This window comes from Macrobrachium rosenbergii, chromosome 42, assembly GCF_040412425.1.
Source record: "Macrobrachium rosenbergii isolate ZJJX-2024 chromosome 42, ASM4041242v1, whole genome shotgun sequence".
Taxonomy (NCBI): domain Eukaryota; kingdom Metazoa; phylum Arthropoda; class Malacostraca; order Decapoda; family Palaemonidae; genus Macrobrachium; species Macrobrachium rosenbergii.
The window spans coordinates 15,689,378-15,811,340 of NC_089782.1; the positions used below are offsets into that span (position 1 = coordinate 15,689,378).

General features: G+C 40.2%; 2 protein-coding genes across 18 annotated transcripts; one reads left to right on the forward strand and one right to left on the reverse strand.

Moving 5' to 3' along the window:
- The first annotated feature begins 4,210 nt into the window (after positions 1 to 4,210).
- On the forward strand, positions 4,211 to 73,525 carry LOC136827981 (amidophosphoribosyltransferase-like). Its single transcript, XM_067085579.1, has 10 exons — positions 4,211 to 5,273; positions 25,231 to 25,352; positions 25,474 to 25,622; positions 26,333 to 26,585; positions 31,352 to 31,440; positions 32,542 to 32,737; positions 37,156 to 37,283; positions 37,660 to 37,881; positions 38,251 to 38,371; positions 73,220 to 73,525. Exons 1-10 carry the CDS (start codon positions 4,942 to 4,944, stop codon positions 73,357 to 73,359), a joined length of 1,752 nt encoding a protein of 583 aa, XP_066941680.1. The 5' UTR covers positions 4,211 to 4,941; the 3' UTR covers positions 73,360 to 73,525.
- An 8,163-nt stretch (positions 73,526 to 81,688) lies between these two features.
- Positions 81,689 to 120,836, reverse strand: LOC136827982 (protein tramtrack, alpha isoform-like). Of its 17 annotated transcripts, none has more exons than XR_010849862.1 (8): positions 120,686 to 120,831; positions 116,542 to 116,644; positions 115,603 to 116,328; positions 111,532 to 111,843; positions 109,247 to 109,381; positions 102,235 to 102,474; positions 86,451 to 86,812; positions 81,689 to 85,390 (listed from the first exon to the last, which is right to left on the reverse strand). XR_010849862.1 is itself a non-coding variant. In XM_067085583.1 (7 exons), the coding sequence occupies exons 2-6, from the start codon at positions 116,620 to 116,622 to the stop codon at positions 102,235 to 102,237; spliced, it is 1,494 nt and encodes a 497-aa protein (XP_066941684.1). In that variant the 5' UTR covers positions 116,623 to 116,644; positions 120,322 to 120,429; the 3' UTR covers positions 81,689 to 85,390. The 17 variants fall into 17 exon arrangements, 5 of the variants coding, with proteins under 5 accessions (XP_066941684.1, XP_066941683.1, XP_066941685.1 ...); XR_010849866.1 differs by lacking the exon at positions 120,686 to 120,831 and adding an exon at positions 120,322 to 120,433 and having other exon boundaries at positions 102,169 to 102,474; XR_010849869.1 differs by lacking the exon at positions 120,686 to 120,831 and adding an exon at positions 120,322 to 120,429 and having other exon boundaries at positions 86,728 to 86,812.
- Positions 120,837 to 121,963: the final 1,127 nt, after the last annotated feature.

The following is a 121,963-nucleotide window of genomic DNA, read 5'->3' on the forward strand; positions in this document are numbered from 1 at the left end:
ACTACATATTAAAACAGTAATATATTATGTATGCTTTTGGATGGGCACAGCCCATGAAAGTTGGAAAATACAAGGTCTTCCTTTCAGCTTTGCTTACAAATGCTTGTCACGTAAAGCCATGATGAGCAAAGAACGCAAGTGCTGACAGCAGCGCATGTCAGCAAGTTGCCAGTTGCATCACTGCAGTTCATGGAGAGTGATGAGCACATCTGTTCAGAGACGAATGCGCGCACAAGGGCTGGTGATAAGAAGGGTAACACATACGTGTTTTTCCCCTCTGGAGAGATGGCTCCACAGGGTGTAGACTGTAGACATTCTGGCTCTCGGCAAGTCTTCTGGGATGAAGTTGCTTGGCCCATGCCCTTTTCTTGAACTTACCCGATCCGCCACACTGGGCTTAGTGCCAGGTAGCTAATTACTCACGCTTAATTTGTTTGGAATAGTTTTCAAGAACTAAACACACACACACACGTTATATACAGTATACTATATATATATATATATATATATATATATATATATATATATATATATATATATATATATAATGTGTGTTCTTGAAAATTATTCAAACAAATTATATATTTACATATATAACTAGATAATTACCTCAGTTTTTATATATGAGGCGAACGTGCATGGAGTCGCATATGTACAAGGCATATTATTCATTCCGGTCACATGTTCGGGACGTCTGTCTTGTCCCGCCCGGTTGAGAGAGAGAGAGAGAGAGAGAGCCCGGTTCTGTATTTATTAATTCGAGCTTTTCGAGGTCGACCGGTTCAAGTCCACGGTGGTGGTGCCTGCAGCTGGTTGTGAAAGGCAATGGTTGACCATTTTTACGCATTTGTGTAATGCCTGTTAGTCTATATTCCCTACCAAAGTATGCTTTAATGGTCTTCGCTACAAAGTTCTAAAAACCTGCCGTTAATTCTCCTTACAGCAGAACCTTCTCTATGTCGACAGTTGGAAGAAGCCGACTTAGGCCTAACTACAGTCTATGTATTATAACCAAACATCATTTATTCGGGTGTTTAGTCCCATAAAGTCCCCCAGAATTGAGGAGGATTTGATTTCTGACAACTACAGCGATAGTTTTTAAAAAAACTATCAATGTGCATGGGACAGTACCCCTAGAAACCAACGTGATATCCTGATTCTTGGAATTCGGATAGGTTGGCAACCCTGCCCAGCTTTCTTACCCCGCCCAAATGCCGTGCCCCCGGCAACAGCCAACCGTGGGCACTTTCTCTGGATGTTGGCAATTACGAAGAATCACTAAAGAAAAGGAGATGTAAACTGGCTTTTTATCCCAACAGAAAACAATTACTAAATAGTGTGAATTTTCTTGAGTTTTTTTTCATGTCTTTTAGTTAATTAAATACTAGGTTATTAATTGGGTTTGACAACGCAGTACCATAGGACATCATTCACCTGAAAGGCAGTTCGCTTCATTTGACAGTAGAAAAAATGAACAAGGATATTTTTAGAACCTTGCTTCAGTTAATTGCACGTGCAAACTATTCGTGGTCAAGGTTGTATTGGGAGCCAAATGAGTGTAGTAAACGCTTGCATAATAATAATAATAATAATAATAATAATAATAATAATAATAATTATTATTATTATTATCATTCTGACACAAGCTTGACAACAATGCTCAGCGAGTCGCGAAGAGCAGTTCACCTTAGAAAAATCAAGTGATCGCTTATATAAGGTCAGCTTAATCTACCAACTGCAACTGCAGTGTAGTCGGGTACAAATAAGGTTTCATACTCTGGACATCAATCCTCAGAAATGTGTTTCAAGGATAAAGTAGACACCCAAATTCCGTGATCACTATTGCCATCAACAGGGTTTCGATTAACCCTAACGGAGCGTAGCTAGGCCTATTACCGCTCTCCTTTCATCGTGGCACATCCAGAGAAATGTGATCTTTTCTCCCTTTTGAATTCTCAAGTGGCTAAAGTATTTGGATGAACTAAGTGATGTTGCGAAAACATTTTGAAAAAGAATGTTAGTGTCTTGCAGTGAAAGTGAATGTTCTGACTTTTGACTCTCATTATCTTACGCTGCTTTTTTTTATATTATTAATGAACCCTCATTCTTATGGGACAAGCCCAGCCATAGAAGAAGAAAAGAATAAAATTTCATTATTGTATTTATTAGTAGATCACACGAAGTAAAAACAAACACGTAAAGATAAGAATGAAGTTGCCCTGCATAAGCTAGAGATGTGCTACATTGCAAAAAGGGAACTAAATATTTTCTATCCACTTCTCTTCCAGCTCCAAATTGAACGGCAATCCTAAATCTACCCTGTGTCGCCTCAACTGTGCTAGCCAGTTTTTGTAGCAACACGGTTTTAGTACCATTCTTTTCAAGTTACCATATAGGTTGTTATAGCCTCTTAGTTTTAAGGTCTCTTTTTGTTATACTATAAAGTCCGCAACATATGCAAGAAGTTTTTTTTTATTACTACGCATTGTCTTCATAAAATATGAATGTTTAATGCTTACTCGATTCAAAGTAACCCAAGTAAAAAATATTAAAACTTAGAGCATAGGCATTCTTGAACTGCAGAAGTGAAGTTTTACTGTTCATGAATTTCATACGGAATCAAAATTATGCTGTAACTTCAACATCCATAAATGAGAAGACTGGTGCAAAATTTCACTGCTTTAAATCTTGATTTCATTTCAGACAGGTTTGGAGTCAGTGCTTATGATAAAGAATATTTTTTTCTAAGGGATATCAGCCTGCCTGCATCGAGCACAATGATAATAACTTGTAAGAGAGAGAGAGAGAGAGAGAGAGAGAGAGAGAGAGAGAGAGAGAGAGAGAGAGAGAGAGAAAAATATCTAATGATACGGTTTATTTATTCATTTCTTATGAGGTGACTTTGAGATGGACAATTTGCTAACCCAAAATCACGTTGATATTTTTTTTCCTTCTGTATCCATCCCTGCAGCTCCCCACAATATTCAGCTGATAATTAGAGGTGTGGGTAATTGCATAGGACAACAGAAGTACAATGGAATTCCAGAGAAGAAGAAGAGAGAAAGACCGGCATAAATAAAAAGACGTCATGTATTGCTTTTCAAGCTGATTGTTTCATTATCGTACATCGAGCGTGTTGGCAGTTGCTGACGGAAAAAAAGACGATAACACGTAGAATCTTCCAAATTATCAGCCCTAAGCGACATTTCAAGTATTTGCTGTTTCTGGCAAGTTTAGACTAACAGGATCCTCTGATCAAACAATTTTGTCAACACCTGCAGTAACCACGTTGCGTTGATGCCGAAACGATGTCGAGTAAGCACCGTAGCAATTGAAATCTTGCAGTAATCTCTCTCTTCGTACGTATAAATCAAAAGGTGAAAAAGTATGTCCCTGTTATCGTTGTTTAATATATTCCTAATTCAACAGAATTAGAAACCTTTGCTCTTCTCGCATCATCCTAAAGCTGGTATCTGATGCTTTTTAACTCAATTTACTCCGTATTACTAACAGGTCGTGATTGTCTGTACGTCATCGTTTCCTTACACGGTCTCTAACCTACAGATCTGTCTACTCACCGTATATCTCGACCACTACGAAGCAGCTTATACATTCGAGGTCAGTATCCCCACGGATTGACCTACAGTGACCCGGTTCATGTTAATTTCGATTATAAATTCTCATCCACGTCGGTACCTTCCCTGTTATTTTTCCACTCCAGCTGGAGAATGATGTTATTGACGCCAACAACCCGTGTTTTCTACAAAATTGCACGGTGATCTCTAAAATCTATGTAAAACATTGCATTTTTTAATATTTAATTATTATTTTATAAAACTGCAACCGTCGATTACACAAATTCATTTTAAGTCATAAATTGTCATTGATCTGCAATCAACCAACAGATCTTCGCTGAATTACATACACCATGTTTTAAGAAATATTTGCTAATTTGTCACGTCAGAAAACTTAAAATCATTGATTCATTCATTCTTGGACGCAACTTCCCGGCTCAGGCAAAAACAATGCAAATAATATTGCAGGAAATATATTTGATATTTAAAGACTATCTCAACCAGCCAAATAAATTTAGGCATAAACTACAACGAAAGTGCAAAAAGACCCCTTTAAGAAAATAAAAACGAAAGCGCTGTACGTCTTAGAGCGTGTTGCCAAATGAGGATCTTTCATTCTCATGCATGATAAACCTGAAGTCACCTCCGACCTCGTGTCTAGCGTACATGAGACAGGAGGGCAAGTCGTGGTTTACCCTGAGGAGTTTTAATGTTAAACCCTCTTGGTTTACCTCTCCATATCCCTCATCACCTGTTCCTTTCGGGTATAACTGGTAACTCATGGGTATACCCCAACCAGTGGAACCATGCCGTGGTAGACCAAGTACTACCACAATACCCTGGCCTGCGGTGATGGTGGCTCGGCCCGCCAGTCGGATACTTCGGCTTTTCAAGTAAACACTGTCTCTGTACGCCAAGGCCGTTCGCTGTATGAAATCTCGGTTTGCGCTATACGTTTTAATTTCGAAGAACTCGAGTTCATCTTTCACGGCATTATTGTTTTATATTCGCCCACTGGAAGCCTACACCACTGGGAACTGATTTCGACAGTGAAAATCGGGCTAAAGTGTCCCACGTCCATACTGAAGTATAAAAGCACTGGACATCTTTGTCTCCACAGTGTTTTCAGTGAATTGAGCACGTTGCCGCCAGTACCACTAAAAATGATGGCTTAGTCATGTTAGTTTTACCTACGATTTTACCCACGGTAATGTTTGCGTGAAAGATGCTTTTTTTAAAGGATAAGTACATTTTTATACCTTCATAAAGATCAGTTTCCTTGTAGGCTATTAGCCTAAACTATTTGAAGTTCCTTTGCATACTGTTTGTTTTTAGTTAGTTTTAAAGTTATAGACACAGTACACGAATGAACACGATGAGTGAGTGTAAGAGAGAACCCGAGGAGTGCTGTGTGGCCAGGGTGTCAAAACTGAGCCTGGCGGAAGACCAAGAAGTCCTTGACCTAGACCAACCCGAGGACCCAGTTTTGCCAGCTCTCCGAAGGACTTGGGGATGTCCTGACAGCGGGAGAGAAAAGACTGCTGGGGGAGGATGGGGAAATATAGCAGGAGATCCTCCTGAGGAACAACTGCGTGAAGCCTGTGGCGTGTTTGGGTGTGTCCTAGCTAAGGATGCACCTCCGGGCAGCGTGAACCTGGCGCAAGTGATCTATTTGGGGCTCGTGGCTCTCCAGCACAGGTAGGTCACACCATTATTTAATTATTATATTTAATGGGCCAATGGAAGGGCAGTTCTCTCTCTCTCTCTGTTGTAAACAAAAGCAAGACTTTAGTGTATTATTGTTTGCGATTAGGCGTTTCCTCCCACGCTGCCAGATGTACTTCGCTGGAAATATCGTGTTTGTCCCTTAAACCTTACCCTTTGGCGCGATAACCTATCTTTGGGCCTACTCACCAACGCACATACAGTGAGTCACTCAAGGTGTTTTTGAAGTAGACGGTAAGTTCTGTGTCTTATGGAACAAATCATCAGAAAGTGCAAAAAAATATCATCGCAGTATGTAAGAAGACATTTTCTTAATTTCATTTGCAATTATCGGCTGCTTTTATTTTTTTCTCACGTCGCACCTTCCACAGCCTTATAGTTTCAAGAGGGTATTTAAATCCTCTCTTGGATCTGCCTAAGATAATCGTTACTGCCTACACTGTTCCTGAGGCTACTTAATATATACGTTTTTCCCCTTTCTCTACTCCCCCTTATAAATGAATAATTGTATCCACACACATATATATATATGTGTGTATGTATGTACAGTACGTTTGTATGTGTGTACAATATAATTCATTTTAGAGAAATATTCTGCACTTAACCTAGACTATAGGTGGACTCATTCATTTATACCTACCATACGGACAGTTCCTTCCTTTAAGGCAAATAAAAGTATTCACTGTTCATTCTCTATACGCTTTTGTAATTGAAAATACTCTACACAATCCTGTACTGTTTTAGTTTACAGAGATTTTATATTTTCTTACTCGCCTATATCTTGTATTTCAGTCCGACCTTTACTTGCCTCAAGGTCAGACAAATCCTTTAATTAAGGGAACTAACTGGCAGCGCAGCTCGAAATCTGCGCCGCGTTTAAAGTAAATAAACAAGTGTATAATGCTGTGTGAAACTCTCAGCCACGGCCCATTAAACTCTGAGCCGCGGCCCATGAAACGTTCAGCCACGGCGGTGGCAGACGCACGATCATGGCTAACTCGAACCTTAAATAAGATAAAAACTACTGAGGCTAGAGGGCTGCAATTTGGTATGTTTGATGATTGGAGGGTGGATGATCAACATACCAGTTTGGAGCCCTCCAGCCACATTAGTTTTTAAGATCTGAGGGCGGACAGAAAAAGTGCGGACGGACAGACAAATAGCCATCTCAGTAGTTTTATTATACAGAAAACTGAAAGCATTGTTTTCATCGTTAAGAAGTTGACAACATTGCGGAAGGTCTAGATGTGACTAAAAAGAAAATTCTAGCACCGGTTGTTTTAGCACGCTTTAGGTTTGTTGTGGTTCGAACAACGGAGCGTCAGTATTTTGTTTTCCGGGTTTCAGTAGGAACATAGTCCTAAAAATAAAAATTTTCAGATTCAAAAGTGTTTATATTGTATCAAGGAAACATTCTGAAACCCCATTAAGGGTGAAACTATTTAATAATCTCGTGGGAAAAAATTTAAAATTGCGCAGATATATATATATATATATATATATATATATATATATATATATATATATATATATATATATATATATATATATATATATATATATATATATATATATTTGTAAGATTTTCGATCCTGGTGAGCTGAGGTTTAATAATAAACAGTACAGCGAGAGGATCGGAAATCATTTCTTCTTCTTATTTACACCAACGTTTCGGGAATCCTTTCCCATCTTCAGGGCTATAAACAGAAATAATTTCTACAATATTTAAAAAGTATGCTGAAATAAGCTAATAATTATAAGAAATCTAGGTTTATAATATAACATTCGGTGAGCTAAAAGTAAAAAAAAAAAAGACTACAAAGTGACTTTAAGCTAAAAGTAAATTAAGACTTCATAATTCAGTGAACAGATAAAAAATGCAAAAAAAAAAAAAATAATAAATAAAAAAGGAAAGGGTTTTGTCGGACTTACTGTTAAGAGGTTTTGCTGCTAACTGATGAACAGAATAGTCAAAGACGATGTCAGTGAAAATAAAAAAGGGAGAGAGAGAGAGATGTGAGTAATAGGCAATTAGGCGATATGTAATGGTGTGGGAGCAGTTTGGTTGTTTAAGGAAGGCGACAGTTTCTTGATGTAGAGAGATTCTAAAAGAAGGAGCGAAAGGCAGTCGGTAGTTTGACAGAGTATTTTGAAATTATAGTACACAATAATGTCAGTTTTACATGAGTTCGAATGGTTCCTTTTGGCCGAAAATTCTTTTGATTTTAAAATGCCGCCAGTGCGAAAAGAGACATCTATACTCCGGAAGGGTGTTCAGACTGGAATAGTTTTCTCAATGAAATATCCTTTCTTAAGGTATTTTTAAGAATAACTTATCCTTCTGACCTCTTTGACGGAATTGTTAAAAAGTTTTTAAACTATATTTATCAGCCCGGTTTATTGTGTTCACAAGTTCCAATGAAATTAATGTATTTTTCATTGCCATATGTAAAAAATGCAGCCTTTAGACGTGAACTGACAATAGACCTAAATAAGCATCTTGTACCCATATGTTAATTTCAAGTTTGTGTTTAATAACCCGTTAACAATAGGCAGACTTTTTAAATTTAAAGACACCCTTCCGGAGTTGATGCGTTCTTTCGTTGTTTATGAATATAATAGGCCAAAATGTAATTTTGGAAATTACGTCGGATCTACCCGACGCTTACTGAAAGTCCACATCGATTCCCATAGAGGTATCAGTTATCGCACTGGCTGCATTTTAAAATCAAAAGAATTTTCGGCCATAAGGAACCATTCGAACTCATGTAAAACTGACAGTATTTATAATAATTTCAATATCTCTGTCAAACTACCAATGGCCTTTCGCTCCTTCTTTTAGAATCTCTTTACATCGAGAGACTGTCGCCTTCATTAAACAACTAAACTGCTTCCACACCATTACATACTGCCTAACTGCCTATTACTTACGTCTCTCTCTCTCTCTCCCTTTTTTATTTTCTCTGACATCGTCTTTGACTATTCTGTTCTCCATCAGTTAGCAGCCAAAACTCTTGACAATAAGTCGGACAAAACCCTTTCCTGTTTTATTTATTTATTTATTTTTTGCATATTTTTCTGTTATTTCACTGAGTTGTGAATAGTCTTAATTTACTTAAAGTTTAAAGTCGCTTTGTAGTCTTTTTTTTTACTTTTACCTTAACAAATGTTATATTACAAAACTAGGTTTCATATAATTATTAGCTATTTTTAGCACACTTTTTAATATTGTAGAAATTAATTGTTTATAGCCCTGAAGATGGGAAAGGATTCTCGAAACGTTGGTGTAAATAAAAAGAAATGATTTCTGGTCTTCTTGCTGTTCTGTTTTTATATATATATATATATATATATATATATATATATATATATATATATATATATATATATATATATACTAAAAATGGCAAAATGTCCTTGGGATGCCGTGTTTAGTGCTAAGCCCCTCGGGGATCAATGTATTACATACAGTACACCCATTTCTGCATTGTGTATTAACAAATTATATCAATAAACTTTCAATACTCAAACCAAAATGACTACGAACATGGTTGTCATCAGCCACGTTACCAAACTTCTTCCTGACTTAAAATCCAGCAACAGATAAGCCCTTTTCATACAGGGCGGTTGCATCGCGGCGGTTCTGTCCGCGCGGTTGCCAAGTCAGTGACAGAACACAGGGGTGTACACACACAACCGCGCGGATTTGTTAACCGCCGCGGCATCCGCGCGGCCGGAGTTTCCCCTTGCAACTGCGCTGTTGAAGATACACGTGGTTACTAGTACCTGTTCTTGTGACCGCGCGGATTTGCCTGCGCCACACGTCAAAATGGAGGGTAGTCGCTTTGACACCGACATTTTCTTTGATGAAGTTGAAAAACGTCCAGCCTGTGGGACATGAGATCAGATGATTATAAGGACAAAATAGTAAAGAAAGTGTTGGGAGGAACTTCTAGAAATTTTCCACAATTCTGATAAAATCAAAGGAAAAAACCGTATTTAAGTTATCTATACTTTTTATTGAATTTCTAAGTTTATAGTCTTCACTTGATATCGGTTTAACCTGCAGTTCAACTCTTCCTTCATGAATGAAAAATACATATGCTGCAAATTGATCTCTTGCAGCGGTAGCGACATGCCTCCTCCCCACGGTACATTTCCTTCCGACAGGTTTATCAGCAGTGCTTGAAATAGCATAACTTCGTACCTATAAGCATCTCGTGCCCTTACAAAATTATGCAAAATGCTACATGCTTGTATTATATTCTCAACAGAAAGCATGCTAGCATTGATAGGTTTGTGGAGTATAATCCATTTATATATATACATGTATATAAATGGAGTATATATATGTATATAATATATATATATATATATATATATATATATATATATATATATATATATATATATATATATATATATTGTATAAATTTCTGACTCACATCAGGATCGAACCCAGGTCTTTCAATTGAAAGATCTGGGCTCGATCCTGATGTGCGTCAGAAATGTATGTATCATAATTACGTATAAATAAAAACACTGCATTATGTTGTTTGATGAACTATCATCCTTATTCAGTGTAAGTTAATCGTCAAATTATTTTATGGCCATTCTGCAATAAATGAAGAATCTGGGCTCATATTCTCTCGGTTTTGGATACACTCTTTAGAACGTATGGTACGCGTTATTTCCTCCACTTCCTACGAACCGCGTGGATAACCGCCATAATAATGTGTACGGTCACCAATTTTTGCATCGCGCGGTTTCCGCCTCGTGTGAACAGGGCCTTAGGCTAATCTGCCTCCCTGAGTTCGGGGTTCTTGAATCCGGTCATAAAATCCTGCTTATCCCTTCCTCGGCTGCCAGGAAGAACGAGACCGTTCAGAGACAAGGCTGGAATAATCTACAATATACCATCACTTGAGGCGTCAGTAAAATTTTTTTCTTATATTATCATTTATTCTTAGCAATACAGAGCAAGATTTTTGGCATTTATATCATTCATTTAAATGATCAGAAATGAAACCTTCCTTATCCTACCCTGTGATCAGAGCAGTTTAATGTAAGATTTCAATTCTTCATTAATTTTAATATTTTATCCATTATTCATCCTTTACTCTTCATAAAATGTCAGTTCTTTTGCTCATTTTACATCTTCACAGTTAGATACGCAGAACAATAGTGTGGTTTACCCTCGCTGGCCTGGTATAGACGAGATGTGGCAATGTTCTGCTACATCTGCACCATATCCCATCTTAGGTCAAGGATCTATGGATCAGATATGGGAAAAGTGGCAGCGTCTAAAACGTCTACATGTTTGTATTCATTTTGGTTTGACTATAGGTCTTTCATTATTCTTTCCACATGTTCAAGCCATCTCACAGCTTACTACTGGGCCTTTCTTTCAAATACGCTAACCATTTCACCACATCTACTTGGATAAACATTTCTTACCCGTTGTTGGGATCTCGAGTCGAGATGCTGGTAAGTTTGGAAGTAATTCTGCTGGAGATTTGGGACAAATTCTGCGTGTGAGAGTCTGAATCAAGGTAAGCACAAAAATTTCGTTCTCCTTTGATATATTGACATCTTGGCTAACACAGCACACTTGCCCTTGCTTTATCATCAAGCCAAATCAATAGAGTACCAAATCTTTATACAAATTAGCCTTTCCACTTTCAGGATTCATATTGACATTCATCGTTCCATCACCCTGGTTTCTGTTTACACTCATATCCCTGTATTTGCACCCATTTACTTATGCTTACCCAACACTGGCGTTTTGTCTTCATATCTTCTGCGACTTCTCTTATTACTCCATCTGTAAAGATATTAAGACATAACACTTTGTCTCAGACCCACTTTTACCGACAGTATGCATCATATGAACCTTCAATTGCTTTCAACTACTTACTATATGTATATAGTTTTTTATTATACATCCTATGATCCTCAACGCCTTCCACATTCCGCATTCCGCATCAGTTTTGTCATAAGCTTTTTCTGTTTTACTTTCTCGCGCAAAATCGTGCCATACACTTTTCTTCTAGACCTTTCCTCGCCCAGACATACCTTACAAGCCCTGGTTCATCACTCAGCCATTGTATCACTAGTGCACCACAGCCTGTCACTTGTAATCCACCAGCTCCTGGTATTCATCATTATTCAACCTCCGACGACCTCAGCAATCTCCCTCAAGCGTTCTCAAACTTACATTAACATTTTCGATTCTTGTGTCGTTCAGCTAGACCTCTTTTCTTTCACATTCAACAAATCTTTAAAATACTCACTCTTTTCGCATCGACCTACATTCACTTATTCGCTTCAGACTGGAGTGGATCTTTATGGATATGTAGTAATATATTGTAGTGCAGTTAGTCATTCGAAAACTGACCCATATCATGATGGGAGTAAGTGGTATTACCTTGCTGCCTTAGGAAGTGCCAGTGGCTTGGGATTCTAATGCATTGTGTCTCAGGGAGACATAGGAATGCCCCATGGTGTTGTGTGTCTCACGTGGAGGAAAGGCCCCATGAAAGGTGGATGAGTCTCTCTCTCTTGGAGACAACAACAAACACAGTTTGGTGAAAAGTTTGAAAGTGAAGCGTGAAAGACGAGAAAAAGTTTGTGATAGAAATGACTGAGGTAGTGTTACGGGTGCTGAGCATGTAGAGTATAGAAGATAAGTAACTTAGAGCTATTCAAAGTTGTTATGAAGGAAGTGAAGCATGTTAGAATGACAGCAGCTCAGTGACTGTTTTGGTGTTAAGTTGTGTCTAAGACAGTGGTGTGTTAAGCTTCCAGGTCTGATCAGTATCTTTATGGATGGATTAATGGGAGAAGTCAGAGAAAGGACTTGGATGTAGGTACTAATTTTGGGATAAGAAAATGTGTGTATGAAGTGGGAATGGTTGATATTGATAGATGATGCAGCAAGAAAAAGTTAAGTATATCTTAGTTTAACCAGACCACTGAGCTGATTAACAGCTCTCCTAGTGCTGGCCGGAAGGTTTAGATTTATTTTTTATGTAGCTAAGAACCAACTGGTTACCTAGAAACGGGACCTACAGCTTATTGTGGAATCCGAACCACATTATGACGAGAAATGAATTTCTATCGCCAGAAATAAATTCCTCCAATTCTTCATTGGCCGCTCGGAGAGTCGAACGCGGAAGGTTTTGAGGTTATATGGAAACCGGAAAGATGGAGCAATGAGTGTTAGTATGAATGGTTGAAAAATACTTGTTGATTCATATAAGTATTAGGAGTAAATATAATGAACGATGGTAGGATGAAAAAAGAGGTGGAGCATTAGATGGGGAAGAGAATCGAATCTGCTGAAGCAAAGGTTGGATTGTATGAAGGGATTGTTGAGCCAACTCTCCTTTTTAGAATTAAAGTGAGGATATTAATAGAATGAGAGAAAAAATGTAGTCAAAGTTCATATACATTGTTAATGATGTATATGGGGCTTAAGAAGAGTTGGAATCGTGGGGAAAGTGAAAGTGTATAGAAATGGTTGAAAGGTTAGCATAGGCGAAAGTTTGGATCTCAGTGCTCTACAGTGGTCTGGCCATGTGGAAGGAGTGGATGATGACAGGTAGGTGGCAAAAGTGTATGATTGAGGAATGTTTGGAGGAAGGAGAGGAGGAAAGCCTAGACCTGGAAAGGGTTGGATAGGTAGTGGGAAAGAGGTAATGGAAGGACCTCCATATCCTGATGAGCTCTCTGTGTAGGCGCATGAAGTGGCTAATGATGCGGAAGCCTTCTGCACTTGGGACTCATTCTTGATCCACCAGTTTGAGTATTAAATGGGGTACTGACTGTTGTGTTGTTGTTCATGAGGCCTACAGACGCCTGGATAAACTGAAAACTGTGTTTTCTTTTCTGCCGTTGCGCAAATAAGTAGAATGATCATTGCTGCATTTTGTGAATATGTTTGCAATATAAAACGTGTGTTCATAGTTTTAAACAAAATGGTTGCTTTCTTGTACCAGTTTTCCTGTTAGTAAAGTTCCATCCCATTTCCCTTTTAATGCTGATATGTACTTTAGCTTCGACTAAAGTTTTTCATTTCTACTTAGCCGAGATAGTTATTTTCTATGACATAGAATCCAGTAGAGTCTATTTGGCTGGACTAGCACAGAGATCCCTGCCAGGTCTTTTATCCCCTTTAACCCTCTACCACTCTTACGGGCAAGGGCTCTTGCTGGCATAAGGCCGACTTCATTTATACCAACCACCACCACCTCCAAAGAAATTATTGTAATGGAGAAATGCAAAGAGAGAAGAGAGGTTGGAACAAGAAGTCATGACGTCTTTTGCAAAATGAACCATGACGACGGACGAGGGGGTCCACAACAGAAGTTTCAGGAGGCAGAGGGTGCGCTCTCTCTCTCTCTCTCTCTGGTCTTGGTGTGTTGAAGGGATAGGTTGTGTGCACACTGTGGGCAGTAGTGCTAAGTGAAGCCTTAGTAGTTGTGGTAGTGTTCAGTGATGGGAAACATTACGGAGAAGAAAATAAGCTATTCTTTTGTTTGCTGTTATTGACTGATCCATTCTTATCCTGTCCTGGTTTATTATTATGTTTAGGCTTAAATGAAAACACCAGTAATAACACTTATACAACTGCAAATTGTCACACAAATTATACTGTATATATTTTTTTGGTATCTTGTAGGTAAGCCCCATCACTTTATTATATCCTAACTATTAAATGAGTCGCAACAAAAATACATGAAAAATGAAATTCTGATGATCAGCCACTCATAATCATCAGCTGTTTACAACTAGCAAAGTGGCAAGAGGACCAGTGTTCGATGCTTGAGCAGGATATATTTAATTAAATCCCACTGTCCAAAGCAGAAAGTGGTGTCCCGGGAAGTTAATTGACTGTGGTGGGGTGCAACCAGGGTGGAAACAAGCCCTGTCCTCTTTCCATCGACCCAAGCTGCCTCTAGTACACTTTCACAGTTGGGCTGACTGGTGGGTGGCAGTGCTTTACCATTATTTGCCCTGTAGAGGGGCAGCGCCATCAGTGTGCCCTACTCGGTACACAGTAGGCATTACTTCAGGTTCTTTGCAGCATCCCTTTGGCTCCTGGATGCAACCCCTTTCATTCCTTTTACTGTACCTCCGTTCGCAGTCTCTTTTCTTCCATCGTACTTTCCACCCTCTCCTAAAAATTGTTTCATAGTGCAACTGCTTTGAGGTTTTCCTCCTGTTGCATCTTGAAAACCTTCTGCTCTGTTTCCCTTTCAGTGCTGAATGACCTCTTAGGTCCCAGTGCTTGGCCTTTGGCCTAAATTTTCTATTCCATTCCATTCCATTCCACAACAGCTGTGTGCTGAAAAAGTCGGCCACAACACTTGAAAGTCAAAATTTGAAAGTCAAAATTTGTTTGGTATTTGTTCAAAGACACAACTTTTGAAAAGCTGGAATTTTATTGCATTTCTACATATTTTTCCAGTTTATGATGGAGTTTATGTCTGATGTGAAGAATAAGTAGATTGTTATGGAACCTACAGCACCCAATCAACCACCAGGCACACAATAATGCGCTTGGGTCATCCGGGGCTCAGTGGTTTCTCAGATGGGCCTATTCAAAATAAAAAAACAGCCCCTGGGGAGGGGGGTTTAAATTAATCTTGGGGTTTATGGATGGGGAAGTGAGGCTGTCAGTTCAGTGGTGAGTTCAAGTTGGCCTTCTGCCAGCACGGGCTCTTGCTCAAAGGCGGCCCTTCAGTCTGAGTAAGGTGTTAAAAGAAATAAGATGCTGATGTGGACCTCTGTACTCGGACCAACAGCCGAAGTAACCCTGGTACTATGTATTGTATCAAAAGGTTACGGTGTGTATGTATGTATATATATATATATATATATATATATATATATATATATATATATATATATATATGAATATATATATATATAATATACATATATGTATATGAAGATAAGAATGCCCATAAAACACTATTTGAACGTTGCAACCATATATTTCGGGCACTATAGCCGATTCACTTAAGGTAGATTCTTGGGCCTACGAGACGTTTTGTTTGGCGACCTCTGATTGGCTGGTACCGGGAGGTATGCAGCTCGCTCACTGTTTCATTTTAACGTTTGTAGCTCAGAAGACTTGAAATATCTTTATATTTCTTCATTTATCTCACGTTTTACACAAGATAGGAAAGTTCTGATCATACCATAGGATCCGGTATTAATTGTACAACTAAATCGTGATTTTCTGAAATCAGTAAGATAAAACACAAAGGAATTACAGCTAGTAGAAGTGAAGAGAGAAGCATTTCATTCTTTATACCTGTTTTTACATATCGTCGGATTTTGCATCATTGATGCGATCAAGATAAAATAAAACTAGTGTTTTCATACTGAACAATAAATTCAACCTGAATACGCTGGTGCTTTCAGATTTTAGATGCGTGTGATATGTGAAGAGAAAATTAAGAATATGTCGTATTATGTTGCATCCGTACTTGACTCAGTTTGGCAGTAGTGCCAAGAGACGGTCATCTGCAAACAGCGAGAGCGTTGAGGCGCCGTTGACAGTTGCCAATTAGCGATATGAGAAGCTTGGAGTTTCGACAATATTTACCGTATTATTATGTCATGACGTTTTCTGTACATAAATGCATAGAATTCACAATATGACTGTCGAACTTTTCACTCCAATATCATATATGTCCATATATCTGGACATATCTGATAAGAAAAAATGAATAATCATATGGATGCATCTGGTTGTGTTGGCTTCAATTTGGTCTAGATGAGAAATTTGCATACTGTAGGCTACATGATAAATAACGGGCTAATTAATTATGAGTTCATTATTATGGCCGCTTGCTTCTCTGGTCAAATAACACGAAAAGCTGATGGTTTTTATATGTTCATTCAATGAACGAAAGTACATCTTTTTATTTCTTACCATAAAATCTATTGGTGATGTAACGAATATAAAATTCTGTCTTTTTCAGAATTTGTTTGAGCTGCTCTTACACCAGAACATTTATTCCTCTATATATAATACATGTTGTATTTGATAACTGTGCAGGCCTGTTATTTATCATGCAGCCTACAGTATGCAAATTTCTCACCTATCCTAAATTGAAGCCAACACATCCAGATGCATCCATATGATTATTAATTTTTTGTTATCAGATATGTCCAGATGTACGGACATAACTATATGTTATTGGAGTGAAAAACTTCGACATTCATAATGGGAATTCTATGCCTTTATTTACAGAAAATGTAATGACATAACAATACAGTAAATATTGTCGAAACTGTCAACTTCTCATATTGCTAACTGGCAACTGTCAACGGCGCCTCAGCTTTGCAGATCACCGTCTCTTGGTTTCTACTGCCAAACTGAGTCAAGAACTGATGCAACATAATAAGACATATTCTTCATTTTCTCTTCACATATCACACGCATCTAAAATCTGAAAGCACCAGCGTATTCAGGTTGAATTTATTGTATGAAAACACTAGTTTTATTTTATCTTGATCGCATCAATGATGCAAAATCCGACGATATGTAAAAACAGGTATAAAGAATGAAATGCTTCTCTCTTCACTTTTACTCGTTGTAATTCCTTTGTGTTTTATCTTACTGATTTCAGGAAATCATGATTTAGTTGTATAATTAATACCGAATTCCATGGTATGGCCAAAACTGTCCTATCTTGTGTAAAACGTGAGATAAATGAAGAAATATAAAGATATTTAAAGTTTTCTGAGCTACAGACGTTAAAATGCAACAGTGAGCGAGCTGCATACCTCCCAGTACCAGCCAATCAGAGGCCGCCAAACAAACGTCTAGTAGGCCCAAGAATCTACCGTAAGTGAATCGACTATAGCTTCTGTGCCCCTGTTCACTGGAAAAATATGGACAGATGAAATGTTACAAGGGTATATATATATACAAAGCATATATAGGTGTGGCATTAAGTCTCCGATGGTATGCAGGTGACTTAATGCCACACATATATGCTTTGTATATATACCCTTGTAACATTTCATCTGTCCATATTTTTCCAGTGAACAGGGGCACAGAAGCTAGTGCCCGAAATATATGGTTGCAACGTTCAAATAGTGTTTTATGGGCCTTCTTATCTTCATATTATACTGTAGTATTACAGTAAAAGACATTCATATATATATATATATATATATATATATATATATATATATATATATATATATATATATATATAATTTGTCCTAATTTGGGCATTTATCCAAAAGACAACGAAATTGCAACTTGATGTGCAGAACAGACTGCAAGGAGAAAAGAGAAAAACGGGCTGAAGAAGAGTGCAAGTACAGATATAAGGAATGAAATGATAAACAAAATATTTAATAATTGTTCGTTGCGTTTGTGTAAATGAAATTTCATAGAAATGTTCCTAGATTGAGTTTACGGAGCGTAAACATTTTGTCTGATCATTAATGATCAGTTAATTCATGTCACGTTATTGATAAATCCTTGTGTTTGCACATATGTCTGTTTTTTGCATAATGTACTTTTTTTGCATATATGTACGTTAGGGGCCTTATGTGAAGTATATTTACAGCGTCTTTGCTAATGTTTGACTGTAGATACATAGTGTGTTGGTTAGTAGTAGCCTTGAAAAAAAACTGACCACGATTAGTAAAACAGCAGAAAATCAGACTTATTGAAAGCATCAGATTAATGGGTGCTACTATAGTAGGCGGTCTGCCTGCGTGTTTCTATTATAGTAGGCTGTCTACCTTGCATTTTTCTACTATAGTATACTTGTAAAAGAAAATCAGATGCTGAATGATAAAATTTTTATTTATTTCAAGATATTAATCACAAAAATGATGGGATTAAGTTAAAACTGACAGCAGTCATACGAGTATTTGAAACGCTTTTTAAAATGTCTAAAATGTTTTTAAACGGTTCTCTGGTGCATCTCGTAAAGGAAAAGGGATGAAAGGTCCCGACGAACAAAAGTATAAAGTCTAAAGCTCGGCACTGTACAGTACAACCCTCGTTCCACATTTTTGAAATTTCAGCGTTCAGATTCGTAAAGAGCCACATTCGAGTGGCAGGGCGGAGCTAAAACAGATAACATATGGGAGAACATTCCTTGAAGCTAATGGTAGGATGATCTTAACCCTTATAATCCAAGACCTAGGCCTATGGCTTTTAGTTGTTTGATAGTTGGTCGTTTGAGTCTCATATAGCCTATTCATTAATTGGTTTGGTTGTTCATTATATATATATATATATATATATATATATATATATATATATATATATATATATATATATATATATATATATATATTAGTTATTTCACTCACTCCTTCTGCAGCAGTCACAGGATGTATCAGTCGTAACATATCAGTGGTCAGTCCTTTCTTTTTTCCCACTGAAAATATTTGAAAAACATGTGGGCGATTTCTTCGACGCTTAAACGTGGTTGAAAAGGACACCCCCACAGTCTTGTAGGGTTGGATTAACATCGTTAAATGAGATGAGAGGAGTTCTTCACCATACGGTACATTTGGCAACGCTCTGTAAAAAACCGTGCGACATTTACAATAAGTATAGGTACAAGTTTTTTTTATCGTCTGGTAATAATAACGGAATGGAAAACGGTTTAGTTGAAAAATAAAAAACGCTTTGGTAAGTCTGTGTAGAAATTCATTTAAATAACTAATTCAGTACAATTTATATGCTATGAATTTCTTAGGTTTGACATCCCTGCATGTAACCACTGTAGTTCCGCCCTGACACTCGATTTTGGTCAGACTTCAGTCCATTTTATTTTCCCATTATAGATACGGTCAGTTACAGAGCCACGTTCTATCGTTGCCTTTTGTGGTGTTTTCGATTTAATTTTATCTTGACTTTTCACTACAACACTTCCGCTCTGTTGTAGTGTCATTACTTTTATCATTCTTACATAGACTCCACCGGGAACGTGGATCTCTCTCTCTCTCTCTCTCTCTTTTCCCGGTTCGATTTCCGGCAGAGCCTGAACGCTTTATGCACGTTGCCTTCAGTTCCATAGCATGTGGACCTCATCATTGAATTGGAGTAGGCCTACCTGGTAGTAAGTGTTGTTGTGCGTGCTTCCAACCAGAGTGAAGACATATATATATCACATACACATATATATATATATATATATATATATATATATATATATATATATATATATATATATATGTATATATATATATATATATATATATATATATATATGTATGTGTGTGTATGTAGAATCTACTGGTCACTTTTTACCAGATGCATATGTAATTGTAACAGCCACAATGCCTCTTAACTTCTCGAATTCTTCGCGCTTTTTTTTTTTTGTTACGCTTGTCGCTACAAAGCCTACAGATCAAGTCCAAGAAATATGAAGAACATCATAATTTCTTCATATTTCTTGATCTTAAGACTTTGTAGTGACACTCGAGGAGTTAAGAGGCATTGTGGCTATTACAAATTACACACACATATATATATATATATATATATATATATATATATATGTGTGTGTATATCTTAAATGTCACAAAATATTGTGTGACAATGTAATCAGATAATATTAAACAAATGTAGATCTGATAGAAAAACTCAATAATAGCATAACTATTAATTTTAAGTTGAAAATGATTATCTTCGATGTATCTCAATTTACAAAAGTACCTATAAATGGCTTGCTTGAATATTTATTTTAATTTTTAGATAATTATGATTTACCCTTGTCTACTAATAACAATTTAAAGTAATTAAATTTTGCAGTTGCGATTCGGTTTTTGCTTTTGATGAAAATTTTGTACACAAAAATTTGGCATGGCAATGGGAAACGTCTCTCGCCTATTTTAAGTGATTTATATGTGGAAGTTTTTGAAACCAGATTTTTACCCAATATTTTACCATACTGCGTCCTGTGGTTTAGATATGTAGATGATATTTTCTGCTTATGGCCTCTTAACCGAAAATGTGAATACATTTCTTTTCAAACTGAACAATTGGGTACCTTCTATTAATTTTACTTAGAGAAGAACATGAAGGTTTTCTTTCATTTTTATTCGTAAACTGTTCACCGTACTTTAAAGGGCTTTAAATATTCAGTTTATAGGACACCCACAAATGTAGATTCATGTATCCACTATTATTCTAATCATGTCAATTCAATAAAGAAACATTGTTTGGAAACATGTTTTTAAAGCTTACGTATTGAAAACAGTTTCTCCAGAAAGAGTTTTAAAATATTTTGAAAGCATATCAAAAAATTAAACTGTTTAATATTTTGTTGAATGTGCATTCCAGACACAAAAAGTTTTATTCAGTAACTACCAGAGTGGCTTTTGACAAGCAAAAAATTTATTTATTTTACCAGTTTTAGTGACTCCACTTAGGGTTCAAGAGAAGAAAAGAATTTTAATATTAATTTTTTAAATTTGTCAAATATCTTGAAAAAATATCAATAATGAATTATACAGAGTTTACAGGGCTGCATAAGTATGAATGTTTCAGTGCATATATGTGCACTTATATATACACATGAGGTTCTTTGCAGCGTCCCCTACATACATGCAACCTCTTTCATTATTTTTACTGTACCTTGTTCATATTCTATATTCTTCCATCTTACACTCCACCTTCACTAAAATTGTTTCATAGTGCAAACAAGGTTTTCTAAAAAGTGTTACACCTTTAAAATGTTTGGACTAACTTTGTTTCTCAAACAATGACCAAACTGTTTCCAAACTGTTTGCAAACAGTTTGCAAAATTTATATTCCAAACAATGTTTCCTAGGGCTGGACAGGATAGGGTTTATTAGATGAATTGTGAGTGTTTTTATGTAGGACAATCTGGCAAGGAACTGGAAACAAGAGTTAAACAACAGATATAGTGTGAGAACGGGACACATGTCGAATGCTTTATTTTTACGCATTTATGATTTTAATCACATGATGTATTGGGAGGGGCCAAAAGTTTTATATTGTAACAACATAACTCGTAGAAATGTTCTCGAATCAGCTTTGGTTAAATATCACGGTGATTAATGGAAGAAACCAGGGTATGTGCAAACTAGACGCGTTTGTAGGTAAAGAGATTTGTAAGGTTGTTTCTTTTTAATCACCTGTTGTGCTGTGTCTGTGCCTGTTGTACTGGTTTTAACCTGTTGCATGATTTTGAATGCTGTGTTGCCTTTTTTCAGTTTTTATGTTTACTTTGTTACTCTCGGTGTTGTAGGCATTGAACCTCGAAAATGTGTTGGAGATAACACGAAAGCGCTTGATACAGTACTCCTTTCTCTTATTTTCCTGTGGTCTTATATATATATATATATATATATATATATATATATATATATATATATACGTATGTATGTATGTATGTATGTATGTATGTATGTATGTATGTATGTTTGATTTTAAATCACGAAGAAAAGAATGTGATGATTAGGCCTATACGAGCAAAGTTACAGCCACGAAGGAAAATTGAAACAGTTGAGATGCTAAGTACTTTCGTCTTATTATTACATATTATATGTGTGTATATATATATATATATATATATATATATATATATATATATATATATATATATATATATAAAACACTCCATCTTGATCATTTATAGTATTTCTTTATGTTTATTACGGGAAATTGTACATACTCTTACGTGTCTTTGTCGGTTAGTCTGAACCCTCAACAGAGAAAGACAACTTCTTGGCCAAGACTTCTTCTTTCTGATAACCATCAGTTGGGAGTCTGCTTAGAGGAACGAAGGCGACTCGTCCCTTTCGTGTCCTGTTTATCAATAACCCGTGAAGATTAGGCTTTAGGCCTAATCCACAACCTCACAAATGGAGAGAGGGCTCCAAGATACTCGATAGGCGACTGGACTGGAATGTAAAACCCTGCCAGTTTTCTCCAAAATGAAAACCGTTGGTATTGGAGAAGGCCTTCGGGTAAACCAGCTTATATCAAATGAAAAACAGAATGTACTTGAATTAGGCCTATAATTTAACGTTGGAGAAGAGAATAGGACCGATTATATATATATATATATATATATATATATATATACATATATATATATATATATATATATAGAAATCATCAACACACAATCACGTATGGAACAGAAATATATGACTCACGTCGGGATCGAACCCAGGTCTCTATATAGGGCGTTAACCGCTGGATATAGTCTAAAAGAAGTCGGATATGAGAGCAACTATATATAACTGCTTGCATACCAGCGAGTTTTCCCCAATCCTGACTCAGCTGGTATATGCCCAGGTATATATATGGGGCAGTTGCTCTCAGGTTATTCTTTAGACTTATATGGCCCAGTGGTTAATATGCTTTCCATATGGGTCTGATCCTGACGTGATCAGAAATTTATATATATATATATATATACACACACACACACACAATCTTCCTGTATTTTTGTACATTCAGGTGGTACTCGACAAACAGTGATGCTATTCGTGAGGTTGTTCACAGCAAAACCTTACTTTACAAATTAGCTGACAATCACATCTGTACTCTCATGCTTCCTACCTAGATTTCAAATTCCTATCCATTCTCACCTTATTTGGGGACTTCATATATTTCTCTCTCTCTCTCTCTCCCTCTCTCATATGTAGCCTATATACATGCACATACGCAGTTGTTCTGCAGCATGACCAAACCTCCACTGTATGATTATTATTATTATTATTATTATTATTATTATTATTATTATTATTATTATTATTATTCAGAAGATGAACCCTATTCACACGGTACAAGCCCGCAGGGGTCATTGACTTAAAATTAAAGATTCCAAAGAATATGGTGTTCATTCGAAAGAAGTAACAGAAGATAAGGGAAACAGAAATTAGAGATCACTTATTAAAAAATGACAACGAAATTCACAAACTAATAAACAGATAAGAATGCAAGTAAGTTATTGAAATTCAAGGAGAATTGTATTAGGGTAGTAATGCATTGCATCTTCTCTTGAACTTCTCAGGTTCCAATTACACAGCATCCGCTGGGAGATTGTTCCACAGTCCAACGGCGTGAGGAATAAAGGATCTCTGGAACTGAGAAGTCCGACAGCGAGGCACATTTACTGCAAACTGATGCTGCTGTCAAGCGAATCTAGTTGCTCTCGGCGGGAAAAGGGGATCAGGGATCAATTATGAATGTGAAAGATCTCTGCTGAAATACGACTTAAGAAAAAGTGACAAAACAAGAGACTATCCGTCGATGGTCCAAGTCATAACTGTTAATATTAGGAAACAGAAACCTACCTCCACGAACCACGCTATCTAAAAGAGATAAATCACTGGCAGAAGCAGACATCCACACCGGGAACAGTATTCTATTAAAGGAAGGATAAATGACCTAAAACAAGGTACATTGATTTTATCACCATTATAAATATAAGAGGTCGTACGGTACAGTGCCCAAATTTCGTGTGGCATTTGCTGACGCTGATAGTTTCTCAAAAGTTAAGGTGTTTGTAAAAAGTTGCACTAAGAACAGTTAAAGCTTCAGACCCATTCAGCCGAGTCCCATCCGCCTGGATAGGGAGGAAAATATGCACGAGATCTGCTGTAAGGGCGACAAATCGCTCCTCTCTTTCCATGTGTTTCTCCTTTCGGATGCACATTAATCACGTATTTTACCTGTCTTTATTTCAGATTCTTTGTGTACCTCATCTTATGCATCATTGTATGGCCTTTCTGCCGATATGTATATCTACCTTTCATATGCCACGTAACAAATGTTGTACGTATTTTTATGCTTGTCAGAACACACAGATCGTGTATGGACGCAGCGGGGGTCCATGGGTTGCCCACTACCTTTCCGTCCGCTTTTTGTCTTATAAACACCTGTCGAGAATAATAAAAAGTTACTGGCTGCTCTAGAAGCAAGAGCCCGTGCCGGCACAAGGCCAGCAAAATCTAAAGCAACAATAATAAAGAATCAGTCTTTCACTCCTGACTTTTCTTGAAGCCCCACACTGGTGACCCCAGGTCAGGGACAGGTAGCGCAGTGTGGCCCAGCCATTAACGGACTAACTATGGCCACACCCTACCATGAGAAAGCCTTTAGTGGACCAACTACGCGTAAAGTTTAGACCTCTGATAGCACCCTACCTGGCGGAAACGGCGCCATTAACGGACTAAATACAGCATACCCAGAAGGGCACGTTTTGGCACTTTGTTCGACCTCTCAAACAAATCAGCACCATTAACAGACTCAATATGGCGCATTTTCCCGCGTTTTGGTGCGTGAGAAGTCAAGATGTCAGAAGTAGAACCTCAGTGTGAACTTACAAATAAGTGCCTTGTGATTTACTAAATCGAAAGCAGCAATAAAATATATTTGAATTACTCTACACTCAAAACCCTTATCAAGGTGCTCTTGCAGATGGCAAGTTGAAGTCTGAAAGAGCACCGCAGGTACCTAACTGCTTCCTATCTGCGTATTGACTATCAGCTAACAATTCTTTAGATCTCACATAATTATATAGTGGTTTAACATTAAGTTTTCTGAACTTCAGAGAGCGCAGGGAGAATAGAATTTGGCCTGTAGTTACTGCAGTCTACAGATGTGCCACTCTTTGGAACAGGCACTGTATACCAAGCATTGCATTGGAATCTCCACAAATAACGAATAGTGTTTTCCTAATCGTCATGCCCCTCTTTCATAGTCTTTCTCGGGACATTGCTTATGTATTATTGCAATCAAAGTTACACAAACATTGACATTGTGTAATAATACTAGCCACTTCATTTCATTTACCAAATTCCAGATAATAGCACATGTTAGCAATTACAGTACCCTGATGCTTTGTGAGCTCTGATTCTTCATACAGTATTTTAAATTGCAGTTTTCTTTCAGAGGACAAGAAAGTGCTGGTATAGTGACGAGTGAAGGCAGAGGAGCTAAGAATTTCAGCTATCATAAAGGAGATGGTTTGGTAGCTTCTATTTTTACTGATGACAAGATAAACAAACTCCGAGGTATGGAACTGAGCATTTTAACTGTGTACTGTAATGTGTGTACATAAATTCAGTGCAGTATATTATAAGTGTGTTTTACTTTAGCACCTATCCTCTTTTAGTTTTCTATTCAATTTTCCAGGTACTTTGGGTATTGGACACTCCAGGTATTCCACAGCTGGGGGTCGCGACCCTGCCAATACTCAGCCTTTCATGGTGCATACGAGGCATGGCCCTCTTGCCACAGCTCATAATGGCGAGTTAATTAATGCCGTTGCCCTTAGGAAAACAGTAAGTACTGAAAGGTAGAAGACTCAGGTATTCTTTGTAACACTAATTTGGTAAAGAGGCAATGATTTTGTAGGGAAATGCAAATGTCATATTTTCTTTAAAATGTGGCATCTGTCAATTTATTGTTCGAGTGGCATCGTTGACCAAGCCTACTATTTGTGAGGCCCTTGTCGAATTGCCAGTCTGTACCTTGGTGATGGTAAACCAGTTTAAATCGCAGATTTTTAATCTCCTCAAAAGAGAACACATGTAAGCTTATACATGAATTTTTACTTACTGCACAGAGGGCGAATTGTTTGTTCTTCGGTTATACATTAAATTAATGGTAAAGTAATGGGTAAAGGGGGAGCACAACCTTATTATCCCACTACCAGTTTTTCTTGTATGCAATAACCGCACGATAAAACCACACAATCACTCCTTATGGCTGACCTATACTGTGGAAAACAATTCCCAATTCAGTTCATGGCTTCTTTTTCTCAGTAGAACACAGCCGGTTAAGTCAAAACATTTTCAAGGTTAGAAATAAGTTAAGTGCAATACACTCCCTTGTAATCTGTGGTTGCTTATTGTATATTGTTCAATGCAGTTTGGTTTTTCAAAGAAAATTATTTTTTGGAGTTATACTGTATATAGGTTCTGTATGGATGACATGTACGGTATTGCACTTGATTTTTATTTATTAAAGCATTTTTTTTTTCAACAATTAGGTTTTGGATCGTGGAATAGGATTGTCCACTTGTTCAGATTCAGAGCTGATAACTCAGATGCTTTCCTTGACTCCACCAAGAGGAGAGAAAGATGGCCCAGATTGGGGAGCAAGAATCAGACACCTGATGGAGGCCACACCAACTGCCTATTCCTTGGCTTTGCTTCATGAGGATAAAATTTATGGCGTGCGGGATCCATTTGGCAATCGACCCCTCTGCATCGGAAGACTTATGCCAGTTGGCGACAGCAATGGTAGGTGGTAAAATGTTAAAGGGAGTATCATTTTATAACTCTTGAATTTTAGCTACTATATAATAAGGTGCCTCTGCCAAGAAGGTAATTTTTTTTTTTTTAATTTTGTTCAGTTCTAAGTTTGTCAGAAAACAATTGCAGTATTCTGAAAGCCATGTTGGAATTTTCACAAAAATTTAAGCAAATGTGGGCTTTGTGACTTACAGGAGATAGAGGTACATGATTTAGTTTTTGGAAGAGATGAGAATGTAACTTTTGGGAGGAGAGGCCTTGTGGCAGGGGAGTGCTCACTTGTAGTGAAGGCATGCAGTCTATGGACACTTATTCTAGATGAGATATACATATGGGGATAAATGGTGGTTGTATGTACCTAGAAGTAATTTTTTTTACAAAATCATCTCTGAAAGAAAGGTGTACGATATTGCATTGTATTGGAATGCCAGATTATGACTCTGAAGTGATATGTTAAGACCAAATGATTCAATCTCATTATTTCCATGGTTATTAGGCTGTGAAACTGGTTTATTATCATTGGCAAATGCTACATTGGTCAAATAAACAAAAATGAAGAAGTGAAGGGCACTGCATGTTTTCCTGTAAGTTAACTAACCTTGCCTACCCAGGACAGTGTTGAAAACCAGCCTGGATACCTTGTGCATCAGTGAGGGGAAGAGTGCATATTATATCCAACTCACTGGTCTTATAGAACTTGGAGTGTGTGACTACCACCAAAAGAAATTTTTTTACACTTTGTAAATACTGACATAAAACAAATATCTTGTACCCAAAACTAGAAAACTTAAGCTTTGATTGAACCATGCAATGATAAATTAATAATAGCTGCAATTTAATTGAGAAATACTGTAAAAGTTTATAAGTATTAAAAGCTTCTTTGTTACATGGCTCAGATACAAAGTTTTATTCTGTGTTATTAATTTTCACAAGTTAAAATCTAATAATGTACCCAATAATAGAAAAATGAACTTACATCACAACAGCTACCAAGTAAATTATGAAAAACATGTTTGGCCACTTGATAATGACCGAGAAGCCTTGGATTCTTTAAACAGTAAATAGCAGCAGCTTTAGGAAATGAGAGAGGTTAAAGCTGGAAAACTAAATGAAGGCAACATACACAGTTTAAGAGCCTAAAGGATCCCCTTATATTGGATCAGGAACCATAAGGGCCAAGGTACAAGGCTAAGGAGCAGTGACACTTAGTTAGCTGCGGTTAGGTAGGTACATGAAACATGGATGGAAAAAGTCAAAGCCAGCCCTGAAGAGTTCCTATTACTACTGTCTGAAAAGTGGGTATCTACTAACTGACTGTTGTGTTTGTAGTATGACTTGCAAAAGAATTCAAAATACATGTAATAAAGGTTGGTAAAAGTATGACAGTGACAAAAAATGGTATATCAAATAACCCCAAGAGGCACCAGTGATGTCATTTGGATCCAATCCACATTTACCCTTTTGTGCATGGTAGTTAGTCAGTTATGTGGCTTAGCAAATACTTGGGAGCATAAATGGTACAAGATTTTATATTTTGATCATAAATGCTGTTTAACTGTTCTACCACCTTACTTGTTACTTTGGCAAATAACCATTTCAAACCATTTCATCAAAATTACAATTTTTAATTACAGTACAGTACTTTTTTATTTTCTTCCTTTCTTTATCTTGACAATACTGTTTCTATTTCCCTTATAAGCAAAGCTACAGGTTGACAGTTGTAAATGTGCATATATACCTTTTACATTTTGTGAATTATATCTTTCAACCCATACAGCAGTCTTGGAACTTTTAGTTTCCACAGGGTTATATTCAACTTTGCAATTAAAAGACATCATTACTTCTAAGTAACCAGGAAGGAATCCCACCTGATTCAGGAGGGTAGCCTTCCGTAGTTATGAATCCAGTGGAAGTGGAAAGAGATAGCAAGGGCATCCTATCATTTTCATCATCTCAAGCATACCTCTCCCCGTGCCCAAGAAAAGGTCCTGGGTTTTCTCCAGTTTGCTTCAGTGACGGTTCTCCTTCTGAAGTCAAAGCTGGAGTTTATGACCGGGGTATGGTGGAGTCAGGGACGTGTCTCCTTGATTCCTCCTGCTTGAATAGTGGCCTCCGGCCTTGCACAACTGTCAAGTGCTTACCGAAGTCAGTTCCTCTCCAGCTTCCCCTCCGGCCTCAGTATTCCACACCGTCACCTCTCTGGGCGGGTGAGGTGGATATTTTTTGGCCCAATGAAGTACATGGTACTTAGTCGGTCACGTTCCGGCAGTTCCATATCAACGCTTTGGAGGGCGGTGACAGTCTTCCTGTCCTTGGGAAACTTCTTCCCCCCAAGTGGTTTCCTTTTAGGCTGGTTCTGAACAAAACAGCAATAGTGCGCTGCGTAAACAAGTGGTTTTGGACTCGAATTGCTTCGTTCAGGTTATGGTTCATTCTTCTCCATAACCAACAGACGCAGGTGCCTCTGTCTACCACCCTTCTCGTAGGGGTCCAAAAGGTCACTGCTTTTTCCCTATCCAGGGCCTCCCCTGGTGTTGGAATAGTCCTTAGGCGGAGCGTCATTCAGGGTAGTCTTGTGACCTTTTCCTGGGCCTGGAAGTAGGTCTGTTTGCAACCCAATTCAGCCACAAACTATCAAGCTGTCCCGTCTGGTATAAACTCAGCCTGCGCCAGCCCCTCAAACTCTGATGTCCTGGCTTTGTGGTCTTTGTGAATCTTACAGTTTAGGAGGAAACTGATATTGGTCCTGTTATTACTGTTTTCCTGAAATCAGTTAAGGGATCCTACTCTACTGCAGTATGGTTCTGCAGTTAAGTAACTAGCACTCTTCACATAGTTTTCGAGCTACAGTACTGATGCGGCCGCATTGGCCTCGAGGAAAGTGTTTTGTTGGAACCAGACTCACAGGCCCTTAACTTTCATCCCTAAGGTTTGTGTTCGTCTAAGAACAGTACTCCGTCCACATTCGGTTTCCTGGTCTTTGAGTAATGTATCGGAGTTAGCTTCGTAACCAACAATCATCTTGTTCTTACCTTTCCTTGTTAAGGAAGTCCGAAAAATTTTTAATCAGCTTAGCTTCTAGTGTTAGTTTTCCTGTACTGTCTGCCCTGTCTGGCGGAACCAATCAGTTTGGTTTCCCCTCATCAGGGGTAGTGTTGTGAATTCCTCACCTAACTTTCTATCTACAATTGAAGGTCCTCATTTTCGGTGGTCACCTTGGAAAGTACTCCCCTTTTACAAGGTCTGTTTCTGTGTCCAGTTTTCTCCTTGCAGGCTTTTTTTTTAGACAGGACCTCGCAATTTTGTCAGGTCCTCTCCTTTAAAAAAGGGGGCACTGTCATTGGGTCTGCTATTAGGCAGGAAGTATTTTCTTAATACAAGCCTATTCAGGTGCTATTCTAAGCTCATGATCTTAGACGGTGACCACTTACATTATTTTCATTACATGAACTTAGAGGACCTTACTTATGTTCAGGGTAGAATTCTCCTAGTTTTCAACGTTTCTATTTAAGTCTTTAATAGCATAAGAATGATGTTTATTTCTCTGTTACTATTTCACCGGGTGACACGGACCCGATCCAGAAAAAGGATTTTGACAAAGGAAAATCTATTTCTGGAGAGGGGCCCGTGTCACCCGGTGACCCACCCCTGTTTTTCATTCTCTCCCTCCCTTGATAAACTTCATTCTAGTGAGGTGGGTGCTAACATGGAATGCGGCTAGTGTTGCCTTGTATACAGTCCGCGAGTAGTGCATGGGCTTGTATCGGCACCTCTCGTTGGGACTTTTGACATTGGGAATCTCTATAGGATAAGGTTCCGTGTTTTTGTAGTTCACCCTTTTCCATACACGACTCCATCTAGTGGAGCTCGCTCTGGGGGTAGTAACTCCAGCATTTCATTTAGCTTTCTCTGGTATCTAGCAACGGAATTACCTAGAAATAAGTGCTGAATGGACTATTTCACCGGGTGACACGGGCCCCTCTCCAGAAATAGATTTTTCCTTTGTCAAAATCCTTTTAATGCCCATCTTTCTGTTGTCAGCAGTGTTTTTGATTGAGGAAAGAAGTATTCCTATATAACTGCTGTAATTAATAAGAGTAAACTTTAATCAAATACAATCTGAATCTTTTGCTAGACTGTAGCAAGGCTGATGTTTCATTTACTTGTATAATTGCATGACCCTGAAATTTAGGAATTTATCATAATTTGACATGTTAACTATAGCAGGTGACACCCAGTTTTGTAAAATAGAGTGGAGGAAAGAACTGCACACAAATGTGGTGGTCTTGGCTTTGGGCCAAATTTTGACACTGCTGCTTACACCAGGCTGCTGTGGTATGTCGCAAGATTCATTAAAACCAGGGCTTTTAATAGGTTATGATTTTTGCTAGTAATAAACCTTCGCCTTTCATCCACACTTAGGAATAATTAGCATGGCAACAGTTTCTCTGCCAAGTAGAAATATTTAATGTAACAGTATTCTTAAAAATGTCAAAGTGCTAACATTTTCATATTGATGTAAATTTGTAGAAAATGTGTTGTGCTGAACTTCAATTGCTTTAAAGGTTGTGAAAATTAAATGTTAATGTTGCAGGGAAATTTAGATCAGATGAGAATCAAGGCAGAAAGAGTCCAAGACATAAGACAATGGAAAATTTTTATGTCTAAACCTGTAAAGGGCAAATCTGACATTAAAACAAAATGATGATGGAGGATAACACAAGGAAATCTGATTCTTGTATTTTACCTTTCAGATGGCACAAATTCTCCCAAACCTCTAGGGTGGGTTATCAGTTCAGAATCCTGTGCTTTTCAGTCAATAGGGGCCACACTCATGAGAGAGGTAAGCAACAGGTTTTCAGTGTATGCCATGATACTGTATTTAGTTGATATTAAATAAGAATATATGATCATAAATTTGCATTTCTAATTATTGATTGGGGTTTGCATTGTGCTCATCTTCAAAAAGGGAACTTGGTGGCCATAAAGACCAACTTTAAGAATAGAGAAAAAAAGTGTGAAATTAAATTCATGGAACTTTCAAGTGAAGTTTACAAATTATGTGTCATTAGAAGAAAGCAAACTTACCTCTGTATCTAGTGTACTTGATAAATTTTCAGGGACTGAAGTGTAAGAAAAATTAACATAATAGATATAAAGGTACAGACATTGACATTGAGAAAATTAAAAATAAAATGATAAAGGTACTGAACATCCATTTTAAATTTGGCCACTGCAGCAATGATACATGAGGATTAAATTCTGATTCCATCTAGGCGCCAGATTACCTTGCTTTGCACTACCTTGATGAGTGAATTGTAGAAAAATTTTAATGGCTCTATTTCTTTAGGAATCCTACACTCACATTGGTACTAAATACAGTGTACAGGTATGTTAACGTCTTGCATGTTCTTTCAAATATCAGTTTTGGCCTACCCGATAGGCTTTTGAATTGAATTGAATATGGAATTTAGGCCCAAGGCCAAGCACTGGGACCTATGGGGTCATTCAGTGCTGAAACAGAAATTGGCAGTAAAAGGTTTGAAAGGTGTACAAGAGTAAAACCTTGCAGTTGCACTATGACTCAATTGTTAGGAGAGGGTGGAAAGTAAGATGGAAGAAAGATAATATGAAAGGAGGTACAGTAAAAGAAACGAAAGGGGTTGCAGCTGTGAGCTAAAGTCAAGCTGCCAAGAACCTTAAGTAATGCTTACAGTGCACTGCACATGGTGTGTTGACAGGACTATCCTCCTACGCATGATAGGCTTTTGTCTAGTTGAGTCAGTGACAGCTGCAGCACACCTTGCGCTGAGTACTCCAATTATGAAAGCATGGATTTGTTTCCTTGGAAAAATACAAATTACTTTTTAAATTTTTGTTTTTATTTAGTAAATCCAGATAAATTCTTTTGAATTTTTTTTTCACAATTGTTTCTGTATTTCAGGTTTATCCAGGTGAAATAGTCGAACTGTGCCAGTATGGTGTGCGCTCTCTTGACATTGTCCCGCGACCTACAAAACAGACGAGTGAAACCATTGGATTAGAAGCCCTAGACAGTCCAAAGATAAGAGAGTCCCCACCCCCTGCTTTCTGCATATTTGAGTATGTTTATTTTGCAAGAGCAGATTCTGTCTATGAAGGTAAGGGTGACTACTTGAGTGGTATTTTTTTGTAGGCCTTTTCTGCAGTTTGTTTTAAAGAGAAGCCTGGCAATATCAAGTTCTTTTTTTATCTTGATAATTAAAAAAATGGTAGTGTTATCTATAGTAGGAATGACATGCATATTAAACATTTTTCACTATTATGAGAGTAGTTTAATGAAACCACTACATCACATTGCTTGACTTTCACAGGGCTAATCTAAGAGATTTGTTCTTAAATGTGAAGTGAAACTGGAGCAAGTTTAAGTTAAGGATGTTAGCCAAAGTATCGAATGTAAAGTCAAAGGAAGAAGCAATGCACCTGGGGCCAAAGGTTCACAAAAAAGAACCTTTGGTACTGTCTACAGTGTGCCACTCAATGCTCATTGTAGGCGTTATAAATTTTGTAGATATTTTCATTTTACCAAGACAGAATTGCCCAGTGAGGCCATGCAGTCAGCATTTTTAGAACACTCCTTGCAACATGGTAACTCTATTGCAGTTTTCACAGATGGCTCAGAGTCAGATGCTGGCATTGGCTTTGGAGTGGCCTTCCCTGATATAGAAAGAAGTGGGAGATTATCATCTGTTGCACCTATATTTTACAGCAAAGCTATGTGCAATTTTAAAGGCTTTAAAGGAAATTTTAATTAAGAATGGAAACAGTTTTACCATATATTGTGACTCAAGAAGTGTTCTTCAGTCATTAGCATCTTTTAACTCTTTAAAGCCGCTGATTTTAGAGATATTGGATGGCTACTTTTAGTGAAGAGAAGAAGTAAAGAAGTGGATTTTTTGCTGGGTGCCTTCCCATGTTGGGATGGTTGGAAACGAGGAAGCTGACCAACTTGCAAAAGTCAGCAGTCACCTCCCCAGAACCCAGAAGATGCCTACTGCCATATCGAGATTTACGAGTATATGCTCTAGTAGGTCAGAAAATTAAAAAGTGTTGGCAGTCCATATGGGAAAATATTTTAACAAATCAAAAACTGCGCTGTGTCACGTCGTCAATGTCTCCTTGGTCATATCCTTATATGGCAAGGAGAAAGAAACGATGTTGTGCAGATTGAGGATAGGACATGCAAGACTCACTCATGGGTTCTTGATGTCCCGCGAAAATCCTTGATTTTGCAATGACTGTAGTGTGCCCTTGACTATGAGACATTTGCTGGTCAAATGTCCCAGCCTTTGGAATTTGAGACATAGGTCCCTGTCCTTGGGACATGACAGAGAAAGTAATTTTATTTTAGCTACAATTTTCAGTGAGGATTGTAATATAGAGCAGTTATATATCTTTATATAGGAGGTGGGCCTAAAAAAATTTAGATTATACATATAAAGTATATGTAAGTATTGATATATTCAAATAAATATGATTATACAGCCTGTATAAATAAATATTTTTAGATATTTTTATATGAAATTCTTTGTAAACTTATTTTTACTTTTCTATTTAAATTTATCGCAGCATCAATAACCTAGATGTTGTGACGCCAGTTTTTAATAGACATAACCAATCAATCTAGTAAACCTTGCAGCCTGTGAATTTCATTGAGATAATTCAGGACTTATCATGGCCTGAGGTTTCAGTAACAAAGTCCTAGTATAGCCCAGAAACATTCCCAAAAGTTCAGACAGAACAGGAGCCATGTTTGGGGGCCTTTGAGCATGTGTTTTCAGAAATATAATTTCTTATTAAAATTTTGTGAAAAGAAATGTGACTGTGGGAAGGTTAAAATTGATCTTAGTTTTCACTTCATTCATCATTTTTGCCATGTTCTGAGTTTGGAAGGGTAACCACATGGGCTTTTCCTGGGAGCAGTTATCAATTTATAACAAGCAAAATATGCAGTAAATGAAAGGAAAGAATGCTTGTGAAAAAGGATGCAGAATGCAAAGAAAAGATAAGGAAAGAGATTTATAAATTAGAAGTCCTTCTCCCTTACTAATTTACTTCATGGTCATTATAAAAGCTGGAATGAGAGAGAGAGAGAGAGAGAGAGAGAGAGAGAGAGAGAGAGAGAGAGAGAGAGAGAGAGAGAGAGAGAGAGAGAGAGAGAGAGAGAGAGAGAGAGAATGTTGTAATGCAGGGTCCGTTTTTTATGACTATCATTTATAAACCACACATTTAGGCTCTTGCAATTATTAACTGTGAAGGCATTTCAAGTTAGTGTTTCAGATCAAAACTAGATTCGTTTGTCATTAATTTTGACTAAAAAGTCCCTAAAATCTGTGATAGTTAAATTTCACTGTAAAATCCCCAGCTCCTGTTTAGTTAGGCTTCAAATTCTGGCCCAGACAATTTAGTTAGCTTTGAGTTTTGTTACAAACTTGTACGTACTGTACTGTACCATGAAATTTCTCACTTGATTTACCTAGATTGGCATCCAACAATTAGGCTCACCAATGCCAACATACTGAATGAAGTTTGGTGTTACACTCCTCCTGGGTTTTGATTGTGTAGGCAAGATATGCATTGGATTTGTAAAAAAATATGTAGGAAATTTTAAAGTACTGTACATGAAAGATGTGGTTGCAGCATATCAATTCTGGTTCATACATGACATCATAACTTAGTAAGATGTAGTAAACTCTAGTACCCTTTGCAATCACAGCTTATTTTTTTTTTTTTTCCATATTTACAATTTGGTAATACAGGCAGTCCCGGGTTTAAGACGTTCCGTTCCGACACCGTATCATAAGCCGAAAGTCGTCATAACCCAAAATATTGTCGAAAATCGTAAGAACCGCACTTTTAATCATTTGGGGTCTTGTAAATGATGTAAACTGCATTTATATTGAGTTTTTCATAAAAAAAACCTCCAAATTTTGACATCTGCCCCTTTTGGAGCCGTATTCCTTCCAGCAGATTGGCGTCATAAAACCTGGAACATGCATTGTAACCCGGGAAATAATTTTTGATGAATATATTTGAAGCGCGTCGTAAGCCGAGCCTATCGTAACCTGGGGACTGTCTATTACAAATTGTTGTAATAGGATAAAAAATTGATGAAATACCATCTTATGAGGCATGAACTAAAGATGAATTTCTTGAGACTCATGCACATGACTGCATAATCAGTGGTGTAGTTTATTCCCTTTAGTTTATTAAATGGTGTAAATATGTTTCACCAAATCAGACAGTTTGTGCTGATTTCTTAACAGTGCTAATTTTCCCACACAACTTTGATATAAAACTGATGAGCTCTACTTTCTTTTTTACGCTAAATACTGGAGTTAATATATTTCAGGAGTTTAGCTGTAAAATTTATTAAATGCTTAAATAATACAAATACTGTAGTGCCAAATGGACTATCCTTTTGACTCAATGGTCAAATGCATGTAATCTTCATAAAATGTTAAATGTTTCTGTATTTTACTGAATCAGTACTGCAGTAGTTTTGAAGTGAGCCAGAAATCTCTTCAGCTTGTTCAGGCTGAGTCTTTTCAAATGCCATTCAATACATGTGTTTTAACCACATCATGAAAAAATACCTGATTAAATGGAAAACTTGGGCAATTCAGATGTTGAGATACATGCAAAAAATAGAAAAGACTAAGAAAATCTTTGTGAATAATATAGAGTATCAAAAATAAACTGTGTTGTGAATTGGCAAGACATTAACATTCACAATCCCTTGATGGAAGGGATGGTGGCATGTGGTTTGTATTGATTGCACTTGATATTTTAAAACCAAATACAGGTCACTGTCTAGTTCTCAGTTGTAAATGGCTGTTTTAATTTCAGTATTTATGCTAATGCTGCAAGTTATCAAATGTTTATTATAAAAAGGTTCTAGGTAACTGTTACCTGTATGAAAGAATTTTTTGTATTGCTTATTGACATTTTCATTATAATGACTTACCAAAACACTGTAAAAGCTTTTATCTCTTAAAATTCGACACGTCCGAGATATAAATTTTCAAACTTTGTTTGGAACGCTGATATAATTGGCGGGAGACCCAACCCCACCGGATGCCGGTGGGGGTGGCGTGGAAGGCGACATACCCAGTAAACCAGGTCAGTTTTCAATCTCAGGCGTATTGTGAACGCATGTCGCGCGTCCGTCCGTCTCAATGGCACTTGGCACATAAGAAAAAAATCTGTTTATTGGGTTGACTTGATTGGGCGTAGGAATAATGGTTGGCCACTCATTTCTCTTCATATGTAGATGCTGGAATTCACTCTGCCCCTCACCTGATTCAGTGATTAAAAGATAACTGATATTGCTAAAGAGGGTAGACTGTGGAAACCATCCTGCTTTTAGAAACCAAACTTTTCAGTCCCCTTTAGCACAAATCGTTGTTTTTGTTGAACAATAAATCTAATTCTTTGGGCCAGCCCTAGGAGAGCTGTTAATCAGCTCAGTAGTCTGGTTAAACTAAACTTTATTGAACAATATGTTCAACATACTCAGGGCAGCAAGTATACAGTGTCAGAAAACGGTGTGGACGTCAGCTAGCTATTGAAGCACCAGTAGATGCAGACATCATTTCTACAGTTCCAGAATCTGCTACACCTGCTGCAGTAGGATTTGCCTTGCAAGTATGTTTTAGGCTCCATTGTATATTTTACTCTTCAATAAATATTGTCCTCTTGTCTTGTATCATTGTTATGGCATATTTTACATTTTTATTTCTGAATGCTGTAACTATATAAGAAATAGTGTCATGTTAATGCCTTTGTAGCTTAATAAATTTTAAACACTTGCAATATTTTTCCTGTTGTTTGTTGATATATCCTATGATCTATAAAAAAACGTTACCTTTATCCTCGTCTCTTCTGGTTTCTTCTCAAATATGGGTTGGTTATTCAACTCATTGGGGTTGGCTCAGCCAAGTAATGGCAGTATTAGAAATGTCAGCACAATTTGAACAATAACAGTGATATATATAATGCAGTAAGATTTTCTATTTTACAGTCTGGCCTCCCCTATGTTGAAGTTTTGTGTAAGAATCGCTATGTGGGCAGGAGTTTTATTCAGCCAGATCCACGGTCTCGACAGCTTGCTGTGGCAAAAAAATTTGGTGCATTGACAGAAAACCTTGCTGGTAGAAGTGTGGTGCTGGTAGATGACTCTATTGTCAGAGGAACTACAGTTGGCCCTATTATTCGTCTTTTAAGACAAGCTGGAGCAAGAGAGGTAATTTTTGTTAACACTAGTGGATGGGTTATAAAACAGTTGTGTTTCTGATGGAGTGAATTTTGCTAAAATAGTTAAGAATATAAAAAAATATCAGGAGGAAAATTAGATGTTCAATTGGTATTTACTTATCTGAAGAAAATTCATGTTAGCTCTCATTCTTGTAAAATAAAATACTTTGGGTCATCCATAGACAATAACTGACAGAAGAATTATTTATTGCCCAAAAACTCAACAGAAAGTAAACCTGTGCAATGCATTATCAGGGGACTGATTAATACTTTAACCATTGCACAAAACTTACAACATGCATTTACTCATTGAGTAGTGTTCTGTGGTCTTGAAAAAATACAGATTTCTTTCTTGCAGGTTCACATACGGATTGCTTCACCACCAATACATTACCCATGCTACATGGGTATTAACATACCAACTCGTGGAGAGCTCATTGCTAACAAGAAACCCCTTGATGAACTTGCAGGTTTTATTGGTAAGATGATGATGTACTGCATGTAGATACTGGGGGTAGAATGTTAGGAACTGTGATAAGGTCAAGGTGGATTAAAAAATCTGTTGTTCACAGCAAGCTAATCAGTCATATTAAGCCTGAATCATTGCCTCAGTGATCTTGGATATGCCCATTCTACTGAAGTCTTTAAGGATGTACAAAAGCCATCTGTGACTTGTCTGCATTTGTGCACATGCAAAACACTGGTTAGAAAGAACTACCAACTCGCATTCTCTTTCATGTCTTGCAACCGTGAACACATCAAAGTATTTCCTGAGCTATACATTGTCAGTTCAGAATTATGTATTCTACTGAAACCCTTTGTTCCTACAGATACAAATCTTGCTTTTCATATACAGTATGGAGTCATCCTATTGTGCATGTACTTGGATGGCCATGTATGTACTCACTTAGAAAACAAGAGTAATGCAGGTAGGCCTGGGGTATCATGCCCACTCATTCCCACCCTACCAATGCCATTGTGATTCCAGCAGCAAGTTTGATACTTGCTTGCTGTGTTCTAAGTGCTGTGAAGCATGAACGCCAACCCGAGCCTCATCATTGCGCAGGTAATCCTTTTTTTATTTCATTCTTTTTCGTTTCCCTTCAGTATGCTATTTTTCTTTTGAAATGAATAAATATTAGTTTTTACTAAGAGGTTGGTAGCCAGTAATGTGCAAGTTTTGTAGCTTACATCTTCTGCATATTAAATTTCACTTTTTTCAGTATGTGCTGTGCTAAATTCAATAATTCCACTTGTAATAATTTCAATTCTGCCAGTTTTTCACATCAAGTGGATAGGAGGTGAAAGGCAAATTGGAGAAAACATGCTAGCCCCTAAATCTCCAGATGCCTCCATTTATAAAGGCTCCCTTTTCTACAAAGACATTCTTGTGTATTACAATCTATTTAAAAACTGAAAGGGCTGTCAGTTTGTAATATTGAATGTGTAAAATATTTTTTGCACATATTAAATACTGGTTTTTTGCACATAGACTGCTTAAAATTTTTAGAATTCTCCTTGCTGCTATTGTGTACAGGCGCTCGTTGGTATTTCATGCTTTTGGCTGTTTGCTGCTTTCACAGTGCTGTACAGTTATTTTTCCGGAGATGTCTTCCACAGGAAGGCATCCTGTAAGAATGAGTACAGTGTTAGCAGGATGTTGAATTTTGAGCAAGACAGACACATTGTTTGTGCCAGCTGCCGGTGCATAGATTGTGATCTAGAAAATAGATGTGAGGAATGTAGGGATTGGTCTAAGGATTTATGTTCAAGTTCGTTAGATACAGATAGAGAGGGGAGGCAGATAGATTGTGAAAGCAGTTAGTTAGGTCAGGTCATAACCCTGTTATTTCTCCCCCTTTTCCAGGTCCCTCGTCTGTAATTATCCCTACTCAGTCTTTGGCTTTTTCCTCTGCTAATGTTTTAGGTAGTAGTGAGACTTCCTCTTTGGCTCCCCCTTCCCCTTCCCTACTCAGTCTTTGGCTTTTTCCTCTGCTAATACTTTAGGTAGTAGTGAGACTTCCTCTTTGGCTCCCCCTTCTGCTCACCCTTCAGTTCAGGAAAAGCATATTGAGATGTTAAGAGCAGGATGTAAACCTTATTTATGTAAGGGAACCATGCTGGGTCCCCCTATAGTGTGCAACCATTTTTGCGTTCCCCTGCCCATCTGTAGTCCGAGCCTAGGACTGCCCTGCGACAGATGGAAGAGCCCACTGCCGAGGAACCGGGTCAGTTTTCTGGGCACTGTAGTTCTGATCCCTCCTTCACCTGCCTCTTGTTTTTCACAATTGAGTCGTTTAATGTGTTCGCCGAAAGACTGTTTTGGCAAGCATAAATCTTTGCACCATATTTTAACTTCTCCATCATCAGCATCTACAGTCAAACCAAAATGACTACAAACATGAAGTACATTTAGATGCTGCCACTTTTCTCAGACTTGATTCATAAAACCTTGACTTAAAATGGGATATTGTGTAGATTTGGCAGGCATGTTGCCACATCTTCCCTGTAACAGGTCGGAAAGGGTAAACAGCTTGACACTATTGTTCTGCGTTTCAAACTCTGAAGATGTAAAATGAGCGAAAGAACTGAAATTTGAAGATGAGTAAAGGATGATTTATGAAAAAAAAAATTACAGTAAATGAAGAATTGAAATCATACATTGAACTGTTTTCATAACAGTAAGATAATAATGATTTAGTTTCTGATTGTCTAAATGAATTATACAAAAGCCCAGTATCTAGCCCTGACTCACTGATGAAGATAAATGATACAGTGCGATAAAAAAAACTGTTATTGGCTCCTCAAGTGATGGTAGATTGTAAATTAAGTCGGCCCTGTCCCTGAATAGTCTCTTTCTTCTGGACAGCCTGTGGGAGGGATAAGTAGGAGTTTTTGACCAGATTTAAAACCCCAAATTGAGAGACAGATTAATTGTGGTCAGATTTTAAGTCCGGAAGAAGTTTGGCAAGGTAGCTAATGATAGTCATGTTCGTCATAGCTGATACGGCTAATGAAGTATGTGCAGAAAGTATTAATAATTATTTGGAATAAATCTTACCCACTGTTAAATGCTGGCTTACATCTTCATGCCATTAGGTGCAATCAGCATTTGAAATAAACAAAATAATGCTAGGCTAACCTGCTAGGATCTCTGTGATCACCTATTTTCCACCAGGTGGCACTGGAATGTTTATGTTCTTGTCAGACTTCTTAATGCCGTGTCCTTCTGCAGATGGTGTGAGTTGATATTAGTAATAATTTTGACTATTTCTGGCTGGTTTTCTCCTGTATGGTATGTGCTTGTTTTCTGTTTTTGCATTATGTCATCTACAGCAAGCATAGATGAACTCATTAGGCTGTTTAAGAACAAGATTGTGTGTTAGCCTAGCTGTTGAGACATGAGCGTGGTTTTCTTATTGAAGAAAATAAGGAGTGATCTGATAAGAGGATGAATAATTTTGTGAAGTGTGGAGAGATGCAATAGGCCAATAGATTATGTAGACAATTTATTAGGGCAGGCTATAAACCTACTCAGTCTTTTTTATTTTTTCTTCCAACGTTGCTTCTCTTCCTCCATTGCCTGATGGGTTAATTCCTCTCACTCCTTCTGCCCCACCTTCTTATGCTCCTTATGTGGTCCAGGAGAAAATTAGTAGGTAATTGATAAATATTCTTCTTTTATTGGTTAGGAATTTGCCCGTATTTATGAGATTGAAGAGTGCAGTCCCCCATAGTGATTGGCCTTTTATGGTTTCCGTTTCCCCATTGAGAGCAGGGAACTGTGGCATGTCTTGGGGCCAAGGTCTGTGCCCTTCACAACTTCTCTCAACTGTATTCCATCTTGAATTCGATGCCTTTTCCGAAGGATTTATGTGGTAGTTTAGTGTACATGTTTACTGCCAGTGCTCATGTATCATCCTTTTTGGAGAGGGTGATAGTGATTTGCGTGAATTGCAGGAGTTTTCTAGGGATTACAGACATACAGTACTGTATTACATTTACTTCAGTAGTTTCCAAGACTTGCATCAATTGTTCTATTGTTAATCATTTACTCTCCCTGTATCATCCCCTGTTTCGGACGTTAACCCTCCCAGTCTTACTCAGTTTCCCCTCTTTTGCCTTAAACTTGTCACCTTTTGACCTTTTGACAAATGTTCCTATTTGTACGAGTGGCTCTTCCTCCTCTGCAGCTTATTTATCTAGAGTAAGCTAGCCTTGGAAGTCGCCTCTTTTAAAGTGTTGTGCAGGTGGCTCAGGCTGTCGTTCATGCTCCATGGTGATGTCATGCAAGAACCATCTACCTTCTTCTACCCAATTGTCTCCCTCCCATCCACCTGGTGCTTACCAGAGGCATTCAGTGATGTCATTTCTGGCGTTCCTTGCTGTCTCCTTCTCTGGCCTTTATTGCCTCACTGTCTTCACACAGTGTAGTGTGCTCGCAAATGTGTTTGTGGATCGAGTGCTTAGGAACCAACCAACCAAGCAAGTCGATACGGCTGCATGTTGCCGACTTATTCTAAAACAACAACCAAGGTGATCTCGGAAGCATACCACTTGAAAGCTGGTTCTCAGAATGCCACTTCATTGGTTTCCAGTTTTATGAGGTTGCTTGGAGTGTTAGGACTTAAATAAGATATCAGTTTTTCACCTTCCTTTGTTCAACATGCAAGCTTCAAGTTCTTGCACCAAGGTACTTTGGTCTAACTGAGGTGGAAGTACATACTTTTGAATTCGGTAATGTGGTATGTGTATATGTAGATGCATATAAAAATATGAATGATGATAATGTTTTACAAATGTTAGTGCTGAAAGGGCAGCGTTAGTTGATGAGGCATCAGAGTATTAACCTCACGTTGATATACCTATTTCTTAAGCTAGGGGAGGAATGTATTATTCTTTTTTTTTTTCAACTTAGTTTTAAAGTAACAGCAACGGTTGTGTGCATATTTATTTTATAAAGTAGTCCAGCTCAGCCACTAGTAGCATTTTTTGACACATTCTATTGTCTCAAACCCAGATGTCTTGGAGGATGGTTGGGGCCATTCTGAGAAACATTTGATGTCAGGGAGTTGCTTTAGCTGGTTTTGAATAGTCTTACACAAGTGGAACATCTAGCCACAATTGCAGTCTTGTCACAGTTCAACCTCTCGATTCTTACATGAGGCAGAGAGACACATATTGAGAGACTTGTTCAGGCTACCAAAGAAACTTCTTTCTCATTTGGACAAAGTCCAGGAACATCATTCTTTTACTTAATTTTGTCCTAGGGAGAAACAATGTTATCGAAGACTAGCTCAGCAGGAAAAGGCAAGGTCAACTTTCAGAATGGTCTCTTCCACAGATTTGCCATTACTTGTGGAACCTTTGGGGAGACCCAAACATGAATCTGTTTACGACTGCCCAAAACCCAACACTCCCAGTTTACTGCCCTCCATACCAGGATCCTCAGGCAGGGGCAGTTGATGCCTTTCTTCAAGAGTGTTTGAATTTAGACCCTATTTGAGATCTCATTAAACCTCCACATGTTTCTTCTAACTGCTTGGAGATTGTCATCCATCAGTTATGAGATAGAGACTTTTCTAGAGTGGCTAGGGAAGCAATCCTTAGGTCTAGAAGGCTCTCCACTGTTAGACTGTATTAACAACAGTGGTCAGTTTATTGATCTTGGTGCTTGTCCAGAGGGATATCCAGCACCTGTACCACTATAGATATGCTGATAAAGTTCTCAGGTGTCTCAGGTACACAAAAGTATTCTGTCCCAGCGATCAAAGGATGTCACTTTATTTTGTCTTCAGTTCTGTGTTATGCTAACTGGAGTATCGCTTACAATTTAAATTTGAAAGAGGTTTTCAATCTTTTGAACTAGAAATTTCAAAGCTTCCCAACAGGGTTTACGATGAAATTTGGACGTAGTCCTTAAGGATTTAATGTTACCTCAGTTGGACCCTTTGGATAAGGCATCTCTCAAGACCTTTGAAAATACTTTCTCTTAGCTCTTGCTACAGTAAAGCATATTATTGAGCTTCAAGCCCTTTCTTGTATGTGGGCTTTGTTCTAGTGGAAACCTCTCTCTTTTCTTTCATTGCTTAGAGAAAAGACATAGAAGTGAAAGCCCTTCCCAGGTTTGAGACACCCTAATTTAACTGCTTTGGTAGGCAATGAAGAAGTGGCTCTGTTGTGTCGAGTTAGAACTCCAAGGGTTTATCTGGACAAACTTAAACCCTTAAGAGGAGAAGTTAAGAATCTGTACTTTGGTGTTAGGAGGCCAAACACTCCTTTGTGCTTCATTAAGTCAATGCACACACTTGATTCCTGAGTTTTTACTCTTTTTTAAATTAAAACCTCATGGAGTCTGTGCCGTAAGCATGTCTTTTTATTTTCTTTAAAAGCTTTTGCTAGAGAAGGTTGTCAACATAGCTCAGTGAGGTGTAACTGTAGTACTCTACAAGACAGTCCTTTTTCCCTGTAAGGATCCTCTGACAAGTCTCACTATGAGGGCCTTAAACCCTGCTGTGGCTGCAACATCTGGCAGCAGTTCTTATCAGTAAGGATTACACAATGAGGAAGTGGCTTTATGTCCATTTAGAACTAAGGGTTTATGTGAACAGACTTAAACCCTTAAGAGGAGGTGTTAAGAATTTATACTGTGGTATTAGGGAGCCAAACACTCCTGTGTCCAAGAGTGCTTCATTAAGTCAATGCACACAGACTTGATTCCTGAGCTTTTGTCTCATGGTGTCTGTGCCATAAGCATGTTTTTCTGGATCGGGGTCCCGTGTCACCCGGTGAAATAGTCCATTCAGCACTTATTTCTAGGTAATTCTGTTGCTAGATACCAGAGAAAGCTAAATGAAATGCTGGAGTTACTACCCCCAGAGCGAGCTCCACTAGATGGAGTCGTGTATGGAAAAGGGTGAACTACAAAAACACGGAACCTTATCCTATAGAGATTCCCAATGTCAAAAGTCCCAACGAGAGAGGTGCCGATACAAGCCCATGCACTACTCGCGGACTGTATACAAGGCAACACTAGCCGCATTCCATTTTAGCACGTTTTTTCGTTCACACGTAATTTCGTTGTGATCCTTATTTTGTGCTCTATTTTGGATTTTTTATGGCATCCTCGCAAGGTTCTTCTTCAATTACTTGAGTACCAGTGTTTTGTTGTTTTTTAGGCGATTGAGGCTTCTTATTTTCCTTTAGTTTAATAATTAAAGGGATTTATAACGCCCGTCTCGGTCTCCTCTCATGTCGTCTCTTGACCTCTCTTGGTCTTGGGTCGGCATATTTGTTTTGTGTTTTTTATTTGTATCCCTTTTTATTTGGGATGTTTTACCATTAATGATCCCTAACTTTAGTGGGTTTGATTAATTTTTGTTTGTTCTGTACCCATTTACTACGAGAAGTGCTGTTTAGCGTTTAGGTTGAGCTACCCCCTCGGGCCCATTCGCTTTTTATCATGGCTTCATTACGAGAGTGATTTTTATTACGGAAGTGATGTTTAGCGTTTAGGCTACGAGCTACCCCCTCGGGCCCATTCGCTTTTTATCATGGCTTCATTACGAGAGTGATTTTTATTACGGAAGTGATGTTTAGCGTTTAGGCTACGAGCTACCCACTCGGGCCCATTCGCCTTTTATCATGGCTTCATTACGGGAGTGATGTTTAGCGTTTAGGCTACGAGCTACCCCCTCGGGCCCATTCGCTTTTATCGTGGCTTCATTACGAGAAATGTTGTTGAGCGTTTAGGCTACGAGCTTCCCCCTCGAGCCCATTCGCTTATTATCATGGCCTCATTATGCTTTATTTTTGTCACTCACTTCTCTTAGCCTTTGGGGATCTTATTTTCATTGGTACTGTTACGGTTTTTACTTTGTTTTTATAATTTTGTTTATTTTGTGAATTTTGTGTTCCCTTCCTGGTCAAGTGCTGTCTTGCTGTTTAGGCTACGTGGTTCCCCCTCGGGCCTATTCGCTTTATTTTGGCTTTATTTTGCCTTGTTTTAGACTCACTTCTCTAAGTGTATGGGAACATGATTTTCATTGTTACATTTAATTTTTGACCTTGTGCTTGGATGCTTTTGAATTTTGTTAATTTTGGGATACTTTCATTTAACTGGAGGTCGGTCATGTCCCTTCACGTCCATGTTGTGTTGGGCCTGCCTATCCTCCTACATGTACCTTATAGACAATTTTTGTTTTATTATGATTTTTTTTGAGTTATTGGTTAGCCTTTACCCCTCTCCTAGGCTTCCTTCCTTTACATCGCCTCAGTTAGGTTAGCCTAGGGGTTGGCTGTAACACTTTTTCCTTCGGGAAAAATTCGTTAAGGAGGGGGACGATCTCGTATGAGTTTCATGTCACGTATGAGTTTCATGTCGGTGATCTCGTTCTGTACATGTGTGTTTTATGTCTGGTGCTTCCCTTTGTTTGGTTTTGACTTGATATATTGCCTACGTCCACCCCTCTCCCTGTTTCGGCTTTTCACTTAGGCTAATGTTCCTAATAAGTTGAGCTGGAATAGCGAGGGTTTACCTGCGTAGCCTATCCTAGTTCAATCCTTCTTTGGGTTGCTTACCAATGGTGACCGGGAGTGCTCTCCCCACTCCTGTTCACACTTCTTTACCGACTATATATATGTTATTTTGTGGTTTCGAGAGTCCCCTTCTCTCCCTTTTATCCTTTGCTCTCTCTCTCCCCTTGGTTTGTTTTCAAAGTTTGTTAACTTTCCAAGGCTTGAGAGCAATTATCCTTATTTTATGTCGTAGCCTAAATCCCCTCCTCTGCATTGATTGATTGTCCTTCGGTGTGTCTGAGTTGGCACTCCACCTGGACCTGGAGGTGACCAGGAGTGCTCTCCCCACTCCTGTTCACACTCCTTTATCTTTCATTGCTCTCCTGGCCGTAGAGGTTTTTGCCCTTCCTCTCTTTTTCTCTCGCTCTTGTCGTGCAACACAGCTTACATAGCGAGGGGATCTATGAGAATCTCTGGGCGCCCGGGAGTGCTGTCCCACCCTGGTCGCTGCTTTGGGTTACCAACCTCCTGGCCTATCCTTCCCCCTTCCTTTTACGTCGACTATTTCCCTTCGTGGTGCTTCCTACATGTTCGCACCTCACTGTTGGGGTCTCATACGAGGCCAGTTAACGTTCTCCACCTAACTGTCTTCTGCTTTATTTACTTTCGGCGTTCCCCCTCCTTTTTGCTACTACCTGTTCGGTGTTTCGTTATCTTGTTGGGCGCTCTCCTTGCTTACTGCTACGGCGGTTTTAGTGTTTAGCGGTCGGCGTTTATTCCCCCCCCACCGCTATCACTTCGTTCAGGATATCCTCCTCCGGGGGTTTTCCTCTCTTGGCTCGGAGTGCGCCCACTTCCGAACAGTTCATAACCTTCCCACATTTTGTTCAAACATGATCGCTTCGGAATGTTCCGTTGACTCTGTTTTTATGTCTATGAGTTTTGTCCTGTTAGCCCGGTTTCTCTCCGGGGGTTTTCCTGGTCTGACTAGGCTATGGCTGCTACGGTACTCTGCTCCGGCATCCGTTCCAGCATGCCCTTTTCTCATACGTTTTCGGCTGGTTTTGTCAAGTGCAGGAATGCTCCGCTATCCTACAACAAACCAGCGGTCACGGAGTCTATAGCTCCCATTCCGGTGCGCAGTCTGTTTTGGATTTATAGTTTGGCACGGAAGGTTATGAAGTACGCTATGCTCTCCTCGAGCAGGCTTCTTGATGAACCCGTAGGTTTTATATATACCTGTCGGTTTCGTCTCCGCCAAACTCTGCCTCATGTGACTTATTCTTGACTGGAAGGTTGTAAAAGCACGCTATGCTCTCTCCGAGCAGGCTACTTGATGAATCCGTAGGTTTTATTTACACCAGTCGGTTTTATCGCCGCCAAACGCCGCCTCCTTTGGCTTATTATTAGTCGTTTGGCACCCGGCAGATTGCGTTGTACGCTATGCTCTCCCGAGCAGGCTACCTGATGAATCCGTAGGTTTCATATATACCTGTCGGTTTTACCTCCGTCAAGCTCCGCCTCATGTGGCTTATTAATAGTCGCTCTTTCGAACTCCGTCTCCGGGCGGGATTCTCGTTAATTCGGTAGGTTTCATATAAACCTATCGGTTCTCCGCCTCTTGTGGCTTATTAATAGTTAATCTTTCGGTGTTTGGGCTCTCTCCGGGCGAGATTCTCGGTGGATCGGTAGGTTTCATATACGCCTATCGATTTCCTCCGCCAAACTCCGTTTCCGGGCGAGATTCTCGGTAAATTGGTAGGTTTCATATACACCTATCGGTTTTTCCTTCGCCAAACTCCGTCTTATATAACTTATTGATAGTTGTTCCTCCGGTGTCTGGGGTCCTAATTTTTCCCCCTCCTGAGGCCGCCGCAAGTCTCGTAACTCTTCGCCAAGTTAATTGTTTACGGAGAGTTTTCTGAAGACGTTATGCCTTCTGTCTCGTTCTCGGACCTGTGAACATCGTCCCGGAGCGATAAGTAGGTGCGGGAATAATTGAGACAAACCTTTTCCGCTTAGCTCGGAATTAGGTGAGGCAAACTTTTCCTTTAGGGATTCATTACCTTCTCATCCCTTTTCAACGGTTCCTGGTCTACCGTCCCTAAGGTGAAGTCAAAAAAAAAAAAAAAAAAAAAAAAAAAAAACTTTTAAACCAAGAAGACCCGCTCCGGGGCCCTCTCAAGGACGTCTCGGATCTCTAATCCGGTGCCATCTACGAGTTTGGCCTCGTCTTCTGAAAGGGACACAGCCCAAGCAAAGCAAGGCGGTTACCCCCTCCTTCCTTTGTTGAAAACTCTTTTACGGGTCTCCTTATAAGGAGCTCGTTATGAGGGTCATTGCCAACCTATTAAACTAACTATCTACGTCATGGTCCATGCCTTCCCTTTCCCAGGAGCTTAAATCCCAAGAGATTAATCTCAAGACTCATTGTCAATGGATCACCTGTTAAGTCCTGCTCCGTTCCGGAATTCTATCGTTCCGGACATCTCCACCTCTTTTCCCCTCCAGTCTGGGGAATCTTGGTGCCTTCCCTTTATGCTTCCCAGCATGAAGGCACCCTCCTGTCGGGGGTGTGGGCACACGGAGGTTGGTGGAAGGGCATTTCTTCCCTTCCGGTCTGGTATCCTCTTATCCGGGTTTTACCAGACTGTCAGAACGAGCATGGCATCTGTCTGGCAGGATCCATAAGTGAGCCCTCAGCTAGGGGCTGGACACATCGTCTCCTGAGGACTCTAACGGAGTGGCAGGCGGAGAATTCCAAGTTCACGCCAGCTGTGGGTCTTACCGTGCTCTCTTTGAGAGCCCTGTTTCTTACCCCTTGTGCTCCGAATGTAGCCCCTCTTATCAACAGGCTTGTTTTGAAAATGTATTGCTGAGGCATTTCCGGGAGACAGATATCACAGATACATTCACAGTGAATCTTCTAACCCCGGACTACGCTTCTAATTTATTCAGCGCACAGCTCCCTAAGCTTCGGAGTCAATTTTCGGAAGCTGAAACAGGGTGTAAGTCAGGCTTGCCCATTCCGCCTTGAGCTGAAAAATCTTATGAACAGTTTCACCTGGAGAATTAATCTTTTCCCCAGGTGGGAGTTGTTACGCCCGTCTGGGGCTACTATTGTTACCCAGAGCCTCCGTTCTCATGGGTGTCTACCCACGAGCAGAAACGGTCTGATCTTGCCGGGACCTGTCCCAAGTCCGGCAAGAAGTTCATGTAGTTCAAGAGCCCCCTGCTCAGGCGGTGGTGCAGGCTCTTCTGGTCTCTGCCCCTAGACAGCCGTCAGCTCTCACTCCCAGCCTCCACCTCGATGTGTGCGGGTTCAGCCAACACATCAGCCCCTTGTAACGCCCCGTGTGTCTCTGCCTCCCCACGTGCCCGCTGGAGTTTTCTTTGCTTCATACAAAAACCTAAGGAAAGAATTTTCACTAGACATTTGGCCAGAGGCTCTGACCCTCAGGGTTATCATAGGAGCAGGGATGCATCCTACTCCTCTCCGAGAAATTGGGAAGGCATTCGCTTCATGGGAGGCAATCAAGCCTCCCTGTAGTATTTCTCATATGGGTGGGAGGCTGTACCATTTTCGGGGCCACTGGAACTTCAGTTCCTGGGCCCAGAGTATAGTTATCAGGGCCCGGGTGGAGCTGGACTGTTGTCCCCCCAATCAGGTTCAATCAGCCTCCGACCAGAGTTCTGGGGTCTTTGCGAATGGCCTGTCAGGCTTTTTCAGTCTGCCAAGGAAGTTCCCTTCCACTGGAAAATTTTTTTCCGGCGTGTCCCGTTTGTTTTCCTTATTCATGCGGCAAGTCTCGGTTGCTTACAGTCTTGTGGGTTCGGATCCTACTGCGCCGTGGAGCCGTAACCACCTCTATAGACCTTTCCGACACTTCCTTTCACATCTTGGTTGCAGAAAGGTCCTATCCCTTCTTGGGATTCAGACTCGGGGAGCAGGCGTACCCCTTCAGGTTCATGCCCTCCTCAATGCGGCTCCAGAGTCTTTGCCAGTTTGAACAATACCGTAGTTCAGCAGCTCTGGTATTAGGAGGCTATGCTAGCTGCATATCTAGTTGCCTGGCTCATTTGGGCACCCAGCGTCGGGAATTGCCTGAGGGCGCCGGTCATTATAATCGGTTTCTAGAGTCTTTGGGCTTCTAAGTAACCAGGAAGGAATCCCACCTGATTCAGGAGGGTAGCCTTCCGTAGTTATGAATCCAGTGGAAGTGGAAAGAGATAGCAAGGGCATCTTATCATTTCATCATCTCAAGCATACCTCTCCCCGTGCCCAAGAAAAGGTCCTGGGTTTTCTCCAGTTTGCTTCAGTGACGGTTCTCCTTCTGAAGTCAAAGCTGGAGTTTATGACCGGGGTATGGTGGAGTCAGGGACGTGTCTCCTTGATTCCTCCTGCTTGAATAGTGGCCTCCGGCCTTGCACAACTGTCAAGTGCTTACCGAAGTCAGTTCCTCTCCAGCTTTCCCCTCCGGCCTCAGTATTCCACACCGTCACCTCTCTGGGCGGGTGAGGTGGATATTTTTTGGCCCAATGAAGTACATGGTACTTAGTCGGTCACGTTCCGGCAGTTCCATATCAACGCTTTGGAGGGCGGTGACAGTCTTCCTGTCCTTGGAAACTTCTTCCCCCCAAGAGGTTTCCTTTTAGGCTGGTTCTGAACAAAACAGCAATAGTGCGCTGCGTAAACAAGTGGTTTTGGACTCGAATTGCTTCGTTCAGGTTATGGTTCATTCTTCTCCATAACCAACAGACGCAGGTGCCTCTGTCTACCACCCTTCTCGTAGGGGTCCAAAAGGTCACTGCTTTTTCCCTATCCAGGGCCTCCCCCCTGGTGTCGGAATAGTCCTTAGGCGGAGCGTCATTCAGGTAGTCTTGTGACCTTTTCCTGGGCCTGGAAGTAGGTCTGTTTGCAACCCAATTCAGCCACAAACTATCAAGCTGTCCCGTCTGGTATAAACTCAGCCTGCGTCAGCCCCTCAAACTCTGATGTCCTGGCTTTGTGGTCTTTGTGAATCTTACAGTTTAGGAGGAAACTGATATTGGTCCTGTTATTACTGTTTTCCTGAAATCAGTTAAGGGATCCTACTCTACTGCAGTATGGTTCTGCAGTTAAGTAACTAGCACTCTTCACATAGTTTTCGAAGCTACAGTACTGATGCGACCGCATTGGCCTCGAGGAAAGTGTTTTGTTGGAACCAGACTCACAGGCCCTTAACTTTCATCCCTAAGGTCTGTGTTCGTCTAAGAACAGTACTCCGTCCACATTCGGTTTCCTGGTCTTTGAGTAATGTATCGGAGTTAGCTTCGGTAACCAACAATCATCTTGTTCTTATCTTTCCTTGTTAAGGAAGTCCCAAAAATTTTTAATCAGCTTAGCTTCTAGTGTTAGTTTTCCTGTACTGTCTGCCCTGCCTGGCGGAACCAATCAGTTTGGTTTGTCTGGCGGAACCAATCAGTTTGGTTTCCCCTCATCAGGGGTAGTGTTGTGAATTCCTCACCCTAACTTTCTATCTACAATTGAAGGTCCTCATTTTCGGTGGTCACCTTGGAAAGTACTCCCCTTTTACAAGGTCTGTTTCTGTGTCCAGTTTTTTCTCCTTGCAGGCTTTTTAGACAGGACCTCACAATTTTGTCAGGTCCTCTCCTTTAAAAAAAAGGGGGCACTGTCATTGGGTCTGCTATTAGGCAGGAAGTATTTTCTTAATACAAGCCTATTCAGGTGCTATTCTAAGCTCATGATCTTAGACGGTGACCACTTACATTATTTTCATTACATGAACTTAGAGGACCTTACTTATGTTCAGGGTAGAATTCTCCTAGTTTTCAACGTTTCTATTTAAGTCTTTAATAGCATAAGAATGATGTTTATTTCTCTGTTACTATTTCATCGGGTGACACGGGACCCGATCCAGAAAAAGGATTTTGACAAAGGAAAAATCTATTTCTGGAGAAGGGCCCGTGTCACCCGGTGACCCACCCCTGTTTTTCATTCTCTCCCTCCCTTGATAAACTTCATTCTAGTGAGGTGGGTGCTAACATGGAATGTGGCTAGTGTTGCCTTGTATACAGTCCATGAGTAGTGCATGGGCTTGTATCGGCACCTCTCTTGTTGGGACTTTTGACATTGGGAATCTCTATAGGATAAGGTTCCGTGTTTTTGTAGTTCACCCTTTTCCATACACGACTCCATCTAGTGGAGCTCGCTCTGGGGGTAGTAACTCCAGCATTTCATTTAGCTTTCTCTGGTATCTAGCAACGGAATTACCTAGAAATAAGTGCTGAATGGACTATTTCACCGGGTGACACGGGCCCCTCTCCAGAAATAGATTTTTCCTTTGTCAAAATCCTTTTTTTATTTCCTTTAAAACCTTTTGCTAGCGAAGGTTGTCAACTTAGCTCACTGGAGATATAAGTCTTTTACTTATATCTCCAGTAAGCTGCTTTGACAACTACATTATTTGCAAAATGTTAAAATTTACATGTGTACTGTAAATTCCTTAGTCCTATTGTTGCATCGGGGACAGTTTCTTTTGAACCAAATATGAGAGTAACCTTGCTTTCTGTCTTACTGTTAGTAGTTAAGAAAATCCTGCTACTGAATTTTGTGAGCATGAAGGTACACATTGGTGTATAGGTGCATACCTTCATATCTAAAGGTAGGTGTTGTCTTTGATTTTGGCTGTTGGTTATGGGATTCCAACTCATGCACAGGATTCACTAGTACTTTATGAGATAATCCTTTTCCCTGTAAGGATCCTCTAAAAAGTTGATATGAGGGCCTTACTCCCTGCTGTGGTTCCAACGTCTGGCAGTAGGGATCACACAACAGACAGGAATGTTTAGAAATTGTTTCCTCTCATCAAAAAGCTTTTAGTTTGCTTGGCTGAACAGTAGCTAAGATTCATTCCAAGTAATGAACATTTTTGATAAATTTAATTATTTGGATATTTATCAACTGTTAAAGTGGAATCCCACTCAGCCTTCTGACATCATAGTAAATGGTCATGAAGAATTTTGACATACGTAAACATTCCAATGCCACCAGATGGGAGATAGGTGACAACATAAACAGTCCTAGCAGGTTAGCCAGGTGCTATTGTGTTTATTTCGAATGCCAATTTGCCAAGTGTTATTGTTTTTACTTCGAGTGCCAATCACACCCAATGCGCAAAAAATATAAGCTAACTTTAACAATATGAAAGTAACCAAATAAATAATTTTATCATAATACAGCAGTAGTCATGTTATGTCTTTTGTGACTTGTTCTAATTCTGATCTTATTTTGACTCGATTGTTAAACAGGTCTCTTTTACATCTGCTTTTTATTCTAAATCCTTATCTGCTATTCCCCTCTCCTCAAAATGCACCTGTTCGTTCTTTACATGGTTTTTCTTAGGGGTCTGCGAGTCTATTCCTTGTGCTTCTGTTAATGTTTCTCTTTTCAGTCCTACCATGGTTACAGAATCTTATGTTGTTTCCAAGCTAGATGCTATTCTAGCTGCTTTGCTTTCTAAGGATGTGTCATCTGGGAATGCTCTTAAGTTAGTTGAGTCATGTTTGGATGAGGTGGGGGTTCAAGTGTCAATATCGCTCCTCTTTCTTCCCCCCCCAACCTTTCCTGTTTTCTTTGGTGCATGGTGGAGCCTCGTCTTCTTTTGCTCAGCCTAGCCAACTTGTGTCTACTCAGGTGAGCAGCTGCAGACTTTTTCCTTCAGTTTCCCCTTCCATTGAGTTAGAGATTTGTTGCGAGGAGTCGGCTGCTGTTACACCAACTCCTCCTCTGGTGGAAGAGGAGTTTGAATCAGAGAAGTCTCCTTTGGTTTTTTGGTGTTTGCTGGAGCATTGCGCTTTGCTTTATCCTCATTTAGTGGAAACTGTCTCCTTCAGCTAGAGCGCATTTTGATGAGATTTCTTGTACTGTATTTGGGCGCATAAAGCTTCTTTTAAGTCTGTCAATTTGTCTTCCTGGTTTTTTGAAGTTGGTAAGAGCCGCCTCTTATGATACAGGCTCGTTTACTGCTGCTTCAGCCGTCTTCGGTTCACAATTCTGACTTCTTAGCTTGTCTTAATCCTTTGAAGAGACATGCTCTTGAGACTGACAAGGTGCTTTGGACTAATGCTGGGGCAGAGACTTCATCCAAGTCTTTTGTTTAGAATTATTACCTTTTGTTGAGCTTCGTTGCTGCTGCTCTGCGCCAACTTAAGGAACTTGTGGTGCCAGAGGGTTTCAAAGCATGGGAGGAGTCATTAGATTTTTTATTTGCTTGAACAAGTCTGTTTCGGACACAGCAGGCGCTCAGTTTTGAAGAGGAGAGAACAATTGTGCTCCTATCTTTTGTCTAAGGTCTCTCCTGCTCAGGTAATTGGTTTCCTCTTTGGATTACCTTCTTAATCCGACTCTTTTTAAGGATAAGGAAGGATATTTCTGCACAGGAAGACAGAGATTTTATCAATTTCTTAAGTCAGGCATGAATAGGCCTGCTCCATCTCTCCCTTCAGGCCCTCCAGTCAAGATTTGTTCTTCCTCGTCTCAAGACTCGTTTTAGCTGCAAAGACCTAGTGTAGGTTGACAACAGGCTTTGGTAAGAGTAAAATTGTTAGGATTATCAAGAAGAATGGAGTTTTTAGTCCTCAGATTCCAGTGGGAGGCCAACTGCAGGCCTTTTAGCATGCTTGGAGGGACTCGAGAGCAAAATATTGGGTGGTGGATGTACTGAAGGAGTGCTATATATGTAATTCCTCTTGTGTCTCCTCCTCTTCTGTTGTCATCTCCTATAGCTTTACCATCAAAAGGAATTGGTATTGTTATTAGAGAAGAATGTAATAGAGCAGGTGCGGAAACTCCCCTGGGGTTTTATAACCTACTTTTTCTGGTACAAAAAGCATCCGTAGGTTGGCGCCCAGTGCTAGGTGCATCGAGACTCAACAGATTTATTTGTCCGTCCCTTTCCTCCATGGAATCATCCAGCACAGTGCTGGCAGCGATTCAGAAGAATGACTGGATGATGTCAACGGACATGCAGGATGTAAATTTCCACGCTCCAATAAATCTTTAGTTGTGCAAGGGCCGTCATTCTGTATTTACAGGAAACATATTTCAGTTCATGGCACTTTGTTTTGGCATATGTGCAGTGCCTCAGGTATTCACAAGGATTTTGGCAGCAGTAGGAGGATGGTGTAACCTTTAAGGAGCAAGACTTCTCTAATTAGGTGACTGGTTAATGTTGGCCAACTCTTTCAATGGAATTCTGTGGGCCAAGGACCTGTTACTCTGTCTGGCTCAGTCACTGGGTATTGTGATAAATTTTCAGAAATCTGCCCTGATTCCAGCTCAGTCAATTCTCTTACTGGGGAGGAGGATAGACTCACAATTTTCAGGCTTTTCCATTGGAAGAGTGAGTAGACAGCTTATTGCTTCTTGGAGAATTTTGTCCTCTAAGGAAGCTTCTTGCAAGAAAATGGCTTTCTGTTGGGACACATGGCATCTCAAGAAAAATTTTTCAGTTAACAAGGCTCAGGATGTGGCCATTCAGTTTTATTTAAAAGAAAGTTGGAACAGGAAGTCTCTGCCAACTCTTATTTAGTCACAGTCCTGTTAAGTCTTTGAGAGATGTTAGCATGGTGGAAGGATCGTCGAAGACTGCTGACAGGTTCATCCCTAGGAATAATGAACCCAGACCTCACCTTGTTTGTAGATGCTTCAGAGACTGGTTGAGGACTATCTGGGTGGCCTAGAGATATCTGAGATACGGTCACCACAAGAGGAAGAGTTGCATATAAACAACCTGGAACTGCTAACTTTATGGAAGAGTCTGCTTCAATGCAAACACCTGGCCAGAGACAAGATCATGACAGTATTTTCAGACAATCTAACCTCTTTGGCCTACGTTAGGAACCAGGGTGATGAGAACTGTGATATTGTTTCTTTTAGCGGAGAAATTGCTTTTATGGGCCAAAGCCAGGAACATCATTTTGGTTCCACAGTTCATTCCAGGGAATTAAAATGCTCTGGCAGTTCAGTTCAATAGGAAAGGGCAAGTCCTGCCCCCAGAATGATCGTTACATCCGCAAGGCTGCCAGTCGCTATAGAGTCTGAGGGGAGCGCCAAATGTGGACTTATTTGCATTGTCAATGAACAAGAAACTACCACTGTACTGTTTTCCATGCCAGGGCCCTCAGGCTTGGGCAGTGGATGCATTTCAGGATTGGTCCAACCTAGATGCTTACTCTTTTCCCCCTTTTGTAGTAATAAGCAGAGTGCTGAACAAATTTTGGGAAGCAAAAAATTGCAGAATAACTCCTATCACCTTGGCAGCCTGAGAAAGAATGGTTTCTGGATTTTTTACCTCTTTCGGTAGATCACCCTCAAATTCTTCCATTAAGGAAGGACCTACTCAGAGCACTGAATTCCATGTGATTCCACCAAAGCCTCCGCATGCTACACGTAATGACTTGGAGACTCGACAATCTCCTCTGAGGGAGGTTTTCGAAGGTATCTTGGAAATCTATCCTTAAGTCAAGACACGAGACAACCTTGGCCTTGTATCAGAGACAGTGGTTTGTATGTATACAGCTCCTGGTGTCACTCTAGAGGGATTTCCAGCACCCTTACTTCTAGACAAGGTCATTAAGTTCTTTTGCTTCTTAGATGCAGCAAGAATCTTTCAGTTGCTACCATTCAAGGGTATATAGATCCATGATTTCCTCAGTTTTGTGTCATGTGCAGTTGGATATCTCAAACATTCCAGACATAAGGGGTGTTGAGATAATTTGAGATTGTTCCCATAGTTCAGTATCAATCTGTCATGGAACTTTGATGTAGTTTTGATTTTTATATCTGCAGATACTTTTGATCCCTTGGAATCAACTTCTTTGAAGTTTCTTACTATACTACTATTTCTGGGACTCCTAGCGACAGCAAAAAGAGTGAGTTGCAAGCATTCTCCAGTAAGCTAGGCTTTTGTAAACGGGATGCTATTTTGTTGTTGTGCCTTAATTCAGGGCTAAGAATCGTGTTAAAGCAAAGCTATTACCGAGAATGGTAAAGATTCGTTATTTAACCTCGTTAGTGGGGAATGAGGAAGAGAGACTACTCTGTCCTGTTTGGACAAACTTTAAATAGACAGGTTAAAGCCTGTAAGGAGCAAAGTTAACCATTTATTTTATGGTGCTGGAAAGCCTAATACTCCCTTGTCTAAGAACGTGATGTCTTTTTTGTTAAGCTTTTAATAAGACTAGCGCATGAAAACTCAGTCCAGATCTCTTACCTTTATTAAGGGTAAATATTCATAGCGTAAGAGCGGTTGCTATATTATTTAGTTTTTATAAGATTTTGCTACTTGTGGACATAGTTAATAGGGCACGGTGGAAGCGCAATTCAATTTTGCTGCTAATTATCTAAAAGATGTAGAAATTGCATTCGAAAACTGTAGAGTCCTTAGTCTGCTAGTAGTAGTGGATAGTCTTTCCCTGGACCAAAAGAATAAGCATTCTCGCAGGCTCTTTAATTTGTGATCCTGGATGTTTGTTTTCTGGGGAGCATGAAGGTACATTTGTTGTATAGGAGCATACCTTTGTATTTGTATATAAAGTGATACCTCGGTACTCATTGTTAAATGATTCCAGAAGGCATGATGAGTGCTAAAAATGATGTTTACCCAACAAATTTTTCCTATAAAGAATAACGTAAATTGAATTCACTCATACCAGATCACCCCAGAAAATGCCGTTTTATAAGGCATTTTATACAATGATGGGCTTGTATTTTAAAAATGGTATTTTCATTATAAAATAAGTTTTTAAATATACTTACCTGGTAGTTACATATATATAGCTTTATCCCGCCGATTCGTCGCGCGCACGGCAGAAATTCAAAATTCGCAGCAATCACTGATAGATGGTCAGGTGGCCATACCTGAGCGCCCTCTACCAGGTACTTAGAACCATTTCCAGTTGTCCTCAGAAATTCCATGCCCCTGTTCTCAGAGGGGAGGAGGGAGGGACCTTTTATATATGTAACTACCAGGTAAGTATATTTAAAAACTTATTTTATAATGAAAATACCATTTTTAAATATCTAACTTCCCTGGTAGTTACATATATATAGCTGATTGACACCATTGGTGGTGGGTTAGAGAACCAAAACACCGTTGGGAATTCGTATAATTACTAAACACTAAATATTAGCTGTAAACATACTCTGGTTCTTACCTGATAAGGAAGCTGGCTTCATAATTATCCTGCCTCATTCGCCTGCATTCCTTGAGAGACCCAGCGACCCATCCAGGGGGCTGTAGAAAGTCTCTATGGGGCTGTCACACGGTCCTCAACCTTAACATGACTAGACCACCACCCTTGCTATCCTGGCATAGCCATGGACAAAGAGCTGACCACCTGACCCACTAAAATCATTAAATAACACACTCCATAAAACCTAACTTAGACTTGCAACCCCAGACTGTGGAAGGTTGCAACAACCTTCACAGACAACCTGTGAGTTCAAATCAAGAAAAAGGCAAGGGTATAATACAAAAAAAAAAAAAAAGGTTATAGGGTAGAGGCAGTAGTACCCTCTCCAACTACGGCGCCGGAGGCAACGTACGGACCCAGGGAACAGCAATCCTCATATTGGGTCTGTACTTCTTTCAGGTAACAATCTGCGAAGATAGATTTGCTTCGCCAAAAAGTCGCTTCCAAAATCGATTTCATAGACCTGTTGTGTCTATAAGCCATCGGTTGCCACAGCTCTTACTTCGCGCGCTTTGACTTTGAGGATTGGAAAGCTTTTCTCGTCACATTCTTGGTGAGCTTCCCTTATTAAGTCCTTGATAAAGAACGCCAGTGCATTCTTTGATAAGGGTAACGAAGGTTTCTTCACTGAGCACCAGAGGTGATCTGTCTGACCTCTCATGTTTCTGGTCCTTTGTAGATAAAATTTTAGGGCCCTAACTGGACAAAGGCCTCTCTCTTTTTCCTGTCCTACTAAATGAGACAGCCCTGGTATGGAAAAAGATCTGGGCCATGGTTGAGAAGGGTTCTCGTTTTTAGCGAGAAAACCAAGTTGAAGTGAGCAGACTGCATTTTCCCCATTGAAGCCTACTTTCTTGCTAAAGGCTTGTAGTTCTCCTACCCTCTTGGCTGTAGCCAAAGCGACCAGGAAAAGGGTCTTCTTAGTGAGATCCTTCCATGAAGCCTTGTCGAGAGGTTCAAACCTATTCGAGGTTAAAAATTTTAGGACTACGTCCAAATTCCAAGAGGGGGTCAGGTTGTCCTTCCTCTTAACTGTCTCAAAAGACCTTATGAGATCCGTGAGGTCCTTGTCTCCTGACACGTCAATATTTCTGTGACGGAAGACGGAAGCAAGCATGCTGCGGTATCCCTTGATGGTAGATACTGCTAGGTTTCCTTGGGTTTTCAAATGCAGAAGAAAATCTGCCAGTTGAGTTAGAGAGGTACTGGAAGAGGAAATGTTATTTTTCCTGCACCATTCCTGAATACGTCCCACTTTGATTGGTACACCTTGAGTGTGGACGTTCTCCTCGCTCTCGCGATGGCTCTTGCAGCTTCCTTGAAAAGCCCTTCGCTCTTGCCAGTTTTTCGATAGTCGAAAGGCAGTTAGGTTGAGAGCGAGGAGATTTTGATGGTATCTCTCTATATGTGGCTGTCTGAGTAGATCGTTCCGACAAGGTAACGATCTGGGGGTGTCTACTAGCCACTCCATCACCTCCGTGATCCATGGTCTCATGGGCCAAAATGGAGCTATCAGGGTCATGCGGGCGTCGTTCGACTCTCTGAACTTCTTCATGACTCTGTCTAGGATCTTGAATGGAGGAAAAGCGCATATGTCTAGTCCCTCCCAATTCATGAAGAAGGTGTCCACTGCCACTGCTTCCTGGTCTGGGACTGAGAGCAGTAGACTGGTAACCTATTCGTTCTCTGTGTCGCAAAGAGGTCTATTGACGGTTCTCCCCACAGATTCCAAAGCCTGTTGCACACATCGTGATGTAAGGTCCATTCTGTCGTGAGAACCTGTCTTCCTCTGCTGAGAAGATCCGCTCTGACGTTCTTCTCTCCCTCTATGAAGCGGGTGATCAGAGTTAAGTTGTTTGTTTCTGCCCACAGCAGGAGATCTTTGGCTGCCTCGTAAAGGGAAACCGAACGAGTGCCACCCTGTTTCCTGATGTAGGCCAACGCTGTGGTGTTGTCTGCGTTGACCTGTACAATCTTGTTCTGGACCTTCTCCTGAAAGTGGACTAGTGCAAGATGAATGGCCACCAGTTCCTTGACATTTATATGCCATTTCTTCTGATGGTTTTCCCATAGACCTGAGATCTCGCCCTTCCCAGCGTTGCACCCCATCCCATGTCCGATGCTTCTGAATACAACACTAGGTCGGGGTTCTTTTGTTGAAGTTCGAGGCCTAATTGAAGTTTTTTGGGGTCGTTCCACCAACTCAAATGATTTTTGATTCCCAGAGGGATCGGAATCCACGTCTCCAGATCTTGGCCTCTTTTCCAATAGCTTGACAGATGGAACTGAAGTGGACGTAGATGTAGTCTTCCCAGGGAGACGAATTGTTCGATCGAGGAGAGGGTCCCCAGCAGACTCATCCACTCCCCTCGCCGAACAGGTCCATCTCCCTAGAAAGAGCTTCACCTTTTCTAAGCAATCTAGAATGCGTTTCGGGGCTGGAAAAGCCCGAAAAACCACTGACTGAATCCTCATCCCCAGGTAGATGATGTCCTGTGAAGGCGTTAGCTGCGATTTGGCTAGATTTACTACCAGACCTAATTGTTGCGTCAAATTCATTGTAACTTGTAGATCCTCCAGACACTTTGCTTGCGATCTGGCTCTGATTAGCCAATCGTCCAGGTACATCGAAATCCGTATCCCTTTTAGATGTAACCAGTGAGCTACGTTCGATGCCACTCGAGAGAAAACGTAAGGAGCCGTGCTTAGTCCAAAACAAAGTGCTCTGAACTGATAGGTTGTCCCGAGATGCACAAACCTCAGATATTTTCTGTAGTTCGGGTGAATTGGTACGTGAAAATACGCGTCCTGTAGGTCTATCGAAACCATCCAGTCTTCCTGTCTGGTGCCTGCTAGGACTGACGCAGATGTCTCCATGGCAAACTTGACTTTGCTTACGTACTTGTTCAGTGGACTTACGTCCAGAACTGGTCTCCAACCCCGAAAGTTCTTGGGTACCAGAAAAAGTCTGTTGTAAAAACCTCTGATGAGAGGTCCTTTACCTCTTCTATTGCTGCTTTTGATAGCATCTGGGTCACCTGTTCTTGAAGAGCTGCTGCTTTGCTCCCTGAGTAAGTAGCTGTCAACTCTAACGGTTCTTGTGAAAGAGGGGGCTTCCTTAGGAAGGGAATCTTGTATCCTTCCTTCAAAACTTCGACTGTCCATACGTCCGCTCCCTTTGGCTCCACTCTTGCCAAAAGTGGGATAACCTGGCTCCCACTTGTGTCTGGAGGTTGTTGTGATCATTTCTTGATTTGGGTTGCTGCTTGGGGTTCTTACGAAGTTGTCCTCCAGCAGCCATTCTCTGACTTCCTCTCAAAAGGGCTCTCCCACGAAAGGGCTGACGCGTAGGGAGGAGCTTCCTTGTCCTTCCTGGCTAAAAAGTTTGCCGGAAGAACTTTCCTAGCAGTCCTTGTGATCAGATCTTGCGTTGATTGTTGCGCAAGGGCTGCTGATAAGTCCATAACCAGCTCTGAAGGGAAGAGCTGTTTAGATAAGGGAGCATACAACAGTTCAGATTTCTGAGCTAAAGTCACCCCAGAAGACACGAACGAACACAGCATAGCTCGTTTCTTGATAACACCTGCTGTGAAAAGGGCAGAAAGTTCGACCGACCCGTCCCTCACAGCTTTATTGAGACAGGCAATAAGGTGCATTTGCGTGTCATTCTTCTGATCTGAAACCTCTGCAAGAGCTGCAAGAGTCCAGTCCATCAAGCTGAAGACTTCAATAGTTCTGAAGACGCCTTTCAGCAAATGATCCAACTCCGAAGTGGACCACAGAACCTTGGCTTTTGTCATGGCTGTTCTCCGTGAAGAGTCAACGAGTCTGGAGAAGTCCCCTTGGGAGGAGGCAGGAACTCCCAAACCGAGAGCTTCCCCAGTCTTGTACCACACGCTGGATCTAGAAGCCAATCTTGTCAGGGGAAAGGAAAAAGTTGTCTTTCCTTGTTCCTTCTTCTTCAAAATCCAATCATTCAGTGTCGAAAAGGCTCTCTTCACTGATTTGGCCAACACTGTCTTCTTGAATGAGGAAGACTTCTGGGGTCTACCCATCAAATATTGCGAGGGAGGACTCCGAGGTACGGCCTGTTGAAAATCGTTAGGAAATAAGTCCGCCAAAAGAGTAAGAAGTCTTTTCAGATCAGCGGCATGAAGAGTTTCTTGAGTTTCCTCTTCCGAGATCTCTTCCAAAGGATCCGCTATTTCCGATGTCGAACGAGAGGGGGAAACGTGTGAATCGTGCTGCTTGCGTGCGTCACGCATGCGTCCAACTTGCTGCGAGGGAGCTTCACGATCCTTGTTCCCTCCCGTCACTCGTGCGGCTTGTTGCGGGGAAGCGTCTATGAGCGCTGCAACTTGCCGCGAGTTTGCGTCTTGCTGGCTGTTAGCGTCTTGTTGTTCTGATTCTTGCCTTACCCTCTTCTTGGGTCTGTTGACGTCCTTAGATTCCTTCTTGTGTGTTTCTTCTCTTAGTCCTTGCGACTTGTAAGAGTCAAAAAGAGACACAAGGGACTGCTGGACTTCCGACAAGAACTTTACTTGAGGTGCCACTTGCTGCTGGGAAACAACTGGAGATGGCACTGCACGAGCTTCCACAACTTCGGAGACTCTAGCTGGGATCTTTTGATGAAGAGGTGGTGACGCAGCTTGCGACACGTCCCATTCTGGGGGCGGGGGAGAAGCGTGAACTGAAGTCATGTATACGTCTTCTTCCTCCGACGAGCTATGCGTCTTACGCCTCTGTTTAGGCGCAGAAACGCCGTCTTCTTCCGACAGGAATCTCTCTGGAGAGCTCCATTTGCTGCAAGAGGGTTGTTGGAGCGGGAAGGGGGACCTGCGTCTCTTGATAGGTCTAGATTCTTGTGATTGACGCCAACCACGTCTGGGTCTTGCGTCATCCGAGGAAGACGAACACGTCCTCATCTCGCTTTTCCTGCGGCGTAGGGGAGCGCCCTGGGATGCGTCAACAGGATCGCCGAGGGGACGTCCGCTCGTTGTTCAACGTCTCTCACCTCCCTTAGCCTGTCGACGTTCCTTCTCCCAGGGGTTGGGGAGCATGGAAGAGGTCTAGGGCTAGGAGCGTGACAGACACGAACGGACGCACCCTCCACTGCACTAACACTGTCACCGAACTTTTGTTGCAAACTATGCACTGCCCCCCACATCACTTCCCTATCCGAAGAAAGGGATTGCACAGAAACTCCTATGGCCGAAATAGCAGCCATTATATCCTTTAATGACGGATTACTTACTCCCGACTCCGCAGGAGGATCGGGTACTATAACCTTAGGGTTAGGATCAGGAATATTAGTATCAGACAAGTTAGAAAGGACTTGACTATCAGAAGACCTAGCTGAAAGGACACTGGAAGATCTAGCTCTCCTAATTCTGTCCTTTTCCAATCGCCTCACATAGCGATCATACTCTCTCCACTCTTTCTCGGACAAACTTTCACACTCCTTGCATCTATCATCAAGTGCACACACATGATCTCTGCATTTCTTACAAACTGTGTGGGGATCAAGAGCAGCCTTGGGAAGCCGGTTCTTGCATCCCCTAACACACATTCTAACAACAGGGTCAGCCATCTTGAAAAGCAAGTACAAAGAACAATTGTAACAGTCAGAAACCGACCAAATAGGCTAACAATGAGAAAAGAAAAATCCAGGGAAAATCCAAAATCAGCGAAAGCCATCAACGAAAACCAAACAAGTAATGGGTACTTCACCAATTGTAGTAAAGCAAACCAAAGTAGAGCGAATTTCCAACGTGTTGATAGAACGACGGCAGGGAATTTCTGAGGACAATTGGGAATGGTTCTAAGTACCTGGTAGAGGGCGCTCAGGTATGGCCACCTGACCATCTATCGGCGATTGCCGCGAATTTTGAATTTCTGCCGTGCGCGCGACGAATCGGCGGGATAAAGCTATATATATGTAACTACCAGGGAAGTTAGATATTTAAAAACATCGTAGTCAGATACAACAATAATTAGATTAAACACAAAAAAATACTGTATAAAGGAACTACGTCTCTCAAATCCAGCAACGGAGGGGATCGCAGAGTAACTCCTCAATGTTCTATCAGGAAACAGAAGGGGGCAATGGCAAACCTCTTGCCATCCGAAACCTCCTGACTTAGCCTCTACGAGGATAAACCTCTTGTCATCCAGTACAAAAGTGAGGAGATGCTAGAGCTTCCTGTTGGTTGAAACACCATTGTCTCTACTCTGGCTGTGTAGGAAGAAAAGGGGGAACACCACTGAGGACCCAACCCCCATTATCCTAGGTGGGTCAGTTATGTGGACTTACAAGTCATTAAACCTTGCAGACCCAGAAAAAATTAATGGCATTAGTTAACCCCAGGAAAATGCTGTTCCATTTTTGACAAAGCCTCCCCAAAAAAAAAAACTTATACAGTCTAGGAAAATTCCTGTTCAATTTCTAGTAAAGGTGTGCCACTAACTAAAGAGTTTGATGTCTCTAAGCACAAAAATTATCTCTACATGACTAAGAAGATTCTGCCTGGATTTCCTCAAAGTATTCATTAACTTGCTGGGGGGGAGGGGGTGATACTGCTTACCTAAGGGTATCTTGCATGTCAAGGAAAAAGCCTGATTTCCTCAAGGGTACCTCATTAACCAGTGGGTTCTTTATCTGTAACACAAAGGTATTCACACGTTTCAGAAAATTCTAACCAAATTTCCTTAAAAACTACTCGTTAAGTAATGGTGCCTACAGAAAAGCAATTATACATGTCAAGAAAAATTCTTGTCAAATTTCCTTTGCATGCTCATTAACTGATGGGTTTTTAAACTCATAAACCCCAACAAGAAAAAGGCAAAATTTGAAAGCACAAACAAGGTAAAAAAATGAGAAAAGGGAATACTCAGGGTTCTTCCTCCGAGTGCAGTTCCTCTTGTCCCGGGGTCTCTTCTTCAGGAGGGTGGGCTTCAACTCCTACAACACCCTGGTCCTATACTAATTTGTGCTCTTCCTCAGAGATTGGTTTTACATCACAGTGTCCCCCCTTCCCACTGGTCTCATCTCTCCTCCTGGAGGTGGGAGGGATCCCTCTATTGATGTTGCTCCTGTAAGTGGTAATCTATTGCAGAGGAGCAACCCACTGAAGGAGAAAAGGGGGAGGTTAAAACTCTGGGGAGCAGTGAGATTGAGAGCAAATCTTTTCACTCGGCTCTCCTTCTGCTAGTGAGGAAACTCACGCTCCTTCCCCTCCCCAACTCTCAGGCATCAAAGACACACTCTCTCTCTCTCTCTCTCTCTCTCTCTCTCTCTCTCTCTCTCTCTCTCTCTCTGGGAGGGGCCTCAGCCACTTCATAGGCCTATACTGCATCCCCCCCCCTTCCATGATGAAATTGGGGGACGCTGGGGTGGGGTGAGGGGACTAAAAGGTGTCTAGGGACTTAAGGGCAATATCCTTCAAGTAGAATGAGGTGAAGGTAGCCTGAAGGCACTGGACTGCCGCCCTGATTATCAGATGGACTAAGAAGTTTTGACAGGTGATAGAGGACCCTATGCCCCTCATCTTATAAGCTCGTAGATGGGTCAGAGGGTCCTCTGCATTGCTGGGGACTTGTAAGCTCTTGAGATTACCTCCTGTAACCAGAAGGAGATGGTGTTCTTGGATACCTCCTCCTTGCAATGTCTTGTACTCACAAAAGGCACTTGCAATCTGGTCCAAGGTTCTTCTTCTTTCTCAAGTAACATTTCAAGGCGCAAGTCGGGCACAGTGAAATCGTGTGGCTTTCCATCAATGAATTCTTGTAAGGAGGGAATCTAAAAACTCTTGAACATTGTACCTTGAACTGAGGGATTTTGTCTTAGCCACACATTCCTTGATGAAGGAGAACAAGAGAGACAGCCACCCCTCTGAGTGCTTATGAGACATGACAGTTTATGCAACTCTCCCACTCTCTTGGCCAAGGCAAGGACTAGAAAAAAGGCCATTTTAAGGGTAAGATTCCTGTCGAATGGCTGAGATGGGTGTGTAGGGAGCTGTAAGAGGCTTCAAAGTACCATTGTCAGGTCCCACCAAGAGGACCTGATCTCTAGGAGGGCATGACTGTTAGAAGCTTCTGTAACAGCCAAGGCAGGCATGCAGGAACACTAAGAAGTCCATTACTTGTTGAAGAGAAGTACCGACTGAAGAGTAACCCTTCGACAACACTTGTTGAAGAAGATATCCCACTGCCCCTGGTAGACATTTGCTGAGGTGTGCAGAGGGTGCCAGACATCTTCCTTGCTATGGGGCTCTTGGGATGTGTCAGGAGTGATGGGTTTGTGTGCCACTTAGTGTGTGACCAAAGGGTGGGGGCTACTATTGTCATGCAAAGACTTTGGGGTCGTGAAAGCTGTTGAATACCCATGTTGTCCCATGGGTTTTGGAATGCATCTTACATTGCTGCCCAAGGGTCTGGAACTTTGAGCAGATGGGAAGTTTACTATTCAATTTGATGGTGAACAGACACATCATTGGCTGTCCCACAGGTCAGACAGTCTCACTGTTACTGCTTGGTGTAGGGACCATCCCATCCCCATGGCTTAGTTGTTGTGCCATGACGTTCTTGTTGCCTGGGATGTACCTGACTCGCAGCTCGATCCTGTGCATCAGTGCTCATTTGTGCATCTGGTGCAACAAGTGGGAGGCTGTCCCCCCCCCTCCCTTGTTTGTTGATGTAGGCTACTAGAGTGGTTGTAGCTAATGACTATCACCGATGCCTGAAGTGCCAGCCATGATGCTGTCTTCTCTAGCACACTGATGTGCACTCTATTCATGTTTGGGGACCAAGTCCCTAAAGTGAACTCTCCTCCCAGATGAGCTTCCCAACCTTTGCCTGACTCATCTTAGACTAGGAGTAACTCCAGAGGAGGAGCTCTCAGTGAGACTCCCTGAAGGAGATGGTAGTCCAACAGCCACAACTCTTAGTCATTCCAAGCTTTGTTGTTGAGGGGGACAAAATGAGGTGGCTTGAGCAGAAATAACCAGTGATGTTAAGAGTTGCCATGGGAGTGCATGAAAATGGCTTCTCTCATTTGGGACAAGTTTCTCCAGGGACATAAGGTGGGCCAGTATTACTTGCCACTGTCAGACTGGTTGTTCCTCCTCCTTCAAAAAGCACCTGACAACTTCCTTGAGGTTGTCTATTCATGGGGGTGCTGGGAAGGCCTTCACTGCAGTTGTGTCCAGGAATATTCCAAGATACTTCATCCTATGCTTTGGAACTAAGTCTGATTTCTGCCAGTTTATAACACTCTCCAGACTGTTTGTCTTGTAAAAGCTGCTTTTCTGAGGAAGCGAGGATGAGCCAGTCATCCAGTGCAAAAGATGGCGAACACCTGCGGGGCTGTTGTCAGGCCAAAGCAGAGGGCCTTGAACTGAAAGACCTCTCCTTGGCAAATGAAATGAAGGAACTACCTTGAGTCATGGTGAATATGGATATGAAAGTAAGCACCCTGGAGATTGATTGAGATCATGGAGGGTGTGTGATGTAGCCATTCAGTGCTTAGAGCTCTACTCAGGCCTCCATCCTCCCAAAGCTTTATCCACTAAGAGGAGACAGCTGTAGAAGCCTGGAGACCTGGTCAGAAATATCTCGATCACTCCCTTCTGCATCATAGTCTCAACCTCTGTCCGCAGAACTTTGGATTTGGTCGAGTTGGTAAGGTGTGTTGGGAATAGGATTGGGTCTGGGGAGAGAGGGGACTGCTGTTCCTTGCAAGAGTTTGTATCCATCCTTCAGGACCACTGCTAACCACTGTTTTGCCCCATGTTGATGGTGTGCTGTCCAATGATTCGAGAGGCAGACAGCCACTGTGACAGCTAAGGGAGGGGTCAGTCTCATTGGGAACCCTCTCTTTTCCTGCACCTACCTCTTTTAGGCTGACTCAGGAAGGAAGGGTGAAAGGGCTGAGAGGTGTCTGCACTGCACCCTTTGTAGGGGTAGATGGAGTGGGATCTTGTCTCAGCTTCATCTGCAGGGTTTTCCGCTGTGCAGACAACATGGTAGCCTTGGTCAAAGCCAGAATTTTGGAAGCTGACGGCCTGCTTCCTTGGCTGGACTTGAAGGTGGCTGCCCAAGAGATGAAGCTGTCACGTGAATCTTCCCTCTTAATAGCCGCTGCTGCTTCCACCTTCCCTTGGGGAAGTAGAAGTGGGAGTCTAGGATTGAGCTATTTCTGAGAGACAGCCAACTCTCATGAGACACCTGCCCAGACATAAGGGAGAGGAACTAGTCTTGACATCATAAGCTTCCTTATCTTATTATTATTAAAAATTATAGCAGTTTCCACAGCATTTAATTTATACAGAGTCTTCTCTGTTCTTCTTCTTATCTTTTTTCCTTCAGCCTGTAGCTGGTAAATCAGGTTTCCCAAGGACACAAAGATTTCTGTTTTCTTAGGTTTATTTCCTCTGACGCTTCAAATGCGCTCTGGTGTGTATTTTCAAAGAGTGAATGAAATGGCATTCAGGTTACAAGGGTATATACAGCAAGCGGGGGTGGGGCGGTGGGTGTACAGTTGCCAGGTTGGTTATTCAGCTGCGTTTTGGTTGGTGACAAAGTCGGTCCCAGAGGCGTTGAGACCTTCTGAGCCTAATTACCATTGGAATTTGGGAGTGGCTGTTATCCGGGATTATAGGTTGTTCAGAGGATCTGCCATCTGTGTCTGGTGCTGTGTCTCTCTCTCTCTCTCTCTCTCTCTCTCTCTCTCTCTCTCTCTCTCTCTCTCTCTCTCTCTCTCTCTCTCTCTCCTCGGTGTCCGGCGTCAGCTTGTTTCTTAAATTTCTCCGTATGATGGTAGGGAGACATTCGGTTTCCTTCACCATGTTGATGTTCGACTTTTTTTAAAAATATGTAGTGCTTCGAGAAGCATTAGGCATTGGAGGTCCGTTGCTTGGTCTATGATATTGGCTTTCTTTACAAGTTCTTCTCTTTCGGGCCTTCTTTGATGTTATTGCGAGTAATGACTAAAAATAGCCCCTTCTTGGAGGTGACAGGAGACGCTTGGAGAGTTCGGTAGTGGTCATCCCGACATAAGAGTGGTGGCATCTTTCCACCGGGCAAGTAAATTTGTAGATGACACTACTTCTTTTCAAAGGCGTTTCTGGGGGCGCAGGGTTGTTTTTAAGCAACAACTGGCTTGTTTTCATATTTTTATAGTATATTATCAGGATAATTTTGTCATCTTTTGCAATAGGGGTTACATTTTAATTTATTATTTTTCTGAGGCCCTTCTCATCTTCTACATATTTTTGGTGCATGTAGTGCCTGTAATATAGTTGTATGGGCTTACTATGGTTGTTTTCGGTGTCTGTCATGCTTTCCCAGTGCCAGTTATTTATAGAGACTTGGGTTTGTTGTTCAACCATGTGATTAGAGAAGTTGTTATTAATTAGTATTTGTGCTGATTTTTCTATCTCTTCCGTAGTTCCTTTCCACGTGGAACAGTGTGAGAGGACGCAACAGACGAAGGCTGGCGACCACAGACTTTTTATACCTGTCTGGGCACCCACTGGACCCATTAAGGCATAGACCCGTGTTCGTGGGTTTCTTGTATACTATGGTGGTATAATCCGTCATGGTCTGCTGTACCCAAATGTCCAGAAAGGGAAGGGCACCGTCAACACTACGTTCGCACGTGAAACAGATGACGGAACATTCTTCAAAAGTAGTCCTTAATTTTTCTAGGTCTTCTTCGCTATTCACTCTCACAAAGGTGCCATCTGTATACCTGTAGTATTGAGGAGGGCAGGGGAGCTTATGGAAGAGCCCCTGCTCTACAACACTCATGTAGAAATTAGCACATAGGACCCCTAAAGGGGATCCCATTGCCACGCCATCGATCTGGCAGTAAAGATGTCCTCTGTGGTTGGTGAAGGGGGCCTTCTTAGTACATGTTTCGAGAAGGGTGTTTAGGGCTTCTTTGGGGATGTTCATGGTCGGTGTGTCCTCACATCTATATACCCTATTCAGGATATGTTCATCATCTCATCAACTGGCACGTTTGTGAAGAGGCTCTCGACGTCTAGGGAGGCGATGATGCCTGTAGAAGGAGAGTCTTGGAGATTCTGTAGAAATCAGTGAGAGTTGGGGGAAGGAATGTTCTGGTGTCGCACTCTCGAACAATGAGAGGAGAGACTCGTCCGAGAGTGGGCACGGGGGGGCAGACCTCTCCCAGGAGAGGGACTGGTCTCTATGTGTCCTTGTAGTTGAGCAAGACTGGCCCAAATTGGGAGAAGTTGGACAGTCTTGCCTATGGGAGCTCGCATGAGAGTAATGAGACTCCCTCTGCCCCTGATTTGTTGCCTCTGCCCCTGATTTGTTGACTGGGAGTGGTGGTAAGAGTGAGAACAGAGATCCTGTGAACTTGTCAAGTGGTGCTTGCCTTGAAGAAGTGTCTTCCCTGAGAGGAGAGAGGACCAGGAACACCCAGTGTGCCTGAAGTCGAGAACTCGAAGCCCTGCTCCTAAAGGAGTGGAGGGGCAAAGGTGAGCACTTCCCCCTGGGTGGGTAGGTCACTGGAGTGGGACCAGCTGGATTTGCTCTGCCTCCTGGGAGGAGAGTAGCATATGGGGAGTTATCTTATCAGAGTGCTTGCTCGTTTTAGCTTTAGATCTTTTATGGTCTGACAAGGAAAAGGAGGATGAGGATAATAAAGGTGGTGAAAGAGATTGGTGACGTTTCTTGGCAGTTACCTCCTTATTCTCACGAAAGGTGTTGGGGGTTGGTGAGGGGGCAGGGCAGGGTGGGGGGAGGTGATGACCTCCACATGCTTGGCTGTCAGTGGTACCTCCTGGGAGGTAGATGTGGCAGGGAGGTGGTGGATTGGGAGACTGTGCTGATGCTCACCCTTCTGCTCAGCCAAGCACTGTAAAACTGTTGAAAGGGAAGGTGAACCTAGAATGCTTATTGAAGGTTGGGCCACCCTCAGTCACCTTTGGAATTCTAGTTTTTCTTCTTCCTTGCCTGGTGAAGATGTAGTTGGTTTCAAACACTGCGGCTTAAGCCTCTAAAAGAAGCAGCAGTGGTGGGATAAGGGGGGATGGATGAAGGGGAAGATAAAGTTCTGGAAGGACTTGGCATGGGGTCTTTGCTAGATGAAGCATCCATCTTAGGCTTCTTCCTCTTCCCATAATTTTGCCATTGTGAAGAAGGGCATACAGCACATTCAGGGAAGGGAAAATCACAAGAACACACTTTTTCCCCTGCAAGAAACACATAATGAGTGTACAGTAGATCTACCACTACGGGAGACAAAAAATGGCAAGGTTGACCACAACCTTCACAATGATGTTTGCTTTCAGTTGGGTGAGCATTGGCATCCACTCTCCCATCGCCACCTGGGTACCACCCTTGTTTAGTCAGAACATCTTGTCAAGCGCATCCACAGGAAGATAGTTTCATATGAAAGCAGTGTTTGTATCCCCATAGGAACAAATATTAAGGTGTGTGTGTGTGTGTGTGTCTGTAGCAACAATACTTGATAAATTCATGATTTTACTTGAAGGTAATTCCTTCCAGCACCTACATCTACAATGGAGGTGGTAGTTCTCCAGTTACGAAGGTAGCTTGTTCCTACAGGTACATTGTCAACTTTGAATGATAAACTTCCTACACAACTTACAGCTGATTGCTTAACACATTTTTGGTCTTAACCCTTAATGGAAGGCATATACAGTAATCACTATTATTTTGAGGTATAATATTTTAATAAATTTTGCACAAAAAAACGTTCCTATCACTTGAATGGGCCATAAATGACTATATGGCAACACTCGCACCTCAGATCAGGATACAGGGAGATTAGTGTGACTTGAGATATCATGGGGGAATGTTCTACTCCTCTCCTTCCCAGTACATCTTGTATCTATTTGCCCATAAATACACTCGGGGATTGCTGTTGGTTTTACTTCTTATCTGTTACGATAGTGTCAGCTGTAATTGTAATTTTGCTAAGTACAAATAAAATATTAGAAAAAAACATTTATAACTCAATAAAAGGTACTACATCTCCCCATCCCAGTAAATCCCCATAAATATTTTACCATAAACACACTCAGGGATTGTTACTGATTTTAGTACTTATGTGTTATGATATTATGTGAGCTGTAATTGTAGTTTTACAAAATAAAATTTCAAAAATTATTAGAAAGAATATGTATAACTCGCTAAAATTTGCATATTTTTATGATCGTCTAAATAAAATTTCAAAAATTATTAGAAAGAATATGTATAACTTGCTAAAATTTGCATATTTTTACGATCGTCTTGGAAAAAAGACCCCATGCAGGGTTGGAAACATTCACTTTCAGTTTCCTTTGGAAGGAACTAAAAAATTTTTACAAAATTTTTTATACTATGTGCATTTGCATGTCTTCTTTCCATTGATGTGTTTTTATATTTTTTTAATTGGCCTACCTTAAAGTTTGCCCAGGCTAGGGGTTTTGTATATTTTAACCCCAGAAAAGGAAAAAAATAAAAAAATAAAAATGTAGTCCATGTCTTCTAAAATTAATTTTTTTTCCCCGTAGGTGCAGACAGCCTAGCTTACCTCAGCATTGAAGGCTTAATCAAGGCTGTGAGGGAAGGTGCATCTTTAAAAAATGGGGCACCTGTGGGTCACTGTACAGCTTGTCTGGATGGAAAATATCCAGTCCATCTGGAGTGGTAAATTTATTCAACTGATACTTGCTATTTATAGTATTACAAGTACAGCACTTGGAAGTCTATAGAATGTAAATATTATTATTATGTATTTCTTATCAGCTACAGATTTTACAAATTGACCATGACAGCTTCAGTTAATTATGTAAGTTGGCAATAAAATAGTTTATTGAGGTGTATCTTTAATATGTTCAGAGGTGAAAATCTTTAAAAGAAAAAGGAGTGGAATGGATAGAAGGGAAAGAAAACCAACAAAAGTAAAATGACAAATTTTAAAGTAATTTGATTTTAAAATAATTTGTATTTTTCAAGATACAAACCTGAGGTCTTTACAAATGGGAATACCTACAGCGCAGCTAGAAATCAGCCATTCAATACAGTACTTAACAAGGTTGTTGGTAGTTGGTAGGGTGGGAAGTACTACCCTTCAAGGTTGTTGGTAGTTAACTACTGGTGGTAGGGTGGGGAGTACTACCCTTCCGTCTTGCAATGCATTCTTTTACCTTCTGGCCCAGGTATCAGAATGAGGGGTGGCTTGAGATGGGCAGTGTATGTAAAGACCTCAGGTTAGTATGTCAGGAAAAATACAAATTACCTTAAAATTTGTCAATTGTTCCTACATGAATACATACTCTCGGACTTTGCATATGGAAGACTTACTTTTTGGTGGAAGGATTCTGAGTAAGCTTCTGAACTGACAGGTGGTTTACCTCACCTGGGCCTCTCTTTCTGGTCATGTAGAGCAAAGGAAGGAGTCCCATGCCTCTGACCTGTTAATCGTGTGTGTTCAACAGCCAGACTTCTGGGCCTTTCAAATTAATAGGTATTTGAGAAGCATCGATTCGAAAAAGGTCCGGATGAACCTTTAGTGCCAGAGATGACAAAGCTAGAGAGAAGGTTGCCAACCGATCCTCTGCCTGTGGGGGGAGGGGGGTATAAAAAAGATAGGAAGGAGGCCAGTCACACACACTCACTCTCTCTTTTGCGACCAAACATCTTAGATGAGATGCTACCTGTCCTGCTGGGGGAGCTGGATAAGCTACACAACTTGCTAAGCAGCCACCACAGGACCCGAGGAAAAGGTGTCCAAAGACCTATGGGCAATGTCCCATTGGTAGAAGGTGGTGAATGTGGTCTGTCGTGACCATACTCCTGCCTTCAGTACCTGACAAACCAACAGGTTCTTCCTGAATGCACGGGACGGACCAATGCCCCTGACCTCGTGAGGTCTGGCCCGGAATGCACTGTCACCCACTTTGTCAGCCATAGAGTATGCCTGTTTGATTGTCTCATGAAGCCCAGAAAGAAATGGTGTCCTTGGACACCTCTTTCTTGGTCGAGCCAGTACTAATGAAGAGTCATCGACACCCAGGCCTGAGCTACCGAGTCCTCTTAAGGTAGTACTGCAGCACTCTAACTGGAAACAGTAGCATCTTGTCTGGATTATTACCAACAGTCTTTTAGGGAGGGGATTGAGAAGGACTCAAATCTGGCATCAGGGGCTGACGGATTCTGAGTCTTTGCTACGAATTCTGGGAAAAATTTGAGTGAGACAGATCCCATCCCCTCAAGTGTTTAACATCAAAATAAAGGCCGTATAGTTTGCCTACTCTCTTCGCTGATGCCAGGGGAAGCAAGAAGACAGCCTTAAGGGTCAGATCCTTGTCTGATGACTCTCGTAGGGGCTTGTATGGCGCACAAGTCAGGCTCTGAGGAACGAGAGTCACACCCCACTCAGGGGGCCTAAGTTCCCTGGGAGGGCAAGACTTTTCAAAGCTCTTAAGCACAGAGGTCTCCCATAAGGAGGAGAGATCAACACTTTTCAGGCATAGGACTAGGCCCAAGGTGGCCCTGTAGCCCTTAACAGATGAGATGTAGAGAAGCTTCTCTCAGCGAAGGAAGAGAAAGTCCGCTACCTGCTGAATAGTAGCTCCAATTGGAGAGATACCCCATCTAAGACACCAACCACAGAAGATGGCCCATTTCCCCTGGTAGACAGCCGCAGAGGACTTACGAAGGTATCCAGACATCTTTATGCTGCTTGATGAGAAAAGCCTCTTGCTTGTAAAAGATGCTGGATGGTCTCCAGCCATGAAGAGACATGGACTCTACAGACTGGTGGAACCTCTCGACATGCAGCTGGCAAAGGGGGTTATGCCAGGGAGGAATCTCTCTCAGTACCTCGGATAGCAGAGCTAGCAGGTCTAGGTACCATTCAGCATGTGGCCAATTAGGAGCCACCAGGGTCATTCTGAGATTTGGGGTGATCATTATCCTGTTGATCGCCAGATGAATCAGACAGAACAGAGGAAAAGCATACACACTGAGACTGTCCCAAGTGTGCTGAAAGGCGTCTTCTGCTGCTGCCCATGGGTCTGGGATGACCAAGCATAACACCAGCAACTTCCTGTTATGCCAGGTTGCAAAAAGGTCTATCATCAGTCATCCCCAAAGGTCGAACAATCTTTCCGCGATGTCTGGGTGTAGGGACCGCTGTCCCTATTATTTGACCCTGCTGACTGAGTTTGTCTGCCACTATGTTCCTCTTGCCTGGAATGTATCTGGCTGACAACTCCACCAAGTGTGCTACTGCCCACTTGTGCACCTGCACCGTCAACTCGTGAAGCTGAAGGGAACAAAGGTGAAGTCACCCATGAGGGACCAGCTTCTCCAAGGATGACAGGTGACCAAAAGTGACTTGCCACTGCTGAGCTGTTTGTTCCAGCCGAGACAGGAACAATTGCGCTGCCTCCCTGAACGTGCTGATATGACAGTCTGAGGGGAAGACTCTCACTACTGCCGTATCTATCAGCATGTCCGGGCACATTATCCTCTGTTTGGGTATGAGATCAGACTTCTCAAAGTTTATTACAATGCCCAGGCTGCAACAAAATTTGAGAAGTCAATCCCTGTCCTGGAGCAACTGTGAACAAGAGCTCACCAGGATTAGCCAATCATTGAGATGCCCCAGAAGACGTATCCCATGTGAATGGGCCCAAGTCAACACAAGTGTGAACACTTGCGTGAATCACCTGAGGAGTGGTTGAGAGTCCAAAACAGAGTGCCCTGAACTAGTACACCATCTCCCAAGGATAAAGTGGAAGTACTTGCGTGAGGACTGATGGATGGATATTTGGAAATGTACATCCTTCAGGTCCACCATAAGCATGAAGTCAGACCCCCTGATGGCCGCAAGCACTGATTGTGTCGTTTCCATCATGAACCGAGTCTGGCGAACGAATTGGTCAAGGGAGATAGGTCTATGTCCGGTTTCCATCTCTACAAGAAAGAGAAGACTGTAAAAGCCTGGAGACTGATCTGCCACGACTTCCACAGCGCCTTTCTTCAGCAACACTTTCACCTCCCCCCTAAGGGTGAGATCCTTCAGTGAGCCGGGAACGTAGATTTGGACCAGATGGCTGGTGAGAGGTGGTGGAGACTCGAAGGAAAGTAAATATCCTTCCCGAAGGACATTCACTACCCCAAGTCTCCATGCCGTATCGCTCCCATGTTGCCCAATGGCTTGACAGGCACCCCAAAACCAATGGCAGCATGTGGGGAGGAATGCTGCCCCTAGTGTGCCTCCTCCCTTCTTACTCTTGCCCCCTCTTCCAGGTTGGGAAGGGAGCTGAAAGGGCTGCTACTGCGCACCCTTTCAGGCACGGGCAGAAGGCTGGGTATTCCTGTGAGGACCCTTCAAAGTCTGGAACTTCTTAGGGCCTGTAGAGGAAGTGCCAGGCCAGGCTGCAGTGGCACTCTGAGACCAGGAAGTCTTTGCCATTGCCTCATGAACAAGACGATTGTTGTTTTCAGCCCTCTGTCTGTCCAATGCAGCATCCACTGTTTTCTAGAGAAGAGAGAAGTGGAACCCACCAACGGTCCATTCTTCAAACTTGGAAATCTGAGTCAGAACTGTGTCCCTCCTTTTCAGAACCAAATTTTCCCACAGATTTGCTGTCTGGTGGGCTAGACAGCATCAACCTCTCGAATGTAGCTTCTTCCTCAGGGTTCCTTGAACCTGTACAAGATGAGGAAGCGATCTTGGACATTGACAGAGTCCATTGATCCATCCAAAAGACAGCCTGGAATGCTGTCATGGCAGTCGATTCCAGTGCCGCTGATGCCTGCTGAGAGGGAGACTCCCTCTGCACAGAGCTGGTCCAGCAACAGAACCAGGGTTAGATGAAACAGGTCCAGGACAACCTGTTTGGTTGGCAGTGGCCTCTCAGCAGGTGTGTAGAAATGCTTCTGATGAGTGAGAGGAGGAGGAAGTATCTTGAACAAACAGGTAGAAATAAGTGAGTTCTCCTGCCCAGAGATCTCACGTGGTTTAGAACCCCTTCGGTAAGATCAGACCATGGTAGGCCCACTGAAGCTTTGGGTTCCTTCTGTGGTCCCCAGAAAGCTTAGAGGGCAGAAGGATGATCCACGCGAGTGGCCATGGTCTCTTCCCTGAGATTGGTATACTGATGGATCAGTTTCATGATCTCAACATAGGTTCTCTGTAGTTTGGGGTGTCCATGCCCTGGGGTAAAGGACCTTCAAGCCCTTCCAGGTCACGGTCCTCCCAGGATACTCTCTCGGCAGGAGAGAGACCCTTATCAGAACCCCCTGATCCCCTCTCCATCACTTCACTTGAGTGTACAACCGTTCCGATCCTAGGACCAAACTGGGGGCATAAGCCCTTGTGGTAGGGGTGAGTCGGGGAGAAGCCCCCCAACCACGAACCCTAGTACTGTCAGACTCGCGGCTCCTGGTACAACCCCAGGAAGTCGAGGGGACAGGTGAGAGGGGCCTAGCACCGTTCACAGACCTACAGAAGAGGAAGGTCATGAGCGGTTGTCAGCCCGCAGTACTGACAGCTGCACGTGCCTGGGAGAGCATACCCGTTCACGCGAATGTGCAAGGGGGCTGTCCCAGGGAAAGAGTACCCATCCACATGAACGTGAACTATCCTGAAGACGTGCTACAGTCTTCTTCGAAGTCGTGGCCTCTAAAGGGAAGAAGACTGGACAGGGGACCTCCTCATAGCTTTCCTAAGTGAGCAGACCCATGCTCCAGCTTCACCTTTTTGGGACCCTGGCACTGTTCCTGTGTGGGAATGTGCAGGGGGTGAGGCAGCTTCTGCATGCTGTGAGCTCACTCTCAATGGGCAGTACCGCAGTCCGTGGACAGCAAGCACTCACTGGTGTCATGGGAGTCCTTGGGATCTTGTGCAGCGGTAGAAGAACCTGTAACAGTCTGTGAAGACTTCCTGGAACTGGTATCAGTGACACAGGGTTTCATAGAAACCTCTGCACCTTCGGTTACACAGGTGTCCGAGGAGATCCGCGCATGCGTAGCATCCATGGCACAGGGGTCCGTGGAGGTCTTTGCAACAGTTGCTGTTGCTACACATGGGTCTGTGGAGCCCTGTGCAGCAGAGGAAGGAAACTGACTGGCCCTGAAAGGTGACTTCTGGGTACCAGTACTGGTGACATGGGTGTTCACGACTGCGGTGGATCTCGGTAGAGACCCGTGCACCCGTTGCTCCCGTGTCACAGAGGTCTGGAGAGCCCTCCTTGGAAGAAGGCTGACCATATGAAGGCCTACTGGCCTTCTTATGGTAGGGAGAAGCTACCTTCTTCCTCCGGTCTGTCCACGAAATAGGACCTTTGGAAGAAGGGGAGGAGACACTGACCCACGACAATGAAGGTGACTGGCGAGGTCTCTTCTTCGACCTCTTCTTACTGTTGCGTTGATACTTCTCAACCAAGGCTTGAAGAAGGATATCCTCTGAGGAGGAGGATGTCGAAGGAAGCATGGGGGTTGAAGGAATCAATGCAATCAACACAGAATGTGTGACTGTGGGAGCCACGGCCATGGCCGTGGTCCCAGTCAACATAGCAACTGTGGCTGTAGCCATGATTACAGAAGCAGTAGTCACATGAGTTGTCACTGAGGCTCTTGAGATGTGAAATCAATCCCCGTACCGAAGGCACCCCAGAGAGACCTAGGGAGGGCCATAGCTCCTTAAGTTCCCCTAACATCTACTGAATCTCCCCCAAACCTGAAAAAGCCGGGGGGGGGGATCCTCCCCACGGACTCTACATTGACAAAACAATAGGAGAAAGTGAAGGAGTAACCTCTCCCTGGGGAGGGGTAGCAATAACAGGCAGTGTCACTGGAGGAAGGAAGGAACTCGATGGATTGGCAACCTTAGTTGTCACCTGGGGCGTGTAACCCTCCGACGATGTGCAAGAAGCCTTCCTCTAATATTTCCTCTTCCAAGCAAACTGCACCCATTGCTCCGAAGGCCATTCACAACACTCCACACAAGGGCTACTCTGATTACACTCACGGCTATGGCATTGTGTGTATGAGTGCAGGTCAATCTCACGGTGGGAAATGAAGTGCTTGCAAGGAATGTTCCCTGTGCCTGGGCAGTGCCTCATGGCACGAGGCTTCCTCTCCTTAGGCTGTAACGAGGCATGGATTTTTTTATCTAAATCAACAATATGCAATCACAAAAAAAACATAGACAAATATCATATAAGAACAATTACACAAAAAAACCAGGATCGTAGAGGCGAGTTAAAGGAAAACCAGACCGGCAGAGGAGAGTGTGATGCGCGCTTCTCTTCTGGCGTAAGTGGATGCATTGCTGGACGGAATGGTGGGACTCCCCACCCTACCGCTGGTAGTTAACTAGCCAACAACGGTAAGTATTGAATGACTGGTTTCCAGCTGCACTGAAGGTATTTCCATATGTAAAGACTGAGCGTTTGTATTTGTGTAGGAACAAACAAAGCGCATGGTGAATGGAAAGGATGCAAAGTAAAACAATCGACAAAGTTTACATAGTTAAGGTGTACCAAATGTAACTGAAGATGTCACAAGAGGTGCTACGGATTACATGATACATGGAATAAGAGATTTTTGATGGCAGAAATGTATTACAAGAGCAAATTGGGAAGAGTAGAGAGTTAAGAATCCGCATATCATTTCTGTTACCTTCAGAAGGCACTAGACTGTGAAACGGGGATTGAGAGAGCAATAAGAAAGTAACTGGATGAAATGGAGAGAGAGAGAGGTAGACTACTGGTAAAAAAAAAGTCCCATTAGCAGAGACAGCAGACTAGTACATAATACTTGCACTAATCTATGCAGTGAAAACATAGGCACTGACAAGGAAAATGGATTATATTTTGAAATGTTCATGGCCAGAGTACTGTGGGAAAATCATATGAATAAGGAATTGACAGAGAGCTTTGGTATCAATAGGCTGAAAATGTAAACCAAAACCTCAGAGAATGAGAAAATTTGGAAGTGATATGAGAAGTGATGAGGAACAGTTGGTCAGAGAACTAATAGATATGGAAGCAGTAGGATGAAGGAGGACTTGGAAAATCATGGAAAAATGGGTTAGATGCAAACTTAGACTTGATAAGAATGTTTATGATAAAAGCACGCTACAGGTATTAGGAACAAATAAAAATTACACAAAGGTACATATAACCAAAAGAGGCCCTAGTGGGTATTTAAATCAAAATAGCAAAATATCTAGAATCACTAAGAGCAGTTTTTTTTTAAACTTAATTTAAACTTAAAAGGTAATTCAGCTGTTCCTTGAATAGAGGAGGATAATGGGTAGACAAAAAAAAAAAAAAAAAAAAAAAAAAAAGACATGGCTTGGCCTAACAGAAAAGGAGGAATATAGGAGAGAACTTTCGCAATTTACTGTAATTCTGTATCTTACACACCTTAAACAAACATGTCAGTAGACAGTGCTAATCAATGGCTTTTAAGAAAAATTAAACTTTTATTTAACAAGCACAAATACCCAGATGACGTTTTTCTTTACAACACTTCACCTATAAGTGATGAATGCAATTAAATATGTGATGAAGTGTCACTGAACAATAAGACAATAAAGAAGTAAAATTTCACTTACCCCCAATTGGTCACACTTAATCTGATCCATGTGTATTTGATGAATAACCCACACACACTATCCCTGAATGCAAAGATGAATAAATAACGCTTGCAGTCAAACGTATTTTGAGGATTGTCCAGCTTTCAACCAATATGTATATCAAATATCAGAAACATATCTTTATAAAATTATTTTTGTCAAAACATAATTTTTAATTTATCCACTAAAGTCGTAATAAATTACATCTCAATGTAACTCGTCAAGTACAAACCTTACAAACCAGGCTTGTGAGAGTTGAGACGGCTAAGCCTTACCTTTGAATGTGCGAGTCTTCATGAGAAAGGGTGGCATGCCCAAGGTCTTTTGATGTAGCAGCCACCATTTACAGCTCCATTACATATTATTAAGGTAAATACAAGAGGAAACTTTAAGTGTTTATTATAAAAAGACTTTTTAAATTAAAATAAAACGAAGAGTAAACATTACTTGAATAAAGCACAGGAATCAAAGCCTTTCACCATAAAATCATACTGCAAACTAACCGTCAAAGGAGGACCTTACCAACAAAATTATCTTGGAAGTCCTGTGATTTGAAAATTAGCAGCATGAGTTACAAATCTGTGTAAGACTTTTGAATACATTGTCAAGTAAAATTGTTCTGTATTGAGTCAATTTTCAGTTACTCAATCATATGTGCCACACAAAAACAATGGTGTAGATAACAAGAGTTATGAGATCAAGGAAGTTACTAATCTCTACAAATACAGTTAACAGTAAGAATGGGTGATACAGTGGCTCCCTGGTATACGAATTAAATTCATTCCCAATTCCAATTTGTATATCGAAATGTTTGTATATTGATCCAAATATTCCCATGAGGAATAATGGGAATTCAATTAAATTGTCCCTCACTCAAGAAATTCCTCCATATCTACCCTTTGTACCCACATTAATACAATTATTTTTAGTGCAAGCACAACACTGTATATAGTTTAATGATAACCATATTCAACATAAAAGATGAACAAATCATATGTCACTGCAGTGATGCACAGCTGACTTGAGATAAAGGGAGGAGGGAGGGAGCATTTATACTGCTGAGGAGAGGAGAAGAGACAGTAAAAACGTTACTGTATGTACATTTAAACAATAACAATTCACATAAAAAATAAAAGAAGGGAATTTCACAATAAATTTAACATAATGACACAATATAAAAACAATCAAATGCAATACAGTAACAATAAAAAATTGAAAAAGTCTTACCTTTAGTGAGTGTTTGGGACTGGGCTGAGTGAGATGGTAGAGAGGAGAGGGAGGGGATGGTGGTGGGTTATTGGGTGAGAGATGGGGGTTTGCTTCCCACTGACTTCCCAGCTGTATGTACCACTTGGACCGGGCTATGTTTCACCTCCGTTTGCTTTCACTTACATTTGATTTGCCTAAATCCCTTCTTTTTGTTACAGTAAAATACCTATCAAGTGACACTTGCTTTTTACAATTTTTTAGCACTGTAAAAGTAACTCATCCCCACTGACATTTTAGTAAAGAGAACCATCGTCTCAGTCGTTTTATTGCCTTCCCACTACCTCCTTCCGTCCCTACATCCACATGGCCCTTCCGCTATCATCCAGGCCTGAGGGGATCCCTTCTCTCCATCCACAATCCCGGGCGGCTGTGGCGGCAGATTCCACCTAGCAGCTCTTAAATCGAATTTTTAGCTTGTCCACAGAAACAAAAGTTTTCAAAAATTTTACTTCATATAATGAAAATATGAATAACAAATCATTCGTATGCCGACAAACCACTGTATAGTCTTTCCCCATTTCTGTATTTGCATAAAGTAATTTTACAAAACATACATGATCTTGCACTGTTGAAATAAGCCATTACCTATTAGAGCTTTACATTTATCAAAATGAGTTTCTAATACAATAATGGTTTATTGCTGATTTTACTAATACTCAAGAAATTAGTCACACTGCAAATTTTGAAAAACTGAATTAACTGTACCAGACTAATATTTTTATATAATTGATCTCCTGGTAAATAAAACATTTTACAAAAAGAACATTTCCAAGAAATATACAGTAAATGGCTAAACAAAAAAATAATTTCATAACTACAGTACACAAAGGAAAATGGTTCCTGCTTGTTTAGTCAACAGACATTTTGCTGAATGGGCACCTTCACATCACGCCTTTAGGGGGAAAGATGTTTGGTATTATTTTAAATGTGGTTAGTACAAAGTGGGAAAAGGGTTACTTTAACAATGTTTCATTTGAATATGAAACATAGAATGTTACTCTTGTTTTAATATTTTTTTGGCCTAACTGTAAGTACAAGAAGTCACTGTTGTGTAAAAATATGAATAAAAAACACAAAATTAATTAGATGACATGTCTGTTCTGCCCAGGTGGGTCCCACATCATAAAGTATGTAATGAGGTTTCATTCAGCAAATTATCCATTAAGCCATGTTTCCATTGGTCAAGTGTTTAGCTAAGAAGAAAACTGTTCCTAGGATTTATCTGAAAGTAATGTTTACCTTTCTAGCTCAATATAACTGTACACAAATGTTTCCATGAGTTATTTTGCATAATCCTAATACAGCAGAGGAAGTTGGTTTTATAATGAAAATATAAAGTTAAAATATAGTTATATACACTAAAATTAGAGACTAGAAGTTTATTTACATTTAATTTGACAATTCAGTGACAAAATTGTCTTTTTACAAGATATGGTGAAGACTAACTTGTACAATTCACAGATACCCTCCAAAAAACTTGTCTGAAAGAGGTGTCCATATAAACCACAGATGCATCAGATATATGCAGAACATCTGTATAGTTTTTCATATCTGCATCTGCATCGGCTCTGGATAAATAAAAACATCTGCATCTGCATTTGCAATGAAGTAAATATTAGAGATGTTTTGGATATTTGGTCTGTGCAACATCTGCACAGTTTTTCACGTGCAAATTAGTAAGTGCAGCATCTGCATATCTCAATTCTGACATCCAATTCATCTCTAATAGAAAAAACTGATATACTGTATGAACAGTTGTTGACACATTCTATGCTACTGCAACACCGAAAAGGGTTTTATGGTACATTTGCTTTGATTTTCTTTTGTTTAATAAAATATATCTACCATATATCTACTGTATACTTGAAAAATCTTTGGAAGCTGTTAGTAACTTTTCTACATATGGTAAAATTAAGACTGATAAGCAGAGGAATTGCTTGGAGAGGACTTTTCTTATTCAAGTTTACCAGTAAGGCATGCAAGGTTAGGACAGCTCGGAGCAGTCATGTTTAAAGCTACATTATTTCTATGCCATTATCCTTAACAATGAATAAACATTTATGGCTACTTTATATATATGTGAAAAGAACTCTATTTTCTACTGTTTTCAAAAGTAAAATGAATGGAATGTAAATTCTACTTTTGTTGAGTGTTGAACTACATAAAAAGTCTAAGTTTTACTGAAAAATATCATAGACAACAATTAAAAGCCATAACTGAACCAATGTATAATACTATAGATGTTAAAAGTGAAACTGGCAGGTAAAGTCTATTTATATGCTACTTATACAACAGTGAAAGTAACATATAAAAGGTGTTGGCTATTATATAACAATGAAGGTCAATTTTAGGAAGTAAAGATACTGTACTTTGCCATTCAACAGGGTAACAAAATAAAAATAGAAAATGCATCCTACTCCAATGTGTCAAAACAAACAACCCAACAGTAATAAAAAGACCTCTAAGAATGATCACGATTTTTTTCATCTTCCTTCACCAAGCAATTTAGAAAATAAAAAGGGAAATATGAGAAAGGGAAGATGCATGGAGGCAAGCTAGTGTGTGAAACAAAGTGGGAGGAGGAAGAGAATCTTGAAATTTGACCAGATGCAGAGTGCTATTGAAATGCATGGTTCTTCTTGATATGGCTTGCCAGGTGGCTCTTCCAGCCGGATCGGAAAGGGCAAAAGGGGCAACAGAAAGGCTTTTCCCCTGTGTGTTTGCGAATGTGGCGCACAAACACACTGTGCCAGGGGGTGGAGTAATAGCAGGAAGAGCACAGATGAACCTTCTTTGTGCTACAAGCCTCACAGTTCTGAAACGAGAAACATAATGAACACCAAATGTGCCCAAAAGGTCTTTTACAAACTCAAAAGATTTACCGCTACTCATCTTGCCTAATCTACTTTTCAAGATTTATGGTACAACAAAACTGTGAGACTTGCTCTTTTATATCAACAATAACCAAATCATTTTTAAAGTGAAATGGTAAATTTGAGCTCAATACCATCAATTAAATTTAAGTTGTCGTAGTAAAGAAAAATACTATTAAGAATCTACTTTGGAAGGAATGCTAAAAATCTAAGTCGAGGGTAATGTAATTATCTATGCAAAAGATAACCATATAGTTATTAAAACACAATCATGAATGCTATAACACTGCATACACTTACTGGTCAGTCTGTCATTTTTCAAAACTAATTTTGTATGGAAAACTTTTCCCACAGATTTCTAAAATTGAACAGCTTAAGAGAATTGCAGAAGAAAATAAGAAGCTTTGCCCTTAAAAGTCACATTTCATTGTACACAATCAGTTTCAGATCCTAAACTATGAGTAACCAAAGTAATGTCTCATTAATCTGGATACTATGTGTTCATGGATTTGGCTTTGCAACATATCCTCATAAAATCTGTGGGATAAAAACTGCACATCAGAACCTACTAGTGCAATTTAATGACTTAGAAAGGATATGGGATGTATGAACTCTTAATACCCAAGTTAATCACCAAAAATATGTTTACATCAAACTACCTAAATTAATTTTAAAGATTGTGCATGACTAGGAAGTCATTTCAAGGCTGAAGTTAGTTTAGAAATCAACAAAAGCAGCATGACAAAATTAAGAATTTATTTATAATTTTTGGCACACTTTTTACATGATTTAGAGCAAAACTGCTACATATAGTTCTTTGGTAGGAGAAAAATATAGTTTTTGGTTCCTGGCAATAATCAATACCCCCTACATATTGAAGTTTGCTATTCAGAATGAAAATGTTTTGTACTGAAATTTCAAGGCAAATTTTTCTTTTTATATTCCTTTAATGTTTCAGTACTAAAATATATATACAGTACATATAAATATTGCATCACATACCATGAATATTATTTTTGATGCTAAACAACAACTGCAAAGGAATACAGTGACATTAGGGTGAGATATGATATCACCAAGAGGTCTCTCAGAGCTTTGGGACTAAATCAGAAATCATGATGTGTTTTCATGTGCTTTGTGACAACGCTCTTGCGAAAAGACCTATAAGAGCAGTATGTGCAAGAAAACATCTTCTCTCTTGTGTGAGTAGCAAGGTGCTCAACATATAATGCATGAAATTGACTTGAATACCGACAGTACGGACAGTGATACAACGTACGAGGATCCTGCGCCTCGGAAGTCTTATTATTATCATTCCCACCATCACTGCCTTTACTCTGGGGAAAAGAGCAAGCCTCACGTGTCTGAAAAGAACGAAAAGTAAATTCTGTCATAGGGATTTTGTTCCCAACAACTATTTAATGGGCCTAGTAACAGCTACCTGTATTAAATGGCAAGAGGAAATCCAATGCATGGATTCCCTATCCTGAATCTACCTGCAAGGAAAAATAAAATCTAAATGCTATGTGATTATTTTGTTATGAATTAGAAAGAGATGGATGATTCAGTGCTGTTTTTCTGATTCTTATAGCTCCATTCTCTATAAAATTCTTAAAGAATTACAGCATTATATCACAAACTTTTATATAAGTCTTTCTGATTTTTGAAGTACAGTACCTGAAAATATCATGTGAAGATCACATAACATTATTTTAAAGAAAATTCTTTGGTGTGCAGAACATATAACAACCACAACAAGAGTAAATTAATTTTGCAAGTGAATAAAAGGGGCTCTGAGATGCAAAATGCATTATATAACTGGTACAAATCATTGAGTAAATGTTTTCCCTGCTGGTCTATGTAAAAGGACTAAACCAATGTCTTGCTTTGAAATGGAGTTCCTAAAAATGGACAATATATGGTAAGAAGGAAAAACTTGGCTAGCCTTCACTAACACAAGGATGACTTGTGACCTGAACCTGTACCACATAACTCTTAATGCAGAAAGGAATAGAACCAACTGCTTTGCATCTGTGACTCTGTAGTCTAATGATTAAATTTCTATCAAAGAAACCTCTGCAATGGTAAATATTGAATAATATTGGACATATGAGGAAGATTAAAGTGGGAAAGAGCACATAAAGTGAATCATCATCATCCTCATCACTACTGTTTGTGCATCATTTTCCCCCTGATATCTTGCATTTTTGCCTGAATTCACAAATGGTTTGGGTTGTTATCTATGCTCTTTCCACATGCCTATCTGGCCATTCCTACAGGCAATTTTCCTGCTACTTCCATATCTACTACAGTCCGACCTCTTTAAACTGGCACCCTTAGGACCAGACCACTGTCGGACCACAGAAAATCCCAAATGATAGAAATCACCCCTAAAAAACCCCCTATGTACACAAAGTCTTGCCAGTTCATTCCACAGATGAAGTGCTGTGTTATCAAAAGTAGAACAAAGCTTATGAATAATCACTGTCATTCGTCAGGTTTAGCTCCCTAGGAAAATTCTGGACTGCTCTATAAGCATCTCTCCGGGAATGCTTACAGCTGCAGTAAGTCGGAGCTTAAACTTCTCCATATGCACACTGCCAATTTCTGATCTCCTGGCACCCTTCAATGTTTTCTGGCACTTCAAATTTTCTAGCTTTAGTTTTCAGCAAAAACCTAAAAATCTGCTGCTTTTGCTTCTTAAACCCGCACGTGTGAGTGAGTGAGCGAGTGAGAGACAGGAAGACTATTGGCCCCGGTTAGGTTGTTACACCGACATATCCATTTGCAAAAGTCAAACAATACAGTTGTATTCAGAATAATGATAATTTAAGTAAAGTAAAACTTGTTTTACATACTGTATGCAATTACATTTCATACATTATTGTCATATTATTATTGTATTATAATTTATGAATAAAGCAGTCGCATGCCATTTGCATTCTGCTAATGTTTATATTCTTAAAATCATCAGCCAACTGACTACATTTTACTGACATCATCACAGCCATTAGTTGCTAAATGAAATGCATTTCAGAGATTTGTCTTTTTATGTAAATTATCAAAGCTGAGTTTAAAAACGTAAATTACTTTATTTATAAATGCAGTAAATTAAATAAAGTACAGGTGTAATTTTGCCAGTATCTGGTGTTGCTTTTGCCTCTTCCAAAATGTTTTGTGGCCTGCACATTATTCATTTATTCTGCCACAGCGACAACTGTAAATTTAGTGGCATGCTTTCTTAACACTTTCCTCTCCATTGCAAGAAGGATGAATAAATATTTATTTTATATTTTTACTTATGGAAGTCACCATTGAAAATTAGCAAATTTTCAACAAGTCGACAACTGTAACTCAACCCTTTATAAACAAGTGTTAGTTACTGGCAAGCAGCTGTTTCTTGATTCGATTGTTTACGTCAGTCTTGCTGTTGCTTATGGCAGTGTCTTGTACACAGTAGTAAGTGGTTGTTAATTAGAAGAAATAGTGATGAATTCTTAGACAAGTCACATGATTGGTGAGCCTGATTTAATGTAAGAAGATTTACATTTAACCTAAAGAACTTTGGTTTCTATGCCTATTTATTAGTTAAAAGTTAACTCAGATATAATATGCATTTTCAATGGTATCTACCGAAACCAAGACAGGCATAGAAAGCCTAGTCCAGTGTAATCTACTGAAAATACATCTCACACTATACACGATGTAACTATATGATGAAATCATGTTTTTGGATGAAATTTTAATGACTGCATGATACACAAGATTGGTTAATACATGAGTATATACAGCAGAAAAAATTATGATTCTTTTGTATGCTGTATATATTTGAATTTCACAGAATGTTTTCATTGGTAATAAACTGTGCATGTGTTTTACAGAGCAAGCTCCAGTTCTGAAATCCAAAAAAAATCCCAAAACTGAAATGACGTGTGGCACCGCCCTTGTGGCTGCTCATGAACTAATGGCGGATAATTCAAAAAGATCCTGGACCATGGAGTGCTGGATTTAGAGGCTGGACTGTATTCTGTTCCTAATCCCCTCTTACTAAATGTCTAAACTGGCTCAGTCTATAAGACCTGTCTATTTTCCAGCCTGCTGGATATATTTCTCAGCAATGTAGTAATTTATAATATGGACTTCTCACTGCGCTACAACTGTGGACCATGCAATGCTGATATATCATTAAGTTAAAAATTACATGATAAAACTTATAACTCTTCAAATACCCTAAAAATATTTTCAAAGAATTTTCTTTTATCCATATTTCCACACTAAGTTTCCATATGCTGTCCGGCGGCTACTATTAATTCCCCAATGGTGCAATCTTCATAGCTTGCCCTAAATGTAACAGAAGGGTGCCAGATATATTGTCTTCCATTAAGGAACTGTTAAATATAAATCCAGTCATTCCCTGACGAACTCTTCCTATTCCACATGATACTGACAATGCACCGCTGCTAAAAGCCTAAAGCCCAAGTTCCTCGAAAAAACACCAAATACCATTTGCATAATTGGCAGGATTGTAGAGAATCTGGAAGAGGCATTCCAAAAACCTGAATCAATGATTTTGACTCCTATATTACCCATCTCTTCGAGGATATATACCAATTTGAGACTATCTGCTTCTGGTAAGAAAAATTCTGCCAACAACACAGGAATGTAAAGGAAATATACTCCTTTTTATAGTGAGCAGACAAAGACATGCATAGCTGCTCATACTGACCTCCTTTTACTTGCTTTTTACTAAGGAAATCAGCTACAAAAGCAAGCTGTACAGTGAGCTGCCTTCTAGAGAACTGAAAAAGAAATTTAACAATAGACTAGGAAAAAGGGGTGTACTATGAATAATTTACTGAGCAAATGTACCAGCTCTAACTGAGCAAATGTACCAGCTCCAAAGACACTGGAAGGTACACTAAAATAATCTAAGATAAATGTTGCCCCAGGAAAAATATGGATTAAGCTACAAACTATTGTAGAATGGATTCCTGAGATCTACCACAGTGGACCGGTGTTAGAAACTAAATTAGACTAAAAAGTTTAAAAGAGGGAGACTGGAATGGAGAAGATGAGACAGAAAATCAAAGTAACCAAAAATAACATTTTCAAAATAAAATTGTTTCATATTCTTACCGCGTAATTACATAACTAATGTATCTACCTCGCATGGCAACTTTTTGAATTTAGCGGCAGTGCTTGTTCAGTATATATGAAACAATTTTATTATGAAAATGTCATTTTCATATAAGTAACTTACCAAGTAATTACATAGCTGAATCCCACAATGAATGGAGGTGGGATACATGGACACAGTCTACTCCAAAACATTAAAGAATGATAATGAATTTGAAATAGAAAAAATCTGCCAGCATTGTATGCAATGCTTGTTGTTTCCTTACCTGGTAAGAGAGTTACTGCAGGTGAATACTATACTGCCTCTGGTTGGTGCTCATCTTAACTCGTAGTGGCGTGGCTGTTCAGCAGTTGCGCCTCTACTTAAGTGGGAGCTTTGTAATGGAGGATATGCCTGATGGCTAACAAAGCATACAATAGGGTGCTCTTGCCCTGGGCGCAGTACCAACATTAAAAAACCAGACAAAGCTGTCACCTACTCTGAAAAACTTGATAAAAACCACAACCTGTCCACTAAGACTGGTGGATACTCCAGGTACCTTGTACCCCCACGCTCCCCAAAAACTCGAAAACCCTACACCACGACAAAAAGATAGGAGAGAAAAAGTGCTTCCTATAATTCTTCACCCAATACCATGCCAGCCACTGATAACAGACCCAAGGTACTACAATCATTAAAGCATGTTTCTACTTCCTTCAGGTAGTGAGAAGCGAAAATGGACCTGCACCTCCAGTAGGCAGACTGGATAATGGAGGTCAAGGACATGTTATGTCTAAAAGCCAAGGAAGTAGACACCGCTCTGATATCGTGCGCTCTCATTTCAAAGTTTGGTAAAATGTCCACCTGGATCTGGGAATGTGCTTCTCTAATCAAATCTCTTAAGAGGAACGGAAATGGTTTCTTTGACAGAGGACGAGATGGGTTCCTTACAGAACACCAAAGATTACTAGCTGGACCCATTTTCTGTCCTATTCAGGTAGTATCTCAAAACTCTGACTAGACACAGCACTACCTCTTCCTCCTCTGGACCGAGAATATCCATTAAGTTCTTAACAGTAAATGGACAAGGCCAGGGCTTGGACGGGTCCTCGTTCTTGGCCAGAACACCTAAGGTGAAGGAGCAAACTGCATCTCCTTTAGTGAAACCCACTCTCTTGTCAATAGCTTGTATTTCGCTGATGCACTTAGCTGTAACTAAAGCAAAGAGGAAGAGAGTCTTATGCGTCAGATTCCAAAGAGAACCAGAATGAAGGTGCTCAAAAGATGGGCCAGCCAGCCATTTCAGGACCACATCCAGATTCCACGAGACCAAAGTGCTGCCCTTTTTCTGTTTCATCAAATCGAACAACTTTATCAGGTCTTTGATGTCAGAGTTCAATGAGAAATCCAGGCCTCTATGCTTGAAAACTGAGCTAAGCACTGCCTGATAACCTTTAATGCTAGAGGAAGGCAAGTTCCTGGTATTCCTCAGAAAAAGGAGAAAATCCGCAATCTGAATTAAAATGGTCTCAGAAGATGAGACATTGCAGTTGTGGCACCATTGTTGAAAGACTGTCCAATTGGCCTGGTAAACAAGGCTAGAAGACTTTCTTCTGCACTTTGCAATAGCCTCTGCAGCTTCCCTTGAAAAACCCTTCGCTCTGAGCAGCTTACGGACAGTCTGAAGCCTTTCAGGGCAAGAGTGGACAACCCTTGGCGGTGGCTTCTGAAGTAGGGTTGTCTGAGTAGTGATACTTTTTGGGAAAGCAGTCTTGGGTAGTCCACCAACAGACGTAGGAGGTCCAGGAGCCATTCCCTCGGGCCATGAGGGTCATGGTCACATTGTGGTGCACCTGGAACTTGTTCAAAACCTCCCTGATCATTGCTGAAGGTTGGGAAGGCATATGTCTAGATCTGACCAATCTTCTAGTATGACATCCATGCAAAAGGATCCGGGTCTGGCGAGCAAAACAGAAGAAGACGATGGTTCCTGGAGGTGGCAAACAGGTCTATCATTGGCTTGTCTCACAACTTCCACAGATCTAGACATACCAGGGGACCCAGGGTCCACTCAGTGGGAAGGACATCCTTTTGATGGCTCAGCTCGTCCGCCACCACATTTAACTTTCCCAGGATAAAGTGGGTGATCAGTGTCGCTTGATTTTGGTCTGCCCACAGCAGTAATTCTCTTGCAGCCTGGCAGAGAGAGAAGGATTGAGTACTGCCTTGCTTGTGAACATAAGCTAAGGCCATGGTATTGTCCGTGTGCACCACAACTGTTTTGTTGAGGACCAGGTGAGAAAAATTCTATAGGTCTAGCTGAACTGCCTTCAGCTCTCTTATATTAATATGTGAGTCTTGTTGTTCTGGGGTCCATGTCCCGGAGACCCCTTGATTGTTTAGCAGGGCTCCTCAGCCTATGTCTGAGGCATCGGAATAGGAGTCTAAGTCAGGGTTCAGAGGATGAAGAGACTTCCCTTCTGACAGCCACCACTGCAGGTCCGATTTTATCTCCAGGGTGATCAGAAAAACATGACTGTCTGGCTGTGTCTTCCTGTTCCAGTTGGCCTTCAGGTAAAACTGGAGAACTTTCATCTGTAATCTGCTCAGTCTGACAAACATCTTTGTGGAGGCCAGAGTCCCCAGTAGGCTCAGCCATTGTTGAACCGAACAAGACGATAGGACTATAAAATCCCAGACTGTTTGAAGGCAGCTGGATATTCCCTTGGGGGACAGAAATGCCTGAAAAGCCCAAGAGTTCAGTGTCATTCGCAGATAGAGGATTTCTTGTGAAGGGCTCAACTGGGAGTTCTGGAGATTTATAAGAAGGCCAAGCTCCTGGGTCAGAAGAAGAATCTTGAGTGTGTCCTCCAAAGCTTGTCCTTTGATGGGGATCGAAGAAGCCAGTCATCTAAGTATTATTATTATTATAATAATTTAACCAGACCACTGAGCTGATTAATCAGCTCTTATAGGGCTGGCCCAAAGGATTAGGATGAAATGCCAGGTCTAGGCCATAGGCCTAGAACTGGGACCAAACAGGTCATTCGCATGATGATGAATAAATGAAAATGAAGTTTAAAAGAAAAAAACTGTATAACAAATATGCTGAAACGCATGTATACAATAAATACATTTGCTCGTTTCCATACATACAAAAAAAAAATTAAAGATTACAAAGAATAAAATAAAATTTCATAAAAATCAAAAATTAAAATTCAGAATTACAATTTTTTTTTCTTAAACGCCCTACAGGCTTCTGTATTTTCATTATTTACTTGGATTTATATTTTGTCTATCAAGTTACACTTTTTAATGAAAGATAAAATTGGGATGACTGAAAATGTATAAGATTCTGATAAAATTTCCCCCATTGATTTATTTCCAAAGGTTGATACTCACTGTTGATTATATTTTGGACAGTCGCACAGCACGTTTGACTGTTATCAACACTTTGCATTCTGGGCATTCGGGAGGAGGACCACATGGACTGTTCATCAAGTGTCCATGTGTCAAACGAGTATGGCCTATTCGCAGACGCGTCAGAATTACTTGTGTTTGTCTCTCTCTCCGACATGATGAGCTCCATTTTCCAACGCTGGATTTTATCTGTTTCAACTTATTATTTATAGGTTCCTCGTTCCATATGTTTTGCCATTTATTTGTAATGGTTGTTTTTATATCTGTTATGTAATCACTAATTGGGATTTTTATATTTGCTCTTACCATGCGGACTGCTTCTTTAGCTGCTTTATCAGCTTCCTCATTTCCTTTAATCCCTACATGGGCAGGGATCCAACATAATTCAATATTTTTTCCATTATTATACAATTTGTGGAGTTCATATTTAATTTCTTGTACAATATTATTTTTTGAGTAGTAACCTTGAACGGCTTCTATAGCGCTTCTTGAGTTGCTAAAAATAACAAAATTATTGAATGTTACTTGCTTTATAATTTTGATGGCTACTGCGATTGCACATAACTCTGCTGTGAAGACTGAGGCATTATTAAGCAAAGATAACTGATATGACTTGTTCTGGGGATATCCTACTCCATGTTGGGATTTAGACTCCATGTAGGATATATATGATTTATGATTTATTTTTTGTCTATGGTGTTCTGGGGTATATGAGGAACTTTTTGATAAATATTTCAACTGAGTGCAAGTCCTTATTTTATTCATAGTCCAATGGGGTGGTAACTTCACTGTTGGAGGTACTTGTATATCTATATTCAGTGATTCAAACAATCTACAGTATTAGCTCTAATTGGGAAAGGAGGTGGATGATTGTTTATAAATATATCTCTTAGCTCAAATAGATTTTTGTTGGTGAATCACTTGCCTTGATTCTTAATGCACTTTTCATTGTTATGAACTTTCTATGGAGGAACAGTGGCAGTTCGCTACATTCGACTTGTACTGAGGAGACTGGTGAGGATCTAAATGCTCCTGTACATATTCTTAGTCCTTCATTGTGAATCGGATCTAATATTTTCAGTGCTGCTTCTGACGCTGAACCATATACTTCACTTCCGTAGTCAATGATTGATAACACTGTTGCTTTATACAGTATGGTAAGCGTATGTCTATCAGCTCCCCAATTTGTGTGATAGTTTTTTAATTAGATTTAGCGCCCTTTTGCATTTTGATTTTATGTAAGTTATATGGGCTTTCCAATTCAGGTGTGCATCAAATATTAATCCCAAAAATTTTGCGGTTTGGTTAATTGGTATATTATGGTTTCTGATTTTCAATTCTATTTCTTCACCTTTTTCCAGTTTTTATTTTTATAAAACATGACAGCTTGAGTTTTTCTATGGATAACCTAAAGCCTACAGATGAGGTCCATTCATCTATTTTTATTATGGTTTTATTAATCATTCGTTCTGCATGCTTTATCGTGATGCCGTATAATATATGGCAAAATCATCCATATACAGGTTACTCTTAATTCCAACCGGTAGTATGTTACTGATATCATTAATTGCTAATGTAAACAGAGTACCACTAAGGACACTCCCTAAAGACTGATGTTGATCCCTACTAAGTATAGCCATTTCGATGGAGGAGCGAGGACTTGACTGAACACCTGAGGGGCTGTGGAAAGGCCAGAGCAAAGAGCCCGAAACTGGTAAACCTTGTCTTGGAAGACGAACCTTAGATATTTTCTGGAACTTGGATGAACGGGGATATGATAATATGCATCTTGCATATCTGTCTCCATCTTGAACTTTGTCTTCAAGACAAGGTGATTGAGGGTGCTTACATAGAGGACTGGTCTCCAACCCCCCGATGCCTTTGGTACCACAAAGAGACAATTGTAAAACCCCTCCAAGCCAGTGTTCTGAACCTCCTCTATGGCCCTTTTCTGTATGAGGGAGGAGACCTCCTCCAGTAGAGCCAAAAGTCTCTTGGAGCCTACAGAGTATGCTGTCAATGTAATGGGAAAGGTGACTAAGGAGGGGGCTCTCCAAGAAAGGGATGATGTAGCCCTCCTTCAAAACATTGATAATCCAGGGCTCTGCTCCTCTTATCAACCACTTCTCCCAAAAATCTAGAAGTCTGGCTCTTCTGTACTGGCTTGGAAGAGCTCTTCTTGGTGGTCTTGGATGCAAAATGGACATTTGCACAGGACCTAAATGGTGTCTGAGATCTCCCTCCATGAAAGAGTTGTTGCTGGAGGGGGAGGTGGTCCTAGCTTGAAAATGAGACAAGTCCTTGGAACGCCTAGAAAACTGGGTCAGCAAGTCTTGCATTGTCTTCTGCAAGTCTGATGATATATCTTTCACTGTGTCCTGAGGGAAGAGATGATTCTTATCCAGGGGTGAGAACATCAATGCTGACTTTTGTGTCTGGGTAACTCCCTTAGAAGTAAAAGAGCACAAGAGCTCTTGTTTCTTCAGCACCCCAAAAGTGATGAGGGCAGAAAGCTCTAGAGAACCATCTCTAAAGGCTTTGTCCACACGACAGAACTCCAAGCCAATCCGAGGTGATATCTAAAGGAAGATCTTGATGGTCATCAATTTTCTTGGCCAGTGCACCCACAACCCAATCAAGGAAACTGGGGACTTTAAAAAATTTGAACATGTCCTTCACTAGATAATCCAGTTCTGTGGACGAAAACATGGTCTTGGGCAATGAGAGAGCAGATCAATGAGACGAATCAATTACTGTACTGTAGACCAGAGAAATCCCCTTGGAAGGAAGCAGCGACACCCAAAGAAGGAGCTTCCCCAGTCACATAAGATAAGTACCTCCAGCGAACCAGACAAGAAGAGGGAAAAGCAAAAGATGCTTTAGCCTGCTCTCTTTTGGTGGAAAGCCAGTCTCCCATCAACTTACATGACTTATGAGAGGAGGATGTAAGGACGATCTTGTGGAGGCGTGTCCTGTCATCCAGCTGGTTCCTCATTAAGAACATCGAGACAGGCAAGGACAGGGCAGCTAGGGTGAAAAAGGAAGGAAAATTCGCCATCAAATACTGCAGTAGGGCAGCATATGCCAAAGGAGAAGCAGGTTCTTGGTCAATCTCTTCTTCCACGGAAATTGGACAGGTGGTCATCCTGAGCTGATTTAGAAGTGGAAGGAGCTTTCTTCAGTAAGTCCATAATCTGGGCTGTCAGTTAATAGGAACCTGCACAGGTTCATCAGGGTCCAAAGGCAAAGGAGATGGTGCTGGAGGTCTAACAGGAGGAGGCATGGGAGACCATGACCTCAAAGTGAACAAAAAAGGCGATGGGAGCCTGGGAGTTGGGGCTGGGTTCTCAAAAGCGGGCGCTGGGCCCTCAGGATAGCACTTAGAAGCAGGTGCCAGGTGCTGGATGCTTAAGAGCCAGATGTGGGTGCTCAGAAGCATAAGCCAGGCACCCAGGTGAGAAGGTCTCCAGACTGTCCAAGGGAGACACAGGTGGGTGCTGATGGACAGGGGCAGAAACAGAAGGATCCACAAAGTAACTGCAAGATGGTCTGGGACTGCTCAGGGTCTGCTTGTACCACTTAACAGGCAGAGGATCTGGGCAACGACCAAAGTTTTCAGACAGGCGCTTAAGGGGTCGTGAAGAGTCCAAGTCGTTTGCGGAGTTTCCTGTCCACACCGTAGTCGTCTGAAGAGCTGGAGGACAACAGATGGATATCCTTGGACAAGCCTTTCCAGTGGCTGTCTGCTGACACCTGGGAGTGGACAACAGGTGCGACTGAGGGGGCAACTACCTGTGGGCAAACCCTATTGGCCTCCCTTGGACTTTTGGTATGTCATCTCCCAGGTTCTGGGGAGCAAGACAGGGACCTTGGTCTAGGAGAACCGACGAGACGGATAGCCACCTCCTCCTCTACTTGCACTGCACTGTCACTTTGCACTTTCTCTGAAAACATTTCCTCCATAATCACTTTAGGAGAAATCCCTAAACCAGCAACAGTACTTACAACTAGATTATCTTTCTTATCAAATCTAGACTCAAGACCGGTGATGGCATTAGGATCAGAAGCATGGAAGACAGGCAAGGGAGGAGAAGGTTGTTCAGTAGGAGAAACAAGAGTAATAGGAGTAGAAGGGAGAGTAACAGAGCTAACCTCTAAAGTAGGTTTTGGTGTAGCCTCTGAACTATGAGGGCATTTTTTTTTAGCTCTAGAAGCTGCTTTCCTCTTTCTGTTTCTAACTTATCTAAATGAGACTTAAGAACCTTCCACTGTTTATTCTCCCATGCTGAACACTCTTTACAGGTCTTATCAACAATAAAATCTTGCTCCCTACATTTAGCACAGATCGTATGAGGATCATAACTAGCTTTGGTTAGCCTTTTCTTGCAGCCTAACTCGCTACAATAGCGAATACTCGAATTACTAGAATCAGACATAATTCTAAGTAATCTACTGAAAACTAACCAAAACTGCCAAAAATAAACTGCCTGCAGCCTAAGTGCAACCAGAACAAAACAATTGTACTTCACCAAATACAAATGAACTACAGGAAAATCCAAAAAAGCTGCTGCAAATGGCATGATGTCTACACCACAGCCAGCAAAAACAAACTGAATCACGGCTGCCAGGTTGTTCCTGTTTTCCCTGACAGTGGGTGGGGCTGTCACCTACATAAAAACAAAAAGACGTGCTAATGCTAAATTCAAAAAGTTGCCGTGCGAGGTAGATACATTAGCTATGTAATTACTTGGTAAGTTACTTATATGAAACCATGATTATGACAGCTAGAAAGGGAGCCAGGGGGCAGGAGAGTATAGTTGGGAGAATAGCAGTAAAGATGTGGCAGGTGGAAGTAATAACATTTATCCATTGTTATTATAATCATTAAGTAGTTTAACCAGATTACATAATGTAAAAGATGCCAGGAAACTTTGATGACTGAAACATAATAAGTGCCAAGATTCATGATTGGAATGCACAGGAATGACCATGTTATAAAAAAGTCAAGGGGATGTGTGGTAAAGCGGCTGAAAAATGAACCAAGATAACAAACAATGAGATAGTTTGGACATATGATATGGAAAGAAGAGCGGTCCATCTAAGAAGTAGGCATGGGAAGTTGCATGATGATCATGGAGACTGAATATAAATAAAAGCCTAAACCAAATTGGCTTTCGTGTATAAAGCACATAAGATAGAAATAGAATAGAGAACTCATCACAAGTGAAAATCAAGAGGGAAAATGTGACATAAAAACATTAAGGATTATGATGATTGCAACAAAATATGTAATAACTGACCTATCAATGATTCAGACAATAAAACAGAGAACAAAGAATTCCACATATTAAAATGAATACCTACAGCACAGTATGAAGAACTGACTAAATCAGCTGGGGACTGAAAAAGTTTCATTAAAGTCTGACCTCAGCAGTGCTATGGAAACACATTGCAAGAAAATTATTAGAGAAAAGAGATGAAGCATGGTGTTTTTACAATAAAAACACAATTTTATAAAAAAAAAACGGCTAATCATGATTAGCCTTATCCGTGCAAAACACCCCACACATCAATTTGAAAAGTAGAAATAAAATTTCCCAATGAGCGCATGCCAGCCAACTCAATTGAGCTGCAAGGCAGACATCTCATTCTTCTGTACTATCCTTCATCTGAAGAGATAGGGAAAGGGAGGAAGGTCCCACAAGTACGATTAAGGGATTTGTATAAAAACATGTTTTATTGTAAAACCCTCGTTTGTTATTAATACCCCAATAATCATTAATAGTTTGAATCACAATTTAGGAAGAAGATGAAGTAGATGAGCCCTAAAGAGAAAGAAATGGCTGCAAAAAGTTCAGTTCCAAAAGATAGGCGATAGAATGGGCAATAAACATCTTTATAATTGGTTCTTCATTAAGTAAATTAAGAACAAGTATTAAGAGGTGGAAAGGTTGGTAAAAGGTTGGTAACGCAGGATACACATGCCTCCACATATGCCAGAAAATGAAGAGGATGAGGATGAATGATGTGGCTCCCTCCCAATGTAAAGTACAACATCAGGATAAATTCTGGCAAAAGTATACAGTAATGCCAAGCACCTGACTTTAAGTATGGCAGGGTGCTCCAAATTAAGTATATTTAAAAGCCTTGATCTTGAGCAAAGAAAGGTCCTCTCATGACACCTCAACATAAGCCTGTGAAATAAAATCCCACAGCCAATAAGAGATAAAGTTCCTAGATACAGCAAGATTCTGATGTCTCTTGTGAAGGAACAACAACAGAATCACCTTGATAGGTAGGAGTCAATGGCAACTGGACAAGACAGAAGGAAGTGGAAGGGGATGATTGTCAAGAACAGCAAGCACTTAACAAAGTGAAGAACTTCCAACATCCAAGGCTAGATGCTGAGTGACTCTGCCAGCCCTCATAAACCTCTGAGAGCAGCCCCAACCTGGAGTGAAGCAGCATTGGAGCAATGTGGTGGACCTCTGGCACTGGGTAGAGAGAGCTCTTTGATGATGAAACTTGGTGGGGAGTGAACAAGCTGTTGAGGATGAGGAAGCCAATGCACCCAAAATAATACAGTAATCACTTCTATGATGACAGTAGACATAAATTTGTTCCCAGTTTTCTGCCAAAGTATTCTGAAGATATTTGAAGCCATACAACCCAACGTATGCAGAGAATGAAGTTCTGCCACATACAGCAACCTGAAAATTTCCTGTGCGGTAGTCTCTCTTTTCTTTATCATTATAACTGCTAACAAACAATACATTTACCAAACATTTAAAACATGTACATTGGGATCCTTCTACTTTTCAATTGGTGAATATGGGTGTGTTTAACACTGATTAAGGCTAGTTATGACTGACAGGTTCATAATAAAACAAATTACAAAGATTTATCAAGGTACAAACCAGATAAACAAAAGAAATAATCCTGTAATTTAGTGTACGAGGCTTTGTTTGCAAGCCTGTCATCCTTCATTGGAAATAATACAAACAGCCCTGCTATGGCCTATAAAAATGTACATAGCCATTACTACAGAAAAATAATAATGTACTTAATGAAAAATTCAACAAACTGTGCTAAACACAGGAAAACTACCTGTTACATATATAAAACTGTTAAATGAAAAATGTAATTCATTAGTTAAATCAAAGGAACACATGGGACAATGCTCTCCTTGCAAGTGGGAGAATGCAAAATAACATGTATATTAGTAGTGGTGAAATATTAAGTTACCTAATGAGACCACTAAGGCACATCTCAAGCCTCTCAAAAGGGTTAGCTCAAAGGACCTATCCTTAAATTAGAGGTGATAACTGGAGCCAAGAACAGTTCAAGAAACTGGTGTTACATGGGATGCCAGGAAAGGATAGCTGAGAAGTAAGTCAGCAAGCAATGGAGTTGGAACAAAAGGGGAGGGGGGGAGCTGGAGGGATATTGCAAGATACCTTTATTACCATATACAGTGTGCCAAGCAAGGCATACTGGGTGATATATTCCCACGGGATCTATGTTGTATAAATTAGTAAGTAAGAATGCTGAAAGATGGGACCAGAACACCACTGTCAAGCACTGAAAAATATACTAATTGTTTCATTAGTGTAGATGATCATTCAGGAGACAGATGGTTTTTAGATCTCTATACTGAGATAACTACCTTGTGATAGTGACAAATCCTTCACCACCCAGAAAGATGACTGATTTAGAGTCAATTTATCATTTTCAAAAACTCATTGTGTCTTAATCAAAAGATTTACAGAATTAACTATGTTGGCAGATACAAAAAGACTACAAATTGGCATTTTCTTTAAGATATTTTTCCAAAGCAGCAGTCCATTCTTGAAACAGCTGAGCTACATCTACACAAAACTCCATAAATGACAACAAACACAACTCCATGCTGGTAAAAATCTGTTTCACACTTTCAGCAGGCTATTTCAAATACAGTATTTCATAAAATTCTTATATCTGTACTGAACTCACTTTTAAAACTCCCCAAACATAAAGGAAATTGTTATGTTTCACAGTTTCACCAACCATCAGAAAACTAAATTATTCTACAAGAACTTCATAGAAGGTATATATTACACTTGTACAGTACAGTTCCAAACCTGCTATATTAAAAGAGTTCCATGTCTTGAAGAAAATGGAAGCAACAATAATAGTCTCATTTACCCAGTATTTTAGTATGACTTCCCTCTGTTACTTCCTTGAGGAAAACTACCTCCATCCTAGACCAACCTAAAGCTGCAGCGAAGGGTCTCGGTGTCTGCTAAATATGTGGGTCTTTAAGTTTGAGCGCTGAGAGGAACGATAGGGACATACAGGACAGGCGTAAGGCTTTTCTCCTGTGTGAATCCGTATGTGTTTGGCTAGGAAGGATTTCCGATCGCATGTGTACTCACAGGAGGTGCACTGAAATTTCTTATAAGTTGCGTATTGACTTTTCTTGCCCGCCTGACTATCGAGGCCCTTCATCACCTGCCAAGAGGGATGAACTTGTCTAAGCTTTTACAAAAATCAAATGATTCTGAATATCTTTCAAGAAATTAGAACTTTTTCAAAGTATTCCTTACAGCTACTTTGTTCATATTAAGCCAATAAAAAATTCTGATTCAACAAAACTTAAATAATGTAATAATTTAGCATTACAGATTTTCCTCATGGTGTTTAAATAAACACCAATAAAAAAGCCAAACACATAGGTCACGATTATTTAGCAAACTAGACCTGAAGACTACAGTAGTTACAGAATACATGGAGTTTTACAGCTAATACAATTAGCATTTGTTTTTAAGATGTCTTTCAAAAAATGGTGAATATAGAGATTCATTCATTCTCTCTTCAAAAAAACACATTACTATGATTTATATGCTTAAAATAACACTCATCCATATACAATAATACACACCAATACAGTACTGAGATTAAGTCTACTAAAGTTTCACAAGCCAACAACATGCAAAATGATCATGCATTTAAAACTAAGAAAGAGATACTGGAATTTGAGTCAGAAATTGTGTGCACCGTACCCAACTGATGTACAGACTGCTGTAATATATGCAATTTTTCCCTACTTCTTTGTGATTTCCTTGGTATTTCCTCTCCACTATAGTATACTTATTCACAATAACCTCTTATATTAGAGTTTTATGTCTTCTCACCCAGTAACTGAATTTTCTATGAGTACAGACTCAAAAGGCATACTGAAAAGTGTACTGTATTTATCAGCTAAAGGGTAAGCACTTCCTACCCACTCTCAACTGTGTTATTCAGCACACGTGGTAACACATGTATTACAAAACAGAGTGGAATGGATATGAATTTTTAAGAGGGGTAGGCACAACTGCATTCCCTTCACTGTGTAGCACAGTTTTTTTTAAGGCTGTTTACTAACAAAAATGTCAAGAACAAACATACTGTACACAGACAATAAAAGAAGAGGGAGTATATAAGTTTAGGTGAAATGCAAGGCTAAAGTACAAGATGGACAACCATAACAGACAGCCTTAGAAGTGGGAAGGTGTACTATCAGTAGTAGTGGCAGATATATAAGGATTACATTTGATATTTACTAACAAGTGTAATAAAAAAAAATTTTCCTTTACACATTTCACAAAACTGATCCAAAGATGGTTTGTATTCTGTTATGAATACAGTACAAACTTTGCTTAATGACATAAATTATTAAAAATACAACAGGGAATGTCTACAAAAATTTTGTCTATATTGAGGTTTAAGAAAGTTATCTAGTATTTTTTATAAATATGAGAACTGAAACTTCTACAGCCTGATTCTATCAGAACTGAAACTTCTACAGCCTGATTTCAATCTGACATAAGCAATAACTACCAAAAATAATTAAACCTTGTTAAAAATGAAATTTGTTTGTTACAACTCATTAATTATAAGATGCCTTATTCTGTGTTAAACTCATCCCTGTCACACAACATTTAATCCTGAAAAATATACACTCACTCCCGCTTGCTGAACTTCTACGGCTACTCATTCTGTTGTGTTACTTGGTAAGGTTAAAATTGTGGCAACACTCCCAAACAGTCTTTGCATGGCTGTTTCATGCTAGTTTTGCGTCATGCTATATATTTTTTCTCTTTAACCTTTCCTTGCAACCCCCCTTTTTTTTTTATTATTTTTAGATTTTTTTATTATTTTTTGGATTTATAAAGTACATTGTGAAGGAACTGACGATCATCTACCTCCCTTTGCAGGATTTGAGTAGTTATCCAATCCTTTTTGCTTTTCAGCAATGATTTCTGGGTTCATTGAAGTAAGCTCCTTTTGACCACATTGTGGTGATTTTCCGTGACTTTATTCATCAACTCCATTATGTCCTCCTTGAACAAAGCCATTCACTTCCAGCCCAGGCTGGTGGAAGCAACAGAGTTTGCTACAAAGTTTTGCGAATGACAGACTTCAAAGACCCCAGTAGATGTATCACAGCACCCCTAAGCCAGTGACAGACCATCCCAGTCCAGGTTGTCTTCCACTACAATTAAGGAGCTTGTGTCATTAGATAGCACATCATCTTGGACTATGTCCATACCTGTGAAGGTTGTGGCTCAACACATGGGGGGTTAGAAGGCTGTTGTTGTAATGTTGCTACCAACTCAAATTTTGCCTACCGCCTCACTATCCCAAAGACAGAAGTAGGACTGGTCTCCCAAGGTGCTGTTTGTTACCCTGGGTTGGGACATCTGTCACTGTGGCATTCAAGTGACCATGTCCTGATATTCACGCTCCCAATCCTGCTACTTCCACCACTTAACTATCCCATGGCCTACACTAGCCGCTCCCCAACTGCCTCTAAGCTCCTGCCAAGGGTGGTGTTGCCTCCTCTAGCCTTGGGCCCTGCTTCCTTGGAATGGATTTTGTTCAAGCACATCTCTGGCTTGCCTCATATCAGCACAGCAGCTCAAGGCCTCAGCTGTACCTCCTTGGTGGTCATGATGGTGTGGGCCTCTGCCATCATTTACACCCAAGAGGCTCCTTCCCCTGGTAAACCTGCTCCATTGCCAGGGACAGCAGGTCTGCCATGAACCCAGGATAGTCTGTTATCCACAGCAGATGCTCAGCTGCTCATGCATCCTCCTTTAGGGTGTTCTCTGCCCATACCCACCAGCCTTTGGAGAGGATTTTGAAGATGACAAAAAAGGATCAATCCTCTTCCTTGGAGCTTTCAGGAAGAGGCTAAACCTCAAGCCACTTCTGAGACTAAGACAGGTCTCACTCCAGGGAGAGTGGTGGCAATGATTAGACTTCCTAGGTCAGTCAGGGCTTCAGGGTCACACCCTCCACCTAATAGATGAAGCAGCAGCTCTAGCTCTCTCACTGTGTGGGTGACTCACACACAAAGACAGTGGGTATTCCATTTAAATTACCATCTCATCAGGTTTCACATGCAATAATTTTCATTAATTCCACATTTTGAGTACAATCTAGTCTTAGGAAAAAAAGTTAATAATTACAAGTTTCTTCTTATATCTAGTCTGATTTGTTCTAATTTGCATTAAAATAGATGAAAAATACAAAAAAGTGTTCAACATTTAATTTTATGGTATTTAGTCCATTAAGCCAAGCACTGGGGCACTTTGTCATTCAGTGCTTAAGACAGGGAAACAGGGTGTTGGAATGCTTAAAAAAACAAGATAAACAGATTCAGAAAATATAAAATTCAAATTTCGCGGTGGTGCTACCATTATTTGCGTAGGTGACAAGGCCAACCCACATTCAGGACCAATAGGTACAACTCAGCAGAAAGCTTCAATTTGTTTGAGGCCTGATGTCCATTTGAGGGGAGGAGGGAGGGCTCTGATTATTGAGGGGAAGAAGGAGGGCTCTGATTATTTTATCATAAAAATATCATTTTTATATAGTGACTTACTAAGCAATTACATAACTGATTCCACATTGAAAAGAGGTGGGATACATGGACATATTCTACTCTAAAACATTAATAAAAGTAATGACTTTGAAATAGAAAGGTTGCTAGCATTGGTACAATGCTTGTTGTTCCTTACCTGGTAAGAGAGCTACTGCAGGTGGATACTGCCTCTAGTCGGTGCTCATCTTAACCTGTAGAGGACGTGGCTGTATGGCCAAGAATTGTCCCTACTTCAGTGGGTACTTGCAGCCATGGAAGTTCACTGATGGTTGTCAAAGACTAAAAAGGGTGCCCTTGCCCTGGGCGTAGACTAGAATAAAATACAACGCTGTCACCTACACTGGGATAAAAAACCCCCACCCCAACCACTAAAAACTGGAGGGCACTCCGGGTACAATGTACCCCCAGGCTTCCCTTTAGACTCAATACCTTACATCAAGGTGAGAGGAAAGAAGAGGGACAGAAGGACCCCTATGGTTCTTTTCCTAAAACATGCCAGCCACGGAAAGAGGACCCATAGTACAACAGTTTTCAAACACAGTTCCTATGTCTTTAAGGTAATGTGAAGCGAAGACTGACCTACACTTCCAAAATGTTGATTGCAGAAAAGCCTCGAGAGACATGTTATGTCAAAATGCTAGAGAAGTTGCGATGGCCCGAACCTCATGAGCCTTCACCTTAAAGGCAAGCAAGATGTCCTCTTGAACTTGAGAGTGTGCCTCGGCAATCAAACTTCTCAGAAAAAGGGAAAGAGCATTTTTGACAAGGGAAGTGAAGGATTCCAGAGATCATCCAAAGTCCTCTGATCCTTTCTGTTCTCTGAAGGTAGCGCCTCAAAGCTCTCACAGGAAAGCAGTCTTTCTTCTTCCTCTGGACCGAGGATGTCCGTTAAGTTCTTAATGACGAATGATCAAGGCCATGGCTTGGAAATGTACTCATTCTTGGTGAGGACACCAAGAGAGTGAGAGCATACTGCATCCCCATGCGAAAAACCTACTCTCTTGTTGAAAGCTTGCAGTTCGCTAATGCGTCTGGCAGTAGCCAATCCCACGAGAAAAAGTCTTCTTGGAGAGGTTCTTGAAAGAGGTTGAGCGGAGAGGTTCGTAGGTGGGACCTGAGAGCCACTTCAGAACATCTAAATTTCCAGGAAACTAAGCAAGGGTTTCCAAGTTTGGAAGTCTCAAAGGATCTGATGGGGTCGCTGAGATCTGGGTTTGAGAAGAGATCGAGGCCTCTATGCTTAAACACCGAAGAAAGCATTGACCTATAATCCCTTGATAGGGGATGGAGACAACTTCCTGTCCGTCCTCAGGAAAAGCAAAAAATCAGCGATCTGGCTTACAGAGATCTCAGAAGAAAAGTTATTGCAGCTGCACTATCTTCTTAAAACTTCCCACTTGGATAGGTAGAGCTTGCTAGAGTAAGTTCATCTGCACCTAGCAATAGCTTCTGCAGCCTGCCTTGAAAATCCTTTCACTCTGACAAGGCTCCTGACAGTCTGAAGCCTGTCAGGGCCAGAGGAGACAATCCTTGGTGGTACCTGGGGAAGTGGGGCTGTCTGAGCAGCAACCGTTTTTGTGGCAGGGGTCTTGGGAAGTCCATTAACAGATGTAGCAGATCTGAAAACCATTCCTTCCTGGGCCAGAATGGAGTGACTAGTGTCATGGAGACGTTCTGGTGAGATGACAACTTGTTGATCACCTCTCTGATCAACCTGAAAGGCCCATCCAATCCAAAAGCATGGCATCAGTCGCCCAAGCGAGAGGGTCCGGGACTGGGGAGCAAAAGAGAGGTAGATGATGGTTTCTTGATGCCGCAAAGAGATCCACTGTTGGTTTGCCCCAAAGCTTCCAGAGATCGCTGCATACAAGAGTCCAGGGTCCACTCTGTCAGCACGACTTGATTGCAACGGCTTAGTTCATCTGCTAGGACGTTCATCTGCTAGGACGTTCATTCTCCCCTGAGTGAAGCGAGTGAGAATCTTCACCTAGTCCTGCTCAGCCCAGAGAAGATCTTTCATCATCTTGTAGAGAGTGAAGGAGTGGGTTCCTCCTTGTCTGCGGACATAAGACAGCGCTGTGGTGTTGTCTGCGTAAACTGAGTCAGATTACTTGAGATTTCTGGAAGTAGTTTAAAATGCCAAACTCCTGCGTCAGGCGAAGAACCTTCTTTAAGTCCTCCTCGCACTTCTCCTCCAAAGGGGAGCAGAGCAGCCACTCATTGAGATAAAGGCAAATGTTTCTGTCAAGAAGATGAAGCCATTTCCCAAGAGGTGTGAGGACCTGAGTGAACACTTGCGGGGCTGTGGACAGGCCGAAGCACAAGGCTCAAAACTGGAGAACCTTGCCCCGAAAGACAAAACGTAAGAATTTTTTGGAATCTGGATGTATCAGAACATGGAAATAAGCATCCTGCATATCCAGAGTGACCATTCAGTCACCCTGATGGAGAGAGGACATGACAGTCGTTGGTCTCCATGTGAAACTTGGTTTTCAACACAAAAAGATTCAGGGCGCTGACATCCAAAACTGGTCTCCAAACCCCCGATGGCTTGGGGGCCATCAATAGACGGTTGTAGAATCCTTCCGAGCTGTGATCCAAAAACCTCCTCTACTGCCCCTTAGCGAATAAGGAACTCGACTTCTCGGGAAAGGGCAGAAAACTTCTCGGAGTCTGCCGAGTACACTATTAAGGTGATCAGTGACTTGGACAAGGGAGGCTTCTCTTTGAAAGGGATGGAATAGCCTTCCCTCAACTCTGCAGAGTTGTACCTATCAGTCCAGATTGTGGGTGGGGCCTTGTCACCTACACAAATGATGGTAACGCCAACGTGAAATTTGAATTTTGTTAGACTGCTGTGGTAGAAGCTGGGAGCTATGTAATTACTTGGTAATTTTTTCATACAATCCTAGTAATCACATGTACACTGCCCTGCTCCCACCCCTGCACCCATCTGACAGGGTGGGGCTCAATTAAATGAGTGTAGTTGCAAGCAGTGGTAGCTGTTCAACTAGAGGGAATAGGCATGTTGTTTTATGGGTTAAATGGGTGAGACATGGATGAGCACTATATGGAATAAGGTATCTCATGATTATGGGTTTGTGTGAAAAACGTTTTTTGTATAATAAAACATAGTACTTAAAAGATGGTGCAGTAGGTGTACATCATGACAGAAAAAACAACCCAACAAAAAGAAGTCCCAAAAATATTATAAGGAATGCCCTCTGCTATGAATCAAGATTTGCAGCAAAACCAGATAGCAGAAGCTTGCACAGATATACTGAAAGACTAAACAAGCCATCAAAATGTCACAAAACAAATCCATGGAATACAAATATGATCAACACTTACTGGATGTGCACGCGAGCCTCCAACTTGGACATGTGACCCAACCACAGGAACTTGAGCAGGGTACACATCAGACGTCTTTGCATTGAAGCTTTCTGCTCCCGTTCGAAACCCTTCTCTTACGTTTAAGCCAACATTCTGAAGCACAGAAAAAATTGTGATCAATACAAATGTCTTCTATAAAAATTTAAACTCATTGATTTGAGAAATAAAACTGGAAGCTATACATATATACCATAAATGTAATAGGTTTATACAAAAACCTCCTCAAACAGGTTTTATAAAAAAAAAATGTCTTAATACCTTACTGTCTCCTCTGAATCTGACTATTTCTTACATCAACCAAAAGGAGAATATCAAAAAATAAAATGGATGGTATCCTCAAGGTTGATATCTCATATATACAATCTTTGTGTCACATAAACACCCAAAAAGTGAAACACAACAGTATAATATATCCATCTTTGAATTTATCAAACTTGTGCAGTACTGGAATTTAAAGAGTGCAGCAGCAACATCGTTCCTGACAAGGATATTTGTTTTGATGCTGAGGTTTGGAACAAAACTTGTATCTATGTAATTTTTACAATGAAAGTCTGCAACCTTCTGTTTTTGAGGCAGTCTATTAGAAATATTAAAAAAAAAAAAAAAAAAAAAAGCAGCCAGAGCATTAAATTTTTAAAAGGGGCAAGGACTGAAAAAAGTTAACACCCTACTTCAGTAAATACAGAAAATCCTGTTTCTAAAAAGGAGCCCAGGGAACAGAGGCACTTAAAAAGAGAATCACACTTAAAAAGTGACGCTTACTACTTTATGGTTGAAGCCGACATTTCTTTACATAAGAGAGAAGGTCAGAAATGGATGCGATCACTAATTAGATTGCCTACAGCACCTATCACAGAAAAAAATACTGTTGATATCTTAACACTGAAGAAAATTCAGAGTATGTTAAGTTTGCAAGGAACCCTTCAATCCCAACTATCACTGTAATTCAACACATCATATTCAACATCTAAAATTTCAATTGGAACTGGAGGAAATGAGGCTGACAAAAGAACATGAGTCAAATGTAAAAGTCTCAGGAGACCCACTAAACTTTGAAGAAGTCAGCATAATACTCCTGCTCTTGAATACTGTTCAATTAAACCTCTCTGGATATTAAAAGGGGGACAGAATGCCTCAATCTGTTGGCTCTAAAAAACATCGATAACATTCAAGATACCTGAACTTATAAATAACATAAGCAAAGGGTATACTTTACTCAACTTAAATATAACAAAACTAGATCAAATGGATGGAAACTGGAACTAAAAAGGTTCAACACTAGTTAAAATGGTAACTTCTCACATACAAGATGACCTCATTTTGGAACATGCTACCAGTTCAAGTCGTGAATAGTACTACTACCAGTCAGTTCAAGAATAGATTTGATAACATATCTGACAAATGATTTATTTTCAAGCTGTCCTCTTGGATGGACTAGTAAGTCTTTGAGGCACCTGTATCCATGTGATTCCATTTAAAATTCTATTCCAATAGCAATAGAAAAGACATAAGTACTTAACATTAAAATGTGTATATTTTAATGTTATACTATACTAAACTTAAATAGAACAAAACTAGATCAAATGGATGGAAACTGGAACTAAAAAGGTTCAACACTAGTCAATATGGTAACTTCTCACATACAAGATGACCTCATTTTGGAACACGCTACCAGTTCAAGTCGTGAATAGTACTGCTACCAGTCAATTCAAGAATAGATTCGATAACACATCTGACTAATGATTTATTTTCAAGCTGTCCTCTTGGATGGACTTGTAAGTCTTTGAGGCACCTGTATCCATGTGATTCCATTTAAAATTCTATTCCAGTAGCAATAAAAGAGACAAAAGTACTTAACATTAAAATGTGTACATAGGCCATTTAAGAAATTCTTGTTCTTTTTGTGTATCCCATTCTCCTACAAGTACTTGTCTGTGATGCGAATCTTAGTACAATAGGATGGCAAAATTGTTGGCAGTTTCTGCTATGGTTAACTCTGCACAATTAAAATAAATACTGTACTCTCAGTTGTACAACTAAGAACAGAATGTTGTTTTGGCAGCAAATACATCTGATACTACTGTGATGATCCTAGGCAGTTGATAAACTTGCTATGATGATTTGGTAAACAAAATTATGAAATGAATTCTTCCCTTTTCATATGCCCTTGTAAATTGTACCTAGAACATGTAACTATACATTATTGCCATGTTTATTTTAGAAAGATTCACCTTAATACTTACACCTAGTAACCCAGATGGACCCGGTCCATGAAAACCTGCCTCTGTGTGCAAGATTTCTCTTCTCTCATGAGGATTATATAGTAACGTCCGTATATGATCTTCAAAATTACTACCATCAATGGTTGGCCTTGGATTTGTATTCATAGAGGTAGGTGACATAGCTCTTGTTCCTGAAGCAGTAGAAGCTGGTGGAGCAGCACTCAATGAAGGAGATGCAGCAGTCGCAGCAACAGCAGGTGGTGAGAAACTTACATCTTGCGCAGGTCTATCAGCATCATTTTCTATGTATTCCTCTTTTACTTCAAACAGTGGCTGGAAGTTGAAGAATGTACAGGAATTCTTCATTACTGGCATTGAAAAGTGTGAAAAAACCACAAACCTATCTTTCTTGGAAAACTGATTGGTTGGTGGAAAGAAACAGTTACCGACAAAAGTTCATTGAACAGATGTTTGAACAACTGGTGGAAAGATACCTTACGTGCTATTGTAACTGTGAAACTGCCACATAAATGACCCTGTCTGAAACATCGTGGTGCTGAGCCAGCCAATGAAGAGTAACTGGAAAGTTCATGAAATTGGCATCTTGAAAATACATCTCTTTTCCTGCATTTAGACAGTCTAACATATACTTTCTACTAAATCACACATTCAGTTCCACAAAAATATCCTTATACACTACTGCAGCTTCGGATATCGACATAAACATGAGAAAATATTGTGTAAGAAAATGTAATTTCAAAAGACTTAACATCTGCTATTCTTATCTATGGGAAAAGTGGTAGAGTAAATATTTCAGGAAAACATTTTGCAATACTGTGTACCAATTTAAAAATAGCCCAGCTCCCCATAATGTCACATTAAAAGACCAATCCCAACAAATTTTCTTGAATAGAGAGCTGAGCCCTTTCATAGGTTAAATATGATCTAACTGCAATAGCCACCAAACATCTAGCAGACAGTGGAAAGCAAGCAAATCATTACAACCCTAACACAGTACAGTATACTGAATGCTGGAAATGCATTCTAAATACAGTAATCCCTCAATTATCTGGATTGCCATTGTCTGGAACTTGGCATTATCCTACACACCCAGACAAAGGCCCCAAAGATATATGGCAGTCCCCGATTTACGATGGGTCCGGCGTACGACGTTCCAAGGTTACAACGCTTTTCAAATATATTCAACAGAAATTATTTCCCGATTTATGACGCTTGTTCCAGGGTTACGACACATCGTACGCCGATCCGACGGAAGAAATATGGCTCCAAAACAGCAGAATAATCCAAATTTGGATTTTTTTTTAATGAAAAACTCAATAAAAATACAGTTTACATTGTTTATAATACACCCAAAGTATTAAAAGTAAGGTTTTCTTAGGGTTTTTAATGATTTTCGATGATTTTTCAGTTTACGACGAGGCGTAAAAACGGAACCCCCGTCGTAAACCAGGGACTGCCTGTATATATAAATTTCAAAAAATTTGAAAAACTACCCTCTGGTGATTGGCAATGCTGTGTGACCTCAGAAAAATGTTGGTAACACTGCCTATACTCAGACTGAGGAAGGGTTTTTAGGTGGTGGGGGAGGCCTCGAGAAGTTTCATGGGGGGGGGGGTGTTCAGATGGCTGGGCACCATGGGAGAGGAGGGGCTGTGTGGGGAGAGGAAGAGAATAACAACTGAGGTATGTCTACATGAAAGCCTAGTACAGTAACACATACACACACACACACACATTCCTTTACTTTTTTCTTATACTTTATGCTACAACATTCTCATTTATATTTTTAGTGTATTTTCTAATTTTTTTTATTTTTTCAAACCAAAAGATAAATGCAATTGTCTGTGTAGGGTACATATACTTATGTATGCACACATTCATTCCATGGCATCAATGAACTTGCTACAGTCTGGTTTTGCCTTGCCCGCAAATGAAATTCGCATTTTAAATATTTTTACGGTGATTCGAGATGAAATATCAAGTATTAAAAGATTCTCTTTGTGTATTGTTATGATATGTGTGATAATCACACTTAGAGTCAACTAAACTTCTAACGAAATATAGTATACTGTGCAGTAAATCAAGCTAAGCCAAAAAAGTGGCAACACTTATGTAGTTATACATGCACTCATTCGATGGCGTTGTGAACTCCCTGGAGTTTGTTTAATTTTGTGTTTATGATACTGTAATTCATACTTCACTAAAGGATATGTACTGTACTGATATATACTGTATATATATATATATATATATATATATATATATATATATATATATATATATATATATATATATATGTATATATATATATATACAGTAATATATATATATGTATATATATATATTCAGCGGTCTCACTATTCACTATTCGTGAGACTCACGTATTCACAGATTTCTCTGTGGGACGTATCTACCCATTATTCCTGGAAAATTCGCCCATTCACAGTATTTTTCACTGAGAAATATTCACTAATTACTGTATTTTCATATCAATTTCATGACTAAATGCACTCTTTGTGATAAGTATTAAAATACTCAGGTATAAGCATTTTTAGAGGGTTTTTTTTTCTGTTTAAACTATCAAAATAGGCAGTTCTAAGTGCTTTTAGAGGGGGTTCTAATTTTTTGCGGATTTTAGCTATTCGCAGGGGGGTGCAGTACGCATCCCCCACGAATATGGGGGTTTACTATATATATATATATATATATAGAGAGAGAGAGAGAGAGAGAGAGAGAGAGAGAGAGAGAGAGAGAGAGAGAGAGAGAGAGAGAAACAACAACTGAGGTAAGTTTGTACTGAAGCCTAATACAGCAACACACAAACACTCCTTCACGATTTTACTTATAATTTATGGATAGTGTATGTTTGTACGCACACACTTTTTAATTCCAATAACTTTTTAGTAGTATTCTGAAAATGAATTTGCTTTGAACAGCCAGCATTGAGAAATACTATGTGTACTAAAGATGTAAATGCAGGCTGTTGTAATTGTTGCACAAACAATGTGTATTACAAACTGAATTCATTAAATTTTTGATAGGTTGTACAAGGCTAGGTTTTCAAGCAAGATTACAAACTTATGGCTTTTGTAACAAATCATAACTATCTCTTATAATTAACAACCACTTACCAAAGACCCGACAAAAACATCATAGAGTATGCCATAAACAAATGAACTGGGAAACAGCTGTTTTGCGATTTTAAGGAATTTTACTTAACATAAAGTATGTTAGTTTTTCTTTGTATACCCATTTTACCTTTATGTACATAAAATAAAAATAATAATTTGACTAATACATTCGTTTCTTTTACCAACTAAAAAATTACTCTTAATCTTTTTGCTACTAAGTTTAATCAGCATATTCTGAGAATGTAAACATTACAGATGGCAGGACAATTGTTTTTTTTATACATACTATGATGATGATATGACAAAACAATACAATATAAATGAATTCTATAAGTGAAATAACAGTTTCATTACCATTACCTTTATCTTAAATAAAGCTGTAATAGCCCATTTGACTTTTGCAAATGGATACTGTGAGTGTAACATCTAGGCTAGCCTAGGTCACTAGTTCACACATACACATTTTGCATTTTGTGTCTGGCAACAACTGATAAAAAAGTTGCTGAATAAAAATACATTAATAGCCATATACGAGAGAGAGAAAAAGAAAAGGTTGCATTTTTTTTCAGTGTATTTATGCAGTACATTTTGTTACAAATAAGGGCAAAAGGTAGATACTTGCCTTTTATGTAAAGTTTTCGGTTCAAAGTGAGATGGTTGTTGTTTATAAGCACACTGAATGCTTACAGTTATGTGATATTGACAAGGTTAGGTGAGGAAATGTACAGAGTTGCCCTTGAACACCCCTACATTTTTTTACTTGCCATTATCGGACGGGCCATTGGCTATATTAATCCAGATAACTGAAGAGTTACTGCAGCTGAAGATGTCCTTAGCAATGTAATCTATTCTATACAAAGTTAATGAATTACTATGTGGAAGGAAACACAAAATTCATTTCCTACCTTAGAAATAAACTCAGAACTTTCCCAAAACTTACTTCAAATCCCTCTTGGCTCTGATAACTCTGGTTGCTGTGACTTCTTGACTCATTGGCTCCAGGGCTAATATGGGAGTCTTGGATAATGCCTTGACTGCCTGAGTGTTCCCCAGTTTTGTTCCCTGGTAATACTGGAGAGGAAGGAACTGAATGTGTTTCTGTTTTTACTCCAAGATGGGGTGTACTTTCTAAATGTGACTTCTCACTTTCAAGTGGAGGAATTCGGCTTTCTCTCTCTAGGTATACCCTGGTGTCATCCTCATATGATGAGCACCTTCTTTCACTTTCTAGGTGTGGGGATGAGACAGGAGTTTCACTAAGAGGAGTCCGAGACTCTCTTGGTGGTGACACATGCTTTTCATACCTTTGTCGTTTTGCAGGGGGACTTACTCTTTCATCAGCTGAGGGATTTGACAAAACCCTGCTTTCCTTGGGATGACTGGCTGGCAACTCATCAGGAACAGCAAGCCCTTTGATATGTAAAGATTCTGCTGCCTTTATGAGGGCTGTTAAATGATTCTGACTCACACTCACTTCCCCAACATACATGTAGTTCAGCAAAGCATCAAGTTCACTTGCTGAAATATCCTTGAGGACAATGATAGGATGTTTACAAGGTGTGTTCTGCAGCATGTCTTCAAAATACTGACTACAAGCTGACAGAACTATTTTGTGTGCTGGGTAGAACTTGCCATCACATGCTAGAGTTACATCAGTATACTGATCCTGAAAAATAATAAGTTTTTCTTAACAGTTTCAGCAATTAATTCCTTAAGTAAAATTCTTACTTTTGAAACTACTGTATTCTATCAGAACTGCAGCCAAAACTCACAATTGTAATCCTTCCTGGTTTAAAATTTCAAGAAGTTTCCTTACAAATAAAAAAAAAAAGCTTAAACATCCAAAAATACGAAGCTTCATGAAGAATACATATCTTACCTTTTCTCTCAGTGATGATATGAGATGAGAGAATGTGGAGCTGTGGTTCTTCCAAGATAACATTAACAGCCCATCACCCATCGTGGTGGTATGCTCAGGGCTACTGTGAAAATTACAATAAAAAAAACTTCACTTAAAAACTTATAGGCCTACTCAGTTTCCTTAATAGTTGTTCATTCAATCAATACAGGAAATTGAAAACAAAGTAGTTTGGTCTACCTAAAAATTCACATAAATACTGAAAGTCTTCCTCAAGTTCAGCTGGTTCAAACACTGCTATTAATTTGGCAACTGAACTTGACAAGGAAACAAGTCTTCATTTTCATGAACCAAATCCAAGAGATAAAGACTTACAAAACATAGGATATAAAATCACTTTGATAATTGCAAGAGAAGAATAACATAACGCAATTCTACCATATTACATTTCTTCTTGGTAAAGCCATTTGAAACTGTGAAATTTACAATAGTTTATGTTTCTAGAACTGCCAGTACAATCACAAGATGTCCCATGTCTATTTAGCATTTCAGCTTCTCTTCTAGTCAGTCATAAGGATGAACGTATTCCTTAATGCACTCACCCAATGAATCTAACATCAATAATCCTTCTACATTTCTAATGCATTTCCAGTGAAACACAGGCCTACCCTACTTGCTGAAAAACACAAATTTAGCTGTAATTATAAAAAGGCCAACATTATTGAGTTAACTGTTACCAATTTAGTACGGCGTTATTCCTGTACGAAGCTTGATGTTCGGATTTCCATGCTTTACAGAGGAGTGGATGTTCAAAGGAAGTGACAGGTTGGAAGTGCTATACAGCTAACCCCCAACCTGGTAAGACACAGCATTCATTTATACAAGAAACAGAATATGCTAAAAGTAAGTGCTACACACAGCACTGGCTCCAAGAAAACAGCTCAATGTAGAAACTTAAACAATCTACTGAAAATGCTCTCCACAATAAATAAAAACAAACGGTAAATAGGATAAAACATACATAGAAATGATATATGTGAATGCTCAGTACAAAAGCATAAGCATCAAGTTTGTGCTTAACTTGTGATTTAAGAATTTCTGAGCAATCCTTTTAGTGGGAATTTTAGTTTTCCCCCAGTCCAAATACCCCATTTCTCACAAGGTTCCCCAGCCAATTATGTAAGCCTAGGGCTAGAAGAATACAAAAATAAAAAATAACGTTAGCAGTCAGAGGTATGTAGGGTCATGTATTTGGTGAAAATTAAAGGGTCATGTATTTGGTGAAAATTAAGAATTTCTTTAAATAGCCCTAATACCCTATTGCTTAATAACGTAAATGGTAACATTTTACTTTAAACCATTATCACATTTTGGACCTGGAAATATAATTTTCATGTTTTAATGTACTTTAAACTTTTCTGACACTTGTTTCTTTCACTGTAAAGTTTTACGTATATAATACCAGCACCACTCCCATAGGTGCAATGTTCAGTTAAGTATACCTTAGTTTAACCAGACCACTGAGCTGATTAACAGCTCTCCTAGGGCTGGCCCAAAGGATTAGACTTATTTTACGTGGCTAAGAACCAACTGGTTATCTAGCAATGGGACCTACAGCTTATTGTGGAATCCGAACCACATTATACCGAGAAATGAATTTCTATCACCAGAAATAAATTCTTCTAATTCTTCATTGGCCGGTCGGAGATTTGAACACAGGCCCTGCAGAGTGCTAGCTGAGAACGGTACTGACCAGTCCAACGAGGAACTTGGAATGTTCAGTACCAGCCCGATTACCAATCATTCTCAGTTTCATACTAATCATATTAAGGAAACTTAAGGTCACAGCATAATAACTCCAATATCAAATAATGGTTTAGTATGTATAAATGAGACGACCTCATGAGGATATTGTTTATTAATATAGTTTTGTGGCTAAAAAATAGAGAAAAGGATATATATAATGCAGTATAGGCCTAACTGGATAAGGTAAAACTGAGGACTACTACTGTGCCCCTCTGTTTGGTGACTATCAGTTTATGTGCAAAGTAGGCACTATGTTTAGTACAAGCCCTAAGGGAATGAATGTACAATCATAAAAAAAAACTCTAAATATCATATAAACACAAATAAAACATAAACATAAGCAAAAACATACGCAAAAGGCAGTAAATATTTTGGTTGCTGACTGGTGGAAACCAGGCTTCGATAGCAGTCTTCGGTTTTACATGAGACAATCTGAGAAATTTACTGAGATAATGAGAAATTTACTGTCTTTCGACAATATTTTTACATTCATCTCCTTAGGGCTGGTACTAAACATGGCATCCCACAAAGCTTCAGTATTATTTTATAAGTTGCCAATACATGCTATGAAATTGTAAACTACATTTTTAAAAAGAGCTCTTCATTCTTGTTATTTTGAACCCCATAAACACTATGCGCAAATGATAAATAAAAAATTAATAAAATTAAGACTTGTAAGGTAAGAATACTGGCCCCTCGCCCTCCATAGCTAATACGGGAAAACTGTGACCAGTAAACACCCGTAGGTTAAGTTATATTGGTATTTTAAGGTTCTTTTAGTACACTATTGTTTCCTAGTCATTTCTGCATGAAAAACCCAATATGGTTTTTCGTGCAAAAATGGCTGTCCCAAGTCTTAAAGGCAACTTATAAAATTTTACCGGTAATTCTAAGCCGGCTGTCCGCGGTGAGCTAGATTGTGGCAATTGGCATTTTTCTATGTTATTTTACTTGCTTTACAAGAATTTAAAGTAATATTTTGTCGCCCGGTTGTAACTAAACTCTGATTGACCTTTGAAGACTACACGATTTGAATTACCTAACGCAGGGTAGGTCTAAGCCGGCATTCCGCGGCAAGCCAGCCCCCCCCCACCTGCATAGCTAATACGGCAAAATTATAACTAGTAAACACCTCTAGGGTACGTTAGGTTGGTATTTTTAGGGGTGTTTACTGGTTACAATTTTGCCGTATTAGCTATGGAGGGGTGGGGGGCTTGCTGCGGAATGCTGGCTTAGACCTACCCTGCGTTAGGTAATTCAAGTCGCGTAGTCTTCAAAGGTCAATGACAGCTTAGTTGCAGCTGGCCGACAAAATATTACTTTAAATTCTTGTAAAGCAAGTAAAATAACATAGAAAAACGTCAATTGCCATAGTCTAGCTCACCGCGGACAGCCGGCTTAGAATTACCATTTTACCAAAGCTTCTCAGGGATAAAGGTAAAAACAGAAACAAAAGAAGGCAAATTTCTCATTAACTCGGTAAATTTCTGATTATCTCACCTGCACTGCATTATACACACACTTTTCTATATTGCTTAGCCAAAAAAATATATAAATAAATGGTATCTCAGTGCAGCTTTGGTTCAAGGTAAAAAAATACCGCCTCAATTAATTAACCGATTTCACTTTGGGCGGTATTAGTTATGTTAAGTCTAATGTAAACACCTCCCATGGGCTCGAATTTCACTATCATAGCCTAATCCACTTGGGCAAGGACCCCTAGGAATATGTCCTAGTAGGTTACGTAAACTGTCTCCCGGCACATACGGCTTGCTGCAAGTCTGTTATTTTTCATGACGACCTTTAAACTAAAATCATGTTTGGGAAGCTGATTTTTCAGAAGGCGCAAACCTGATAACTTTATCCTGACATTCATTCAGCAAATTAAATTCGATCGGTCGCAGAATATTAAAAACTCTTTTCTGTTATGGTTCAAAGATCTAGCTTTTAACTAAGCCCAGTTACATTAATTAACTACCTGAATTTGACATTTACCTTATTCACACAAACTGAACCACATTTCATGTAATATAATCCTTAAATGAATAACTGACATTAAGACAACTGGACTTTTGTTTACGTTTGGTTACGTCAATGAATTCCACCTAACAAGGTTAGTAATTGAAGCTTGTATCCTATCATACTTTTCATTTAAATTGTCGTTTTTAATTTTTTAATGGCTAATGATTTTTACACATTCCTAACAAGAAAACTGATTACGCTGTGCAAAATTAAGTTCAGTGATAAAATAGACTAAAGCACAGTTGGATGAGTTACGAGGTCTGCCTTAACTGTAGCATACTTTCAAGGGAAATAAGACCTAACCAGACCTAACCTAACCTCAGACCTGTTCGCTTACCTGATGGGGAGCGGCTTCGTGATCTTACACTTCCCAAAGTTAAGTCGTGATTCATCCATCTCCAAACTACCACAGACTACTGCATAATATATAGTTTCAACTAATCAACATATCAGTTAAAGCCACTGTCAATCTGGAGATGGGGAATACAAGGAGAAAATCAATGAGGTGGAGGAAGAAGAGGATGACAAGGATGAGAGGAAAGCAAAGCAAGGAGGTGCTTTTTTGACCTCCTATGACCAGAAGTCTATGCAACCTCTCCCCCTGCTGCCAGAAATAGAGTCAAAGCAGGTATCTCCAAACACACCAGAGCAGAAGCTGCCTAAGCAGCTACTACAGGAACAGCAGGTAAGACACGTGTACCTTCATATTTAATATGTCTTAGCTATGGAGAAAGCTCTAGCTACACTACCAGAAGTGAATAAAATTGTTTATCATCTATAGTACCAGGAGATGAATAAAATATTCCATTAATTCATAAAGTATATTGTCTAAAATTACTTGTATAGCATCATGGTTTATACTGTTATTTATAAAAAAATGGTATTGCATTTCAAGTGAACTAGCTTTATTAAGCCAATATCAATCTTTAGTTAACGTTTCGTTGAGGCACCAAGGTGTTTTTCTTCTTGTCAAGGAAAGGCACATCAAATCTCGAGATGTCGCATGATTATAGTAATTATCAAACCTCAATTGTGCCCTAGAAATTCTACCTTTCTGAATAAGAAGCACCGTTTACCTGTATTATCAAGCTCAGAAAATAATCTCTTCAGTTTATTTAATTTGTACAAAGAATTACACATCAACTAACGAAATATATTCTAAAATAAATGCATGTAATTTTTAATACATACTTATTGTGAAATGACAAAGGCAACAGAAATTTGCTGGTATAACCTGGGCGTTTCCAACTTTTTTTTCAAATACCACACACACATTATGTTATGATTTGTTTAGTATATACTGTAAACTGATAAACAAACTACTTAAGCAACAAATATATTAGGGTCTTGATTATAATAGTGATTCCAAAGTTGTGATCATAGTATCCCATTACATTTAATTTTTTCTTTTAAATTGGTAAGAAAGAAAACAAGCCAAATCAAAACAGTAGGGGGGTCTACACCAAAACCTCGTTAGTATTCTGAAAAACAACTGGTCCAATACCATCTTCCCCATAGGGAGGGGGGGGGTTTAGTGCCGTCAGTGCACCTCACAGGATGCACTGTAGGCATTACTAAAGGTTCATTGCAGCGTCCCTTTGGCCCCTAGTTGCAA

Excerpts from the sequence above, each read along its gene's own strand:
- LOC136827981 (XM_067085579.1), top strand. The coding sequence starts at position 4,942 with ATGAACACGATGAGTGAGTGTAAGAGAGAACCCGAGGAGTGCTGTGTG. Across the intron at positions 25,623-26,332 it reads CCGTTGCCCTTAGGAAAACA|GTTTTGGATCGTGGAATAGG; the intron begins GTAAGTACTGAA and ends TTCAACAATTAG. Across the intron at positions 26,586-31,351 it reads GCCAGTTGGCGACAGCAATG|ATGGCACAAATTCTCCCAAA; the intron begins GTAGGTGGTAAA and ends TTTACCTTTCAG.
- LOC136827982 (XM_067085581.1), bottom strand. The coding sequence starts at position 120,744 with ATGGATGAATCACGACTTAACTTTGGGAAGTGTAAGATCACGAAGCCG. Across the intron at positions 116,645-120,685 it reads ACGAAGCCGCTCCCCATCAG|TAGCCCTGAGCATACCACCA; the intron begins GTAAGCGAACAG and ends TAATTTTCACAG. Across the intron at positions 109,382-111,531 it reads GTCCATCTGGGTTACTAGGT|AATGTTGGCTTAAACGTAAG; the intron begins GTAAGTATTAAG and ends TCTGTGCTTCAG.